Source organism: Brassica rapa, chromosome A08 (genome assembly GCF_000309985.2).
Source record: "Brassica rapa cultivar Chiifu-401-42 chromosome A08, CAAS_Brap_v3.01, whole genome shotgun sequence".
In the NCBI taxonomy this organism is placed as follows: Eukaryota; Viridiplantae; Streptophyta; class Magnoliopsida; order Brassicales; family Brassicaceae; genus Brassica; species Brassica rapa.
The window spans coordinates 9,093,491-9,215,386 of NC_024802.2; the positions used below are offsets into that span (position 1 = coordinate 9,093,491).

Sequence of the window (121,896 nt, forward strand, 5' to 3'; positions counted from 1 at the left end):
TAGATCGGAAAAATGTACCGTTTATGAAACCATGTACATGGCTCGAATTCGTACTCAATCCTATTTCCGATAAGAGTAGTTGACAATTGAATCCAATTTTTTCCATTATTTTCATTTTATACCCATAATAGTGCGAAAGAAAAGCTCGACTCCAATCCAAGTTGTTCAAGAATAGTGGCCTTGAGTTTCTTGACCCTTTGACTTAGGATTAGTCAGTTCTTTCTTGATGGGGAAAGAGATATAATTCAGCGGTAGAGTATCACCTTGGCGTGATGGAAGTCATCATTTCGAGCCTGATTATCTCTAAACCCAATGAATGTGAGTTTTTCTATTTTGACTTGCTCCCTCGCTGTGATCGAATAAGAATGGATAAGAAGCTCATGATATTGACGTATGTAGATAGGGGTAGCTATATCTCTGGAAGCGAATTCCATGCGCAGTGGCGGAGCCACCTCTTGATCTGGGGGGTCATATGACCCACATGGTTTTTGTAAAAAAAAAAAAAAAAGTTTACTTGTATACTGAGAAACAAAATTGAGAAAATGATAACATTATTTTGTGAAATATGGTAGATTTCGATAAATATCTTCCTGAATCTATACTAAATCTACCCTAAATCTCTCATAGTATCTTCTCTCAAAAAAAAAAATCATCAAAACTGCTTTTTCCTTCACTCGAACCTGAGTTATTCAAGAGAAAAATACACACGCAAACCACTAGACCACACATGATTTACACTACTTTGATATGTATACCAGTTTATATACTATCAAGTATAATAAAAATCTTAAAATTGATCCTTGATTAATCCACAATTAATTTCTGACTTTTGTATATTTTGAATTTTCATATAACAGGGTCAAAAGTGTACGTTTGAAAGTTTAAGGCAAAATCATAAGGACATTTTTGTAAATTTGGAAGATTGGGGCAAACATTACACAGAAAATTCATGGACCAAAGCTGAAAATGGAGTACTGACTGGTCTAGACTGAACAACTGAAAGTTTTGGAATTAATTTGAGGAGCAATATGTACAAACAGAAAGTTATGGGACAAATTTGTGATTAGTCAAAAGTTTGAGGACCTGTCTTGCAAAATTACCCAAACTGGCCATTGTTTCTTTTTGAGAAGCTTTCCTTCGATCCGCGACGACGGCAAGGGATGATTCCAATGTAACAGAGACAGTGGCGTGAAGCAGAGAGCACGACGAGATTGGAGCCTTCAGATATGGACGGAGGAGTGACATCACGAGTTGAAGCCGTGGAGGAAGCTTGGTCGCAGCGATTGGAATAGAGCATAACCACGAAATCAACGAGACAAAACCGACACGAAGCACAGAGCACGGTGATGAGGAGCTAAAGAGGACGACCTCTGGTCGGGATGAGCAATATCTCTTCCGTGGATGTTTTTTTTCTATATGTTTTTCCTTTTTTCCTTTTTAATAAAAACTTAAATCAATTACAAATTATTAATATTAATTCGGTTAATTGAAGGGTATAATAGTATCAAAGAAAATATAAATCCTAATTACCTAAATAATCTTCTACAAGTTTTATTGAGACAAACCTAAGTTGAAAGTGTTTCTTTTTTCCAATTTTCCCTTCTATTAATTCCCTATCTAAATAGGATACTTATATAGGGGCCTGTTCGAAAATGCGCCGCCCAGGGCTGCATAGTTGCCGGAAAAACATTCCACGGCCACCGAACGTGGCGATTTGATGCTATTTAGTTACTTAATCGGTGAAAATTTTAAATTTCATCATTTTGTATATTTGAAACTCAAAATCACATGTTATATTGCAAATCTGTTATATTTAAGTTAAAACTAACAAGATTAAGAAGAAGAAACAAAGAAATTGCAAAAAAAGAAGAAGAGGAAAACGGCTCTGGGATTTGCAGGCGGATTGTTGAAGACGAGGACATTTTAGTTATTTGACTTCATTAAACCTAAAAAATAAAATAAAGTACCAAACGGCTACAAATCACTTCGAACCGTGGTCAGATGCATTAAGTAAGTGAACACTAACCACTGGACCATGTATCAACTGCTGAAATAATTCATATAATTAATATATTTGAAGTGAAATGAGATAAAAGCCCTAAAACTATTCCTCTATTAATCCACGTATAATTTCCAAATAATAGATTCGACGCTAGGCGCTACCTCACCGCACGTGTTATGCCTAGCATAATTTTAAACAGGGATAGGACCTAATGTCAGGCTATCGTTTTCTTTTTTTTCCTAAAAAAAATCATAGAGTAAGACATCAATGTATTAATAAAATAAATCATTTGGTTTGATTGCATGATGGACTCCTCTGAAAACTTTTGGCGCAAGTGTAAACGAGGTGCTCTAAATTTTTTCTCTAATAAACAGGGGGTAATTTATAATTTAGAGGGGGGTAGCGGAAATCTAACCCGCATCGTTAGCTTAGAAGACTAAGGGTTATAGTCTACGTGGATTGATCAGCTGTATATTTTTAATGTCTCTAATTCAAAACCGAATATGAGATTTTGGCTTCATCCGGCTCCTTTATGATGGATGACGAAATTTCCAAATAAAGGAAGATGAGAACGAAATCAAAATTATATGTGAATTGGCTGAAAAATGATCAAAAACGAACGAAAAAATAAAAGAAAAGAATGGTTTGCAAAAAAGATGACAAAAAAAGACAAATGGCTGATCTTTGAATAGGAAAAAGAGTGGATCCGCAGGGTCCCAAATGAATTTCCCTGCGACGGTACGTGGTGGAGGTTCAATATCCCATCACCAGAGAAGACTGTGTTATTTGAACCGGTGGTATGAGCCTAACACCTCTAGAAGCTTGGATATATGGTTACAGTCTGTGTCTGCAACCTGAGACACTGAGTGTCGGTGAGATGAGTCTAACTTAGGAATGCGCCTCTGGTGAAGATGTTGTTAGGACAAGGAGCTCACGCCAATCATTTGGTCCCAGAAGTTTGAGTATAAGCTGTAATCTCGTTTTTAGAATTTTCTAATTAGGTGGTTGAAAGAGATGACTGCATAACAGATTGTGGAGTACTTTCGTTCTTAGTGGGGTTGAATGTACAAGGAGAGTTTAGTTCAGAGACGTTGGGTCCAACTTCGTGACTCCGAGTCATATTATAGATCAACTCTTTATTTTTGTGGTTGATCTCTTTTAAGGTTGAATCTATTAGGGGTTAGTGGAAGATGAATCTAGGTAGAGTTGATTGATTTTAAGAATCAAGAAATTTGTTAAATTTATAAAAAGTTTTAATGAGTTTTACATATTTAAGAAGTCTATGAAACTATTTTACTACAATGATTTTGAGAATTTGAATATATATATATATATATATGCAACATTTTGAAAATCTTGTTTTATGAGTTAAAACGTCAAGAATCCAAGTTCTAATAATATTAGATTTTGATAGAATTAAGAATCTTTAAAATCCAAACATTTTGAATAACAATGGATTCTATATGTCATTAAAGAATCATCGAACCAATAACACTTGATTTTATAAGAATGTTAGAATCTATCAGCCAATAAGTATAGACTTTTAAAATTCTAACAATCATTATAAACATAAGTCCCACTAACACCCTTACACCCCGTTATACTCAATTTTGGTGAATATAAAGTTTGTTGATGAGCTAAAAAGAAACGATGTTCTAGTTAGAACTAAAATAGTAGAATTACAATTTGGCCCACAAAGAAAAGGTGAAATTTCCAAATTAGCACCTTAAAAATAATCTTATCATGAAACGTCTTCTAAGAAGAAGCAAATCGATTTGTGGGAACAGAAACCCTAGCGAGCGGAAGCGATCAATCGTGAGATAAAGAGAACAGACAGGGTGATGGGGAAGAAGAAGAAGAGAGCGACGGAGAAGGTGTGGTGCTATTACTGCGACAGAGAGTTCGAGGACGAGAAGATACTAGTGCAGCACCAGAAAGCGAAACACTTCAAGTGCCATGCCTGCCACAAGAAGCTCTCTTCTGCTAGCGGCATGGTCATTCATGTCCTTCAGGTTCATAAAGAGACCGTTTCAAAGTATGTGCCTTCTATTTAATTTACTAATCTTGTTTTGTTTGATGACTTGAATGTGAAAAAAAATTGAATCTTTATTGCAAATCATTGGAAAGGAACACTCTTTTGATTGCTTCAATGTGTATGCAATTTTAAGTCTTTCTTTGCTTGGTTTGGTTAAAGTAAGACGAAAAGGGTAATTGATCATTTTAGTAGCAGTTCTTGCTGCTTGGGGCTTGTAGCTAGAGATGATGCATAATGTTATAGTTCTCACATCTTCTGATTTCCCATTAGGGTTCCTAATGCTAAAGACGGTCGAGATTCAACTGATATTGAAATATACGGAATGCAAGGAATCCCACCTCATCTCTTGGCTGCTCACTACGGAGAAGAAGGTAAATGGACTTGACAACTTGACATGCATTATTGTTCATGTCATCTTCTTTAGTTAGTGTCCTGACGCTGTGTTTTCTGCCAGAGGAAGAGTCTCTAGCCAAAGTTGCCAAAGTTGAGATTCCTTCCGTCCCTCTTGGTGCTGCAGTTCCTAGACCTTACGGAACGGTATATCAACCTCAACAAGTGCCCGGTGCTGTGCGACCTTTGTATGTTCACTATATTCTCTGTTCTATAGCTACTTTCCTTAGTTCTCTCTTAAGATTGTACAATATAGAACTATGGCTTAGAATGACTGTTCCACTATTGTTTTCTTATCTAAGATTTTTTTTGTCACTTTTGATCATGTAATATTATTTTCTGTCAACAGGTACTATCCCGGTGCTTCTATGCGGCCTCCTGGTCCTGCATGGCCTATGCCTCCTCCCCAGCAACAATGGTATCCACATAATCCAGCCGTTTCTGTTCATCCACCTACCCATTTAGGGTATCATCCGCAACAACTCTTTCCTGTTCATGGTATGGGGATGACTGTGCCAACATCATCTGATGTAGCCAATGGAGTCACTCTTTCATCATCTCCCGCAATGCCGGTTTCTCAACCTCTGTTCCCTGTTGTGAATAGCATCACTCCTTCCCAAGCTTCAGTGAATGCATATCCGCCTAATAACTCTTTTCCAGGTTTAGTCTTTAGTTCTCAGAATCGATTGCTTAGATTTAGCTCAGCTTGTTTTGGTTTTGAAACTTAATCTCTCTCTCTCTCTCTCTCTCTCTTATGTTTTTTTGCAGTGGGTGGGACTAATCCTCCTCATTCGTATGCTTCTGGTCCAGACACTAGTGGTCCTTCAATCGGTCCACCTCCTGTGATTGCAAACAAAGCTCCTACCTCTCAGCCTAATGAGGTCTATCTTGTATGGGATGATGAAGCAATGTCTATGGTTAGCTTCCTCCTGTACGTGTTGTATTGATGTCATTTAACGAATCAATTTGATCTGACTCGACTGTATTTGCAGGAGGAAAGAAGAATGTCCTTACCGAAATACAAGGTGCATGATGAAACTAGCCAGGTAAGTTCTGAAATTTCCCTTCTAAAGTTAAAGGAGCGTTTGCTTTGCACGTCTAACCCACTCGGTAGGCTTTATTTATGCCTTTTTCTTTAACTCCAGAGGCTATTGATTCTGTGCTAAGAGGTACCTTTACTATTTCAGTTTATTGTTTCTTCGCTTAGAATAAGAGAATTAAGGACATAGACGACAATAGTAAAGCATGTTTGATCATTGGTTTCTTTAGTAGCTTGCCATAGTACTTGCAAAAAGTAGTAAAGAAAAATGTGTTTGTATCTGCTTGCTCTTCATTGTGTATCCTCTTTCCTCTTGTATTGTATTAAAAATAATTGGTGATTGGGTCCACAAGATCATACTCAACAGGTTTGGTTTCAAACCAGGTCAGCTCCTTTTTTTATTTCATTAAAGTATGCAAAGTTTGGTACCTTTGCACAATCACTGTCTCGAGGAACAAGAAAAGAAAACTCTTTATAGCCTTTCGACGAACTTTTTTTATTTACTGAGAACCGGGCTTTGCTGTTTTCGAAATGGTTGCAGATGAACTCGATAAATGCAGCCATAGACAGACGAATCTCAGAGAGTAGGCTTGCTGGGCGGATGGCATTTTAAAAGTTTTGGCAGCAAACCTGTGAGTCGAAGAAACCATCCAAGAAGATGATGATGATGGGCTTTTGTTACAATTCTTCACTCGCATTTATTCAGGTTTTTCAGAAGCTGAACTTGTGATCTGAATTTAAGTTATTACATACAATCTATATATGATGTAGTCTTTAGACTGGTGAGTTAGTTACCATTTCATTACTTTAGAGATCTCAGGGATGTTTTTTCAAAGGTTTTTTTTTGTTTGTTGTGACTATCCATTGGAACCAAGAAATTGCTAATGTGGGTCAAATGGATCGAATGCAAAGTGGATTTTGTTGAAACAAACGTGGTAATATTTAGTTACTTTCTCAGGCACACTCACTCCGTCACTCGTCTACCCCCAAAAATATTTGGAGTAAATCCTAAACAAAGAGATTGATTGGAAAGGGTTGTAAAAATCGTGACATGCATTTTTTTTCTATGAAACAATCGATTTAGCTTTTCTAAATGAATTTAGAACTAAAAATTTAAAAATATATTAGGAAATCAATTTTTCTAAACATTTATTTACTAGTTTGGATATCTTTGAAAATAAATTACCAAAAAATAATATTAAAGTCAGCCAAAATTAGGGGTGTTCAATCCGGATATCGGTTCGGTTTCGGTTCGGTTTTTTTTGGTTTTCGGTATTTCGGTTAGTAAAATATAACTACCATTCTAATTCCATATTTACTTCGGTTCGGTTCGGTTTATATACCGTCGGTTTTCGGTTTATTCGGTTTTATACCAAAAAACATAATTATTTTGTTTGAGATCATACTATATGAATTTTAGAGTCATATTGTCAACACAGTCATTTATTAAAAATATATTACATGTTCAAATAAATGAACAAAAAAAGTAAAAATGCTTCTACCATCAAATAAAATAATCAATTCTATAACTAAAATCAAAGATTGAAATTTTGAAAATAAAAATATGAAACAAAACAGAAACATGAAAGAAAAGTTTGTCCACTCTTCCATATTTAGTGTTCATTAAAGTCATGTTTTTTCAATTGAAAATTTTCCATTAATTATTGTCTATCAAATTTATAATCTTCATATTAATTTAGTGAAGACTAAAATAAATCAAAAAGATCAAAAAAAGACTTAGAAAATAAGATGTATGTATTGCGATGTATTGTTATTTAGTTATAGTTCAAGTGTTTTATAAATTAAGGTTTTTTATTACTATAAAATTATGGTAATAGTTATTAACACAAATTTAACTTATGTAACAAATAGATTTTCATGTATTGTTTTAAAATAGATACATATTTACATGTTTCTACTTTTAATCGGTTTTGTTCGGTTTATTCGGTTTAATCGGTTATATACCAAACCATATCCAAATCCTACAGTTTTTATAAAATTATATCCATTCGGTTTATATGGTATATACCAAAACCAAACCATATTGTCTATTTCGGTTCGGTTCGGTACGGTTCGGTTTTACCATATTAAACAGTCCTAGCCAAAATATCTACTGTCTAAATTCAAAAGCAAAAAAAAACTAAAGTCACAGCATTAACCAATCACCCCAAAAACACATTTTATGTATGAATAACGTTGATTTGGTTGAGAAGAAAGATCTGTTTAAGGTTGCTGAGGAGTTCCAAAATATTCTAGGATATGAAAAAAGGTATGTAAGATGGTCAGTTTCAAAACAACGAACGGGGATCTCTTAAATTGCAACTAAAAAAAATTCTTTCTGCTTGGTGTTCTAGGTACTTCATGATATTAGGACTCGAGGGATCTGGAGTTAAAGATTTCAGCCAATGTTTAATGGACCAAGCAGTTAAGAAACCATGGGAGGTAGATGCATTCACCATGAATGAAGAAGTCATGAAGAACATCTCTCTTGAGGTTGTTAGGGAGGGATAGTGCATCTCTCTTAAGGGGTGCACTATCATTCAAATTTCAAAAGTGCACTAACAAACACTCACCATTAGGTGGTATAAATAAGCTTAAATGAGTAAAAAGGCATTAGTACATATTAGAAAAGATTAAACTATAAGTAAACCAGATATAGGAGGTACCATATGGTATGAAGCACCGTCTAGTGGATTGGAGAGACCAGCGAGAAGTTGTCGAAGATTAAACATTGGAAATATAATCTTACTACAAACAGAGGATACAAAGCAATAAGATAAAGCAACATAGTTTTTTTTAATGCAACATAATTTCCTAAAAGCAACGACTAGTCTTAACGCCAGAAATCGAAACGGCACGTAGTTTCTTGACTAAAAGCCTAAAAACTAACAGGCTCCAGGAAATGGAAGTGCTAACTGATCAAGAAGACTAACCACCGGTGTAGTAAGTACCGGGTCATAAGCAAAACCCTGCAGCACCTCTTCCTCTGAACCACCTGAGCCAGCACCGCTACTGCTGCCACCGTATGGACAAGGTGGGACCCACAACCAACTCTTTCTCACCATATCAAACAGCAACTGAAGTGAAGCCCTTCTTAACACAATCATTACAAACTCTTGGTTTCCGACACACTCGAACCCTTTCCCGCCTTCTTCCACTGCAAACTGCGTGTATAGCGGCTGAGGCATCCTTTCGATCTCGACCCACGTGGCGTTATCTTGCTGCAAACTCCAAAGCCTAAGGCTTTTGGGAACGTTAAGCTTGCTTTTCTCAACGGCCGCCACGAGAACGAGCCTTCCTCTGCTCTCTAACAAGCTTGGAGACCGGAGAAACCTCCGCATCGGAGCTTGAATCTTAATCCAACGGTTCCCCGTGACCTCATAGCACAAAACGCTAAAAGGGCTATAGTTCATACAATAAAACTTGCCTCCCACGTAAACCATCTTACCTGATTCCAAGCTACAAAGCCGCGGCAGAGAAGAAGCCATCGCCCAAAGGGAGAAGAACCCGCCGGCGTCGACGTGGAAACTCTCCGAGGAGAGGTTTTTCACGGCGTAGGGGGATATGAGGTCGTCTCCGGCGACGGTAACATCAATGGAAGTTGGAGTTACTGAGAGACCTATCGAAGGGAACAGCCTTGGCCTTGACATTGGTGGCAACTGACTCACGGATCCAACAAGAGGGTTACATAGTAGAATGGTTTTGAGACCAGCTTCTTCAGAGACCCAACTCACCAACCCTCCAGATGAACCTGAAGGATAAAACCCTGAAGGGATGTAAGGAAAAGAGAGACGATACCATCTGATTTCATTAGGGTCAAACAAGAAGCCTTCAGCTTTATTGGAACCATCATCGTTTGCTCCTCCTCCACCTCCCCTCTTGTAGATGTAGCTTTTGAGGGTTTTGTGTTTGAAGAAGAGGAAACAGTTGTGTCGGGGAGGAAGTAGTTGTAGATATATCTCAAGGAAAGTGTTGGAGAAAAGTAGACCGTAGAATCTCTTGCAGACGCAACGTGACCGGAAAAACGCTGGAGGTGGAAGAAAAGCGATGATACGGTCAAGAAGCGAAGGAGGTAGCTTGCTCCAAATCCGTCCGTCCATCCACTGACCGGATGTTGAATCTGTGGTTGTGCTAGTGGTTGTGCTACTGTTGCTGCTACTAGTGAAGGTGTAAGAGAACGGTAAGTGTGCAGATGGGTTATTGATGAACATATTTGTTTCCATTTTGATGTTTAGGCTTTGGCATGTGAAAGATATGGTGAAAAGGGGATTTGAGATTTTCTTTGTCTGAAATGGATTTGGAGTTTTCTTCTTTGGTTGGGAAAAAAGGAAGAATTAGCTTTTAGTGATTTTTTGAGGAAGTTTTTGTGAAAGTTATGCAAAACTCATCGTAGGTAAAAGAGGCAGAGATTGTATATAGCTTTTGAAGAAGTAACAAAGAGAAGACAAAGTAGTTCTCTAGTCACTCTCTACTTCTTGCATGGGTTTTTGATATTCAACAGAGTAAAGTGGCATATATTTATATATAAGATAATAACTTATATATAGGCAGAGTAAATGAAATATGTTAAAAGCAAAAACCAAGGTAAACTGAATTTATACAAAGCACACAACTTTATATTGAAGAATAAAAAGAAAACGTGTTTCTTTATTGTTAAAAAGGTACAGTGTGACACACCAATAAGTATAGAAATAATAGGGAACTTTTAATTTGTATCTAAATTAATATTTATTTTTTAATGTATGATGAGCTATAAATTATTTCAAATAAGTTAGTATACGTTATTTATATTTACTAGTGTGCTAACTAAACCAGTCAAGAAGCCTATTTCCAAAAAAAAAAAAAAACCAGTCAAATGCTGAAGACAAGAAAAATGTTAACTCCAAAAGAACTAAAATTTCTCAAGGAGTTTGAATTTCTTTTATTAATAAATTGTAAAGTAGTATTCAATATATATATACCGGATGAATTTGGTATCATTCGAACAGTTTTAACTAGACCAAACTTCAACAAAAGCACAACTATCCAAAAAACCTTGTTACAACAACAGTTTGTTTATATCAATTGACTAACAAAATTTTGTTTGTATACGTGTGGGTAAACGTGAAAATGGTGGCAGAGGAAGTGATGGTTCTTAATGTTGAGAGCTACAGAGTTATCTTGTCATGCCCAGCATCGACATTATTAATTCAGAGACTACTCCAATACTTTTCACACTTGATCACATCTTCGTCTTCTTTTTCAACTCTATAGTTTTATCGCAATCTACATGCACGCTCCTCTTCTTCTTTTTCTTTTTGATAATAGCCAGACAAATTGTACTCATTGAAGATCAAATCAGAGAATACTTGAAGAATATTGTGCAAGTTATTCTAGATTTAATTTTATCAACTCAAACAACCCAATTATATCATTTCCTTTGTTCTAAATGTGTTTATTCAAAATTTCAAAAGTTTTTATTTAAAGTTTTTTTTTTGATAAAAGTTTTTATTTAAAGTTAGACAGTTAGTTCTCTAAATTCTTAGAAATGGAAACCAGTCAATTTCTACTAGTCTACTACAAGTTTGAAGAAGAAATATATGTATATGCCCCTCAATTTAACGACTTTTGTTGGAGAAAATCACATATATTATATTTGGATTAGAAACGAAAATTTTACACATATAATAGGATATAATACAGTCCACTAATTAAAGTTTCATCAAGAAAAGATGGGAAACTTGTGCAACATGGAAGAATTACAAAAAAAAAAAACAAAGAAGAACGCTTTTACCAAAAAAAACAAAGAAGAACGCTAGTTTTAAAAAGAAATATAAGAACGTTGTTTTTGAAAAACGAAAGTAGTTTCTTTTTTTTTTTGGTCAAAAGAAAGTAGTTTCTAAACAGAAGATTATAAAGAAAAAAAAATAAGAAGTAAGACGTTCATAAACAGTGCCGTCCCAAACATTTTGGTGGCCTGAAGCATTTTTTTAAATGTAACCCTAATAAATTTTTATTTATTAAAAACACATCTTCTAGTTCCCATTCAGTCTTTTGTGACATATAGTAAATCGTAAATATTTTTATCAACTTCAACTTTAAAAACAAATTCTGCAGAAGCAACCTAAACTGGAGTTGCTAACATATATTTTTTTGAAAAAGAATTGCTAACATATTTGATAAACAATCCATGGGTTATAATAAAATCTCCCATTACTTTCATAGAGTTCAATATTTCAGCAACTCTTTTAAATTCTGCTTGTAGTGCCATTTTTAGAAGTTCGATCTCCGAACATAAATAATTTCATAAATACCACCCACCAACAACCATTGTTATTCTAAAATTCAATTCAAAAGCACTTTATAATTATTAATCAACTTGTTAACAAGATTTAAGATTTTGGGGATTAATTTTTTTAAAAAAAATATGAAGGAAGAAATAAAGAAGAAGATTTGTTAACAAGTATTCGTGGTTTTATATCAAGCTAAATAAAATGAAAAGTACTGTACATAAAATAGAAGATGTGGCCTAATTTTTTTTAAAAAAAATTGTGGCCTAAAGCTAATGCTTTAGCTGCCTTATAAGAAGCACGGGCCTGTTCGTAAAAGTGAGAATTAGAAATAGGAAATATGTTTAGCAAATAAAAATAAATAAATATGCGAATACTTTTTTATAATCAAGATACCTGTGATCGAGCAGTTTTTCATAACGTTTCTTTTTTTGTGGACAGAAAATAAGAATTTGCGCCCATAATGTTATAGCAGAAATAGGCTATATACCTAATTGACGTTGTTAATTGTAAACGAATAAACTGTGTCACCCGTACTGACCCGTATTCAATGTTGTTTTCATATTGTTGTAAGAAACATGTCACTAATATATAGTTATCGATTTAAATCACGAATAGCAACTCGGCCTCGTTAAAAAAAAACATATTCAATGTTCAAAGATGTAAGAAAATGCAACACACAAAGGGTGAAGTAGAAAGAGGTTAAGGGTTAGAGAGACATGATGACTGAAAATAAAGAAATAGAAAGAGTGAAGTAGAGTCAGATCAAAAGTCCAATCAGGGTTTCTTATTTAAGGCATTGTTTACCGTGAAAATAATATGTACATGTGAGAAGAATATCTGAAAACTGACAAGTCGCAAAAGAGTAATAATATTCTCTATTTGCAGTAACTCAAGAGGCTTCGCTTTTGATTGTGTTTTGATGCTTAAAGGAAGTCTCTGAAACCAAACAGTGTCTTGTTTTTGTCAAATCATCTCGCTTCCCATTTCCCAACTAGGTTATAACTTTTAATCACGCCTACAAGTCGTACCCATAGTAAATTGTCCATTTTAATTAACCCGGTAGAATAGTAAATTAAAAGTGATCCTGAATAAAACTCTACTTCCTCCATTTTCTTTTATCTGACACTTTAAATTTGTGAATCCAAACTAAGAAAATATTTAATTTTACATATTTCTAAATAAAACATCATAAATATATAACTAATCATAATTTAATTAATAGAACAATATTTTTTGCATAATTTAGAAGGACATACAACATAAAAATCAATAAATTTTACATAATAAATTAAAAACTTTATCTAATTTGAAAAAAAAAATCTCCAAAATATCATTTACTAAAAACAGTAGAAACATTTATTTTAAGATTTCAGTCCAACTACCATATTGTAATATTATGCAGTGTTTATTTACACGTGTTTTAACGGTTTATTCACACAAAAAAAAACAGTTTGTCACAAATCTCCTGCCAAATAGAATTTTTAATACAGTAATTGCTGATTTTCTAGAGAAAATATTTTAATAATCATTCAATCGAATATTAAGACTTATTAGAAAGGTTATCGAGAAAGTGATTTATGTAGATTTTGTTGATTTCAAAAGTTAGACAGATTTTTATAAAGTTGAAAAAGATTTCCTGGCCTTTAACAAATATTCATCCATATTTATAGAATCTATACAATTTTTATAGATTGTCATGGATTTTCATAGATTCATATTAATTTTTTTATTATTTGTTATGTAATGTATTATTCCATATAACTAGTATGTAAATGATGTGTTGGAAGGTCTATGTGAACAGTAAGATATGTCAATAAAATATATTTCCGTGGTCTTAGCTTTTTTGAAAGACATGTTACATTCGAAAAGTCTGGGCTTTGTCATTTTAGATGTGCTATAGTGTCATCGTTCAATTTGCTTTCTTATATAACTATGCTTTTCCTTTTTTTTTTTGGCACAAGAACTGATCAATGTGTATTCATCACAAAAATATTGCTAAATAGTATAACATGTCTTGTCTTGGTAGAAATTGATAAATAAGCGTAAGAATGTTTATTTATTACAAAATCATTACACCAATAACAAAAAATTTAAGAAAAGTTAAAATCATCACACCAACAATCTCATACTCATACTCTGTTTTTAGTGTTCTTCTGTTTTTTGTGGGTCTGGCTTTGGAGGAAAAGCGTTGTATGTTTGATGGTATTGACTTTGGTGTTAGGGCCAATTTTATCTATATAATGAAACAACCTTGACGGAAAAAAAAAAAAAATCATCACACCAACAACAATTAAGACTTCAAGAATCATGAATGTTCTTATATGGGTAACTGTTAGGTCAAAATTTAAATGCTACTAAGTATGTAACTAATAATAATTATACAAATTTAAAATATTTAGAATTTGATTTTATACCAAGTCAGGTAATTTCTTTCTCATATGTTTTCTATAGTAAGATAAATAGATACATATGCTTGCATGTACGTGTATGTTCATTTATTGCGTGTTCACTCAAAATTCACTTCTCTCTAGCCCTAAAATCTATGGAAAAGAGGGGGTAGAAAATTGTAAATGTATGAAATTCTGGAACTCAAAGTAAATATTAACCTTCAAGAAATCGCCATTTATGGAAAATGTTAAAAACTTTTTTGAATTTCGTAATTTCGAGTTGTATTCACTTTTGAAGCAACCTTATTTTGTTTTTCACCTTTTGACACTTAAATTTAACTTTTCACCTAGATCAGTAAGCCCATTGAGTCATTGACCCGTATATTTACTATGAGAGTTAAGTTATGAATGAATTATTTCTTTTTAGAATATTAAATAACATCCCACCATTATATTATATTATTATCTGGGAGGGGTGTGATATGTGCCCCATCCTAATATTTTTAACTAATTATTAGTACTAAGTTTATTCAAATACATCTGTACTAAACTTTTGAGTTATAAGAAAATGGTTATGTGACTTATACAAAAAACGTTCTTGGATCCGGTTTATAGATAATAAAAAAATAAATCGATTGAATAAACAAAGTTAAATATAATTTTTCTTCTAGAGCTATAATAAATGTAAGATACATTCACAAAATAACCTAATTCTGTGCAGTATTAAGATAAATGACTTGATCTTTCTATATTTATACTTACAATAGAGATTTTCTTCGATATGAAGATAAATTAATAAATTTAAATATATGATAAAAATATTTATTTATATTTAATAGTAAGATATATTGAATTATTAATATAAAACTAATCAATTAATGTTTAGTAAATTCAATGTAAAATTATATATTTAAAATTAATTAGTTCATTTATTAATAAAACTCTGATTATCAGATAACATAATTTAGTTGGTCTTAACATATACAAAATTCAAACAAACATCTAAGTTTATAAATAATACTAGACAAGTAAAAACAAATTACATTTTCATGCTTTTAATGGTGAAACAAATATACAAATTTGAAGGAAATAATAAAAAGTAAAAGTTGTAGTAAGAAATAATTAATTATTTAAATTTGATGATAAATTTTATTTATATTATTTTATTTATTTATTTATCCGCTATTAAAACAATAAAGTTGTAGTACGTATATAAAAGCATAAGTGGGTGGGTGTAAAATTAGTACTTCATCAACATAAAAACATCCTAAATTTAATAAATAACTATCAAAATTATTTTGATATTTTTTATACAATCTATAGTGTATACGTTTATACTTTTAATATTCACGCACTACAAAATAAATAAAAAATTATATACATACTGTTTTAATAATATTTATTAAATTATAACCAAATTTACTATTTTATGGGCATTTTCAGATTCAGAATTTAATTATTTATATTAATATTTTTATGGTAGAAAAAATATTTAAGAAAGACTTTTTTTACATTTTGTAATCATATTCCATGAAGTTATTTAGCTCTATTTAACAAGTGATCCCTGAAAACCCTACACATATTTTCAATACTATTTGACCATGTTATATATTCGTATTATTTTCTTCAGTTACATTTTTCTGTTTTATGATAATTCATTCTATGGTGCTTCACTATTTTTTCTTCATGTACTATGCTATATATATCTTTCAACACACCTTTTAATTTATAAGATAATATTATTTTGCAAATTAACCCATGAACTTATGATTTGTATTAACTAAAAATAATTACATATATGTAGACAATTAATAAAATAACCTTATATGTACCTATTTTATGCTTTAACTTTATATATATTTGAAATTCAAATCGTCTCAAAAATAATTAGCATGAATATTATCACATACATTTAATCATCATGAAAATTGCCCACGTCTCTTATTGGCCATGACTAAATCCTCTACTCGTCCACGTTTCTTATTGGCCCTCCGACCACCGAAATCCATATTGCTTATCGACCACCGGAATAACGGCTTCAACGATCGTCTGCCAATTTCGTCTCACTACAGAGTTAAAGAAAAAAATTGTGTCTCGACTCCATATCTGTTTATGAAAATGGTTGTCTTCTCGGTTTCTATTCGAGTTCTACAATCATTTATTTCCTTAATATCTCTTTATTTATTATTTTTATTTCAATTCGGTTTCAGGCTTCTACAATCTTAACTCTGAATTGCTTCTGTTCATAAACTTTATCGGATTAAAAAAATATTTTTATGAAACGGTTTATTCAAGGAATTGTAAATGGTTTTGGAACGGTGTTTAAAATACTTGAGCAAACCCTGATAATTGGGTGTTCGTATGAACGCAAGGTTTTGGAAACAAACCTGATAATTGGGTGTTCATATTGGCAAGTAACATCAGTTGATCATGAACAATCTGTAGCTATAGGATTTGTGGGCTGTTAACCGCTACATAGGTTGTATACAAAAAAAATTTTTTTTTTACCAAACTCAAATTTTCTAAACAATTATAGATACGTCGCATATGACGGATAAGACATACCTTCTCATCAATTGAGAATTTGAGACCATGTCGATTCCCACAAGTTGTCCTCTGGATCTTGTTTGAGTTGCTATGTACATCGTTGGAAGTCTGTACATCGTTGGAAGGTGGGATATTTATATTGGATGCAATGCAGAGGGAGGAGTGGGCTAATCACGCAAAAATTTGGAGTTAAGAATAGATTAATGGAAGGTTAAGACCATCTCCAAAAGACAATCTATAACTTCAAATATGAAATTTTTTGCTTTTCAAAAAGGAACTTCAAACTTCAAATTTGAAGTTTTAAGAAGTGAAACTCTATATTTAAAGTTTCACTACTCAAAACTTCAAATTTGAAGTTTCATATTTTTATTTGCATTTTGATCCATACAATTACAAATCACATTTATGATTCATAAATATTATTTTAATTCTTGTTTATTATTTTAATCCTTATAAAAATTATATCTCATAAATATTTTAAGTATTGTTTAAAAAATTTAGGTTTATACATAAAATTAAATAAAGCTTTAAAATAAGATTTAAAATATTTAAAACTAGATTTAGATAACAAAAATATACAAAAAAACTTAACAAAAAAGCTTTTAAAAAATTACATGAAGACATAACTATTACACAAATTTAAATATTACAACAACACTAATAGTCATGCAACTTTGAACCGGAACCTTCAAAAATTCTAAATATTGTCCAATTGTTTTCTTGTAACTGAAGATGGTTGTTGTTGTTGATGATGATGTATTTTCGTACAATTCTTTCTTGTTTATATGAATATATTCACGAGTATTAATATCATCAATAAAAATTAGTCTTTTAGCAGTATTTTATGTTTATCTTTTACTTTCTTGTTCTTATCTAATGTATTTACAAGTATTAATATCACTCAATTTAAACAATTTGTATCTCTAATCTACAAATTAAAAATGAGGATAACCATTTTTACTTTAGAAGCACTAATAGATCATATATGCATTACAAAAATAACTTTATAGAATAATATGGTATTTTCATTGAAGTTTAATATTAATTAAGTTATTTTGTTTAAAATTTTATATTTTAATATAAAATTTTATTAATTAATATTGTTGTAATATGTTTATATATGTGCTAGTTATTTACAATTTTTTTTATGAATTCAAATTAGTTATGATAAATGTAAGGACTGTATTATAAAATACAAATAGTTGTAAAGTTGAGTTTGAAGTTTTTCTTTTAAAGAACACCTTTAAATTTCAAATATAGAGTTTTGGAAACTTCAAAATAAAGTTTATTTTTGGAGATGCTCTAAGACGTTATGGGAGAGATCGGATCGTTGCTTTAGTCATGGAAAGATTTTGACAGCTGTCTTGCGAAAAAGAAGAAGAAACCTAAAAATACGATGGGCTTATCATAGTGTTTTAAAAGGCCTATCATAAGTTATAATAATAGCCCAAGTTATAATTAATAATAGCTCAGTCGGATAGAAGCAAGAGATAAACCGGAAAATAAAGAATCAATTTGAACGCGCGCTGGTTTGATGAAACGACATGTGTCTAAAAACGTCACATGTTTCCTGATGATGTGGCGGTATGTGGAGAGAGGCAAGCCTCATTTATTATTATAGATATATATAAGTGATAATTTATAAATTACTCTATTAATAGTTTGAAATTTGAAAATTACATTTTATTTTTATTTTTTTAAATTACACTTTTTAATTGAATTGACACTTTATCCAAATTAAATATTTCAATAATGAAAATAGATATCAAAATTAATAAGAGAAATTAGGTTCTATATACACAAAAAAAACATAATATTTGCAAAATACCCTAGGACTAATTTTGACACTATTGATATCTTTATAAGAGAATTACCCCTGCCCCAACCATCTGAACCATTATCTATCTTGTGTCTTCTTATTATCTTCTGCCCAGAACAATCTTCTTACTTCTCTCTCTCTCTCTTGTATTTTCTTAAAATTACCAAAACAATTTTTTTTCCTATTAATCTACAAATGTTTTTTTCCTTATGTTTTCTATTTTCAACGATGCGAATCATCAACATGTACGTATATTTCAATTAATACAGAGTATGAATCTAATGAGTACTATCCTCACATGAGTTTTTAGATCTATCATCTCTATTATTTTACTCTATCTGATCATGATATGAATGTCTTAAGAAATTTTGTTTAATATACATGTGATATCTTTTCGATTCATTCGCTGGTAAAAGTTCATGGTTGTATTGATGGTTTGTATAATCAAGAAATATAGAGATTTCCCGACATTGATGAAACATGACTCTAACATTTAAGTTATTTTTGCTTGTAGTCGATATTTATTAAGTTAACGGATAATTGTTTGATTACATGCTACAAATCAAATACTGTGAGCATATGCATGTTTGGTTAGTTGTTATTAAACTGGTGGATGCCGATTTTTTTTCACAAATATATTATCATTAGGTGATAAATGTCTACTAGCTGTTATAAAACATGTTAACGGCCTTTTAAAATGGTTTGTAATTTAAAAAAAAAATAGTTTGTCTTGGCTGATAAATAGTTTGTTAGATGCTATGAAATAAGTTAGTAGGTTAAAACAAGTTACATAACAGTTTACGTTGAAACTTTGTATTCATATTATATATAACATTTTATGATTAGTTGATACATGTTTGGTTAACTGTTACAAAACATGTATTCATTTTTTACATTGTTTGGTAAAATGGTTAAAGTAGCAATCGTTAACTAATATATATATTCTGTTAGAAGTTACAAATTATGTTAACGTGTTAACTTAATCATTATTTATTCAACTAATATTATCCAGGCGATTAACAATTATTGTAGCATATATAATCAAAATTTAGGGCAAGAAAGAGAAACATATAAAAATTTAGGGTAGGGATAAAACAGGAAAATGAGAAAAAATATCTACAGTGCACATGAGTTTTTCTTGCATTAGGATAGTTTCTTAATTTCTTGGTGAGTTTGGTATATTCAGCAAATTGTCTCAACTAATAATAATATTATTATTTATGTTTAAGATAAATTTATTGTGTTGAGATAAATATATTATTTACCTTTTAAAATTGTAAAACAAGGATATTCTAAACCAATTTTTATTTGTTTCCACTCTCCAAAAACTCCAACTATATATATCATGATGATGAATGTGAAGGTTTGTAAAGAGAAGCAAACGTGTAAGAAAACGTACCCTGAGACGATACTTGTATAACACGTAACTAGCTACACAAATGCCTGCAACTGCAGGTAGAATAACAAATGTGAAGAACCACCCGATTCTTGATCCGCTTCTCTCTGCAGAAACAAAAACATATAAATGAGAATATGATAAAGTTCTTGTCTTAACTATTTTCTGGACATTTACAGATACAAGTGTCTTGGTCTTTCATATAGAGACGATTGCAGAGCATTTGCACTTAAAACTACCCCATTTGTTCTTACACTTGCATCCATCACATTGACAAGCTGATTTCTCCTTGCATTCATCAATGTCTAGTATACAGAAATGAACCAGTTTAAGATAAACTAGATTGGAGAATTTGAAATTTTTAGTGAAGAAAAGGTTTCACCTTCACATTTAAGACCATCCCCTTTGAAACCTGGAGGGCAACGACATCCGGATGTCTCTGAGTTCTGAATTCAAAAATTTGGAGAAAATCATTAGAAACAATATGAAATTTGGATGAAAATTTCAAACCTTATGGCATTAATACTGAATAAAAAAACAGAGAAAACAAGTTGAGTCACTGACCAAGCAAGCTAAGAAAGTTTCACCTTTTCTTGTTTCAGACCAGCAGCCTCCTTGATTGATCGAACATCTCGCAGGTCCATAAGGGCTGTTAATAACATTCAAGTCAAGCAAAGATAACTTCATTTTTCAAACCAGAACACAAAATGTTTCTAGTGAAGTTTTCCAAAAAATAAAGAAATTTAAGAACATACGTTCACATGAAGTATAGCCATCTCCCGCACACCATTCACCACAGGGAATTTACAAACTATTCCCCTAAATGTGTCCTGATAGAATCCAATATAGGTGAAAAACATATATCAGCATTATGAGATAATTTTATTAAATATTCCGGTTACACTAACGTTTTGTTGTTATTAATCAAGTACCTTGCAAGCTGTTACATTAGATTTCTTGTCTTGCCAACATCCTCCATTTGCTTCAAGACATTCATTTGTTTCAATATCTGTTTCAAAAGTGTGAGAATGTTTCTTGAGTATATTAGTACCACAAGAAGGTCAGGTTACTTGAGGAATTGGTTTAACCTCCACTTAGACAGATCCCAGGTTCGGTTCTCTCCTTGAAGCCTGAACATATAGCCTTTAGTACCGCATTTCTCTCGAGTTTACCTGAGCAATGAATCAGATTAACAGCTTAAGAATCCTTAACATTCCAGTAACACATTCAAAGCAAAAACGTTACAGTGAGAAGGAATGAGTCAAACCGCGGTACTGAGCATTATTGATGATCAATGTTGGCAAGATTGTGACTTACCCACGGTCTCCTTGTCCTAACCGAAGAGCTTGCTCGGCTTTCAAAACCTCATTTTCCACATCAGCTGCAGGATCACCCTGCCCATACATTTCTTGATCTTTTCAAGTGTCAAACCTGGGAATATGAAAATTCTTAAGTCCCGGAATGTAAAGAAAATGGATATGATAAACGAGTGTGATGTCTCTTACCGAGAGATTCCACAACAATCTCTGCACATTCTTTGCTATACTTGTTCTCCTTCATTGAACACCTGATGTGAAAGTCAGTCACATAGTCCCACGGTGGGATTCCCACCAAGACCTACTATTCTCTTTCGCTACTCTATGAACACACAACTGTCTCAAGTTCTCAAAAACAATGTCTTTCCCGTCGTACCCATCTCCAAAGTCTTGTTCAGGATACCTCCCTCGGTTTATACACTGGGACTTACACTGATTGCCGAAACATACTCTTTAGGACAGAACCATGTAATGTAATGAGGTGTGAACAAAGAGTATCCTCCTTTCTCGAGAATCTGCGCGTGCCCTTTAAAGTTCTTGACGAAATTCATCTGCTCATCGATCGCATCGCACACCCACTCATCATTGGTGTTAGTCCATAGCTCATACTCGACTCTCTCATCCGGATGAGGCAGTGACTCGCTCCAGTCTATCTTCAGGACTACTTCCTCTCCTTTCTTAAGAGCTTGCTTGAGGGTATTGGCGAAAGAAAGATCGATCAAAGCAGATGGAATGTTGAGTTTCTCTATTAAGTCATCAGCTTCTTTGGATTCTTCAGGTGAATCCATTGTATGGCTCGTCCACGTTATCTGCTATTAGAACCGCTGCTGCACTTGTAGGAGATGGATTACATCCTTCCACAAGGCCCATCAAATAACAGGCCCTAACCCGACAAGGTCGATCGAGCTTAGTCGGCTTAGCGGCTAGAGACGTCGGCTCGACCCTAGAATACTTTAAGCCGGTCAGCTAAGCCGACCAGCTATACTCGGCTTGGACGAAACAGCACCAAGGCCCGCATACTCGGCCTTTGGGCGACAAGGCCCAAAGGACAGGCGCGATTAGGGCATCACACACAAGGGCACTATAAGAGGGAAGGAGGAGGCAACGAAAAGAGGACTTTTGGACAAACTACACACTAAGCGGCTAGATTTAGGGTTTCCCATCGATCACTCTGATCTTGTTGTTTAAACCTATATCTTGTCTCCTTATTTTCCCGACAATCTTGTAATCCCTTGTTTGATTCTAATAAAACGTCTTTAGTCACCCCATCTTGAAGTTCATCTTTCCCATTGACTGAATCTCGTACAAACAATTGGCGCCCACCGTGGGGCTGACTAAAGCAACGTTCTAGATCTACATGGCTCAAGACGACGCCGCCTTCGGCGCCCCAGGCGAGGAACCGACGCCTACGCCTGCAGCCGCGCCGCCCATCACCTCAGATTTCATGAGCTCCGTCATGGCTCGACTCGCTCGCCAAGACGAAGTCCAAAAGACAACCAACGACCAACTCGCTGCGTTGGTCGCGGCGCTCACAGCTCCTGAGGGACAAACGAGCCGTCCCCAGCAGATACGCCGCCGCCTCTTCAACACAAACCCTACGGCAACCGGAGTCGACCATATCTCTGACGACTCGGAGCCTAACGAAGCCCTTCTCGCAGACGCTCTCCCAGCAGGTTCAGATCTCACGACAATACGCGAGCTCGCCGAGCTCAAACTCAGCCTTCAACAAATGGGAGAGAAGATCCACCAAGTAACCAGCGCAGCTCCGCAAATAGAGAGTGTACTCGCCGCAACCTCGCGTACTCCTTTTACTCGCGCGCTAACTAGCGTCCAACTCGGAAAGATAGAAAAGCTGCGCCTACCTGAGTATAAGCCCGGCGGAGACCCGGTGGAACATATGACCGCTTTTAACATCGCGATGGCGCGAGCTCGACTCCCTGACGACGAAAGGGACGCAGGTTACTGCCAGCTGTTCGTCGAGACTCTTCACGAGCAAGCCCTGACGTGGTTCTCCCAGTTGGAGGAGAACTCAATCGGATGTTTCCGCGACTTATCAGCAGCTTTTCTCAAGACATACATCATGTTCACAAAGCGCAGCGCCACCGCATCCAGCCTATGGAGCCTCAATCAGAAAAAGGACCAGAGTTTGCGCGAGTACATGGAGAAATTCAAAGCCGTAGTGTCGAAGATTGAGATCCCAGACGGAATTGCTATCGACGCCTTGCGCAACACCTTGTGGGTCCACTCCAAATTCCGAGAAGACCTGTACCAGAACCCAACCAAGTCGCTCCAAGACGCTATCGCACGCTCCGATAACTTCATCCGAATGGAGGAGGACACCAACGCAATCCTCAGCAAGATGAGCGCGCCCAAGGCTCCAGCGGCTAAGAACGCAAATGCGCGACAAGAACCGCGCCAACACGCTCCAAACGACAAAAAACGGTCGCAAAGACGGTTACATGTATGTCGTTAACGAGAATAACACACCAATTTCCACTCTCGTAGTTCGCGGGGAGGGGTGGAACAAGTGGGTAAGAGAACTCGAGTCGTCCGACCAAAAAGTCGATTCTGTTTGCACCACCCAACCCGCAGCGGGAGTCGGATCAGCAGTAGGGCCTTCCCGGACCGTCGACCTCACCAAGCATTGCAAGTATCACGACGTCAAAGGACACGATACCTCAGAATGCAAATCTCTCTACGCGCATTACCTCTCATCCCTTGCAAGCGGCGAGTTTAAGTTTGAGCCATTGAAAGCCAAACCAAAGAACGGTAAGAGCTGGAGCAAGAATAAAGAAAGAAGGGCCCAGCGCAAAGCCACTGGCAAAGGTCGACAAAACGACGCTCCGCAACGAGACGACGAGGAAGAAACCCCAAGGGATAACGGCGGGGGAGACTCCTCAGCCGACGAAGAGCATCCGGCTAATCGCAGACGCATTGAGGTTATACTCTCTCAGCAATCCTTGTCGTCCGACGAAGATAACGACGATTCTCCTGTACTCGGAGACCTGAGAGACAGCCTTAAACGGAAGCTCGAACCGTAAAATGGAGGCGATACCACACGCAGAGATCTCCGGACGATGCTGGATGCACGGAAGTCTCGGCGCATCTCGACAAGCGATGGCAACAACAACGAATGGCCAATTAGCGACCTCCGAGATAAACTCAATGCCGGAGCAGGCGATCTCCGCGTGAAGCTCAACCGTTCAAAACCAACAGACTTACGACGACAGTTGGAGCGAGCTAAAGGTCAACCTCAACTTCCACCTCCTGATACCAGCGTACCCAAAGACCTCCGCGTCTTACTGAACTCCAAGCGCGTACAAACGGGACAGTCTTTGAACGTCATCATGGGAGGCTCCCCTAGCGGCGACTCAGTCCGTTCCGTGAAAGATTATCGTCGACAAGTCGCGACGTCCCAGAAGTGGCCGACTAAACCGACAAGTCATCCTCCGATAACCTTCTCACCAGATGACGCTGAAGGTGTTCACGCACCCCATAATGATCCCCTCCTCGTCGTCCTTGGAATTGGAGAGTATGATGTCACCAAGATCCTTATTGACACCGGAAGTTCCGTCGACCTCATCTTCCGAGGAACTCTAAAGAAGATGGGAGTCGACCTCGACGACATAAAAGCGTCCTCCAGAACGCTAAGAGGATTCAATGGGTCATCCGAAACTATCTTGGGAACGATCCGCCTCCCGGTGCGCGCATGCGGCGTTACTCGAACGGTCAAATTTGCCGTCGTTAGCACAAAAGCTCCGTATCACGCTATCTTCGGTACCCCTTGGTTACACTCGATGCAGGCTGTCCCTTCCACCTACCAGCAGTGCGTCAAGTTCCCCGGCGCAGACGGGAAGATAAAAACATTGCGCGGGACCAAAAGGCCGCTAGGGATCTCCTAGTCGCCACAGTCAAACTCCAACGAACGTCGCTACCCGTTAACTCAGTGTCCCCTCCAACCTCAAAAGCCTACTCTCAGGAAAACGAGGTTCTCGAGTTACCTATTGATGACGCCGACCAGAGTCGCACCGTGAGAGTTGGCGCATACCTCTCCGACGAAATGCAGCAGTCAGTTCTGGATTTCCTCAGAAAGAACGTGTCCACGTTCGCTTGGTCTATGGCAGACATGAAAGGCATTGACCCGACTATAACAACTCACGAACTAAACGTCGACCCAACGTTCAAGCCTATCCGACAGAAGAGACGCAAGCTCGGCCCTGATAGGTCTAAGGCCGTAAACGAAGAAGTTGACAGGCTACTCGGCGCAGGTTCGATTGCTGAGGTTCGCTACCCTGAGTGGTTGGCAAACCCAGTACTCGTCAAAAAGAAAAATGGCAAGTGGCGCGTCTGCGTCGACTTCACCGACCTGAATAAAGCCTGCCCAAAGGATAGCTACCCTCTTCCCAACATCGACCGTTTAGTCGAGTCCACGGCTGGAAACGAGATGCTAACCTTCATGGACGCCTTTTCCGGATACAACCAGATAATGATGCACCCGGATGATCGCGATAAGACGGCCTTCATCACAGATAGGGGAACCTATTGCTACAAGGTCATGCCATTCGGTCTGAAAAACGCCGGAGCAACCTACCAAAGGCTTGTGAATAAGATGTTCGCAGATAAGCTGGGTATCACCATGGAAGTGTACATCGACGACATGCTGGTTAAATCGCTCCATGCCACCGATCACCTCCGCCATCTACAAGAATGCTTCGAAACTCTCAACAAGTACGGCATGAAGCTAAACCCATCAAAGTGCACGTTTGGGGTTTCTTCTGGCGAGTTCCTCGGTTACATTGTCACACAGCGACGAATCGAGGCGAACCCAAAGCAAATCTCTGCGGTTCTAAACCTCCCGAGTCCGAAGAACAGCAGAGAAGTGCAGCGGCTCACGGGTAGGATAGCCGCTCTAAATCGATTCATCTCCAGATCCACCGACAAGTGCCTGCCATTCTATGATCTCCTATGATAAAATAAAAAGTTCATTTGGGATGAAAAGTGCGAGGAAGCATTCACTCAACTCAAACAGTACCTGACTACACCTCCAGTACTCGCTATGCCAGACGTCGGTGATGTTCTATCTCTCTATGTCGCAGTGTCACAGGCCGCAGTCAGCAGCGTTCTGATAAAAGAAGACCGCGGCGAGCAAAAGCCCATCTTCTATACGAGCCGACGCATGACAGGACCAGAGACGCGGTACCCAACTCTTGAAAAGATGGCTTTAGCAGTCGCTGAAGCAGCGAGAAAACTACGACCGTATTTCCAGTCGCACTCCGTGGAAGTACTGACTGATCAGCCTCTCCGAACGATACTCCAGAACACTAACAGATCCGGCAGACTCACAAAGTGGGCCATCGAATTCGGCGAGCTCGATATCATCTACAAAAACCGCACGGCAGCGAAATCCCAGGTTCTTGCCGACTTCCTGGTCGAATTGGCCCCAGAATTAGAGCAAGATCTCACATTCCCAAGCTCAAACTGGACACTGCACGTCGACGGATCGTCGACCAACAAGGGAGCAGGTGCAGGAGTCCAATTACAGTCCCCGACCGGTGAGCTAATCAGACAGTCTTTCAGCTTTGGCTTTCCCGCGTCAAACAACGAGGCAGAATACGAATCTCTGATCGCAGGACTCCGCTTAGCAAAAGCCGTCAAAGCTAAACGACTAAGCGCTTATTGCGACTCCCAGTTAGTCGCCAGTCAGTTCAGTGGCGACTACGACGCCCGCAACGATCGAATGGACGCCTATCTCAAAATAGTGCAAAGCCTGGCAGCAGAGTTCGAATTCTTCGAACTCATCAAAGATCCGAGAGGCGAGAACGTCTGCGCCGACGCCCTCGCCGCCCTTGGCAGCAAGCTTCGTGATCAAGTGAAACGAACAATCCCGATACATCGTATCGAGAAACCAAGCATCGATATTCTGACCGACCAAACCCTCGTCGCCCAGGTCGTCGAGCCCATTGCTCCAGACGACGACGGATTTGGCCCAGATTGGAGAACCGAGTTCATCGACTACCTCTCGAAGGGGGAAATCCCAGCAGAAAAATGGGCAGCTCGCCGGCTAACAACCCGCAGCGCCCATTACGTCGTTCTTGACGATGAACTGCACCGATGGACGGCGAGTAAAGTGCTCCTCAAATGCATCCATGGCGACGAGACAGCAAGGGTTATGGCTGAGACACATGAAGGCGCTGGCGGAAATCATTCGGGCGGACGTGCGTTAGCAATCAAAGTAAGGAGCTTAGGTTTCTTTTGGCCGACGATGAACGCTGATTGCGAGTCATACGCGAGAAGCTGCGACAAGTGCCAACGACACGCACCTAGCATCCATTGTCCAACCGAGATGTTGCGCACAACCACCGCCCCTTACCCGTTCATGCGATGGGCGATGGATATCATAGGACCGCTTCCTTATTCCCGCCAAAGACGCTTCATCCTTGTCCTGACCGACTACTTCACTAAATGGATCGAAGCTGAAGCATACGCTCAAGTCACAGACAAAGAAGTCCGCGGTTTCGTCTGGAAAAACATCATTTGTCGCCATGGTCTACCTTATGAAATTGTTACCGACAACGGATCTCAATTCATGTCAGGTAATTTCAAGGAGTTCTGTGGCAAGTGGAACATTCGACTAAGCCCCTCCACTCCTCGTTACCCGCAAGGTAACGGTCAGGCTGAGTCCTCCAACAAACTCATCATCGATGGTATTAAGAAGCGTCTGGACCTGAAAAAGGGTCACTGGACTGACGAACTCGACGGAGTCCTATGGAGCCACCGCACATCCCCGCGAGGGTCGACTAAATCGACACCTTTCTCCCTCGCCTACGGTGTCGAAGCAATGGCTCCCGCTGAAGTTAACGTTTCAAGCGTCCGACGTTCCAAGATGCCTCAATACGTCGAGCTCAACAAGGAGATGCTACTTGATGCCCTCGATGAGATAGAAGAACGAAGAGATCAAGCCATGCTGCGCATCCAGAATTACCAACATCAGGTAGAGAGTTACTATAACAAAAAGGTCCGCGCACGACCCCTGGAACTCGGCGACCTCGTCATGCGCAAAGTGTTCGAAAACACTAAGGAGCTAAACTCCGGCAAACTCGGCGCTAGATGGGAAGGACCTTACAAAATCATTAAAGTCGTCAAGCCTGGCGTATACAGACTCCAAACGTCGCGCGGCGAAGAAGTCCCACGATCATGGAACTCAATGCACCTACGACGTTTCTACTCGTAGAAGTATTTCCACACAAAAAAAAAGAAAAAAAAAAAACCGAGTAGATGCACCCCCGTGGTCACTTCTGCTCGACCGAGTAAATGCGTCACTCACAGCCACTTTTACTCGGGAAAAAAACGAACTACGAATGGCTTGATCCTCAACCGAGGTACGTAGGCAGCCTTAACAGGTCCAGCTGTAACAAAAAACCGAGTAGATGCACCCCCGTGGTCACTTCTACTCGACCGAGTAAATGCGCCACTCACAGCCACTTTTACTCGGGAAAAACGAACTACGAATGGCTTGATCCTCAACCGAGGTACGTAAGCAGCCTTAACAGGTCCAGCTGTAACAAAACCAAACTCAAAACCTTACCTAGGTCTCAATCGAATAAATAATGACTTTCACATCGAATGGCTCCCGTGCCTCCAGCAGAGGACACGCGGACACTCACGCTCCTTTGCTTACAGCTATATCCTGATCAGACACTTGGCTCCAGGACCTTAATAGTCGCGATTCACCTATGCCTAAGCATTGAACCGACTAAACATAGTGAATCTTTGCCTTTTCTCTACTAAAATGTAACGGCTTAGCTACCCGGTTACTAAATTGTCACTGAGGAAACGGACAGAAGAACCTTCCACTCTTATACTCAACTCTTTGTTATCAAAACATGATGACAGCCGAGTAAAACCAATTACTGGTTTCATCACTTGTCTATTTGCAAAAGATTAAGGATAAAAATCTGATGTTTTCCAAACACAACAGATAACCGAAATCACTTAAAGAGTTGCAAATAAATAATGAGAAACACAAAGGAAAAAGAGTCTTAAAATACAACAACAAGGTCTATCAAGACCACCGATGAAAACATCCTAATATTACAACAAGATCAGAGTGATCAAACAACAATGTCTTGGTCGTCCCAGCTCGGGTCAAGCGGTTCAACCGTTTCTTCTTCAACGGCTCGAGCGCCAAGGTCTTCAACCTGAGCAGGAGGGCCTGAAACTGATGGGATGGGGACCGTCTCTTCGATAGGTGCCGGTGGCGACCTGTTCTCCTCCTCGCCCACCTCGTCCTCTTCTCGCTCCTCAGACGAAGAAACCAGGACCGGATCTTCGGTGGCTACATTAGGGGTGGGCGTTCGGGTACCCGTTCGGGTTCGGGTCGGGTATTTCGGATTTTTGGGTATTTCGGTATAGAGGTGTAGAACCCGTTCGGGTATTTCTGTACTTCGGGTCGGGTTCGGGTATTTTAAGTTCGGTTTCGATTATTTCGGATCGGGTTCGGATATTTAGATTTTGAAGAAAAAAAAATGAAAATTTTCATTTCTCAAATTTCTTGTATTTAAATATATAACTTTTCACTTAACTATTTTTTATTTTTAATAGATTGCATGGTTAATATATTTGGACATAACATTTTCAAACTAAAAAGACATTAATTTGGTTATTGTTTTTAAATTTTGGATGTAACTTTTTGTTAATTGCTGAAATAAGAAGTTTGACATGCATTTTAAGCGAATAGCAAATCATCTTCTACGTAATTGTATGTATATCATATAAATTTAAAGTATGTGTAGTATCAATATAAATATTTTATATAAAATGAAAGATGTAAACTATAAATATAAGGTTAATTATCATATGTTCGGTTATTTTCGGATATCCATTCGGGTTCGGATATTACCCGTTCGGGTTCGGATATCCAATCTCTCCTAATTCAATACCCGTTCGGATATTTTGCTACTTCGGTTCGGATTTCGGTTCGGGTTTTTCGGATCGGGTTCGGGTGCCACTTCTGATTTCGGGTAAAATGCCCACCCCTAGGCTACATCCCCCGTGTCTGCTTGAATCGCGTCCCCGGCTTCCTCGGGATCGTTTCCATCGGGACGTTCCTCGACGGCAGTTCCTTCGGGAACGACAATACGCTCTGACAGAGCGGAAGTAATGTCTACCATCGGCTCATCGACTGGATCTTCGGTCGCCTCATGGGAAGTGATCAACTGGGAAGCCGATTCGTGGCCAATCAAGCCAACATTCGATCCGTACGGGTCGAGTACCCCCATGAGCTCTTCACTTACAAATCGAGAAGGGAGGTTGAGAGGAGAGAGAGCAAAGTCATCCTCAGAGAATGGCTCGAGGTAGAGATTGGCGACTTCGGCCTCATACATCTTCTCCTGCTCCGAGAAGATGTTGATCATGCTATGCGGAATCTCGATCCCGCTATCTTTTATCATCTCAAGGCATTTTTTTCGTTCCTGAAGCCTGCCCGTAAAGATTCTTGGCCTTCTCTAGCGCGTTAAGGCGATCCAGATAGCCCTTCATCTTACCTACACAGCGAGTAGACTTGTCCACCATAGCCGTTTGAACCTTGATCCTCTCGCGGGTGACCTCCTGAACCCTAGAGTCCCTTAGACGTTGCCTCTCTTTGACCAGCGTCCCAACGACAGCGTCCCTCTCTCCCTCGAGCTCAGCCTTCTCTTTCTCGAGGGAAGCGACCAACCGCTCTAAGCGAGTTTTCTCGCGTAGAGCGTCCTTCTTCGCAAGACGGTCAGACTTCAGTTTGTCTTCCAACTCCTCAAATTTAACTCGGAGGACCTCCTTCTCTTTGGCCGCTTTGTCGCCGGCCTTTTTGTTTTCAGCACGTAACCTCTCGATCACACCCAACCTGGTTCGTGCGAGCTTCTCCGAGGCGCCCAGCTGGACCATCGTCTGCTTCAAAGTGCTGTCGTACTTCTCAACGAGATAATTCATGCTCCCGTCGCTCTGCATGAAGCATTAAACACTTAGAAATTTTGCAAGAAAGAAGTAAAAGGAAAACGAAGTTACCCTTTTGCTCGCCATGGCTGCATCAATGTACTCCTTCTTGAAGTACAAATCATCGAGTGGGGGCAACTCCTTCGTCCCGCCACGGATCTGACGGGTTAACTCTGCGCATTGAAGCGGGTTTAGCACCAGCGGAGTCTTCTCGTCGTACAAGAACTCTACGCGATCTGGGAACCCCCTTCCTGGCATCTGCGGAAGAGAACCTCCACTCTCACCGTCCCTCCTCCTCGCGGAAGAAGAAGGGGCTCTTCTACTCGATGGAGATTCATCCCGAGAACCGCCTCCAGTTTCAGAAGTCCTTCCCCCGCTTTTAGAAGGGCCCTCGGGAACGGGGGTCCCCTCACGACGACCTTCATCCCCCGCGGTCGTCTTCTTCGCCTTCTTCTTGGGACGTTCTTCAGACGACCCCCGAGTAGAATCGACCGGGTCGGGTCTTCCCGCATCGTCACTCCCTATAGCCGCTGAAGTCTCCTCGCGAGACCTCTTCTTGCCGTCCTTCTTCTTCTTCTTTTTCTTCGCCGCGACTTCAGAAGCATCAGCGGAAGACGGGGCCATTTCCAAAGGAACATTCCCTTCAAGAGGAGAAGGCTGTTCCTTTTGACTCTGTTTCTTGCTTTTGCTGGCCCTTTTCTTCGGAGGGCTACGAGCTGGCGGCTCCGAGTTTGCATCCCCGTCCGCGGGAGTAGGCCTGACCTCTGAGGCACCAGCAGAAGACGATTTTGACGAAAGCATCTGAAGCTTCCCTTTAAGCAACGCGCTCGAATCCGGGATTCCCTCCATCTCTCTGGCTTTGTTGAGAAGTTTTTGCTGCTTCCGAGTAAACAAGGAGAGACGTGATCTGCGAGTACTGAGTACACAAGGAAGTCTCGATTCCCAATCAACTGCAGAAGGAAAACAAAACCCAATATAAGAATTCGAAAGGTTCGTAGTTTCTCCGAATGGAACAGCGTCCTTTCCTTTAGCGATCGTAGCTTGCTGACGACGAATCCACTCTCGACTAAGATCTGGCCAACGAAGATGACTGTGCGTTGCGATAAGCTGAGCGTTCTCAAAGAACTTTTCGGGATAGGCGATCGTGTTAGGATGACGAACTGCAAAAGAAAGAAGGGTGTTAGAACTCCTAATCAGAACGCGAGTAAAACAGTTAAATCTCTACCGAGTGACGGATTCCATAAAACACGATAGTCGTCCCCCGGCGGCTCTTCGAAGGCATGCTCGTTAAACTTAACATAGAAATAAGCTCGCTGCCAATCCTGCGTCTTGTTAGGATGGCCCGTCAAGACGTTATAGTTTGCCCGCATCTTTACCGAGAAGATCCCGTTTGGCTCCGCCTTCGTAAAAGTTAACTCTTCGAACACCCTCACACTCATCGAAATATCCATCTCTGCAGCCATAACCATCAGCATGACCGCTATGCGCAGTGACCCGTTCAGCAGCTGAGAAATAGCAATATCCCGACGAAACGCGTACGATGTGATCAATCGAGGGATCGGAAACCAGAGCTTGGTCTGGTCCTTGAAATACGATTCATACACACACTGATATCCGACCGGAGGTGACCATGGGCGCTGCTCGGTAGACGGAATAAGGAAAGTGACGCCAGCGCCGCCGTTCTCCCTTAATAAATTCTTCACGGACTCGCTAGAGGAACAAGAACTGAATACATTCCCCCACGATTGAACCCTAGGATCGCGTAACACCTCTCGAGAAAGTGAAGGAAGCTCCTCAAAGATTCCACCGGGATGATAAACTATGGGGCGACAGTCTAACTCGTCGAAAGGAATACTCCTTGGTGCGGGACAAGAAGCTGACTGATCAAACCGACCCCTCCGCTGAGCCCGCCTCCGAGGTCTCGCGACTTGGCTAGGTGCTTTTGAGCTACTCGCTTCTCTACCCTCGTCCTCAGCATTCTCCTCGGCTTCTTCGCGAAATTGCCTGTGAGCATCAGTGACTAGAAGGCGTTGGGAGAGGCTCATATTCTCCGTATCCCTCAGGGCATCGCGATGAACTACGTCGAACTCATCCAACGGACTGCCGTCTGCGTCCCTAGCAAGGCTTGACGGGGCGGCAATGTCTTTCCCCTTCTCTTCACGCGACAACCGATTCTTCGAAGCCATCTTTCTACTCGGGGAACGACTAAACCGCTGAAGTCCTAAGCGTATTCTACAGAAGACTTATCTAGAGAGAGAAAATAAAAGTAGAGAGAAGGGAGAGAAAGTAGGATACCTGAGTCTGCAGAGAAGAATGACGCAAGTGAAGGAGAGAAGCCTATTTATAGCAAAAACGAGGCGCATTCTTCGAAGCATCATCATTAGGTCTACAAAGGCCTAAATGGGCTTCAAAGGCCGCCTAAATGCCCAAAAACCTACTCGCGACGGTTCGGTTTCTCGCCCAAACCGGTTTCCAATCAAGAAACCGGACCGAAATTAATCTTCGGTTCTAGCCCGAACCAACTCAACAGAGTTAACCATCCAAAGACCGCCTGGGCCCCTAATTCGAGAAGTTCACCTCCCGAGTAAAACCACCCAGGCTCTTAGTCAGAGAATTTTACCTCCCGAGTAAAACACAACGCATCGTGAGAAGACGTAACGCGGAGCGACTAGACGCGGCACGCGACTAAAACCATACACTGGTAAAACGAGCTGTCGCTGGCATTAGGTCTTGTTATATGAACGAACCTGACCCACAAATTCACTGAGACCGACAAGCCGCTCACAAGTGAACTGGGGGGGGGGGACTTATTGTAGGAGATGGATTACATCCCTCCACAAGGCCCATCAAATAACAGGCCCTAGCCCGACAAGGTCGATCGAGCTTAGTCGGCTTAGCGGCTAGAGACGTCGGCTCGACCCTAGAGTACTTTAAGCCGGTCAGCTAAGCCAACCAGCTATACTCGGCTTGGACGAAACAGCACCAAGGCCCGCATACTCGGCCTTTGGGCGACAAGGCCCAAAGGACAGGCGCGATTAGGGCATCACACACAAGGGCACTATAAGAGGGAAGGAGGAGGCAACGAAAAGAGGACTTTTGGACAAACTACACACTAAGCGGCTAGATTTAGGGTTTCCCATCGATCACTCTGATCTTGTTGTTTAAACCTCTATCTTGTCTCCTTATTTTTCCGACAATCTTGTAATCCCTTGTTTGATTCTAATAAAACGTCTTTAGTCACCACATCTTGAAGTTCATCTTTCCCATTGACTGAATCTCGTACAAACAGCACCCGATTTTTATAAAATTTTATATCAATTGTTAGAATTTAAAAATGATATGAAAATAAAATGAAAACTTTAAAAATAATATAAAATATTATAAAAATAATTTATTTAGATAGGTATTTAAAAAGTAATATGATTTTTTTATGAAATTTTTATTAAATTTACAGTTTTTAATATTTTTTTACTTGAATTTGAAAAAAACTGAATTTTAATATCAAATATGGTCACCGATTTTACCGAGTTTCACCAATTTTTAACCGAATTTTCCAGTTTTTAGTACAATTCGGAACCGGTTAAAAAGTTTAATAACGGTCCGACCGGCCGGTCGGGTTCTTTTAACACTGCTTTTTGGGAAAAATCATAAATACATATTTATAAGAGTCGCAACTTCTGAAACTTTTGATGTCGATCTAAGTTTTTAAATTTTTTAAAGTAACAATTACAGTTTTTTAAGCCAAAATCTCTACAGCCACAAGTCCAAAGACCCCGAGTCTCTTCGCATTTGCTTGAATCTCATGCCATTTTTTTCATTATTATTAGTAGTTTCTACAATCACATACAAATAATGGAGATAAAAGATAATTAATGAACAAAATAGAAATATAGTTCATAAATGCGTCTACACCAGACATTTTGGGATTTATGTCCAAAAAATGTGATCGATTTATGGAAAAAGTTGCATGAATCTATAACATTGCATGGTATGGATTTTCTTATAAACGGTTCAGTGTGGTGCTAATCAAACAAAAACGTAAATCTATATACTATACTAAAAGCACAATAAGCTCAAAATCTAAGGTGTCCACCTAGGATTATTAATTCCAACCAATGATAGAGCTTCATCTCTCCACATCACCATCGGTTTTGTTTAAGTTTGTGAGCCCACGGTTTGGTTTGGTCATTAATTTTTTCCAGCGTTCAGATTTCGAATCTCCATCTCGGTTCAATCATTTTGGTATGTTCGGTTATACTGCTTTTTTGTGATCAAGATTAGGGTTCCATAGTCACGCCTCTTCAATCTGACGTTTCCGTTTTCGCTCATCTTTTACTGCAAAGACAATGAAGTCTTTTCTCAACTCTTAGCATCCTCTGTCGTTCAACTTCTCTTTCTGGCCAATAAATGTGAAAGGAATCGTTTTTGGCAAGCAGGCAATGCAAATCACAGTGCATCAACGGAGGAAGGTACTGTGCTCCTGATACAACGGGAGAGACATGATCGATCAGGATTTGCGGCAGGCTTGCTTCTTTAGAATGATGAATGAAAGTGGAAAGCCTTGGCTTTGGTGGGATTATGTCACCGACTTTCCATCCGTTGTCCCATGAAACAGGAAAATTACAACAGACTATAAGCCGATCAAGTTATTCGCTCTCTTGGTAAACCCAACATCTTCTTCTTATTCTATATATATATATATATATATATATATATGTCTTTCAAGTAGGAGTAGATGTTAATAAAATAGACAAATTCATTGGGGACATCAAAGCAAATACTGAGAATCACGTGTTCAGAGGTGAACAAGAAGCACAAGTGAGCTCTCTATCTTTTTCTCCCTTTTTTTCCACAAAGTAAGGCTTCTAACTATTGATTGCTAATTTTGTTTAAGGTTGGGAAAGGCTCGCGAGGAGATGTGACAATATTACCAACTATTGTGATAAACAACAAACAACCCAGAGGTGAGAGAAGCAAGGATGTTCTGTTGGAGAGATCAGTGGTGCTTAAGGACCTTTGCTCAGGGTTCAGCGAGACGACTGAGCCACACATATGCTTAAACAAAGGTCCTCTCTATCCTTCCTATACATATCTCTATTTGATAAACACTAATTTTAACGTATGGTTCTGTGATTGCGCAGGCAGACATAGAAACCAACGAGTGTTTGCAAAACAATGGAGGGTGTTGGGATCAACATTACAGCTTGCAGGGTGTGTAAGATCTTAAAATAATTTTTATTGTTTTGTTAGAGTTATGCTATATATATATCTACGTATATGTTACAGTAAAAAGGAGTCTCTTTATTGCAGGCCACTTTCAGAGGAAAAGTATGTCAATGTCCTGTTGTTCAAGGTGTCAAGTTTTGGGTGAAGGTAAAAAATAATGCTCAAATGTATGTTATAATTACCGTAATGATATTTTTTCACATGTTTAAACAATGGAGGATGCTGGAAACATACTCAAATGGGAAGTACATATTCGGCTTGCTGTGTAATATGGCATATCTCAAAACTAACTAACTTCCCCTCCTCTGTTTAAACATTCCCTCTCTTTCTATATATCTGACTTACAATGATTAATTCTTACCTCTTTTTCAAAAAATAAATGATTGATTCTTACCTTTTATTTTATTTCTGTAGTTGTTGCTGCTGTTCAATATGATCATTCAAAAGGCTGCAAATGTCCACCTGGATTAAAGGGAGTTGGGCTCAAATATACAGTTTGTGAAAGTCATGACTCATGAGACTTGAACTGGAAATGGTGGAGAAAGAAAAGAAAGAATTCATCTCTCGACTTCTCCAAGGTCAGTATCTTTCATTCAGTTTTTTAAAACATATATATGTTTAACAACGTCCAGAGCTGTCTTTTTCATTTGTTTTGGTTATGTTAGTTGTAACAAAGCTTATATATCAAATAAATGCAGGATTTGGAGGAATGTTGCAGCTAAAACAGTCACTACACGTGTTCTTTAGGTGCGGAATCGGTAATGGTCGAACAGCTTCCTTCTGGTACGATTACTTGACTGAGTTAGGGCATATTGGGGATCTCTTGGGTCCTGCAGGATCAACAACATCGCATACAGTGGAATGCAACTTTTTCAGTAGCAACACGTCTTGGAAATTATTACTTTCCTCCCGTACGTTTTCTTAATGCAGAAACTCCAATGGTTGGCATTTCTTCTACACAACGTCCATAAAATTCTTATGCGATGATGTGTATTTGTGGTGAGGTCCTGCTGGAATTTTTTTTAAATAGATTGATCTCCTCCAAAGTGACATAGGAACGGCTTAGACAACCTGCACCTGTTGTTTCTTGCCATACTACGGTTTGGTTCAAGCAAGAAATTCCAGGATGTTCTTTTGTTACTTGGATTGCTATGTCATCTAGACTCCCTTCTAGAGATAGGCTGTTGTCTTGGGGTTTGACTGTCCTTGCAAGCTGTGTTCTATGTATGAATGGTACAGAGTCTCATGGACATCTCTTCTTCCACTACGCTTTTGCAGTTGGATTGTGGAACATATTCACGGGGAACCAGCTAGAGATTGGCCCATCAGACTTCTTGGACTCGGTGGACTGCATGACTTATCACCGGACAGTGCAAACATCTTCAAGCTGCTACTGCAACTCATCATGTATAATATATGGAGAGAACGTAACTGCAAGATTTTCAGACAAACTTCCTCTTCTGCTGAGGCGGTTCTCAGTATAATTGATTGATCAATGAAGGATAAGCTTCTCTCCATTCCAACAGTTTACATCTCCCTCTATGCTCTAGCTCTACCTCTAATTCATTGAACCTTTCAGCTAATGATGCTCACTCTTTGTTTTTCATTTTCTTTGTTTCTCCTCCTCTGTCCTCAAAAGAGATAATAAAATGAGAGGAGATTTTGTTTCGGTTTGACTCGAAAAGAATCTAATCGCCATGTAACCATTTTGAGTAATCATGTCATTGACTTTGGCTCCGATGTATTAGATATATATTGGTGTTAGCTTTGTCTCCTCCCAGTTCAATTAAATTGTATTATATACTTTTAAATTATTTGATCAATGTGAACAAAGCATGTGTTTCCATGCATTAAAATAATGAACACTATTCTAAATTTTAATAGAGATATAGATAAAATTATAAAACAAACCAGCATGTATGAAATTATGAATATGTCATCAATTTAATAAAATTAGGTTATTATGTTGATTAATTGTAAAAGCCTATCATATATTTTCATTAAAAAAAGTCTATCATTTTATTATAAATTGTTGTCTTGAACAATATTTCAGCTTAAACTTTTAACTTAACAAAATTAAATTTATATATATTTAAAACATCTATTACTCTCAAAGTATAAATGAAATTTTTTCGAACAATTTTAAAATGTTTAACAACTAAATATTCTACCATAATGAGCTGAATTTACATCAATATTGTTTTTAGGTCCAATATTAGTCCATTTTAACAGATAATAAAGAATTTACAAATTTAAATATTATTTATAAGAAATTTTTTAGCATAAGTTTTCACGGGTGTATAATACCAACTCAATATCACTATGCTTCTTCCACATAACCATTATATATCTTCAAAAATGGATTTCAAATCATTCATTATAAATCAATAAAAAAATCCATAAACAAATCCAAAGAAATATCATTGCATGTGCAGATCAATCGTCGAGGAGCAGACAACGTTGGTAATATCATGGAACCATCAATCAACGATTTTAATCAAAAGCACTCAAGATAACCGGGTATGATCAAGTGCAACAGAACAGAAGTCTCTTGCATCATTTCTAACCAGATCAAAAAACAAAAAAATTAGAAATAAGAAAGAGAAAGCCTAAAGGAAAATAGAAGAGAAAAAAAAACGATTCTTAAACAAAAAGACGTTTCTGAGGTTACTTCTTCACATGTCTCTTTTTAGTGGCAAAAAATATTAATCTATGAAACCACTTATTCATTAATTTATAAAAACCATTCATGCTGTTATTCATGTTGTTCTAAGCAAGTACGAAACAAAATAATACACTATTTTCACAAACCACTATCAAATACATCAAAAAAATAATTTTTAATTCAATAAAAATAAAACATATAAATCCGGCACGTAGCGCCGGAATACCACTAGTCTGTTATAAAATGATAATTTATAACAGTTCTCACAATTTGTAATATAATAACAAATCAGTGTTAATAACGTAAATAGAAAGAGACTAATACAATGATGTTGAATAATAACATTTTCTTCACCACATACAATGTCAAGAATGTTCAAGCTTCTGCTACGAAGTACCAATAAGAAGAATTCACAACAAAAATCGTTTATTGGAAAGAAAAAAAAAACACTTTTCAGAAAAGCCAATTAACACTGATGTTACCAAGCCATATCAAAAGAGGGAACTGGACCAAGGCCAAAAAGAGGAGGAGGTAATGATGTCTGCTCGAATCGTAACTCCTAACCTCAGCAAACAGAACACGTTTCATCGTCTTCACCAAGAAAACCCCAGTGCATAAACACGTCCATGGCATCAGCGCATAATACGAGTATCCCCACATGATCTTAGCAAAACCGGCAAGGCATAGACCCGCAAAAGCATAGCCTCCATAAGCCACAATGTCTAGCAAAGGCGCCTCTGCGCTACCAAGTGACAGAAGCGTTACTTTCAAGAGCATCACTTGCAAAAACCAACCAACCAATCCTTTCACAAACAGCCAATTCAAAGCTTCCGGTGAAAACCTACATGAATTCAGGTAAACAATCTTCAGTGTCCACATCAATCATTGAACCACTAAGACTCAAAACGCTGAGAGAGAAGCTTACTTTCCGTTAAGTCCCAGTGAAAGGCCAGCAAGAACAACGTACGTACCAAATGCCATAAAGGGAATGTACAAGTCTGGTGCATTGATATCATAGATAGGAGGCTTGTACGAGAGCCTACCCCCAACTGGTTCAGAGATTCTAGCCCAATGTCCCTGATCGTTCACTAATTTTAAATCACAGGTTTCAAACAGAAGGAGACAAGAGAATGACTAGCTTACCCGGTGTAGAAAAGGAAACAAAACAACCTTGAGTTTGTTCCTAACATACTGATCATTCACTTGGAAGTAGTATTGGGGATCAGAGAAGTAACGAGTAATCTGTTCCAATTTTCAAGAAGAATAAAACAAGTTTTAAATTGATGAAAATAATCAGCTGGAAGAAGTAAAGACTTACATTGCTCTGCACATACTCAGAGCTTGATCCAAGAATCCTCTCCCCGTAGGCACCCAACCCGCCACGGATAAAACCCGAGGCAGGTCCGGTGAAGGGATTCCCAAACGGACCGGGCTGAGGGTTTCCAGGAGGCCTTGGCATCCCTTGTTGAGGTCCCATGTTGTTATTGTACATCTCTGCCTATCATAACCAAAACCATTACCACAATTCTCTTCTAATGTCAAATTTCAATATTGTGAGACTAAAATGGATCATCAGATGATTCAATCCCCATCGACGCAGTCACACTAGTCTCGATCACGACAATGCGTAACCAATTCAACCCTAGATCTACAATATTAGAATCCAAATGATCTCGTCACACAATCTCAATAACACAGGCAATCCGAGCTAAATCCACCGGATCGTAACAGAGGAAAACAAAAGAGAACTCGCATGACTAAGAAGCGTGACAACAAAGCAAGAAAACTAACCCGAAGGTGAGGGGAAAGAGATGAAAGCTTCGAATCTGAAATCAGAGCTTTCTTCTACGGGAAACAATGGAGACTCTCCGAGAGAAAATCAAACCGCCGAAATGATCTGCGCCGGGTGGGTCGAAGAAAAAGAAGGCCTGTGAAATGTATTCTTAATTTGGGCCTATAAATATCCTTAATGGGCCTTAATAAGGGCAGGAGACAGCTAACCAAACAAAACACGAGCAATCCGAGAACGGAATCTTAAAACCCCTTTGCCTGTGGAAACCCTAATTTGGCACAAGGATGGCGAAATCGATGAGATGCAAGAGGGTGAAGAGATTGAGAGCTATAAGAAGAGAAATTGTTGAGAAGGAATCGTTCACTCTCACTAGAGAAGATGCCAAATCCGCCGCCATTGAAGCCGCACTCGCCGCCCCTAAATTGCCTGTTCGTCTACCACCACCTTCTCCGTTCATGGAAGTCGCGACGCCCACCTCCGAGTCTGCCTCTGTCTCCGGTACTGTCGCTAATGCTATGGGTAAACGAATGCTCTTAGATAACTTAACGAGCTTAGAGAAGCGACTTTTCTGCTTAAATTTTAGCATTTGAAATTGATCAGAATCACTTAGTTTAGTTGATAACTTTGAAGGTTTTTAGATTTCACTAGTATTGGCAAGGGCTTTTGGAAACAATAATTTATGTTGTGTGTTAAGTGGTATCGTTGTTTGCAGATGTGGAAATGGATGATGAGAAACATAACAAGTCTCTTAAGCCCATCGGGAGGAAGTTGAAGAAGAAGTTTAAGTTGGGGATGAAGAACCGTCGCAGCAAGGGCTTCCTTCGAGGCAAACGTGTCTAAGTTCCCAAGTTAGGTTCTGTTTCACCTCTGATAACTATGTTCCCTCTAGATTCCTCAGACTTTCTTAATTGTCTTAGAAAATGTCCTTATTTTAGGTGAGCTTCAGTGTTATAAATAACCTAAAATACGTGATTTTGAACCTAAGAAGTCTCTGATTATGCCTCACATATTTCTTTTTTTCTGCACCAAAAGCTATCACCACAGCTAAAAATATTTTAAACCTTTAGACATGATAAGCCGACAACCATCATGCATTGTCTTTGATCAGCTAATGACGGTAAGCGTACACAAAATTCTTTAATTTGAGACAAATGCAAATCAAAAATTCCAATCTCAGTTAACTGGTAACAAAAATATTATTTTCAGTATAAGTCAAGATTCACATTTTTGTTGTTGTTAAGCCAACGAGTAACAAAATTACAATTGAAACCAAACAAGAAATCATTTCAAGAAATATTCATTTATAAACTCATCACCAATTTTTCAATCAGTAAGGTCTGGAGTTAGATTTGCTGCAAACGTTCCTGATCTCTCCAATACGATCTTCAGCAGTGATGACACCGACATTGACCAGCTTAGCCATCGACACAGCAAACTGATGTCTGAACATCTGAGCCGGCTGCTCCGCGAAAGCCTTTACAAGCGGAGCGGTCCTCGGGTCCTTCACAAGCTCCTGATCGGTGGTCAAGACTCCCATATTCTTCTGAAGATTGATGTAATACTGATTATCGAATACTACAGGAGTCTCCACGTCTAGGTAAACCGTCTCTGAGGCCCAGCGACACTTGCGCCTCAAGTAATCTGCGAATTTAGGATCAATGGACGGATCAGTTCCATGTGTTGCGTTGAAGTTGTAAAGCCTCGACTGGATGGTTCCACAGTATGCTTTTCCGATGGTGTGGGCCCCGGAAAGGACGACAAGGTCGAGGACGTTGAGTCCGTAAGACTGAAATGTCTCGAGAAGGCCAGTGATGTCACGGCGGCCTGAAGGAACTTTCTCGACGTCTCTAGCGTAAGAGTTTTTGGAGTCACGACGTCCGTAGGCGTTGGGCCAGTAAGGACCGCCGAGTTGGTAGGTGGCGGAGCGGGTAGCTGCCGCTAGGATGTCAGCACATGAGACTAATTTGGGGCAGGATTTCTCCATCTCGGACTTGATATCATCGATTAGCTCAAAGCCTCTTAGGGTTTTGCTCGCCGGAGATCTTCTCTCTGATCCTTCGTGGTCTAGAAGAACCGACGCATCACATCCCTGAAAGTTGTTACGCATTCACAAAAGATTTCTTATTTTATCATTTCAAATGTACTATATACACACAAAACAATACGCTACTTATGTTCATCTATACCTCAAGATGAAATGAAATTTGTCACAATAAGGGTGCACAAATTAAGAAATTGTTTAATTTTATATATTTTCTAAATAAAAATATCATTACATATACATAACCATAAAATTTAGAAAATTCTATTTTCGAAAATAGAGAGAGTATTTGCTGTATCTTACTTTGTTAGAATACTGTGTTACCAACACAAACTCTAATTAATGGTCATTAGAAGAACCATCAATTAACATAAAAATACTAGGCAATGGAACGATTAGTGGTCAAATAAATATTTTGGAAAGAGCAATACCGTGACTCCGCAATCGTGGAAGAGAAGTCGGAGGAGAGCAGGACCAAGGGAAGGGTCACTCTTTGTCCATTGCCTCACTTTGTTATCGACGATTTTTTCGAAATTTGGGCAACTCTTGTCATAATAATTCAGCGATAATAGATTGTCCAAAGGAAACCATGACTTCGTATCATCCTCCTCCTCCTCGTGTCCGTATCCTCCAGCTGATACCGGCCATGCCACAAAAACCACGACTAGGATGACAGCTGAGACCACGGCCAACTTCATTGTTTTGCCTTTTTTTATTTTCTCTCTTTTTCAATTTGATCGAATTTGAATTTGTTTCATATGGTCGAGACCGATTGTGAGAGTATATTTATACTGGGTTTTACGTGGGAGGCACAACTTTAAGATTTTGATTATACAAATGAGTTGCTTGCATGTCGCGCAGAATAATATATGCTTTGTTAATATAGGACAACACAAGGAATTTGTATATTATTTGGATTAGATTATTATTCTATTTTTTTTTTTTTTTTTGTGACAGCAAACGGCTCTTCTATTACTCAAACTTGAGGTGGTCTGGGAAGCCAGACCGGAATAGAACAACCAATAAAACATAATGATCTATAAAAAGAACGTGCATTTCTAGCTAGCATCCGCAATCTCATTCTGCGTCCTTGGAATGTAGATAATCTTGAGGTCTGAAAAACACAACCGAAGAGTTTGAATGTTTTCCAGCTCAGTTGAGAAGTTGGGCCAATCTTGTGGCAGCTCCATCATTGCTATCAAATCCTTGCAGTCTGTCCCAAACTTTTGACAAGTCGAGTGTTGTATCATGCTCTCCATTGCCCACTTTAAAGCTTCCAGTTCCGAGTGTAGTGATGTCTCCCTCCTCCGTAAGTTCCTTGACCCCATGAGTTGTATCTTTCCTATTGCATCCTTCCAGACCCATCCTATTCCACTAAATTGAGCTGTGGAAGTCCATGAACCATCCACCATGCAGATATTACCCAAGCTTAAGACTTGGGGTTCTTCAATAGTCTGTACATTTGGCATAACCGGTACAGAGTCTCTTGCATTGTACCAAGCTTGGCACTCACTCTCTGCATATCTGACTAGCTCCAATGGATCTCTGTCTATGCCTCTGAACAACTTATCATTCCTAGCTTTCCAGATATACCAAATTATCCAAGGATAAGGATCTCTATCCTCTTCTGGTTCCAGAATATCATTCTTCTTCCAAAAAAGAAAGTCCATATTAGCGTAAATACTCGATACAGGAAAGATTTCAGAGCTCGATGGTGTTGATGATAACTCCCATGCTTGTAAGGCCGGTGGACACTCGAAGATAGCATGAGTAACGGTCTCTTCTGGCGCTCCACATCTTGGGCAATAATTATCACATCTCATGTTGCGGCGTACCAAATTTCTTGTTACGGCTATCTGTCCAGATATTAGTTGCCATATAAGATGGCAGATCTTTTGTGGCGCATTCACCTTCCAAGCAAAGGCTTGAAGTTTTGTGATGCTAGGCTGTAAAACTTGTAACTCCTCTTCGTCTCTCATCAAGTTTGTTGCAACCCAATATCCCGATTTGACAGTATATTGTCCAGTCTTTGTGTAACTCCAGCAAAATGTATCACGTCGATGAGTAGGACTAATGGTCAGACTCAGAATCATCGGGATGTCTTCTTGAGCTACATATTGTTCCAATAGTCGAGTATCCCACTCTTTGGTAACAGGATTAATAAGGCTGCTGACAAGCATCTTAGGATTCACCGCTGGAGCTCGGGCATGAGCCGGCCTAGCTGGCATCGTAGGGATCCAAGGATCTTCCCACACATTAATTTCGTACCCTGAGTGCACCTTACTTCTAATTCCCAGAAGTAATAACTTCCTCGCGGCAGTTATACTTGTCCATACCTAAGATGGAGAATCCACAGTGCCTATTCGCAACGGCGAACTGAGACGGTAATATCTTCCTCGGAGGACTCTCGCTACTAGTGAATCCGGAAATTGCACAAGTCGCCACAGCTGCTTTGCTAGAAGAGTTAGGTTAAATTCATGGATCATACGGAAACCAATTCCTCTCTCTTCTCTAGGTGCACACATCTTTTCCCATTTTGCCCAGTGAACTCCTCTTTTCGGAGGATTCGAGCTCCACCAGAACTGTGCAATGGCACTTGCTAAGTTCTCACATATCTCCAAAGGAAGCAGGAAGCTGGACATAACATAGGTCGGGAGAGCTAGCAATATCGATTTAATCAAAACCTCCTTCCCACCCTTCGATAACCATCTACCAGTTCAGCCATTCACTCTATGCAGGAGCTTCTCCTTTAGGTTGGCAAATAATTTGCACTTTGAACCACTAATATCCTCTGGGATTCCTAGATATGAGCCCATCCCACCTTCATTTTGTATACCAAGAGTGTCCTTGATCTGCTGTCTAACGTTCGCTGGAACCCTTTTACCAAAGAGTAATGAGGATTTGTCAAAGTTAATGCGTTGACCTGATGCTTTCTCATATTTCCTTACTACTTTCATAACTTCTTCACATTCACGGGGCTCCGCCTTACAGAAGAAAAGGCTATCATCAGCAAAGAGGAGGTGGGATACCGAGGGACAAGCACGAGCGGCTCGCATCCCCGTTATCTTCCCTTGATTCTCTGCTTGATTAAGAAGGCTAACGAGCGCTTCCGTGCATAGAATAAATATGAAAGGAGACAAAGGATCTCCTTGTCTTAAACCTCTCCCTGGGACTATGTTTCCCCTTGGTTCACCATTCATGAGGACTTTATACTTGACCGAAGTAATGCATCGCATAATCCAGTCAATCCACATTTCGGAGAAGCCCATCTTTCGCATGACTGCTTCAACTTGGATCGGGGTATTTTATTTGTTTCATTTGTCGGTTATGGTACTATTATTTCTCTATATATTTAGTTTATGGTCGTCCATACACATGCATATCCTCAAACGCCGAATATATGGGCTAGTGATATCTTCAAACCATGATTAGAGTGATATTTTATTGAGTAAATCTGTAAATTAAAGTAAAACGTCTGATTTTGAAATTAACAATATTTTTTGAACATTCATATATGGGCTTAATCAACCTTAATTATCGATTTATCGTGGTTCAATCTTGGTAAAGAGGCTCATTAAGGAGTCACATCTATAAAATAAGTTGCAAACTTGCAATAAACCTTTTGGAAAACAGACCAGTAGTTATTTAAATGGACATTCGCGTAAGGACGTGGAAGAAATATAGAAACTGCATCGCATGGTTCCCACTCGCCAACGGCTAAATATTCAAACGGCTCATTTTGACTAGAGCATTAACAGCCAAACACAATTTAATTAATAGTAATTAAGTGCGTTTACCAAAAAGCGCGGCATCTGTGTACAGTCACCATTTATTTATAGTTCAAAAACGAAACTATAGCTTTTTAAACTCTTTACCAATTTCACTTTTGGCCACGGAAGTTTATCTTTCTTGGGAACCTCAACATCTATCATCCTCTGTTTTGACACCTCATTTCTTTATTACCTTATCTTACGGGCATGTTCCGAAGTTTAAGGGACAAAACAGAGCGATTTTAGGACTCACAACATTTTAGCGGTGGAGACAATAAGGAAAAAAACAAATAAAAGTCTTATAGTACTAAACAGATAAGCACATTACTGTTTCATTGGTTTTGTTTCTTCCTTCTTCATCGTTTCGGTCATCTTGTCTCAACCGCTTGTTCTGTTCTGTTCTTCTGTTTCTTTTCTCTGTTTTTATTACGAGAAAAATCAGTATCTTCACTAATCCAAAACGATTTCCTCTTCCCTTTTTAGTTCTTGTAGAGAGACGGAAAAGAAATAGAGCTCCTTCCATCGATTACAAAGAGACTCGAATGTGTATTTGATATTGTGTTTGTTGATTTCATTACAAATGGCGTCTTCGCAGGTGGAGATTCCGTCTCCGTCTCAACGGTTCGGTTTTATCCATAGAGATCGTAGTCAAACCCCCATCGTTTACAAGAAAGCTCCGAACCATCATCATCAACCTGTGTCGGACGAGAATTCGCAGAACTTGGTGGATTCTTGGATCCAGACTCTTAATAAAAAGAAAGATAACAACAAGTCAACAGAGAAACCAATTGCTCTTGAGAAATCTGATGAATCGAACAGAAACGGAGCTTCCTCTCTTGTACAGATATGGGAGGCGAGGTTGCTGAACCGATCCACTTCGCCTAGTCATAACCAATCTCCGGTTAATAGCAGCCGGAGCGATTCAGGAGTCAGTGTTCAAGATTCTCGTTCTTCAAAATCTCCATCGATCGAATCTGAAGCTGAGATTAGTGACGTGGAGATCGAATCTCGGTCGCCCGGCGGTTCGGTTTCCGATTCATGCCGAGTCGCTGACTTGATCCGGAGGCTGAGCAAGGAAGCGAAGGTGATCTCCGGCGGTGGACTCTCGACGATCAGAACGCCAAGACCTTGCGTTTCGTCTTGGTCGTCGTCGGAGAAAAGCAGTTTCCCGATGGTGACACCGAGAATCCGTGGACGGCAAGCGTTTACGGATCTGCTTATGCACATGGAACGCGATCGCCACCGCGAGTTGGATTCGCTTCTTGAACGCAACGCTGTTTCTAGGTTTACTCAACGTGGCCGCCTCCAGGTAAATATTTAGAGCATCTCCAACTCCACTCTATTTTTCACTCTAAATGGTACTCTATTTCTTTTTCTATAATAAACTGAAAAATAGGTTTACTCTATATAAATGGTACTTAGAGTAATTTGTTTTTTTTCGTTCATCACTTTATATATATATATATATATATATCTGAATTGTTTTAAAACAGTCAATGTTAAGGCTGAGGAACCTCAAACGCTGTCAAGCGGTTCAAGATCAAAACCGATCTAACTCAAAATCAACTGGATTGAACCGTATAGGATCTGGAGGTGGCTCTTCAGTTCTGCATTTAAGGTTTTTATTCTCAGAATCTATGTTCTTGGAGTTTAATTCTCAGCATTTTCTTCTTCTTCTGATCGTCAATCTTTTTATTGCAACGCAGGGAGAGATTTCGTGCTGATGTGGATAAGAGGAAGGATAATCATTTTATGAATAAGAAAACCGTAGAAGAAACAGAAGTAACTAGTGATAACAAGACAATGAAAAACGGCGGTCTTACACTGGAGGCCTTTTTCAAAGAGAGGTTGAGTCTCCCTAACCCTAACTTAGAGAAAGCAACTTTACGTAAGGGAGAAGAAACTGTTAATGGAACAGTTGGTTCAAAAACCAATTGCCTTCAGCTGCAAGAAACAATAGAAATAGAAGAAGTTTGCTGCGATGACGACGATTCTGACAAGAAAGAAGAAGAGAAGACAAGCCCTAGCGCCTGCGTAGATCAAGAAACTCAACCGCAAAGTGTGGCACCTGAGAGTATTGAGGTTGATCAGTGCCTTGAGCAACAAGAAACGTCTTACCTAAATGGATGGGAAGACGAAGAAGAGTATGAAGAAGATGAGCAATCTTACTACTACGGAGAAACCAACAATGACTGGCTTCACGAAATATCTCGGCCGAGAAGTTACTGGGAGGAGCTGAGGAAGACGCGGTACCTGGAAGTTATGAACACTCGGTCTGAGAAAGAGGACATACGTAGACTACTTGAGCGGTAAGTAACTGATCAAATCTATAAATCCATTTTCTTATTTGGTAACCATTTAACTAAGAAAATGTGTGGTTTTGGATATTACAGAGGACCGGTCACAGACTTTCTCCAGAGCGGGTTAAGAGATCAGATCGATAGGCTCATGATGTCTCGTGTGCAGACACATTCGAACAAACATTCTGAAAAATGGGAATTGCAACATGAAGAAGAAGAGGAAGAACATAGAAATGAAAATGTGGAGGAAACTGAAGAAGAAGAAGAAGAAGAAGAAGAAGAAGAAGAAGAAGAGCCATTTACTGAAGAAGGTGAAGAGCAAGACGATGGAGATGACTCGTCTTCTTCGCCGATCTTTGCATCGTCTCCTGCAGGATCATGGAGTTGTCAAGACACTGAAGTAACTTCAACTCCTGTCTTGTCTGTTCACAACCCTCCGTCACCTGTAAGGTTTTTAGATTTTATTGTTATCCCCATAGAAGAGAATCATTGAACCGCTTAATTAAAAACGTTTCAGGAAATGGAGCTGATAAGCGAAATGAGAACACAGATCCAACAACTTCAACAAGAAATGTCGTTACTACGAGATTCTGTGAAAACATGTTTGGATACTAACGCGAGCTTGGTTCACCGAGAAAACCCAATGAAACGCAAATGCTGCGTCTGCGACGAAACGCAGGTGGAAGCGGTTTTGTACAGGTGCGGACATATGTGCACGTGCTTGAAATGTGCCAATGAACTACACTGGAGTGGAGGGAAATGCCCGATTTGCAGAGCTCAGATTATGGACGTTGTTCGTGTCTTCTTCGATACAAGAAACTGAAATAAAACACATGACGAGTTCACTAACCTAGAACACTTTCTGTTTTACTCTTATCGCATGACGTTGTTCGTATATGTTGTCTGGTAACGTTTTCAAATATTGTATAACGAAAGGATTTGTCCCGTTTAATGAAATTTTTCGTCTTCTAAGCCAACCAAATATATGATATGAAAGTCGGAAACAAAGCTTCGATGAAAACATTAAATTTTTTATTTCAAAAAACTGTTCATATATTTTGATTTCTTAAAAATTGATCAACCATATCTTCATGGTTAATGGGTCTTCTATGTCTGCTTTCTCGCCGTGAATTCCAACTCTCATGCAAATTCTGGTGTCTTAATTTTACGGAAATTTGTAATTTTTTTTACTAGCTCTCTAATTACCACTTGATTTTGTTTTTGTGTGTTTTAGTTTCGGTTACACAATATCACGAATCTTCACACCTCACGATGTTTCCACTTCTCGCCTATCAAAGTTCTATTTTAAAACATGTTCCGAGAATATGTATTGAAAACATTTCCTATAAGAAATAGTGCTTCCACGCCAACTTAATCGTCTCTTAGGCGAAAAATGAAAATAAAAAACTGTTAAATCATGAGTTAAGAACCACGATTAATGAATTAGAGTTAATCATGTTTTTATTAAGATTCTTAAAGTGAGATTCTTAGCGTAATATAAGAACCGTCTCTTAACTTTTAACAAATAAAGACTAAGAAGCGTCCAATACTGTATCGTTCTAATTCATGCATGCATAATTTCGAAGTTTTTAGACAATGTAGTTGCACAAAAAAAACAATGCAAGTGTTTTTTTTTTTAACACTCAGTGTAAGTGTATTTTGCCTACATAATTAACCAAATAATAATTTAAAACTAATATATAATAGAAGAGAAAAAGACTAGGATAGCACCAAACCAAGTTTTTGTTCCCAAAGTAGCACTCAAGGTTCAAAGTCACAAAATATGTTTCATTAAAGAGGTAAATATACACTTATACCCCTTGGGTTAATTAATCCAAACCTTAGGGTTTAGAGTTAAGGGGGTGGGGTTTTGGAATTAGGGTTTAAAATTTTATAAAAAATAAATACTAAAATAAAAATAAAAAATTTTAAAAACAGTTTCAAAAAGTATTTTTAAATTATAAAAAGAAAATTTGAAAAAAAAAATAAAAAAAAATTTCAAAAAATAAATTTCAAAAAAAATTAGAAAAATTTCGAATCTGAAAAATATAATCTGAAACTATAAAAAAATTTCTTTTTTTCATTTTTTTTTATTTTTATTTTATTTATTTTTATTTATTTTTGTTTGTGTATTTAATTTTAAACTAAGGGTATTAGGGATATTTTACCCTTTAATGAATGTCATTTTTGTGACTTTCTCCTTCTAATGCTATTTTTGTGACATAAACTTCAAAAGGTGCTATTATTGACAATTGCCCATAATAGAATCCAGATGTTTTTTTGTTAAAAAGAAAAGAAATCAAGATGTTAAAGTCTCCGTATAGCTTACATGCATATATCTTTATATATAAAAGAAGGTTTGTATCCCTCCCAGGTATGCCACATGGGATGACAGCTTGGAAATTCGAAGCCTGTGAGCATGACACGTGTCCCGCATCCAAAAACGCATCACTTCATTTATTCTAAAAATATGACGGGTTGCGTTATGTGTTTGGGCTTTGTGTTTTCTGATGAAACTCAGCCCAAAGTCAAATGACGTAAGCCTCTCCAGCCGTGTTTCTTCAGAATTTAGGGTTCATCACGTTTTTTGTTCTACGCCGTTCGAAAGCTTGAGATGCTGGACTCGATGTGAGGAATAGTTCTATTCGATAGATTTTGATCGCGTCGTTTGATCTTCCAGGATGGTGTATAAGACGAATTGTCATGAGGCATCCCTGGTCGAGTTTCACTGGTATCGTTTCATTTGAGGTTCTTCTCCTCTGAAACTAGGTATGGGATCCATTGAAGTCTCCATAAACAACCATCTTTATTTCTTCGACTATCATTCAGATCTTATTATCTCTCTTCAGGCGATCCTTCTTCCATCGACACATACTCCTCGATTCTAAGGTTATTTCGTTCTTAAATAATTTTGGGAATCTCTATCTCTCTTTGTTCACCTGTTGAATCGATTTAATGAAGGTGATTTACAGGAGACATGGCCAGAGCCATAACTGTGAACTCCTTCAGATCTTACTCTGTCCGACAGATCTTCCGAGCATCTCACGGTTTCGGTGATTCTTGCTTGGCTTAACAACGGCGGCAGTGAAGATGGCGGTTCTTGCTTGGCTCAAAGGCGGGGATTGGAGCATGGTGAATCGAGAGTGGTTCGGGCAGGACGAGGTTTGGCTTAAAGCTCCGACGAGGCGATGCTGCTAATAGTGACGTCCAATGATTATGGTGCTTACTCTGAACATTACCAGGATCCTTCTGATATATCTACAGGTAAAAAACATTGTTTGTAGCATTTATAGGTTTTATTACAGAGGGAAATACAAAAAAAATAGTTGAATGAAACAAGTGCTTGAGCACTACAATAAGAACAAGTTAAAGATGACATCTCACCTTCGAAAGCATCCGTCTTGGAATAAGAATTTTGCATCAGCGGTCTTGGTGGTTATATAATGCAGGTTTGTTCAGTGGGCTCAGCGAGCAATCGATACATCACATGTTGAAGCAGAGAGTAATGAGAATGGTATTGGTTTTGGCAAGCTTATGGATGTTACAGTGGTAAGTTTTTCTCTTCGTGTGTTTTTGCTTAGAAAATTATAGTTAAAAGACTTTTTGAGTTGTTAATGACTAAAGGCTATTCGATGATTTACAACAGGATTCATAGCGATGTATAACATAAGCTAGCGGAGATGTCAATTGCTCATTACTCTTGAGTCAGCATTTTTTCTCGAATGGAAAATGTGGACTCTTGGAGTTCATTGAGAAACGGATCAAGGTGAATGGTCACAAGGTGATTGTTCTTGCTGAAGAAGCAGAGCGAGAATTGATGTGCAAAAGCATGGAATCTAACAGACGCCTCTGATAACAAGCTTCTTAAAGATGTCGCTTTTGGCTAGAGCCATAAAGCATCAAGGTAAAAATTAGATTAATAGTTTCTCTTATGCCATTTCAGATATACTCTTTTATGGTTCAATTGTTTGGTTCAAAAGCCAGTAAACACACGTAGCCCTGATTACATATTTTTTTAGGTCAGTCTATGCTGAATCTATTTGGTTTCCTTCTTATTTCATTTTGTAAGAAAATCAAGTTACGAAAGAAAATTATTTATACATAAACTCAAGTTCACATGTTTGAGAGCTGTTTTTTTATTCAACATTAATTTTATTTTCAATTTGTTCATGTATTGAAGAAATGGAGGGAGCAGCTCTACAGTTTGAGATCTATTGGAGTTGGTAAGTGAAGAATTCCCACAAAAGGGGTTTCTTGATGATGTTGCATCCGCTGCTCAAACCAAATCACCAGAACTACTCCAAAACACATTCAAAGCTAAATTTACTCAGGGGAAAATAGATCAAGGATAAATAGATTCGGGTGAGTAGTTTTATCTTCTCATTGTCTTCATCAGTAAAGAGTTTGTTCCTGGGAATAAAATGGCATTTGCTTATAAAGAGAGTATTCAGATACGAAATGTTATAACATGTGTCGTTTGAAAGACAAAACTGCTCAAAGAGCTGCCAGAGAGTCCATGGCTGCGTATGGAAGTTGGAATCAAAGAGGCAAAGAGAAGTCAGCTTTTGTTTTTGATTTTCACCCTCTTCACTTGCATAATATAATCAGACATGAAAGGGTTATAACTTTATCTGTTCAGTGTTTGCCCCTCTGGTGTGTGTTTGTTGATTCATCTCTTGGACTCCTCCACTATTATCAACTTTTGGGAGTAATTTTAGATCCATCAAAGCCCTGAGTTTAATCTTTTTGTGGTTCCTTTAAAGTTTCAATCAAGTAATAACGTATAGTATGATACATTTTTACAGGAAAATGACAGTGGCTTTTACACCGGTGGCCCATTTCCTCTTTGTATCTGGGATGACCATACTGTCTACTAAGGTGTGCGTTGGTGGTGATAAAAAGGAGAAAGAAGCAACTCTTACAAAAACTTCATTTGGTTTCATGACCAAAAACTCTCAGGACACATTATTTTCCAAGTTCACCAAGAAGGCATCCATCGCATAGGTTTTACGAGGATGAAATATGTGCCATATTAGTATCTATTTGAATAATGCTTACGGATCAATATCATACCTTTTATCTACTCTGCTATGTTTTCTTCAAATATTATTATAGATTATGTTTAAGTTTGAACTTATGGTTATATATTACTCCTAAGTCATTCAAACAAAGTTTCATATATGTACTCAAAATGTCAATCCATTAATTTTTTTTTTAAAACCCAGTCAATAATATTTAAAAATAAAATAAAACTACGTGTGAAAGGTTGAGCATATTTCACTGTTTGAAAAAAAAAGAATATGGTTTCGATCGTGATTAAGTTGTGATGGCTGTTGAGACTTTAGCTTAATTGTACAGTTTTTAAAGTTAATTTATTTCCAATCTGGCTTTAGACTCTTTAAAATTTTCAATGCTCTCTTTAAATTTCTCACAGCCAAAATAATTGATTTAGGGCCTGACTGGTTTAACCGCAGCGGTTGCGCGCGGTTGCGGTTGCGGGAGTTTGCGGATGCGGGTGGTTGCGGTTTCTAGCGGTTTTAAGAGATTTGTACGACTGGTTATGCGGTTAGAAATTTGTGCGTTTGCGGGATACTTATGACTGGTTAACTACCAAATGCAGCAGCAGTTAAATAATAAATTAACAATATTTACATTTTATACAATTATAAAAATATCAAAAATAATAATATTATAATAAATATAAAATTTATATTTAGAAAGTTATAGTTTAAATTTTTTAAAAATATAGAAAATATTTTTATTTTAAAGTTTTATAATATTAATTAAAATTTAATTGATATATTTTAGCATTTTTATAATTTCAGTTTAATTTTTTTATTGAATTTTTTATTTTTGTATTTATATTGTTTTGGAAAAAAAATAATTTTTTTTATCCTCCCGCAAACGCCCGCAACCGCAAACGCTAGCTGGAACCAGCTTTTGAATTTATGAGGTTCAGAGCGATTTGGAGCGATTTGGAGCGGTTTAGAGCGGTTTGAGCGATTGTTGCAAAACGCCAGCAACCGCTACCAACCGCAAAAGCTGCGTTTGCGGGTGGTAGCGGGAAAACCAGTCATACCCTTACTCTTTAAGTTGTTTGTTTTTCTTAAGAACACAATTTGATGTTTTTAATATTTCTAAAACCATAATAAAAAATTTAATAGTAACCGCAATGTACAATTGTAAAACACAGTTTAGTCAAAGTCAAGGACCATAATATCTTAGCCACCATAATATCTCGTCTCCAACAATCATGTAGGATAAAATATTTTTCAACATATTATTTTATACTTATAAATTAACCAAATCTTTAAACCCACAAAACAAATATTTTTTATATTTTATTAATAGGTGTTTCAAATTGATATCATTTGTTTTTCTATACTATTTATGTAATATAATATGATCTTTTTTGTAGTACATCATATCCATATCTTACAAATTTAAATCTAAAACACAGACCATAAGATCGTACAGAAAATAATAACTTAGATCACAAATAAGGTATATCCCGCCCGTAGGGCGGGCCGACTCTAGTAGGGTATATAAATAACATATTTGATATAAAAACAAAAGTTTTGTACTTTGTTTTTTTATTCCTTATTCAAGCGTTTTGAATAGACTTCATCCCTAGCCTTACGCAAGCGTGGGGGTGATACAAGATCGCGGCGACGTAGGGCATGAAACCGACGGTGAAGAAAAAGTTTAAAATCTCACACGGCTTAGCAATGATCACTTCGCGACGACCGTGAGAAAACTCTTGTCACAGCCATAATCTCTGTTTCTCTATCGAACGAGAAACTAGAAGACGCCGGTTCTTGCACATATCTTCCTCCCTTTCCGCCTCCACGGCTGCAGCACTTCAACAACTCCACCGGTAAATCAAAATACGACCGACCATTATCTTGCGTCAGAGACGTAGTCGATGTCCAAGAATGGGACCATTCGTATTTCTCGACCGAGGTAAAGGAAGACGCTGTGATCATCTTCTTCTTCTCCATCGAGTCTTTGCGTTTTGAAGATCTAACTGGCTTGTGTTTCTTGACTCCAGGTAGAGACAAGCAGAAGGCGTTACACTTGAAATCGTCTTCCTTGTAAAAGATTTTCTTCGAGTAGAGAGATTTTGTCATAAAAAGAAAGGATTCTTGGTGGCTAAGTTTTTTCCGAGTTCTCATCGGCTCAGGGAACACAGGAAGCGGAACGGTGGAGTCCCTAGGCGGAGGCATGGCCGGTGGCAATACCATTCTGAAGCTATCCTCTTTTGCGGAAGAACGGGAGGAAATAGAACCGGTTGATTTCTCACTCTCTACGGTTGCCTTCTTTACCAAGAAATTGAAACTATAGTTAGGGTTAGGGCTAGGGTTTACTTCGGGGAAAACCGTGAAACCCTTCCACTCGTTATCTAAACCATCATCATGTGCAAGCATTGCCGGAGGACGAGTGAAAACTAAAAGGTAAGATTTTGATTTCAGGGTTTTGCAAATTTCCGGGTAAAAATATGCAGAAGATAGAGATATAAGTAGTAGTAGTAAAAACGAAAAAGAAATAGGTAGTAGGAAAAAAATATTAAGAAAATGGGAAGCACGTTGTTATGCCCGCGTAGAGGAAAAGTAGTGACTTACATGTTTGTCGGTTCTATTCTGTCCTAACATTCTAAACATGGGGTTAATTACTAACATGATTCATGTGTGTATATGGGTGCAAGGATCTTAACATAAAATGAGAATTGAAGGTTCGACTTTTCAATTTAGGAATGTTTGATGGAGACAGTCAGATAGACGAAATGGTTTGCCCCTAGTTGTGATCTGATCCTTTGAGTTATAAGTACACGCCCCTTTGTGATTGACAGCTGAAAAGAGTTCGTCTACTTGCAAATTATCAAAAAGGCAAAGACACATTCGAAGTAAATACTCACATTTGTCATTTATACATGTTTCAACTTCTTGGGTAATAATATTAGATAATCTGAAATTTTCATTATTAATTCATCAAACTAGATTGTTATTACTTCTTTTTCTTTCTAGAAAATTATTACTTGGTTAATCTATATCAAGCTCGGCGTTCAAAACGCTTTGAACAAATTCTGGCCGCAACCTAAGCTTAGAAAACGAATTTGAAATATCAAAGCTGAATATGGTTGGTTGGAGTAATGAAAACCCTTTTTCAAAAGAAAAAAATAATATATGTGGTTAGAGTTATCACGTCACAATCGCTCAAGTATCCGTTGAACATGAAAAGCTGGCAAATCTGTTGAATAGTTTTGGTCAAAAAATAGGTTAAAACAACTAGATGGATTTTTTTCTGATTAACTGAAATTGCGTTAAGAGAAATAGAGTAAGGGTTTAAACCATAAGGGCCCATTACAACTGGCCAAGCCCAGACAACATAAGCGTAGAAGAAGAAGGGTTCCGAAGAACCGTCTTAGCTAGCCGATCGGCTTCGACGTTCTCAGACCGAAAGATGTAGGTGAAGGAGATAGATTCAAACAAAGCTGAGAGGTTCTTGATGTCTGCCATAACACCAAAGATCTCTTTTTCCATCAGCTTGCTATTGAGAGCTCTAACAAGCGTTTGATTGTCCGACATATGTCTAAAACAAAACAAAAAATTCTATTGACTAACTAATACAACACAAATTTTAAAGCTACATCTCAACTGATCACCACCAATTTATTTCAAATTCTTAATAGATTTAAACACCATATCCTAAAAAATCAAACCATAGTTGATAGTCCAATAACCCAAGAGGATCAATACTGTCCGAACAAACAAATGATCAAACCAAGAAATGCAAACAGAACGGTTTTGTGGTGTAGTAAGTTATCAAGTCACTCTAACACACTGAACTCCTCCGGTCCGAACTCGGGCGAGGCAAGCTTTATGTGTTTTTATAAAACTTGTCTTCTTTGACAGTTCCCACTCTTTCGTTTCATCCTACCAAGGTGACATTTAAGTTGCAGGGTTTTCTTAGGGGATGTATATAGAGAGGTAATAGTGGTCTTTTAAATAGTATCTTTTGAAAAATTGGTTATTCATATATGCGTAAGTGACTAGACCCGTAAATAGATTTCGACTTGTCCTATCTATATATATATAAACATGTTTGCTTCACTCCTGTGCTGCCACCTCAGCAGTCAGCATGCAGCTAAGAAAGTCCTTTCATATTATTACAACACGTGTCCACCTTATTAAACGTCCCGTTTCATTTATTTTTTCCTCAGAATCTGTTGGGCTTGACTTCATATTTTGTCTGTGTTTTGATTTATTAAGTCCATACCTATATAAATTTTTATCGTTTCACGCTTTCTTCTCAGCCGTAGGTAATTCTAAAGTTTCCATCTATTCACTGATCCAACAATCAATCGGCGAATCTAGCGTTTCGAGCGATTTATCACTAGCCTTTTCCAACTCTCATTACCTTTGTCGTTTTCTTGCATTACCTCGCATCGTCTTCTCACCGTGTAGCTCCTCAATTAACACCACATACATAATTAAGTCGCTTTATATTACAGAAGAAGAAGATCTCACTCCACGAGGCTGGCCGATCAAGACGATCGAGGCAAATCAAGCAAATATTTTTGCCGGAGAAGCTTCGCGCCGCCGTAACACTGTCGTTTTACTCCTCTTCATATCTTCAGCCACCACAACGAAGGTTGTCTCATCCGCATCTACTGCTACTTCGTCTTCACCGATTCCCCCAACACTCCCAGTTTTTTTGTACGTTTTCTGTCAATTAGCTTTATACAAGCATGTGTTACAAAGTCACTTTATATTACGGAAAGTGGAACTCTTTTCCTCCAGTTTGGAATCGTTGTCTGTCGGACGAGTTGCTGACTCGGTTATGACTCAACCGGTGTACTTATTCAAGATGAATAAGATGTAGTATGCTATCAACGCTCCTAGAAGTTGAAATGCCCTGGAAATAAAATGCAAACTAAAAGTCAGAATTACTGAAACATATGTTTCTGCGTATAACTCGAAAGTGAGCATAAACGTATATCTTTTTTTGAAAAATGTATTCCTTATGTCATGATATTTTTCATTCGGCCAAAATTTTCTAATCAAAATGTTGCGTACAAGTCTGCACAAAAATATTTTTAATTAGCAACATAAAGAGTCCAGGTCAGGAAACTGTTCCACTATTGGATAAGATAATTGTTAACGCATGGAAACAGAACTCGATTCATACATTTTTACACATTGTGGAAAGCAGTAACTAACCTTTGGTGACTATACTTGAGCCTAAACAGACTCAAAATGCATACCTTTGAGTCTGAAAAAACTGAATATTCCATGAAAAGTTCATACTTTTAGTGACACCCAACAAACGATCAAGAGATAAGTGTGCAACATAAAAGCAAAGTTAAAAAGAAACACCAAAGTTCATACCTTTGATGAAATAAAGAAGCACTTGAATTTAAATCCTACAACTAACCCCACAAGTTTAAGAGAAACTCATCCCTCAAGAACCAGTCAACGCCTTACATAGAGATAAAAATCTCTATTTTGGTATTGATTTAGAGTCCTACAAGCAGAGAAAAAAAATGACTCAGCTGAGCTCAAACAAAGTAACGACGAGCTAGCTAGAGCAAAAAGCAAAGTAAACATAATGCTTTATTGGAAAAAAAATTCTCTTTACCAAGAAGCTCTCTATGCTACAAATCTTTTAAAATGATTACTAATAGACGACAAAATGAAACATTTCTCTAATATGGTGTTATACATGGGCTGTGAAACATTTCTCTAATATGCCCTTATCAATCACCCTTGGGAAAGCCATTTCCCGGACTCATATGCGGATTTTCTGGAACCGAAGCAATCAGATCATGCACCTTGTCTCTTCAGGATTCCATCTGTTAGTAGACATCAGCGCAAACCTTTCAAGTTCTATCACCACATCACTGACCACCCGGAATACTCTTCTGTCGTCTCAGAGGCGTGGGCGAATGTGGTAGTGGAGGGTTCTCACCAGTTCAAGTTAGTCCGCCGCATGAAGCTACTAAAGACAGACCTGAGAAGGCTGAATAAGACTCACTACAGTGGTATCACAGGCCGAGTAAAACACCAGTCAGCTATAGTGGAGCGTCTCCAGACCTCTCTTCTCACTCAGCCAGACCCAGCAACTGCTTCAGAAGAGCACAGAGAGCGTGCTATACTGAATGTTTTACTAAACGCTGAGCATAAGTTCTTCAGGCAGAGATCACGAGTTCGTTGGGCAGATGTTGGTGACAGAAACACCACCTTTTACCATAAGACGGTTACTGAGCGGAACTCGAGGAACCACATACACTACCTACTCGATGACTCAGGAAGGTTCCTAGGATCGCTCGATGATATTAAAGAACATTCAGCCTCTTATTTCCAAGGTATTCTAGGTGAAACTGAGCTCCCCGTCTCGCCGGTCACTGTGGAATATCTACAGGAGTTGCTTACCTTCAGGTGCTCGGATATGCAAAAGGCATATCTCAAACGAGATGTTCTTGAAGCTGAAATTAAAGGGACGATCTTCTCAATGCCTTTAAACAAGAGCCCGGGTCCGGATGGATACTCTTTTGAATTCCTAAAAGCATCATGGGAGACTGTTGGAGGGGATGTCGTCGCAGCAGTTGCTGAGTTCTTTAGGAATGGTCGTCTGCTGAAGGACTTGAACACTACTGCCATCACCCTTATACCCAAGTCTGCTGCAGCTTGCAAGCTCCGGGACTACCGCCCCATAAGCTGCTGTAACATAGTGTACAAGGTAATCACCAAGATAATTGCGAACAGGCTGAAACCTATCCTACAATCTTCGATCAGTCGCTCCCAGTCTGCTTTTCTTAAGGGCCGCAGTTTGGGTGAAAATGTGCTCTTAGCAGTTGAGTTGATCAGGAAATATGAATCCCCTACCTGTGGTAAAAGTAGCATGCTCAAGATAGATATCCGGAAGGCGTTCGACACAATTTGCTGGGATTTTGTCATCAAAGTGCTGCAGGCTCAAGGCTTCCCTCCCATCTTTGTTACTTGGATCAGAGAATGCATATCCACGCCAAGATTTTCTGTAGCCATCAATGGAGAACTTGCTGGCTTCTTCCCGGGTAAGAAAGGCCTCCGCCAAGGTGATGCTATCTCACCTTATCTCTTCATTATGGTCATGGAGGTGTTGTCCAAACTTTTGGAAAAAGCTGTAGAGGATGGAGCCTTCAGAGTGCACCCGAACTGTTTAACTCCGCGAGTTACTCACTTACTGTTTGCGGACGACCTTCTGGTCTTCACTGATGGCTCTAGATTTTCCATCTCGGGGGTAAAAGACATCATGGCAGGGTTTAAATCTTGGACTGGTCTGGACATGAACGCTGAGAAATCAGAAATTTTCTTCGGGGGATACACGGACCTGCAGGCTACTGTCATAAGCGACATCACAGGCTTTAAAAGAGGCTCATTCCCTACCCGGTATCTAGGTCTACCTCTCAGTCCGAAGAAGATCAGCTATGCAACACTTCAGCCATTTCTGGAGAGGATATCTACAAAGTTAAACTCGTGGACTGTCAAGACCCTCTCCTTCGCAGGAAAGATTACTCTTGTGTCTTCAGTGATTTATGGGATGGTAAACTTCTGGAGCTCGGTCTTCTCCCTCCCAAAGAGGTTCTACGCAACCGTAGATTCAATGTGTGCCTCTTTTCTGTGGAAAAATAGAACAACTTCGGCTTCCGGTGCTCGAGTTAGCTGGGAAGATATCTGTAAGCCTAAGAATGAGGGAGGCCTTGGTATAAGAAGGTTAGAGGAATTTCAACTTATCTTCGAACTCAAAAGAGTTTGGAACTTTTTCTCTGAATCTGGCTCCATTTGGGTCGCTTGGCTGCGTCACAATGTTCTCTGTGACCAAAGGTTTTGGACAGTTTCGACTTCATCTAATCTCTCATCCTCAGTAAACAGGATGCTGCAGTTGAAGCCGAAACTAAATGACTTGATGAGATGTAACGTGGGTGATGGCAAGACTGCCAGCTTCTGGTACGACTGGTGGACTGACCTTGGACCCCTAATCTCTGTCTTTGGTGCTAGAGGGCCGAGGGATTTACAAATCCCGTTACATTCTACTGTCTCCTCGGCTGCTGCCAATGGAGATTGGTTTCTTCCTCCAGCTCGATCTCACGAAGCTGAAACTCTTCAACTGGTTCTCTCAACTATGCAGCCTCCATCAGACTCGCGCGGGAAGGACGTTTTCCTTTGGCGGAATGGTGATTGGGCTGATTGGTCTTTCTCTAAGAGATTTTCATCAAAAGCAACGTGGAATCTCTTGAGACAAAGATCTCCTGTCGTTCCTTGGTGTAATCTTGTTTGGTTCAAAGAAGCGGTTCCTAGATTCTCCTTTGTATCTTGGATGACAGTGTTAGCAAGGTTGCCTACTAGGGACAGGCTAATCTCATGGGGAATGACGGTCCCAGCAGCATGTACCCTCTGCTCCTCGGGTCTGGAATCTCATGCTCATATGTTCTTCAACTGTACTTTTTCCTCAGCAGTTTGGTCTCATTTTGCTGGATGGATGTTTTCTACTCCGCCGGTCTCCCCAGACTCTGTTATCACCATCATCGACAGGCCCTACATTGCCTCTTGTCCTGGTGCTGCATCTGTTATTAAGCTTTTGGCGCAGGTCATTGTTTACTGTCTGTGGAATGAGAGGAACCATCGCATCTTCCGTCAAGTTTCATCTACCGAAGCTGCGATCATCTCCAGGGTTGACCGCTTGATGAGGGATCGTCTCCTTTCGCTGCCACCGCCTCGTGAGGGATCAGCCTCCTACTTGCTGCTGTTCCTCTCTTCTCGCTCTTTCTTCCCGCCTTAGTCGGCCTGTCTTTCAGTCTCTCGCAGTCTCTCGGTGTTCTGCTTTGTCTTCTGTTGTCCTTAGTTCTCGTATTGTCTCTTTTCTGTACTTCTTCTTCTGTTTCCTCCTTGTAATAAGTTGTTCAACAACAACACTGTAATCTCTTCTCAGAAAATGGTAAGCTTAACATTTTACCAAAAAAAAAAAAAAAAAAAAAAAAAAGACTAACCTCTTTTCCCAAAAACTGTTTCGATGATATAGGCTGATTTGGACTGATCTGTGCTTTAATATATTTAAATGGTGTTTGTTTATAGTATTAAATCTAATTATATAAAAAATTGTTTGGTTCCCTCCTGTGATGCCACGTCGGATCCAGGCTGGAAAGTCGAGTTTTGTGGTGCCAACACGTGTCCCGTCTATCAAAGTGTCGCGTTTCATTTATTCGAGGGTGTAATAGATTTGGGCCTGGGTTTGTAAACTGGCTTTCCTTCGGCTTAGTGGACCCCAAAACCAAATAAAGAGTAATATATTGAAACACGACGTTTTTGATTTACGGCTGAACCAGTTCTTCATCCCGGCCGTACGAGAGCTAAACTCTATCTATGGTTTCGAAAGCGTTCCACTGATCATCGCTGATTAGCTATATGAAGCACGATTTCACATTGAACGCGAGTTATCCCTCTGAAAGGCGGTGTATCTACCTATAAAAATATTAGCTTTGCTCCATTGATCATCGTTCTCTCAATCCGTAAAAAAACCAAACAATCTGATCCATGGTTGTAGGGTCTCATCTCTCTATCATATGCCGCAAGGTCCGGCGCATCTGATCTGAAGTTTGAAATGAAGAAGAAATTTAAGAGGCTGCAGTCGACATCCACTTATAAGCATTCAGAGTATACCCAAATCTCATCGCTTTCGGTTAACCGAGATAACCAGTATCGCCGAGTTACAATTGACTTCGTCCAGCTAACGGAGCAACCGACGGAGCAAGCGGCGAGAGCGTTGGAGCAAGCGGTGGAGAGCGACGGAGCAAGCGGCTAGAGCGGCGGAGCAAGCGGCTAGAGAGGCGGAGCAAGCGGCGGGAGCGATAGAGCAAGCGACGGGCAGATCAAGAAACAGAGAGTGTGGAGAGAGAGAGAGAGAGAGAGAGAGAGAGAGAGAGAGAGAGAGAGAGAGAGAGAGAGAGAGAGAGAGAGAGAGAGAGAGAGAGAGATCAAAAGCAATTGATACAGTTCAAGCTCTCACATGGGAGGTCGATAGGCTCTCGCACATGGTGAGTTTATATGAGCTGCAATCTTTTCTTATTTGTTTTTGTACGAAAAAAGGAACGAAGAATTGGTTTGAATTGATTTCTTTTTGCAAAAATTAGGTTTGTGCTTTTGAAGTTTCTGTAAATGGGGGATGGAGGTTGCGGTGGAGGAGGCTGACATGACTGCATAGCGTCTCATGAGGCTGTTGCTCAAACTTGATGGCGTCAAAGCAGAAGGGAAATCTAGAGTACAATAATAACGCAGAGGTTAATGTTTCATCTCATGCATTCTTCATTTGTCTGCATCAACTATGTTTACAAAATAAAAATGTCAACAACAATGGTAAACAATATGAATCAGGTATTTACGATTAATGAGTTCTAGGCTTTCGGATGAGTTGCAATGATATGATCAGTGACTTTGGTAGATATACATTGAGATTCTGTTAAGTGATCATTTGTTTGTATGAATTAGTGGAATGGCTAAGACTGTTGAGAAATATAGAAAACATAGTTATGCAACAATGGATCCAAATCTATCATCTAAAAACTTGCATGTATTTTCCTATCTCTATATATAGATATGAATTGTCAAGGATTAACCTCGGCTTTAAGATTGTCCTTAATTTATTTCCTCTTAAGCGACTAGAGAAGTATAAGGACTGCTTGAAGCTCAGATCAAGAGTTGAGATCCTACAACATTCACAACGGTAAATGATTACTTCAACAGTTTAGTAATCATTTTTGGACATAAAAACATAGCGTGCAGTTTTACTTATGCGTTCAAGTGGTGTGCATAAGACCATTCATAAAGGCATCAACCTTAGAGGTGACGATGTATATTAATTACTAAGGTTTTACTTAAGGTATTGGCATCAACCTTAGAACTTCTCATTGTATATAATTACTACTGTTTTTATTTTTTTAAATATGTGTCTCTTGCATGTACACCATAGGCATATACCAAGATATGTGTATACATCTAGAAAGTCCTCTTCTGCAGCTGGGTTGATTGCAACTGTTGCTAAAGAACATGAATGCTGAATTTTGCAATGATAAATGGTTCCTTGCAATGAAACTTACAAGTAACCTAGAATTTCTGACTAATGTCATCTAACTCTTTAACAGGCTGGTGCTTTAATGTTTGCTGATTATGGAATATGTTGCATTCACGAGTTTGACAATATGGATATCAAAAATCAGGTTAGTGATCATCAGTTTCTTATTAGTACGACTACAGAGTTTTCCTGTACTGTACTTTAAGATTTATGTTAGATTTGGGGACAAAGGTTGCTATTCGGTAAGCTATGGAGTGGAGCAGCAAACAATAATCACTACGAAAGCTTGTATACAAGCAACTTTCTAGCTCACTTGATTACAACAAATGTACCCAGCTAGATATTTATGTGCTCTTGATTGATCACAGGAGAAAGAATAGATGCAGATGCTTGTGTTCCAGCTTTTCACCACCACAGCTTTTGCGAGACAAATAAAGAACACATGTTCTATAAGACATAGGGGTCAGTCTCAATGACATTCATAAAGCTTTGCTGTCACCTCTGGAAAGATTCTTAAACAGAGACTAGACATGTTGCTTATGCATGTCTGAATCTGGAAACTCAGCTAGAGGGCAACGCATCAGCAACACGAGCAATCAACGTCATCTTCACCATCCGGGCTTATTCCTTATTCATTAACAAACTCACTGAAATTATCATAAAGTGATCAAGTGCATCAACATTGGGTTGATTTGAATTCAAGTGCTTCGGACAGAGTAAATATGTCCACTTTCCAAAGAATTATATGAATCTAAATGTAAGGGAGGCAACTGAGCTACGGATTCATACTCCGTTGTTTGAGAATATATGGAGTGTTTGTTATACTTCTGTTTTGTCCACAAATAGTTTGTTCTACTGTAATTAAATTTTAACTATTTTAAACAATTTTTTTATTTTTTTGAAAATAGGCTTTGCTATTGAATATTAGAAATTTTACAAGAAGCTGGAATAAAATATGTATTAGTGTTTAAAAGTTATCTTCTCTCATAAAAAATTTTCAAATAATATCTATAGTGAGTGACACAACTAATATATTAACATAAAGTATATAAGAATATAAAAACTACATTACATTTTGTGTCAAATGTCAAATTTATTTACTACAAACAAACTAAACAATTTGTGTTCATGCTTTAAAGCAAGAGAACTCGATTTTTTACTTAAAAAAATAAATTAGAAGTTTTTAAAATTATAACCAATCAATTTAGCAACAACATTATACTTAAATTTAGTCTTCAGGTGGAACTTAAAGTAAACAATCGTGAATTTTTTAAAAATCCCTTATTTTCAAAAACCCAATAATGATAAAATTTAATACACACAATGACATATAATATTTCATATCATCTATCAAGTATTATATGTATTAAGAAAAAATCAAATAGTGTTATCTTTTTATTACCTAATAATTTCTATCAAAAATACAAAATGCAACTATTAAAATCAAAATTTACATTATAAATTAGTTTATATGGAATATATTTTACTGTAAACTTTTTTCATATGTCTTTGTGATCATTTGTATTTTGTTAAAAATATTTAATCAGAAATCACACAATTTCAATGGAAATTTAACAGTTTTTAAAGTAGTAAAATATAATCAAGAATAAACATAAATCAATAATTTACAGTGTAATATAAGCACAAATAAATTATATATATATAGTATAGTTTTAACCCAACAAAAATTTGACTAATTGTCACTTATATATCAAGTTTTATACTAGAAATTTACTCTAGCTATTTTAATTATTTTGATATATAATCCCGCCCGTAGGGCGGGCCGGTCCTAGTAAGTATATATATAATGGAAAATTGAAATCTGAAAGAAAAATCCAAGCACAAGTCGATCCATTGTTTCACATCAAAGTCTTTTAAGATATAGAGAAAATGGTAAAATAATTTAATGTGGTAAGTTTTTTTTTTTTTTTTTTTGTGCAATTAATGTGGTAAGTTATCTTCTTTGTAACAAATACTTTCTGTGTCTTAGACTTTGGATGATTATGTTACAAAAAAAAATATTTATGACAACAGGGACATATGGCTACAGTTTCTTCGCCAAACATCAACTATTTTTGTATGACGTTGACATTTATCTATAAGATATAATAATTAGAAAAAACTCTACCATAATCTATACATTTAAAGCAGAATCCTTCTTAGAATTATGTCCCTGAAATTTCCTATTAATTACAAAACATTCTATTACCTTTTCAATTATTTTTAAGGCTTTTTCGAAAATGTAAAGCCCATCATTCGTCTCTTGGTGAGATGCACACTCTAAAAATAAATGTGACTTCTTATATTAACAATACAAATATTTATTCACTAATAATCCATCTCTCCCTGATCGATTGCTTGTAGGCTTCCTTCTTTCATTTCAATTTTTGTGACAAATCTATTAGCGTTCAAATCGTTGGCGAGTCTTCGTTGATTCCTTCTCGAATTCATTTTCTTTTTTCAAACGTAGCAAATGATTGAAGAGATTGATAAATCTATTGTGAAAACTTAACCTAGATTTATTGGGGGTATAATCATTTGTATTGATTCTTATTGGGAGTTGAAATTTGTTATCTTTTAGATACATTATCAGTTCTGCTATCGCTGGTGCATATTTTTGGTTTCTGCGTTTTTATTATCTTTTTCAGTAGCAATCATGGCTGATGAAAATAATGAGATGAAGGAGGAGAAGGACTAGCAAGAAGTAAGTTGAGTTGATTTTGTCTATATTTGCAATCCTTTTATATATTAAAGATTTCGATAAGGCTCAAGTTAGACTTTGTTTTTTACTTCTTTTGCTTGATTTGTATGATTGTGTTGTTTAAACGGTTTGGCTATCCTTAGCTCGCACCGTCTGATCCAACCACTTAGAAGAAGAAGACGAATGTAGTCATTCAGCATCCTATTGAGGACTCAACATAGTCACAAGTGGAAAAATCTGATTTATTGCATGGTATCTTGATCTGAGTCTATATGCTGTAAAACTTTTTTTTTTGTTTCTTTTTAATGGAATGCACGTAACTTTGTGTCTGATTTATTTTTCCTGAAGCTAATGATGGTCGCAAGAGTTCATTTGCTGGACTGAGGAAAAAGAAGAAGAAGCATGTGAGTGTTTTGACGATTTATGTCTTCTAAATTACTGGTGTCTTAAGTTTCAAAATGAGTCTCTGTCTCATAATGTTTTGTTTGTTTTGATGGATAGGTTAAAATTTCAAGCTCATGAATGAAGAAAGTCTCGATGCTGCAGAAGACTTGGATGATATTTTTTTAGATTATTTTCTTTGTTTATTGTTAATTGTTTCTTATTGTTAATTATTTTTAGCAGGAAAAATGTGTTCTCTGTTTGAAGCTTACATAAAATACATTGCAGAGGGAATATATTTGCAGCACCAGCAACGCTACCCTTGGTAGGTAAGTGATATGGCCATATGGGTTACATATATGACGAGGTGAATATTTTTAATATTCATGGAGCATAAACACATTTAGAAAATATTAATTAAAGACCATATTTCCAATTTTATCTACGTTAAAGATTCATATATATATCTAAGTTCACAACCAAGATTTGGTTACGATTTTTCTCTGTTATTCCTAAAATATAGAAACTATTAATTAGAGGTCACATTTCCAAAGTTAGTTAAGGAAATTTGTTAGTGTTTATTTGGAATTTATTATATTAAAGATTTGCTTACGAATTTGTTTCTATTATTTTTGTGATTTTTTTATTGTTTCTAAAATACACTAGATCTTTTTACGATTGTATAAAGATATTAGACCTACTCTATCCATAGCTTTTGCTATAAATTACAAACATTTCCACCAGCTATGCCAATCACAAAAGACCATATCTCACTCTTCTCTTATTTATCGAAATATATAATGACTATCAAGTAAATTCCATCTTAAAAGCAGTTTAATGTTCAATATAGTGAAACTCTACATATTATTTTCCGTATATAATAATGTTAGTAAAGCTACTAACATGGCTTTATTGAATGATTTTCCGTTTGTAAAAAATGGTCCAACTAAAAGAAAAAATCTTAAACTCATCTAAATACTAATCTATTTTTAGACAATTAGTTAAATGATTACAAAAATTAAAAAATATTCATTTTGACATTATGTCCATAACTGTTAAAATGTAAACAATATTTCGTATAATATTGTGCATATAAGTTTTTTTTTGTAAAAAATTCCAATACTAATATTTGACAATATTAGTTCTAATCAAAAAATTACTGTCATAAATAAAACATTACTCTATTACCACATAATTTATTTAACAATAATGATCACTAAAACAAACAAAATCAACTATTACTTTTATATATAAGAAGAAAGAAAACTATGACTTATATATACACACTAATCACAACAATATATAATTATCATATAAATTGAAACTAAAGAAAATGATACAATAAAATAACAACCAAATATTTATATGTTATAAAATAAACTGTTATAAAATATATAATCCCGCGCTTTGAAAGCGCGGGTCAAAATCTAGTAGGCTATAAATGTATGTGTCTTAGCAAAAAATAAATTAAATGTATGTTAAGTCCTTTAACGAATTATTAGTGGAAACAAGTAAAACTTAAGAAGGAAATAAGTGTCAAGGTTTCGTGGTGTAGTTGGTACTATGAATGGCTCATTCATATACCACAGACGCAGAATTCAACGACAGACAATCTCGCACGTAGTGTAAAGAAGCAACCGTCGTTTGTTGTCTATATGGATGGTGAGCTACCGATTAGGTTTGCAGAGTCTATATGAGTTTGTTTCAAGTTCCTGAAAAATAAATTTAAATTAAACAACCACATTAGTCATATATTACGAATTTAGATTTTTTTTCCGTATATGTTATATTTTGAATGTTTTAAAATACTATAAATTAATAAAATAGTTACAAGTTTCGCAAAATAGTTACAAGTTTCGCATTGAAATTTTTATGATCCATGGTTTAAAATTTTTGTTATGACAAAATACAAATGATTACAAAATCATATAAATAGAAAATCTCATTTAATAAATATTAAGATTGAAAGATATATATATATATATATATATATATATATATATATATATATATATCGTTTAAATTAACTATGTACCATATACAAATAAATAAATATTTTAATTTAAAATTTATCTTTGAAAAAAAAATTTCGATAAAAGCTTTGAAAAAATATTGGCAACTTAATAATTAAATTTTATACTTTTCATTAAAAAAATTTTAAATAATTATAAATTATTAAAACCATTAATATTCCAAAATGGAAATTTTGTTATCAGTGATTTAATTTTTTTTATTAATAAGAAGATACAAATAATCAATAAAACAATACAAGTAGAAAACATTATCTAATAGATATTAGGAAAATTATCACAAATAACACATTCATAATACCATTTTTCATGTTTACACTAACCACTTTTACCCTCACTTTTAATGAAGGGTAAAAGACAATTATACTCTTAGAGTTAACTAATCTAGACTTAGGGTTTAGAGTAGAGGGGTGGGGTGAGTTTTTGGAATGTGAAATTTAGGATTCTAATAAATATATAAATAAATACTTAGAAAATAAATTAAAAATTTTGAAAAAATAGTTTCAAATATAATTTTCGTTTTTCAAAAAGAAATTTGAAAACAAAATAAAAAAAAATCAAAAAAAATAATTCAAAAAAAAAAATTATAAAAAAGTTCGAATTTGAAAAAGTATAATTCGAAAACATAAAAAAAATTTACTTTATTTTTATTTTTATTTTTTTATTTTTCTTTTTCTTTTTTTTATTTAAATAATGATTTATTATATATATAAATAACAAGGGCATAAGAGTCTTTTGCCACTTAATGAATAAGGTATTTTTGAAAATGTCTCTTTGGTGGTGGTAAAAATGAAAAGTGGTACCATGAAAGTAGTAAACATGTAATTTCTCATAGATATTAACTTTAAAAAATACACTATATATCTATTTTGATATAATTTTAATTTGATTATATACCACATACAATAGAAAAAGTGCTTGTTTGGATTAACAAATTTTATTTATGTGTTTACACCAATTTAATTATATATGTAATAGTTACCGAATTCTTAATTATTCAATATATATTTATTATTTCATAATATGTAAATGAATATATAATACATAAAAATAATTTATATAAAATATTTATCATGCTCAAGGTTCGGGTCTTAACCTTGTTTGATGCTCTCTCCGTTTCTAAATAAGCGTCACTTTGATATATTTCGATTAGATTAAAAAAGTAAATGAAATGTAATTAAATTTCTATTAATTACACATGGTTGACCAATAATATTTGAGATAAATAATTTTCTTATAAGATCAATACACTTTGCAATTAATTTAAGCTGAAAGTAAATAAAATTTGTATTGAAATTCTAAATTGACACTTTTTGTGTAACAAGAAAAAATGTTAGAATGACACCTTGATATGAATGACACTTTATGTTTTCTTAAGGCTGTATTTGGCAAATATCTTTAAAAACTGTAAGGACTTGAAAAATGTAAATCTTAAAAGCCATATCCAATCACATTTTAACCATTTTTTGTTCAACAAATTATAGTTGTATTTTTTCTAAAGTCACTTTACCTAAACATACAGTCCATACCAGTCACAGCCTTAACTAAACTTTGAAGATTAAATAAAAGTGTTTCTCATTACTATCCTGGAAGTTTAGTCTCCTCTCGCCATCGTGTGGGGATCATTTCCAAAGTTGGAGTTGTTGCGGCTTGGTTGAGACTGCAACGAGATGGTTTCGGTGTATTGTTTTCCTTTTTTTCCTGGAGGAGATAGTAAGACTGGTGAGTCTTGATGTACTTAAGCTTTGTGCTATCTGTAACATCTGGGAAGTGATCAGGGTAAAATGAATATGCACATCTAGGTTTCATTAGGTTTATTTTAATGATGGTTGTAGGTTTTGTACTTTTGTTGGATGATCAGTTCTACTACACAATTGATTCTCTTGTTGATATTTTTTTTGTCATCAAAATGCACTGCCATTATTACTTTTTTGTACTTTTCTGATCGGTTCCAAAGTAAAATCTTTAAAAATAAGAAATGGGCCATTCGTTTCAGTATCTATCATTTCCTTTCAGCCGATCCATCTGTTGATCGATTCAGGTGATCCATTTATATTTTATGGGACTGTTTGTTTGTCCATCTAGATAAATCGTCTCGATAAATTTATATTCGTTTCTTTATTTATATTTTCATCTAGATGAGTTTAGTAAACAAACTACTAATATACTCATGTTTTGATTTAATCAAAATACCTTGTCTGGATTTAATTATATTTATTTTTGTTTTGTTATTATTTTTTATTAATTATCTAAAACATAAACATAATTTTGGCAAGAAATATAATTTTGGCGAGAAATATAATTTTGTGATTTGAAAAATACATATTTACGATTTAATTTGAAAATTTTTATTTTGCAATTTTAACAAGAAAAAAAACATTTTGGCGGCAAATGCTGTATTTTTTTAATTTTTGGCAGAAAAACATGTTTTTATGTTTTTGGAGGGAAAACGCGTTTTTGCGTTTTGGCAGCAAATGCATTTTTGTTTTTTTTGGCGGGAAACACGTTTTCCGTTTTTGGCGGGAAACATGTTTTCCGTTTTTAGTAGAAAAACACGTTTTCCCGTTTTTGGCAGCGAAACGCGGTTTCCGTTTTTTGCGGGAAAATGCATTTTTGCGTTTTTGGTGGGAAAATGTGTTTTACGGCCTGGTAGAGAAATGTGTTTTAAATGGAAAATTCGTTTTTGTTGTTTTGGCAGAAAATACGTTTTTACGATTTTAGCGGAAAATACGTTTTTACGATTTTGGCGGAAAAATGAGTTCTGGCTTTGGCAGAAGAATACGTTTTGTATTTTTTGTGGGAAAATACGATTTTGTCATTTTTTCGCTATTAGGTTTAAGATCGTAATTTTTTAATTTTATTAATTTTTGGTAGAACCATCTCAATTTGGATGAGCAAATTGATTTTAAAAACTTGTATTTTTAATGTCTAAACGACTAAAACTATTACTGGATGGAGAAACGAAGAGTTCCAAATATTAAACTATGAGATAAAAATGAGATTTCACTTAAACTCGAGTTCGTTTAAAGTTAAAAAAGAAACGGGGTCAAAGTCTTACTTTTCCGACGCGGTAAGACACAAAAAAAAACAAAGAAGACGACAAGACGATGATGACGGAAATAAGAAAAGGGCATAGGACCGTCGTACATAGGGAGAAAACTTGAGGGTAATCTTGTAAACATACGCAAGAGAAAATCGTACGGTACGGTACCGTGTTAGCTTTGGTGGTCGTCCGCTGATCCGTTAAAAACTGTGTGCTCGTTTTTCTCTGGCGGGTCATCAAATAATTATATTTTGTCTAATCATCTTTGTTTATTTTTTTTCCTACAAACATTTATTTGATTAATTGCATATACCAAATCTTTTTATTATTATTTTTATTATTATTTTTTAAAGAAAAATTCGATTTATTTGATAAATTTACATATTTTATAGAAAAAGAAGATGCGTCAAAACAGAGAAAATGGCAAGAATCTCAACCGTTGGTTGTGAGGTAAACTCATCTCGTTTCGACCTTTCCTTTCTTAACGTTTTATGTAATAAAAAATATATATTGTGTCGATTTGTGGGTTCCTATTCCTGGTTAAGGTCGGTTTTGTTTTTGTATTTATTTCTTTTTCTGTGTTCGTTCAGATTCGTCGTTACTAAGCTAGGTCAATTGATTCTTTTTCATTAAATTGCCCAGATTTGGGTATTTAACTGCAACATTCAATTTCTCAAGCATTGGTTAGGTAGAAAAGAAAACATCTCGATTGCAAGATATATAGGTACAGAAACAAAATCTGCAAAGTATATATAATATCTTAGCACTCTTATGAAATCCTCAAACTCGTGTCTCTGTGATTGATTGGTTGATTGGCAATACCATTGTTGATCCCTAGCATTCAGTTTTAGGGTTAGGCCTCTGAATGGATAATCCTTTTGATTCTCTTATTCTTGTATTGATAACAACATGTGTTTTCTATTATCTTTTGTTGTGTTTCTCTACAGTTTCGTTTGCTCTCTAGCAATCCAAGAAACTTAGCTTCTCTTATGGAACATCTCAGTGAATCTCAGATCAACGAGGTTAGCTTTTGATATTAACTCGTATCTGATGGGTAATTGAATTGTTCAATCACGTTAAGTTTTTTTTTTTAAATTGGTAATCACTCAAGACCATAACCTTATATCTATCTGCTGGAATTAAAAAAAAACAGTTTAGAGATTCTTGATTAGCTGTGTTTACAATCATAGATTTGTACATTATTTTCGGATCTTGTAATAACCTAATCGTACATCCTTTTTTTTAAATCTTTATTTAATTCGTTTATGCTAAATTCTAGATTGCTTTGGTACTCTGTTCTTCATTTTTAGTGACACAGTTTCTAACTGTTACATTGATTTCATTATGCATATTCGAAAGCTCAAATTCATATCTATTTTTCTACTTTTACAGGATGTGTCTTTAAAGAATAATCCTCCAGACAAAGAAGATACGGACAAAGACACTAACATGGAACAACCACCTACTAGTCCACGTCATCGAAAGGTAAAGAGAATTATTCTTATTATATGATGCTTGCAATCAAGAATGTTTAAGTCTTACATGATGTTTGTTTTGTATATGTCTAGGTTATTGCTAGATGGTTACCTAATGAAGCGCAGAGACCAATCGTTGATGACGCTCCTGTTTTCTCACCATCATTAGAGGTACTCCTTGCTTCTTGTTTCATTTTGTTTTGTTCATGTTTTGAGTTCTCTTCAATCTTGGGGTTACTAGGAGTTTGAAGATACACTTGCTTACATAGAAAAGATACGTCCATTAGCAGAGCCGTATGGTATCTGTCGAATCATCCCACCATCCACATGGAAACCTCCTTGCCGGCTCAAGGAGAAGAGCATATGGGAGCATACAAAGTTTCCCACACGGATTCAGACCGTGGACCTGCTTCAGAACCGGGAGCCTATGATGAAGAAGAAGAAGCCCAAGAGCAGGAAACGCAAACGGAGAAGAAACTCCAGAATGGGTTCCTCTAAGAGACGATCTGGCTCTGGTTCTGGCTCTTCTCCCGAGGCAGAGGAGAAATTCGGGTTTAACTCCGGTTCAGACTTCACTCTGGAAGAGTTTGAGAGATACGCTCTGTATTTTAAAGAGGCATACTTCGAGAAGAAGGATTCTCCGTCTGTGGAGGAGATAGAAGGCGAATACTGGCGGATAGTGGAGCAGCCAACAGATGAAGTGGAGGTATACTATGGAGCTGACTTGGAGAACAGGGTGCTTGGAAGCGGATTTTACAAGAAAGCCGATAGCGATAAGGGTCAGTACGCAGTCTCTGGCTGGAACTTGAATAACTTACCGCGTCTCCCTGGCTCTGTACTCTCTTTTGAGGACTGTGATATCTCTGGAGTTCTAGTCCCATGGCTCTATGTTGGAATGTGCTTTTCTTCATTTTGTTGGGTAAGTCACACTTTTGAAATATTTATTTACTTTTATAGTGGGCCCCAGTGATGTCACATGGTTGACCATTTTTTTTTCCAGCATGTGGAGGACCATCATCTATACTCACTGAACTATCATCACTTTGGGGAGCCAAAAGTATGGTATGGTGTTCCGGGAAGCAATGCAACATCACTCGAGAAGGCGATGAGGAAACATCTGCCTGATCTGTTTGAAGAACAGCCTGATCTACTTCACAGCCTGGTTACTCAATTTAATCCTTCGATCCTGAAAGATGAAGGAGTCCAAGTTTACCGGGTGGTTCAGAACCCAGGGGAGTATGTGCTGACGTTCCCTAGGGGTTACCATGCTGGATTCAACTGCGGTTTCAACTGTGCGGAAGCGGTTAATGTAGCTCCGGTTGATTGGTTGGCTCATGGACAGAACGCTGTGGAGCTTTACAGTAAAGAGACGAGGAAGACTTCTCTGTCTCATGACAAACTTCTCCTCGGAGCAGCTTATGAGGCTGTAAAGGCTGTGGTGAAGGAAAATACATGGAAGAGTTTCTGTGGGAAGAACGGTGCCCTTACCAAGGCGATTCAGGTAATGAAAAAACGATCAATCAATCAATCTTATGATACTGATTATGATTCTGATTTATAAAAATGTTTATAGGCTCGGTTACGGATGGAAGAGGAAAGACTTGGAGATCTTGGAAAGGATTCTTCTTCGAGGTTGGTGAAGATGGAGAAGGACTTTGATTCAAACAGTGAAAGGGAATGCTCCTCGTGCTTTTATGATTTGCATCTCTCCGCTTCTGGCTGCAAGTGCTCTCCTGAAGAATACGCGTGCCTTAGACACTCGGACGATCTATGTTCATGTGAAGTGAAGGATAGATTCGTCCTTGTCCGTTACACCGTGGATGAGTTACGGTCACTGGTCAGAGCACTGGAAGGGGAAATGGACGATTTAAATATATGGGCTTCTAAGGTGTTATTAGGTATTGAACACAGTGATAAAGATCAGAATAACACTGGTTCAGTTATCAACGAGGAGAAGAAGCTAGAGGAAGGTTCGTTTGATCTGAATATTGACTTAGAGTTGAATTATCATGAAGACCTGAAAGAAGAGGTCAGCACCAGCGGCGAGTTAAACGCTTCAGAGAACTTTGATGTATCGGTCGAGCCTATAAACCTTGGTTTCTTGAATTATGGAAAGCTTTGGTGCAATAAGCATGCTATATTTCCAAAAGGTACAATCTCTTTTGTTAATACTATCGACTTAAAATCATAATTTTTTTTGTCAAAAGGCTGTTGTTGATGTCTTCACTTCTACAGGATTCACGAGTCGTGTCAAGTTCTACAACGTGCTTGATCCAACAAGGATGAGCAATTATATCTCCGAGGTTTTGGATGCAGGACTCATGGGTCCATTGTTCAGGGTATAAAACCTTTTCCCTAATAAACATTCTATTGGATAAAAACTGAATCTTCTAAAGCAACAACAACTGACTTTTTCCTCTTCAGGTTACTCTGGAAGAATCTCCAGACGAGCGCTTCTTCAATGTCTCAGCCCAAAAATGCTGGGAGATGGTGTTGCAGAGAGTTAAAGATACATCCACAAATCTTGGTTTTCCTACTTTATCGCGGTTTGAAAGTATTAACGGGCTTCAAATGTTTGGTTTCCTCTCGCCGTCTATAGTTCAAGTAAAAAGTTCAAACCCAACTCTTTTTCTTTAAAAACATGTTCATCAACTTTACTTTCTTAACTTAATCATCTCTCTACAGGCCATTGAAGCTCTTGATCCAAACCATAAACTGGTCGAGTACTGGAACCACAAGAACCAATCTCAATCCGAGTCGAAAGATCACTTCATATCATCAAACTGTACCAAAGGAAAACTTTTCGGAGTAGATTTGATGTAGAAAGATAAGAGAGAGTTACACATTTACTCTTCTTATTCTTTTTTTTCTTGAGCATTTACTCGGAATCTTTTGTTCGTTCTTCTTCAGTGAAGAAATAACCTAACCTTAGTGTTACAAGTGTAAACTAGGAATAATAAAGTTCGATTCTTTCGCTATTGCGATATTATAATAACAATACAAAAATTCTTCATAGAATATAACAAAACATGAATCTCAAATGCTGCCGCCATTAATTGAATTCACAAGATCGAGTTACACATCTTTGAAAGAACAAAACTTGCACTAATAGAAGAATTATGTACAGAATCTTGAAAATTGGAAAACTTCAAGGACTAAAAGTGAAAATGCAGAGTCAGAACAGAGCGAGAGCCAACGGGAGCAAGAACGAACATGTGGAGAGATGTGCGATGGAGACTGAAGCAGAGGTTCGATTCTTGTTGAACTCAGGACGGCGGCGACGACGATTTTGAGACAAAGGACGGAGACTATCGGCTAAAGCAGTATCACCACCGTTTTCAAAGTCTCCGTAACGAGAGAAGTCAAGCGGCGAAGCGACACCGTGAATCGCAATCGAAGAAGAGAGGAAAAGATCCGGCTCGGAGACGAGAACGCCGTCGACTGTGAAATCGGAAACGGAGTTGTTGGTGATGACGATCGAGTTTCCGGGGAGGAGAGTCGGGAGGCGAGAGAGAGGTTGCAAGATGCGGAGGTCGGCGAAGGAGAGACGCTGAGGAACGATGTGGTAAGCGACGGAGAGACGACCGGGGTTGGTTGCGCCGCCGCCGCTAGAGGAGGTGATGCCGGCGGCGTCAAAGTCGCTGGGGATGAAGATAGTGGCGGAGAGAGGGATTCCGAATTGGTCGTCGACGGCGGAGAGGAAATCGGCGGCCCAGTCGCGGAATTCGCCGGCTCCGATCATGGCTTGGATGATTCTGTCTGCGTGTTGCTGATCTTGCGGCGTGATTGACGGAGGGAAAGCGGCGGGAGTGAGAAATGAGACGGTGGTGATGAGGAAGATGAGGAGGAGATGGCTTGAGGTGGCCATCGGAGAATCAAATCGACGGCGAAGTAGGTTGTTACAGAGAGATAAGTCAATCTTGGAGTCTTTTGAAGTTCGTTACGAGCTAACTGACTTATATAACTGCTAGTGCTTGGTTAGAGATAACCGGATTCTAGAGTCTTTCGGTTTAAACTTTGTTAGCTTCGGTTCAGATCAATAGCGGACGGTTTACGTCTTTACGATTATGTTGTACTATATATTTTTGTAACATCTGCCAGTGCTTTCATTAAAACAAATGGGAGGCTATCACTTATCAGTTATCACGATGAGTGGGGTCTAGGATTTGATTTAAAAGAAAAAAACTTTTTGATCATCCCGTAAATGGTTTATGTTCCTTGAGACACAATTAACTGGCTTTGATGGCTTATTGAATATATGTGTCATTCCAAAATACAGATGCAAATCAGTCTCAAACTCGATGCGCGTTTGAGCGTTTGAGTTTATAAACTTTTATAACTCTTACTCGATTTATAAATCTTTATAAAAATTTACGAGATAATTACGTTTTTTCTTACTCACAATTTAACTGATTGTAGTTTGATAAAAGTTTGCTTAAACAATTTTCAAAGACAAAATTTCGCCCTTACAATGATGTGTAGTTTCGTAGGCGTCTATCTTCAGGATATAATTATCGATCTCCATACAATACACCCGTACTGTAACCCTAGCAAACTTTATTTTGAATTTTCTTTCAAAAACTTGTTATGACAATGAAGAAGATTAAATCCAATTAATTCTCAGTAATCTTCTCTCTTCTCTCCTTCTTTCTCATATTGCACTTGATCACTTTATATAATGATTCAAGTAGTGTCTTTAATCAAAGCATATACGTTAACTGAAGCGGTGTCTTTTAATCTAACACATATGTTGACTCATAACCTACACGTTTTGTCTGAAATATTGCTTCCTTTAATTAATTAAAGTCCAACAATACTTCACATTTTCTATTCAAACTCAACAATACCCCACATTTGAATAGAAATAAGTTAAAATATTTCTGAGAAAGTAAAATCAATATGCATCGGAAAAAGTATCTTTTGGACTTAAACCTTTCCTAGTAACAACTTATCGGGTTTATGGGAAAAAAAGATTGTCATGCAATCCAATGTAATCCAATGCTATCACCCCATTGAAAAGCAATTGTCATGCATGTCTACGTCTATACGTCTTGACTTGCCATTGCATTTTTTCCATAAAGAGATTGAGTAAGTGAATAATGTACCATCTGACTCTTGTTTCACTCTAATTCAAAGAATTATAGCAGTCAATCCAATATCTTTCATGAACAATGACTTAGAATTTATTTCACTTGTTTCACCACAGAAACAGTGTCACTCATCTTAAAGTTTAAGAATTTTCACACGATGAATATCTTAACGCTTGCAACTTCAGACTTGTATTTCTTCTATGATGATTCCCACAACTGTTTTGAAGTTTGGAATAGATGATAAACATCGTAGAGAGAATCGTCCAAAACGTTAAGAATATAGTTCTTGCAACCAAAACTCTTTTTGTGTCCATACCTTTGATGTTTTAAAGATTTCATCAGGAATATTACCTTCTACAGGTAATGTTGTTACAAAGTGTCATACTCAAATGGATTGAAGTGGTCATTCCAGACGTGGTTAGGTTTCACGCCAAGATGGGTATAATAGAATCCTAGCACATTGACGAGACAGTTAAGAATGATTAAATGGTTGACTTTTTGTTATAAAAAATAGATTTCTCAATTTTTTTGGGGTTAAAAATATACAAGATCAGAGTGAATCACAACTGTGTTTTCAGTTATGTAATTTGTAACCACCAAAATAATGAACTTAAAAAGTGGACCATCAAAAGCTATTATATTATTCAAGTTAGAAATGGTTTGCAAAGCTATATCAAAATAGAACAACCAACGAAAACAAAGTTTGGTGAAAAGCATGTACATTTTATACAAGTTTTTTTAATGTTTCTTGTTTGTTTGATTAGCATAAACATGTAACGTACAAAACTACGGCGATGAGCACAATCGAAACATCTATAAAAAAGAAAATTATCATAATTAAGGTATAAAAAAATGCTAACGATAAAAAGAATAAAAGGTCTGATCGATGGTAAAAAAATATAAGGCCCACTTGAAAGTCCAATAAAAATAGATCGAAATTCTATAGGAGGACACTGGACTGAACATAGAAAACAGGTGGTGTCAGTTAAACAATTAAAAATGTATGGGGAACATTGAACCCTTGTTTAATTCACACTTACTAGTTTTCTTCTTATGTATCTATCGATTCCTTAAAATAAGGTAGAGATCCTATTATATTCTTCATTTTATGTTTGTGATTCTCATTCTTCAATACATACCATTGTAAATTTGGTTAGGAATTAACCATTGCTAGCTTGAAGAAATGGTTAGCAGATCCAATCAAACAATGCTACTATTAGATTGATTGCTGATACTATATTCATGCATTGAGGAAGACTATATTGGGAGTCTGAAGCACACTCATTCTGGAGTCTCTTTTCAACCATAAAAAAATATATGCTTTGTGTTCTGTTAAACTCTTTACAAGAACTCAATAGATTCCCCAAAAGCGAATCTGAAGACTGATTTCTCAAACCCATGCGTCTGTTCACATGAAGAGATGGTTACTCTCCAGGAGAAAGGTCAATGTTGAGATGAAGCAATAAAAAGCAAGAGTAAAGACATGAAGAACCTGATTGATCATGGACAGGAGATCATGGACAGAAAATAATGAACATGAAATCATGGACAGAAAATCATGGACAGGAAAACTGAGCCAATGAATGAGTTGTGGAGACTAATATGGACGTTGGGAACCTCTAAGAAGTCAAGGTAACCAGTTTGAATTCAAAAGAAATGATCTTGTTTGAATTAGACAAGAAGAAGTCGCATGTGTTGCTTTGGAGAAGCAGCTGGACTTGTCACTTTCACTCAAGCAGGTTGTGCCAACCTCTCTCATGTCCATTTTTCCCCATCTGGTCCTGCCTTCCCTTATCCATATTCTCCTTTGGCCTCATCTCATTCCCTACAGAATTATTTGTTTATGTTTACCTTGCTTAGTAATTGCTTAATCATGTGTATTGCCTATTTAAAGGTTTTTCCATCACTTGTAACAGATTAATCAAGTATCAATACAAGTTCCCTCAGACTAATTTCCTGGCTCTCTCTCTCCCTTACTTGTGTCTAAACAATATTCACAATGTAAGGAGTTTAGAGTTATGGTTTATAGGCTGCCTTAACTCCCTTTCTCTTAAGGAAGTCTAATACTTGTAAAACTCAACAAAGTCTTTTTTATCTCTTCTTAAACTCTAGCTTACTGATTCTAAATTCCATTCATCTTAAGTGCACAAACTCTAAAGTGTTGTGTTACTTCTCAAGGATTAAATTCAAACTAGAGATTCTCTGCCTTATATAATCAGTTTAATGTCTAGGATTCTTGGTTATATTTATGCTTTTTGTGAGGATTCAATCACAAGTTGGTTGTCTCTGATCTTGAATTGTGAGTTCATGTTGTGTGATTGAAGGGGATTCAGTTACAAGTTAACTGAATACTCTCTTGAAATTAGAAACACTCATGAATTCCAAGGCATGGAGTTAGAACAGTTACCTTCTGGTTGGGAAGCTATGGATCAGCTTCTATATGAAGTTAGAACAGTTACCTTCAGTTGAAAAGTTATGAATCAGCCCATAGCATGTTTGCTAGTACCATGGAAATTGCTCACTGCCCAACAATCCTTTGGACACTGATTGTGTCCATTAACTCCCAAGATGATTGAGAGGATGAATGGAGCAGTGGAGAGATTGCTAAGAAGTGACTTACCTGATTCCTAGAGGGTGGCAGGAAGTACACTCAAGAGAAAATGCCACAATACAAGCCAAGAGGGCCGTGGTCTTAAGGCATTGGTGATCATTGGCTCTCATCTTCCAAGCTTGGCCACATACTCTCATTCTCAGGTCAAGCTTGAGGAGGGGTGTTAATATGAGAAGCCAATGTCCATCTTCTTATGCAAGGGAAGTACCTAAAACTATACTTATTCTTGTGTGAATAGGTTTGCCCCTTGAGAATTGATGCATGTGTGTGTGCATTGTTTGAATAAGGTACTTGGAGCTTATGATAACAGTCTGGTTGTGGATCAAACCCTTTGATGATGGCATGATGTCAGAAGAAAGGGGGGAGACAAAGAACCAGCCACATTGAGACTTCCAAGCAGTTTTGAATGTGAAGCAAGGAATGCATTGGTGCCTCCTTGCCATTGAAGTAAGGCTATGAACCATGGTTTATGAGTCCTAAACTTGATCATAGGACTCATAAACCCACTGGCCAATCTCTAGGCTGAGGGTGGTTGCACTCTTTTTCCCTAAGCGATGGTTTTATCCCATGAGGTTTTTCACACTTAGGTTTTTAATGAGGCAAGTACTCTCAGTTCCAAGCTTGCCCAAAGATATCCTATGGTCAAGCTTGAGGGGGAGTGTTGACATGAAGAAATAAAAAGCAAGAGTAAAGACATGAAGAACCTGATTGATCATGGACAGGAGATCATAGACATGAAATCATGGACAGAAAATCATGAACAGGAAAACTGAGGCAAGGAATAAGGTTTGAAGACTAATATAGACGTTGGGAACCTCTAAGAAGTCAAGGTAACCAGTTTGAATTCAAAAGAAATGATTTGGTTTGAATTAGACAAGAAGAAGTCACATGTGTTGCTTTGGAGAAGCAGCTGGACTTGTCACTTTCACTCAAACAGGTTGTGCCAACCTCTCTCATGTCTCTTTTTCCTCATCTGGTCCTGCCTTCCCTTGTCCATATTCTCCTTTGGCCTCATTTCATTCCCTACAGAATTATTTGTTTATGTTTACCTTGCTTATTAATTGCTTAATCATGTGTATTGCCTATTTAAAAGTTTTTCCATCACTTGTAACAGATTAATCAAGTATCAATACAAGTTCCCTCAGACTAATTTCCTGGCTCTCTCTCTCTCTTGCTTGTGTCTAAACAATATTCACAATGTAAGGAGTTTAGAGTTATGGTTTATAGGCTGCCTTAACTCTCTTTCTCTTTAGGCAGCCTAATACTTGTAAAACTCAACAAAGTCTTCTTTATCTCTTCTTAAACTCTAGCTTACTGATTCTAAATTCCATTCATCTTAAGTGCACAAACTCTAAAGTGTTGTGTTACTTCTCAAAGATTAGATTTAAACTAGAGATTCTCTGCCTTATATAATCAGTGTAATATCTAAGATTCTTGGTTATATTTATGCTTTGTGTGAAGATTCAATCACAAGTTGGTTGTCTCTTATCTTGAATGATGAATTCCTGTTGTGTGGTTGAAGGGGATTCAGTTACAAGTTAACTGAATACTCTCTTGACACGAAAAAACTCATGAATTCCAACAGTCAAAAACTAATAACGTAAATGAAAAGGTCAAAGAGTTCACAAAAACCTCTAGGGATAGAAGATTTCTGTATCTTCATGAAGAATTCATGAACTAAATAATTCGTATTTCTCACATGCAAGCAGCACCTGCTTAAGACACAAATATGAATCCACTACCGAACATGCAACATTAATTGTGTTATGAGAAGAAGAAAGATTGAACCTCCATGACGAGGCCACATGTGACAGGAGAAGGTTTGTGCCCTCTTTGCTTCAACTGTTGCAAAAACCCAGAAGGTTCGTTCCCATTAGGAATGTTAAAATGGGTAAACCCACCCCATTTAGACCCACCCCATTTATAACCCACCCCATTTAGAACCCAAACCCGTTTAGACCCATTTAGTTTTAAGGTCTATTAGGGCTCCCCATTTAAACCCACAAATTTTACTTTGACCCATTAAGACCCATTTAGACCCATTTAACTCTTTTTTAATTTGTTTCATACATTTCTTGTTTTAATTATATTGTAAATCAAATTTTTTATGGTACAAAAATTTATATTCTTAGATAATATTGTAATTTTTAATGGTTACTACTTAATTTAATTTAAATAAAATAAAATGATAAAAACAATTTGAAAACCTGTATAATAATAAAAAATCTTCAATTGTAAAAGCAATGTTTGAAACCTTTGGTATTAATTGAACTCAAATGTGGGAACATATTAAAACCAATGCTTACTTGCTAGTTGCTACATACGACTGATGCCAGCAAATATATAATCAAATAACTAGAATCTCAAAGTGGCATTACAATAACAAATTTAATAACTTAAACAAGTTCAATAATTTTGTTCTCGTTATGTTTCCAAACATAATAAAAGAAAGTCTCAAACATGTTTCATGGTGGTACACTTGAGCCTTCTGATCTTGAACTTCCAACTCCATAAGCACTTGTAGTCTTTCCAACATCATCTTCCTTGCACATATCATCAACATCTTCTGTAGTACCTACAAGTCAACCGGTGAATTAGCATAAAACACATTATACAATAGTTTTAATAAATTATGAAATTTACCTTCATATTCTGCAAACCCACGCAGCCAGTTGCGGGTACAAAGCAAAGCTTGAACATTCTTGGGAAGCAAACGGTTTCTGTAGGGAGTTAACACTCGACCACCAATGCTAAACGCTGATTCTGAAGCAACCGTGGTAATTGGGATACTAAAAATATCACGTGCCATAGTAGCTAAATCACCAAATCTAAACTGGTTCTCTCTCCAATAGCTTAAAACATCCAAATCAGGAAATGACTTTCTATCTAGCCTTTTTTCCTCCAAATACACATCTAAATGTGTTTTTGTGTTTCCCATATCACTTCCAAGGCTTCTTTCTAGTTCAAAGAGATCCTAATATTAAATTGAAAGTTAGAAGCAACTAGATCCTGTAAATGAGTTCAAGCAAGCAACCAAACAGTCGGGTAAATGAAAAATATAAGTTAGAAGCAACTAGATCCTGAAAAATGAGTAGTAATAATACTGAAAGGTTTCAGCAACTCACTTATTTTTTCTCCACGATTCCACTCATCTTCCACTACAAGAAATATGGGTTTTGATAGCAGTAGAGGATAGCGTTTTTTGCCTTTCTGCTATGGTTGACATACCCTTTAGTTTTAGATAGCGTTTATATATTTTGAAACGCTATGAAAAGATGATATATTTAAAAACGCTATGATAGCATATTTTTAATAGCACAAAATTAAAAACGCTATGTTTGTCTTTTTAAATCCCTAAAACGAATTTTTAAACCCCAAAATCTAAACACAAACTTTAAACTCTAATATTCTAACATTAAATCTTAAATTTAACTTAAAATATTAAATATAAAATTAAAGTTATTTCTTTTTAAAAATTAATTGCAAATATCAATACCCTAAACCTTTAACCATATACTCAACCTCTATTCTAAACTCATAACTTTAAATTTAAACTCTAAATAAAAAAATAATTAAACTTAAATCTAATTCTTAAAATAAATTCAAATTTGGTTTCAAACTTTAGCTTTAAAATCTTAAATCAATACTCCAAAATTTTAACCCTCAACCCCTATATATATATATATATATATCATACTCCAAATTAATCATATACCCTAAACTCTAACTAAAATATTAAAACTCTAATATTTTATATTATTTAACTTTAAATTGCATATTGCTTATAAAAGTAAAATCTAATCATCTTATTAATCATAGTTATTTTGCTGAGTTTGTTAATCTTAATTTTATTTGACTTAAATTGCTTGTAGAAAGTGAAATATAAGCATTTTGTAATCTTATATCATTAGTTTTATAAAATCAATATATAAATTTAAAATTTATATTTTTAAAAGTTTAGTCACAAATCTTAATCCCACAATCTAACCTATACTAAAAGGTGAATATGAAGCCTTGTGAGACTATCCACGTCAGAAAAAATATTTAACCAATTAAAACATTTCTTTTTACCACGTCACAGATAGAAATGAAAATGTTGGACCTGATTTTTTTTATCTGTTCCAAAATTTCCGTGTGGCCTGTTAAGCCCAAACTTGAGATGCTGATTTGTTGATATGTTTCGTCTCTTCTACTTCTCCATCTCTGTTGCCGATTCTTTCACCTCTGTTTTTTTTTTGTTGGTAAAACCACCGTTTCTTTTATGGTAAAACCTCCGTTTTTTTGATGAAACCAACCTCATTAATTTTTATCAATAAAAGCAGATGGATTGTTGGTTGTGCGGCTGTGCGATTGACATCAAAATTCACAAAGGTAAGTCTTGCCATCAGTATGCATCTCGATTGTTTGCGCAAAAATATTGATTTTCTTTCTTGCGTTTGCTGATTCCTGGCACAATTCATTTTTATCCTTAGGATGAGTCCCCTGTTCGTTTTATCAACGCTGCGACAAGCCGCGGCAGCTCAAAATCATCTCTTCAGTTACGGCAAACACGTGACTCGCCGATTTGTAGGCCGTTCGTTCTAGATCCACCATTGAAGTGGGTCTCTTCAGATTTGGGAATCTTGGAATGGGAAGAAATCCGGTGAATTTATGGGGGTTAGTATGCTTCTCCTTGATGGAAAATTAATTCCGGTAAGCAAACACATGACCACCTTCCAATTTCATGAAGATTTTATACTTTACAATTCATAGAAAAGTAGTCTACTTTTGTTTCTTTCACTTTTCATTTCATCTGTTTGAAACCTAGAATACATGCCTAGACAGGTCATGTCTGAACTCTTTCATTCTTCTCTCTTCCATGGATCTGTTTCTTAAAATTATAGCACTTCATTACTGAGCTTGGAAGCTGTCTGTTCTTCTGTAGACGCCACGCCGTCAATGGTTTACGGTTTCTGAGAAAAGGGACCCTTTTCAATAAAGCATAAATCTTTGCTAATATTGTCGAATCAATTGATGAATGGTTATAAAGGTATAGTTTTTCTTTTTGTTGTTATTGCAGTTACTTTGTCGAAGACAAAAAGAAAGGAAGGGAGGGAGGGAGCACAAGGAGAGTGTTGTTAATTAAAACAGAGAGGCTGTCAAGAAATAATTCTGAATATGCTTTCTCTTTTGAAAACATGAGAAATATCAAATTCAAGGAGTTCAGACAACAATATAGACACAATGGAAGGTCGGTTTCTTTGTTGTTGTTTTTGTAACTATGAATAAATGGGCGTTGCTTGAATGTAATTGAGATTAATATATGTACATTAAGTCTTTGATTTGTAGTTTGGTTCTTATTGGTTCAGGCTCAAACAAAGTGATGCAGGTTGTCTTGGTCATTCTGCTTCTGATGAAATCCGTCATGCCATCTTTAGAGCCTCAAGGTTGTGTACTATGTTTCTTAAAGTTGTATTATACTTGGTCTAAACTGTTGTCTGATGCGTTTTTGCATATGTTTTGGAATGTTTTTTAAGCTGCTTTATGGTGATGCTGGACTTCTTATTGCAGATATGCCAAATGAAGAGGTTGAAAAGGTATAATCTCTCTCCTGCAGTCCTCTTTTTTACAAAGCAACAGTGAAGGACTTATGTTGTATCCATCTCTCTCTTGGCTTTCCCGTATCTTCAAAATTCTTCTTTTGGTTATTATCGCAGCTTATTTAACGCGATGACTTATTTAACGCTTCTGAAAGTTCAGAATTTTCAAGGACTAGAAGCACTGCTGTAGAAACGGCTTGTGAGTAAAACTATTGCAAGCTTCATTGTGTTTATCTTCATTACTGATTAACTCTGTTTTGGTACAAATGATTGATCATGTTGAGTATTGCAGGTTGGCTTTTCCTGATACTACTTCTGGAACACACTTCTATTTTGGCAATGAATGTCTCACCGGCCAGAGTTTTCTAGCAGCGTAAGAGATTCCATACTAACTGTTGTTTATGAAATCTGATACACACTGTTCTCCAAAGACGGATTAATTTTTTTTAGTAGTTTATCTGGATCTGATGATGGTTACAGCTTCACATCTTCCAAGTATGGAGATGTGCGAAAAAATGAAACAGTTACTCTTGCTGAACTGAACAATTACGTACTGAACTCTCCACCGCAGGTTCGTCCACTTAGTTCGTTTTATAGCTATATATGTTTGATTCTCTGAAATCATCAAGACAGTCCGGTGGACCCAACAACACAAGCTCCTCAAACTTCTGCTCCCAAGAAATTTCTGATGCCCAAGAAGACCCATTGCATTTAAGAGATCCAACGCAGGAGTTTATGAGTTATAAACAGAGGTTGCGGTCCCATTAGCTATCTAGAATTTTAAGTATGAGTCCAATAATAAAGTAGTACTTTCCGTTCTCACCGAACCCAGCGTAATCTGGTTATTTTCTTATTACGGTTTAGTTTTGGTTTCAAATTTTTTGTTTCGATGGTATCAATTTTTTTTACAGCCGAAGGTATAAATCTTAAGACTTTAAAATGAAGATAAGTGTACCTCATGTTGTAAGATGAATTATTAAACAGCACAACTAACAGACAGATTAGAACGACCCAATTTAGTTTTACCAGTGTGACTTGATTCATAAATTGAATTTAAACATCCTGTGGAGTTGCACAGAAAATATCATCCACGCATTGGCATCTTACATCAAGCAAAGCCTGCGCAATTGTACATCGTCAATCGTAAACATTGAAACCATGTCTAGATTTAATTTTCAAAACCTCAATACACTTGGGAATGCAGAGCTGAACTGACATAGCAGGTTTCTTGAGATCAACGTATCTATCTCCCAACATAAGTTAAGAGTTTTGTGGAAAAATGTTTTATTACTTTCCACATGACTTCCGATCATTACAAGGTTTATTAAGAACTTTTTTTAGGCTATAAGCATTTAATGGTATCTACATATGATTTAAAATAACCAATTAAAAAACAAGTTAAATTTCTTAAAATAATACCATTTTACAAAAACGTTTTCAATCAAAAATATCCTAACATTTGAGTTTGGAGTTTAGTATTTAAGGGGTGGGGTTGGATTTATAAACTTTTATAAATAATTCTTAAATATTTAGTTTCTTATTGTCTAACAAAAAACTATTTAAAGTCCATTAAATTTCATAAAATATTATTGTAATATTAAATTAAAATTAAAGTATTATATTTATTAATATTACAATTATTAAAATTAAACTCATAATTGATTTTTTTTTATTTTACGATGATGCTTAAAAGCCATGTATGTACAAAAGTGAACAATAAATATATAAAATCATATATCCATTATGAGTCTTTGCAGAAAAAAATCAAAACTAAACAAAAACAACAATTAGTTCTCCACAAATTAACATAGTTTAAATATATTTAAAACCACAAAAAATTAAATATGTGAATTAAATAAAAAACTTAATCAATGTAAAAATTTGAAAATAGTGGTAAAAATAGTTAGAATTAAAATTAAGCAACATATGAAAAACTGATTAATAGCTGTATCAATTCCTTAAAAACCAAGTTGAAAATTAATTATTTATACATATTATCTATCAAAAACATACACTCCCTAAAATAACCACAGCCAACACACAAAATAATGAATAGCGCACCAATCTATAGATTATTTCAACATCATTCACTCATAAACTCTATAAAATATTACATTATGTAACAAAACACCAAAATTCAAAAAACTAACACAGACAAACATAAAATATAACCATTAAAATCATGAACTATTTTAATAAAAAAACACAAAATCATGATTACTACATCCAACCATAGTTAAATAATATCACATATCGATTGATAAAAAATATATAAACAATATTTTATTTTAATAAACAAAAAATATCCAAAAATAATTAATAGACTTTTGATAAGAAACGACAGTTAATCAACCAATTACTATTTTGTCCTAACATATATGTCACACTTTTATACGAAAAGATGATACCAGTATAAGAAAAACAATCAATCATAAGTTAACAATTAAAAATAATAAATAAATATAAAAAATGAACTAAATACGTTATTATGACAAAAATAACTAAATATCATATTTATTTAATTTAGAATATATTTTATATATTTCTAATTCATTTTACTTTACAAATTCTTAGAATCTGATTTAATAGATTCAATGATACACAATCAAACATATTAAAATGGTTGTAGATGTTCAAAAATTGATTTCACATTAGCAACTTAATCTATAATATTGTTTTAAGTGCATTATTTGAGAATTGTGTTCTTCATATTCATTCATTTACGATATAATTATGTCTTTTTCAATTAAGATAATCTAAACTGCCAACAAAATAACAAAAAAAATGCAAATTAGTTATACAAAATTTTAAATATAATATAGTATAAAATGCAATAGTTCAAATACACATAAAATGATAAATTTTCAATAAATAGCTCTTAGAGAATATTATTATAATTTTAATTTTTAATATTTTGTTTTGCTGCATGGAAACAAAAGTATTTGACATAATTTAAGGATTCTTTCAATGTACATCACTTTTAGATTTCAATTGTTCTTCATTTCTTCACTGCCTTAACACTTAATAACAAATTCATATAGATTTTCTTATCACCAAATAATAAATAATCAATATTAAAATTTTAATATATATATTGGCTGATTTTAACGTTAAAAATGTTCGAATTATATGCTCATTTTGACCATATTTTCATAAAATTCAAATAAACAAGATAAAAGAATAATTGAATTTGAACTAATTTTTTTTAATTCAGTTTGGTTACCAACTTATATGTATTTTGATATATTGAAAGAAAAACAGATAAATTTTAATAATTTTAAAATTTAGTCAACAAAATCAATACAAATAATTGCAAATTTGTTTAATAATTTATATATCACATTCAGTCTAAGTATAAAATTTTTAGTCAAATCCAAAATCCATAATAAACTAAATAAAATTATAATATAGGAGAAAACCCCGGGCGTAGCCCGGGAAAAATCTCTAGTTATAATAATAACTAGATTATCAACCACAAAATAAAAACAACAATTAAATATACCAAACATTAAAGAAATAGTGTACAACAAAGAAAAAAAACAAAGAGGAAAAACCTTGACCAATAGGAGGAGCCAATTCAAAATGGTGAAGATAACTATAATATTAATCACCACCGTTGATAGACCTTAAATCTAACGGATATTATTATTCTTTTTTCTCATTATCTCTTTATTTTTTTTTTGTTTTTCACGGCTCACGACCTTTGCGATTCCTCATAGATCTTAAACTAAATTATCAATCTTTCCACAATCTCATCTCTTCATCTCTCCTAACCTCTGGTCCTCTGCAATCTTCTTCTTTATGGTGAAGCTCGTCACCTCCTCCTTTTGAAACCATCACTGGTCACCACCAATGCCGTCCGACACCACCACCACCACCACCACCACCACTCGTCACCACCATCGCCATCCGACAACATAGACCTCTCTCTCTTTCTCTCTCTCTGATTTTGTTTTGATTTTTTGGTATAGGAAGGTGGGTCGTGAGCAGAGTTGGTGGTTGTCGTGAGCTTGAAGACAGGAGAGGTACGGCGTCGTTGCTAGCGGCTTCTGCTCACCAGAGAGTGAAGACAAAGGAGATACCGCGTGATGCGCCGGATGATGATGACGAGACGTGATGCGGCGGTTTAGATTTATATTTAGGTTTTTCTGTTTTGGTTTAGTGTTTTTCTTACTTCTGTGTAGTTTGTTTTTGCTTTGGTTTAGTTTAGATTTTTTTTTTGCTTCGGTTTAGTGTAATACAACATTTTTGTAATTTATTAATAAAATTATTATTATTATTTCTATTTCGTATAAAAGCATACTAAAAAATAATTGCATTTAGTTAATTGCAATTATAATATTAAAAATAAAAATTAATATATGTATTTATAATTATGTAAATAATAGCATAAATGAAATGCTATAAAAGAATATTTTATTGCATAGAGAAAAACGCTATTATATCTCGTAATATGATAGCAATGCAATAAACCGCTATCTAAAGTGTGTGACCTATTATAACGGGCGATGATATAACGCTTGTTAAAACGCTATGGTATCTTTAGATAGCGTTTTTCGGCCGCTAAGAAAAGCCATTTTTCTTGTAGTGTTCAGAAGGTAATGAATGGTAGTTTCTGTCAACAACATCCAAGTTTTCAAATGCTTTCCTGAACTTCAATGCCCTAACTAGCATTTCATACGTAGAATTCCACCTGGTAGGAACATCCAGTGATAAACCAGCTCCACTTCCACTCCTCACTCGCTTTACACACACTGCAAACACTTGAATTCTTGTCTGAGACGCCTTCACGTATCTAACACTTTCCCTGATGTTATACAGAAAATCCTTTGCTAATTCTAAGCCTTCTTTTACTATCAAATTCAGAATGTGAGCACAGCATCTTATATGCAAAAATTTGCCATCACGTAACAAGCCAGAACCACTAATCATCTGAAGCTTTTCCTTGAGGTTTCTCTGCATACTATCATTGTTAGTAGCATTGTCCAAGGTAATAGAGAACACCTTCTTATCTAAACTCCATTCCATCATACACTCAAAAATCTTATTAGCGATTTCTTCTCTTGTGTGTGGCGGCTTAAAATCACAAAAAGCCAGAATCTTACTATGCAAGTTCCAACCATCATTGAATCAATGAAGTGCACAGTAAGACAAATATATCCTAAGTTATGAGGACGAGATGTCCATAGATCAGAAGTGAAGCAAACCCGACCAAGGTGGCTAGCAAACACTTTTTTCAGCTTTTTTTCTTTCTATTTCATACTTCCTAAAAACATCAGCAGCAGCGGTCTGTCTACAAATAGGCTGAAACTCTGGATTTAAATACTTGTCTCATTCTCGGACCTTCTCATATTCTACATATCTAAAAGGGAGATCATGATATATGATTACCTCGCTAATCAGACCACGATCTATCTTTTGATCATATGCAGGTTTAGCTTCCTTCAAAGGCTTCTTTGAACAAGTTTCCAAGTGGCGTTGAAGATGATGAGTCCCAAAGCTGTGATTCGTTTCACTACGTGTCACTAACTTCGTACCGCAATGCAAACACTTGGCCCTTTCTTTGCCATCTTCTTCTACTCCCACTGACACAAAGTCTTCCCAAACGGGCGATGTTTTACGTCTCTTGCGTGGAGCTTGAGTTGATTCCCCTACTTGAGTTTCACTTTGCTGTGCTTGTGGTTGTGTATCTTCTAAATTTATCTCAGCTAGAGCAACTTCTTCATTCATGTCTATTAACTGATCCATGTTGTAACTAAAAGAACAAAAACAAATTATCTTAATCAATCTAGATTTTAGCACGATCACAAACACAAAACATAAGGAAATCACAATCACAATCACGTCACAAATATATAATCAAATAATATCAACACATTCATGTATTACTACCTGGAACTTGCAGTGATGATGAAGAAGTAAAGCGACACAAGAAGAGCATTAACGTTTACTGATCCTAACCACAAACACAAGTAGATGAGAGATGATTACTCCAATAAACCACTAAAATAAACAATACTCAGAAGATATAAACATGGAAGTTGATAGGAAGAGAGATCAAACCTTCGATGCTTGTAGAAGAGATTGAGATTAGGCGGAGTCTCCGCTGCGGAGAGAAAGAGTAGACAAATTTTTTTTTTTTTTTTTGATATAATTAGAAAACCTGTATATAAAAATTAAACGACAACGTTTTTGATTAAAGAAAAAAACTTAAATGGGTTATTAGGATCATCATTTATTTTAGCTAAACCCATATAATAAATAGGTCTTAGCCGGATAACCCATTAAAAACCCAATACACTAAATGGGTTTAATTGGGTATTAATTTATTTTCAATACCCATTAAAAACTCGCTAAAGAAACCCGTTATAACATCCCTAGTTCCCATTGCTTACATTAGATAAAATGTAGGCTATAGATATCTTCATAAGTTGGAGAAAAATATAATCACTGACAACATCAGGTTACTTGAATTTTTCAAGTGTGGTTGACATGAACTTCTTTTTAATTGTCAACCACATGAAAGAGTTCCTTTATATGCCAGCTTGTACTAGTGACTGCTACCATATCCGGATATGATGAAATTTAAAACCGAGTTAACTGGTGAAAAGAAAAAAACTCAGATCCTTATCAGCATTGCATGGAATAAATTGAGAGCACCACCAACCCATAAAGTTAAGAAAAGTTCTTTTTATTAATACTAGATTTTTTAACCGCGCTACGCGCGGATAAGATATTATATGTATTTCTCAATTCTAAAAAATAATGTATAATATTGTATTATATTATTTAAAGAATAGAAAATAAGACTACATAACATAAATATATTTTTTATATTTTTTTTGTGGAAATCATTATGTTGTTTGATTGTTGTACTTAATTCACATATTTGCATAGATATTTGTGATAGATGAATAACTATATTTTTATTATCAGTAAATAATATATATTTATTATATAATATAAGAAAAATGAAATTATTTACTTTTTAATAAACTTGTCTCATGTTGGGGACTCGGTTATAGACATATCATATTCGAATGAAACATTGTTACACTTATCAATGTTCTTAACAATCAAGAAACACATCTGAACATTAAAACAATATCTCATACGATCTCTTTGTGGAATAACTGCTCTAAAGAAATTGAATTTATGCATCAAAAAGGACTGGAAATGGATATGCATATGGGTTATCTAAGTCAGCTTTACAAAAAACTATTTATAGTTCATATATCATTTATGTCCATCCTATTTTTTTGTCCATCATTTCTTAAACATCTTGAAATAAGTAATGCTAATTAATAATAAACTTTTTGCTCACAAAATAAAAATCAAATTTGTTTAATTATCGCTTAATTTGTCTAAGTGATATATGCATTTCTCAATTCTAAAAAAATAATGTATAATATTGTATTACATTATTTAAAAAATATAAAATATGACTACATAACATAAATATATTTTTAAAATTTTCTTTGTGGAAATCATTATGTTGTTTGATTGTTGTACTTGATTCACATATTTGCATAGATATTTGTGATAGATGAAGAACTATATTTTTATTATCAGTAAATAATATATATTGATTATATAATATAAGAAAAATAAAATTATTTACTTTTTAAACAAACTTGTCTCATGTTGGAGACTCGGTTATAGACATATCATATACGAATGAAACATTTTTACAGTTATCAATCTTCTTAACATTGAAAAAACAAATCTACATATCAAAACAATATCTCATACGATCTATTTGTGGAATAACTACTCTGAAGAAATTGAATTTAGGCATCAAAAAGGACTGAAAATGGATGTGCAGATATGTTATCTAAGTCTGCTTCACAAAGTACTATTCATAGTTCATATATCATTAATGGCCATCCTATTTTTTTGTCCACCATTTCTTAAACATTTTGAAATAACTGATGCTAATTAGTAATAAACTTGTTGCTGGAAAAAAAATCAAATTTGTCTAATTATCGCTTAAATATTTTATTAATATGGTCAAAGAAGCTTTTAAGTGATATCATAGTTTAATTTATTAGTTTTTTTGTTAATTTTTAGAGGTTTTTGTATTTAAGATTTTTTTCCATATTAAGCTTCTATTTCTTTCACAGAATTGATATATATATATATATATATATATATATATATATATATATATATATATATATATATATATATCATAAAAATTACCATCAAATCAGTTTTACTTATTTATTATTTTGTTTTAACGAAAATACACTTTTTAAATAATTTAATTTAAAATAAAATTATATATTAATTTGCTGTATTTTAACAATTTCATTGATTTAATTAATTTGCTTTGGTGGATAACTTAAAAAGTTTTCATATGAATCGGGGAAAGCAATTTTATGTTGTTATATTATATTTATTTTGTGTATATAGAATCTATATATAATGCTAGTGTAATAAAGAAAGAACATTATTTTTTTGTAACTTCAAAATTATACATTATTACAATTTAAAATGAATCAAAATTGAATAAAATGGTAATTGAATATTTGTAAATCTAATTGTTTAGTTGGATTCTCATGAAAAAAAAATCGATTGGTTAAACAAATGTTTCAAAATTTGTTGTGGTATTGTTTTGTCTATAAATTATAAAATTTATTGAATTAATATATTTAATTATTGCATCCTTAAATAATATTTTATTAAGACATTATAAAAATATGTTTTGAGTTGTTTTGTGAAATTGTACAAAAATCTATGCTTTTTCATATTTGTAACTTCAAAAAGATACATTATGATAATTTGAAATTAATCAAAATTGAATAAAATGGTAATTAAATATTTGTTAAATCTAATTATTATTTTTATCTTGTTTAGTTGGATTCTCATGAAAAAAAAATTGATAGGTTAAACAAATGTTTCAAAATTTGTTGTGTTATTGTTTTGTCTATAAATTACAAAATTTATTGAATTAATATATTTAATTATTGCACCCTTAAATAATATTTTATTAAGACATTAGAGAAGTATGTTATGAGTTGTTTTGTCAAAATTTTACAAAAATCTATATTTTTTCATATTTGTCACGAAAATTTATATGTTAAACTTACTTTTACAAAATTCTTAACTTTGTCACGAAAACAAAAATCTATGTTTTTTCATATTTGTCAACGTTCTCACACTTTCTAAGAATATATTAGCTTAGTCACTTACTTATTTTTTTTTTACAAAACAAAGTATCGGAGTCTTGAAAGTTGAATTCATATTATTGTAAATGTACATAAGAGTTTGTGATTATATACTTAGTGGTTCTTGTATATGTGTCCAAGAAAGTTTCAATGGCTTAGTGGTAACTGTCCTATATATATATCATACTAACCCGGGTTCGATTCTCACCTTCGCATTGTTTTTTTTATTTTTTACGAAAAATAAATGAGATGACATGGCAATTTCGGATTCTCTGATTGGTTGATTTTTCTATCCTATGTGGACACCCTCTCCATGGCTTATATCCCCCTTTTAGTATAACTAGTGATTTTCCGGCGCTACGCGCCGGGTTCATGTGTTTTATTCCTAAATGAATTTATAATTTATTTTATGGTCTTAATAAAGAAAATATGTTTAAAAACATGAAGATAGAAATAAGTTGAAAGAGAATGACATTTTTTTTCCAATCCATTTGATAGTGGTTAGCGACCGTAATGTATAAATTTATTTTGAAGTTGCTTAGTTCAAAGTGAAATAGCATAAATGGTTGTGACTGATCGATTCAATAAAAGAATAGTAAAAAGCAGATAGTTGTAACAAAGTTAATTTAGCTGAAATTTAAACATAAAGTAAAAATAATGTTCAAGAAGGAAAAATGTAAATAATTGTGTTTGCTTTGTGATTATCTTGTTTGAAGAAAGATAAAAAAAAAAATTGTTTTATCCTTTTAAAATAATAACAATCCCCACATATTTTTTCAATGTCAAAAATGTGGTAATTTGTTGAGGGATTCATTGTGGAGAAATATCGGTTAAATTATTTGTCTTAATCCTATAGTGAATTATTAATCATGCTCCTATAGTGATCAGACTTGAATTGACTATTTTTTCCAGTATAGCTTATCCATTTTTTCTTTTCATCTTCAAAATTTCCTCTTTAAAATAACTGTTGCGGGGAATTTGTTTTCATTTAACATTCTGTTTAACATTTGTTTTCTAAATTTGGTTATATATTATGTGTAAAGTTACATAGTTTTTAAAAACAAAAATCATTTTCGTATATCATTGTTGGGTGTTATGATATTTAACTCCAGTCTCCAATAACTAAGTTTTTCTAATACAATTATTACGCTAGAAGTTATGTTCTATTTTTATAATTATTACGCTAGAAGTTATTACTTAATAATTCGATTACTTAATAATTAATATCCATAAATATGTTTTACTTTTCTTTTATAATTTATGTTTTTATTGCATGTATAAAAACGTAACCATCGGTTTGGCTTACTCTTCTTTACTAACTAAGATTTATTTTATCAGTTGATTTTCATCATTCAGATATTAACACCATAATTCTTATTTACAATTTTTTTAGGATAATACTTTAATTTAGAAAACATTGTATTATTGTAAAACGTTATCGTCACATTTACTATCAAATTATATATAAAGTTATACAAATTTTACTATATAATATCTATAGGTATATAGAGATAACGATTAGCATGATCAACTTATTGCACAAGTATATGACAAAGTATCGTTCATATATTTTCTTCGATTTTAAGACATTCATGTTGTCTAATTTGCTCCAAACTACAGACTCATCAAGGAGAGTAATGGCATTCTCTTTGATATTGACCATTTCAGCAGCTTCTTTAAAGCTCGCTCTTTCTATCATATCCCTAGATTATGTAATAAAGAGGCTGATGCAGTGCCAAAATCAACTCTCTTATCTCTAAACTTGACATTTCTTTGTGGTGGATAAACTTGCTTTTATTTTAGTGAATCGTAGCTCGGTCAAAAAAATGTGATTAATTTTAATAATATTTGTTTGGTCTTTATCACATTATTGTTTCATTGTAACAAAAGCAGTCTAGGATCATCGAAAATTAAATGAGATGTGCTAATTTAGAGAATAAGGTAAACATTATTGTTTCTTATTTTGTATATAAGAATAAGTAAATATACAATATACAATACATAATAAGTAAACATCTTCATATATATTAAAATAAATAAAAACATTATTGTTTGTCGGAAAATTTTAAGAGGCAAACATATAAGAAACGGTTCTTTTAAGTCAACAGATGATGATTTTCCACGATAAAGGTAGATGATGACAAACTTAGTTTACCATAATACTTTTTGTGTGCTGACTGTGTATGTGAGAGCAACTTAGAAAATTTAACATTAGATTTAGATTAAGTCTACAACTATTTGTTAGATGTTTTTTTGTTGTTGTTCAGAAAAAAAGATGTTGTTTTGTTAAAAATAATTGAGGTGATGTATCGTTATAAGCTAATTTATAACAAACTTAAACAAAAAATCTATTTTATGATTTTAAGAGTTAATAAAGTTTATGATTTGTAAAATAGATAGACAAATTTAACATGATAAATATATAAAAATTAAATTAATGCTTAGCTAAAAATGAATTAAACATTTTAAATATATTTAAATTATTTGTATATTTGTGTATCCGCCCGTAGGACGGATTTAACCCTAGTATATATTAAAAAAAATGCTCAGCAGTCAGCAATCAAAAACTCAGAGTTATTTGGTTTATAAAAAAAAATGAAGATGGTGGAAACAATAAAGGCCACAAGAATATATATATATATATATATATATATATATATATATATATATATAACTCTAATGTCAATTCATTATAAACGAATATGTGACTTTTTAACGTTTTTTAAGCTAATCATCGATCATACTACTATTTTGCTCAGCTATATATTTCTTAATAAAGTTGCAAATTTTGAAGCCAAGTACAACATTCTTCACCTGAGACACGAGAGGACACACGGTCTCGGATGCTGCTGCACCTCTCTTTTGGTTTCAAAGATTCTTTTTACGTAGCAAAGAAAAAACAACGAATTTGGAAGCAAAACCTTCTATCATGCGTTTTTACCAGGCATCTTAAGCGGCGTGATTTCCGAGCTGCGTCCGACCAATATGAGATAAACGGGACGTAATCAAAGGGGCTTCCTCGTCGTTTATCTCGCCTCCTACTCTTGGGCTCTCTCCACCAATATCCGGATTGAACTTATCTGAAGACTTCTTCTCCATCTTCCACTCCTATATTATATAATGCTTGTGATCATCAGTTTGTTACATATTAACACCCACATATAAGGAAAAAAGGTATCTGGTTCCAATGTATTTTGGAAATCTAGAGATTCTTTTTGTCTTTTAGAACCCTTTATACCGCAGGCGTGATGATATTACTATGGGAGACTATCGGGTCTCTATAACAGTTTATTTATTCAATGCACCTGTTAAGCCTGAGATGAACCTGCCTCATAACCTCAACCCTATAAAGAGTTACTGAAGTTTATTCAAGTGGAAAAAGTTGACCTCGTTTATTGTAGTCCAATGCAATAGAGATAGAGATAAAGGTATATATAAACGTACCCTGAAGTTTAGTCAAATACATAATCAGATTGCAAGGCTTCAGCTCGATTAGTATTTTCGTCACCGCCGTCTCTGCATATTTATCTATGCAAACCACAATAGAGAAGAAAAGGTGAAGCAAAGCCCATTGTTCCCTTATATTGTGAGTAACGAAATATCATGAGATTTAGAAATCTCTAACCAGCTGTTGCTCAGAAAAAAGAAAAGAAAGAAAGCTCTAACCAGCTTCACGCTGGAAAACTTATTGTTCCTCATGATAAATATCTTGAATACATGCAAAGAAAACTAATGTTAACTGGACACCATTTTCATTTTAGCAAAGCTTTTGATATAGCAAAATCAATATGAGACTTAACTGAAGTCACCATTCTGGAATTAGCAAAACTAATGATAAGCTGTGTCTCAAATGTCATCTTATCCTATTCCAGTTCCCTTTCAATCTCCTTAAAGCTAAAAAAACCTGTAATAATGAACCCGAGGTAGACTAAGTGTGTGATGTATGACAATGCTAATCTGAAAATAATATTTCCAACTAATCCAATCAGTGTTTCATATTCTAAAACAATTACTTGTTACGGCCCTAAATGACTTGCCTTTTCTACAGGTTAAGAAATACGCATCTTTATGACTCCAATATCTTCTTGAGAAAGTTCATCCTATGGCTAGTTACATTGGATTAATGTCAATACTTTCAGGACATGCATCCTAAAAACAAAACAAACCTTGTAAGACAACCTAAAAAGCACGTCAGGTATAAGTTGTACTGTGAGAGATGAGTATTTCGAACCTTGACTTCCTTGTCTCTAACATATTCTACAAAGTTCCCATCAGCATAAAAGTATTCTTCGTCTTTCTCTGTGTCTACTGACTAAAAGCTTCAATCTGGATACTCTCTTTCCTGTGGTTTCCAACATTCTACAATGAGAAAATTACATCAGCATGATTCCATTCATGACAAAATCGAGTTATTGAAAGAAACATTACTTCTTCAAGGAACAAAAGGAAAAAAAAAAGAGAAAAGTTTTGCGAGTATATTTTACCTCATAAGCCTCTCAAAGCTGCCTAGTATTGTGATGTTAAGCTCCTACTATACTCATCGGCAGCTTTTAGCACTTATTGAAGACTAAGAGATCAGCACCGACTTTAACCCTTGGCCGAATCTGGTTTTCCTTCGAGGGTCTTCTTCACGGCAGAGAGAGATTCGTCGTACCGAATCGTGACGTGATTGGTTTTGTATAGATTGATTACACGGTCATCAATGGCATGGCTGAAGTAACAGTAGGAGATTTCTTTAGCTTTTGCTTGGTCTGTAATGGTTGAACAACCTAATACGATTATTGAATTTACCTGGAGCTGAGATCACAGCTTCCGTGCTCAGATACTGGATGTTCTTCTGAGAGGCAGAACCAGCAATCGGCTTGGATTTCTTGAGATAAGGAGGTGAATTTACATTTAGAAAAGGTGAGAGATATTACGGGTTGTGGAAGAAGGTGAATCGAGAAAGTTATTTTGCTCTTTGCCGGAAGCCAATCGACATGTAAAAGTTACGTATGAATTTGATGACATGGCACATTCTTGACTTATGATTGGTTTGAATTTATATGCTTACGTGGACACCCTAAAAACTCTAGATATCTTCGTTTTAGTATTGTGATTTTTTGGCAAGAATCGAATTACTTGGTTTACTTTGTCCCCAATTGGGTTAATAATAATATAATATCCGCAACGGTAGGAGGTAAACCGGAAAATGTCCGTCCAATTAAGACCGGTCCGTTAACCAGATGAGCAATCAATCTCCTCTCCTCTTTAACCTTTAGCGTCGGCGTCTAGCTTGGATCAGCAAAAACCCTAGAATCTCTCTCAAGCTTAGCTTTCCATTTCAATCCCGTGGAGAAACATGCCTCCGAAAGCAAAAGCAAAGGATGCAGGTCCCGTGGAGAGGCCTATTCTTGGCCGCTTCTCGTCTCACCTCAAGATCGGAATCGTAATCCATCTCCCTCTCTCTCTCTTTTGATCAATAGAAACCTTAGATCGATGTAATTCATTCACTTTGGATTTTGGTTTGTATCATCGCAGGTGGGGCTGCCAAACGTGGGGAAGTCTACACTTTTCAACACTCTTACGAAGCTTTCGATTCCAGCTGAGAACTTCCCCTTCTGTACCATTGAGCCTAACGAGGCGCGTGTGAATATCCCCGACGAGAGGTTCGATTGGCTTTGCCAGTTATACAAGCCTAAGAGTGAGGTAACGTTACTGTTTACTGAAAAATGATGATTTAAACCGTTTCTCAAGCTGACGGTTTCTGTGTGTATTTGTGATTTGCCTCTCAGATTCCAGCGTTCTTGGAAATACACGACATTGCTGGGCTTGTTAGAGGCGCTCATGAAGGACAGGGACTTGGGAACAACTTCTTGTCTCACATTCGTGCTGTTGATGGAATCTTCCATGTTTTACGTATGTCTTTATTTTTTTTGCTGAAATGGTGCATTTGATATTGAATTATTTGTTCTGGTTAGTTAACTTTTCGTCTAAACACGTGCAGGTGCGTTTGAAGATCCTGATATTATTCATGTTGATGACATTGTGGATCCTGTTAGAGATTTGGAGACCATTACTGAAGAGTTGCGACTTAAGGTATAGAACATCTAGATCTCTGACATTAATTGACACTTGTCTTTTTTATTTCTGTTATTAGTTTGATCCTGGTATTGATTCCATCCATTGTCTATTTTGGTGCAACTTTAGGATATTGAATTCATTAAAAAGAAGATTGAAGATGTCGAGAAGAGCATGAAGAGGAGCAATGACAAGGCCCTCAAAGTTGAACTTGAGCTCTTGCTAAAGGTATGCGCTTATGCTTATGAAATGTTGTTCCTGCACTGCGAATGTTAAAATGACTTGGGTACAGGTAAAAGCTTGGCTGGAAGAAGGAAAGGATGTCCGTTTTGGAGACTGGAAAGCAGCTGATATCGAGATTTTGAACACTTTCCAGTTGCTTTCCGCTAAGCCTGTTGTTTACTTGGTCAGTAATCTTAAACACTTTTCTAGTCTCTATGCTTTCCAAGTTTGTTTCAACTAAATTTTTCAGCGTGGGATTTATTAAGGCATGTTGTTTTTGGACTTTTTTTATGATCACTGATTGCTCTCAAATTTTAACTTTAACAGATTAACATGAATGAGAGAGACTACCAGAGGAAGAAAAACAAGTTCTTGCCCAAGATTCATGCTTGGTATTTGCATTCTACGACCACGCATCTGCTTCCCTTCTTCTCAACCAAAACTATTTGTTTCATCGTTATGTAGGGTTCAAGAGCACGGTGGTGATACTATGATTCCTTTCAGTGGTGTTTTTGAAAGGAGTCTCGCTGATATGCTCCCCGACGAAGCAGCAAAGTATTGTGAGGAGAACAAACTGCAAAGGTTAGTGCTCCTGAAGATGGTTTTTCTTTTATGAACCCACCCGTTCAAGTGATTCTAATGATCCTCTTTGCCAGTGCTCTTCCGAGGATCATCAAAACTGGATTTTCAGCTATTAACCTCATATACTTCTTTACAGCAGGGCCTGATGAGGTATTTCAATCCCGCTTTACTAGTAATTTTACTTGTCTTCGCAACACGCTTTAATATGAGATGTTCTTCTAAGCATTATTTCTCTGTAGTGAGCTTTTTGATAGTGTAAAGTGCCAAGTATTGCACCTAAAGCTAACAGCCACCAATGATATTTTTGTTTGCAGGTAAAGTGCTGGCAAATAAGACGTCAGTCAAAGGCTCCTCAAGCTGCTGGGGCCATTCATACTGATTTTGAGAGAGGCTTTATTTGTGCCGAGGTTGCCTTCTTCTCTTTTCTCAATACACTAATTTGAATGCTATGTGGTTTATTTCCGATGTCGTTGTTGATATGACAGGTCATGAAATTTGAGGATCTCAAGGAACTTGGCAATGAAACTGCAGTCAAGGTACTTGTCTAAAACTCCATTTCCTCCTCCTATGTCTTTAGTTTTTCTGCCTCTAAAAACAGACTTAACGATGTTAAGGAAGCTCTTGACATCCTATATTGATTAACCGCATGATGCTGATGAAAAATGCCTATTGATTCTCACGGATGTGACAGTGGAGACTAATGTGAATCATATAAACTAATAATGCAGGGGGCTGGAAAATACAGACAGGAGGGGAAAACATATGTTGTCCAAGACGGAGATATCATTTTCTTCAAGTTCAACGTTTCCGGTGGTGGCAAGAAATGAGATCCATCTTTGTCTTTTATCCTATGCGTGGAACCAAACTGTGTTTTCTGTTTTTGACAGTCGCAGTTTGGCTTACCAAACACAAAAGTATCTGTAACTCTTGTTCTTTTCTTCAGTTAGCTAAGACATGTCTTTGCCTTGAGACAGAGCATTAAGCCTTCTGTGTTCTTTTTCTCTGCTATTTTGAAACTTGGAAGTGATTGCGAGTGGAACAAATGCCTTAAAAGCAAATTATATGTGCAGTGTCGCATATTACAAGCTCCATTACTTGAGAGCTTTCAGATAGATCAATATTAATCAGTAGAAACAAAGGAATTACATTGGGGATGGTCAAATCCATTGCTTCCTCTACACCATATTGTAATGAGTTGATCCCTGTTTGGCTCTTCTCCGCTTTTTAGGAATCTCGAATAGAACAAGCTTGAAGAGATCTTCGGCCTGTACAAGAGGGATGCAAAAGACCTAGAACAAATACCTTTGGACACCTTCCTTGTTGAGGTGGATTCTATTCTCTAGGCGATGAGGCTTTGTTTTCCGATTTGGGTATCACCGTGCCTGCTGATCACACCCTTGGTATTGAGCCTAACTCCATCTATTTCACTCGATGACTGCCATTTCAGTCAACACGAAATGTTCAACTCCATGCATCGACGTATGTGTATACAAACAAATCTTGCAACAAAGACCATCAACGCTTACCTAGTCTCTCCAACTTCAAACTTAACGATGCCATTTGGTTTCATCCCTCTTGATTTGTTTCCATATTTTCATTCTTGTTGTGGCATAATAATGTTTTTGGATTTCTATTTCTGTTAGTCAAAACTTTTTTTTTGGTGACTATCAAAACATTTAATTTTAGGGAAAATTAACCAAATATACATAGCGGAAGAAAAAAATAAGCCGCTAACCATATGTTTGTTTTTTTTGGTAGAGAAAAGATGTGACAATTTGTCACCTAATCAGATAAATTTAATAAAATTCAAAAATTATTCATGTTTTTCATATTTAAAATATAAAATATTTACGTAGTAATTTCTTCTTTTAGTTTAAAATAAAACTAGACTTTGATCCGTGTGTCCGCACGGATATATTTATCAAAAATATTTTTCTATTTATTTTTCATGTCAATAATATAAGGACTAGGCAAAATACCCGAATCTGAAGAACCGAACCGATCTCGATCCAAAAAAATAGTACCAAATTCAAACCGAAATTGATTAAATATCCGAATTATTCAAAATTTTGGTATTTAGAGAACCAAAATTTTATAAAATTTAATTGAATATATTTAAAAGTCTCAAATAATAATGTATTTATGATATCTGTATTTAATTTTAAATATTAAATTAAATAAAATAATAATAAAATTAATCTTCTATTACTCCCTGATTTATTGTTAACTCGCTAGGTCCATACTTACCGTCCGATTTGCGCCTAGCACGATTTCGAACATGGAATAGAGGCAATAGTTTCGGACACATATAGCACTATACAATAGTTCTCGTAGAAAATAGGTGGTCGACCCTATTAAATTATTAAATACTCAAATGTAAACATTTGTCAAGAGTTAAAAATGTCTTTGATGTATATGTGGTACACATGCATGCATATCAATATACGTTTCCCATGAGCATAAATGGAAAAAAAAGGTAATTTAATAAACTTTCTAATCAAAACATTAGGATTCAAAAGTAACCAATTGAAAAAAATAGTACAACATTTATCGGTTTATACAGATTATTTTTATGATATAATTAATGCTTTATAGATTTCTATTTTTTTTTCCTTTCTTTAAGTCAAAATATTTAATTTTATCTGTTTTAGATTATACCAAGAAAAATATTTTATTTGTTCCTTTTGGCATTATTAGACTTTTAGAAAGAAGATTAAAACTGATCAAACCGGTTAAACCGGTATGGACTAACCGGCAGGAAATCAGATTTCGACCAGTCCACATATAAACACTGAAACAGTGTCGTTTCAAACAATTCGCCATAAAGGCAGGGAGGCAGGAGGCAAAAGCTCCGGTGGTTCCTTCTACTCCCGGTGGTCTCCAACTACTTCCCGCTCCGGTCAGCCGGCTGATCCGTCTCAGTTTCGAGATCTATTCCCGTCCGTGACCGCCACTTCTGCGTAATTTGACTAAGGTCTCGCTCTCTTCGAACTAGTTTCAGTCATTGTAATCTGATCTTGAGTTCAGTACGAAGATCAACACATAGTAATAAATAAGCTAAATTTGATGAATGTATGTATCTCTTATGTTTATTGCGAGGTGAGATTTGGAGAGAAACGATGGGAATCATAGAAAGTGGAACTGTATTCAGGTAACTTGCCGAGCAAGGAGACGTTTGTAGTGAGTGCACTACCCACCCTCTATCTCCCGAGCCCTAGAGACTCTTGGCGGTATCCAAGGGATTATTATCGAATTTGTAGATAAGTGGTTGACGGTTTATCCACTTTTGTTAGGAAATAGAGTCAACGTCAAACAAGCTTGAGTTGCATTATTTAAAAGTATTGATCCGTGGTGAAGTGTAGAAGAATGGAAGTGTGTCCAAATTCTCCAGAAATCACATTTTGTATCGAAGAACTTGTAGAAGTTTTAAGTCAAAATTTTGTGTAGTAATGTGTCTAGATTTTTGCGCCAATTTCCGATGATCTCAGCCTCTACATCCTCTTTTAGCGAATTTAAGATAGTTTATGTGGAAGCATATCATGAATACATTGGAAATGTCTAACTGAATCCGTGGATTATAAGATGATAATTAAGTTCCTCTTTGTGCTTTTAAAGTATTTCCTTTCAAATGCCAAACATTTCTACAGCTATTTGAACTTGAAGACGAGTATATTCAGCGAGAGATAAGAAAGCCTCCCAAGCAAAACTACTTGTAATTTGATTTGATGTGCTTTGTTGCCAGTATAAAACAGGATGGTTCTCAGAACCGCTGCTTGATAATCTGAGACTCCGAGAGTAGCTGTGAGGTTTGTATCTGTGTTTCCTGAGCCAGGTTTCGAAGATTTTTTTATATGTATTCAAGATGGGTTTGAGAGGTCAGAGAAGACACGAATTCAGAAAGATTCACTGATATCTTGCCAACCAAGAGAAAACTAAAGGTAAGTCAACAACATAACTTCATTTTTTTTTTATGTTCTTCACGTTTTTGTCATTCTAGATAGTCATTGATTACTTAAAGAAACTCTTTAAACAAAGAAGAGGCAGTAGTAGCATTGTGACCAGAGCTTTGCAAGATGAGATTCTTATGCACTATCTCTTCCTGGCCTTGACGTTGATGTGAAGAATCAATGTCAGACCAGTCGCATACACGCTGAAAGAAGACTCGTTCACTATTGTTGTTTTGGTCAGAAATGGAGCCTGACAAAGTAGCTTCCTTGAGCTCTATACCTTCAAAACGGTGTGGGGAAAACACGAGCAGCCTTATAAGTCTGAGAGAAATGTGAACTCTTTATGGCATCAAAACCTGGTGAAGAACCAAGTGAACTGTTGTTGGGAGAAATCTTCCATCTGCTTTGGTTCAAATGTTTGAGCCACAGTCAACAAGGAAACTCGTGGGTTGAGCTTCTCCATAGCCAACAACACAAGTGAAGATTATATGATTTAGGAACACTAAAAACTAATAGTGTTTGGTTCTTTTTGTTTAAGGCTCTTGGCCCACTAAGCAATGCTTTGTAAACTCTTTGGTCTCATGCATTTTAAATGGAATATAACTTAGCAAAAAAAAAATAAAAATAGTGTTTATTACTGACACTAAGAAAATAAATTTGTGTGTTCTAATATGTAGCTATAAACAAACTAGTGAACGTTTGTAATAAGTTTTTTTGGAATTAGTTCAAAAAAGAAAAAAAACATAAAAATATTCTATCTAAATTCTATTAAGCGTTTTAATATCTTTTTTTTTATCAAACCAAACTTGCATTTATCTTAAAGAGTTTAAACTCCATTAAAGAAGGATACAACAAGACTACAAAGAACCAACCAAAATGATAACTGATAAAATAGAAGATAGAATTGATACAAATCACAAAAAAAACCCATAAGAATCGCATGACAACGATTTCATAAGCTTCTTAGATAATTGTACCAAGTGTAATCCAAAGGATCACAGACGCTGCATCAACAGAAGATGAGAGCATTAGCTGGGAGGAAAATCCTTTCAGTACCAGCAACTCTTGAGCTTCCAATCAATACAAGACAAAATATTGGGAAGAGACACAGCTCCAAACAGGAGACAACCGGGAGAACAATATCCGTCAAGATCATATTCAACAGATAACATATGTCACTAGGTTATTCATCAAAAAAAAACATATGTCACTAGGTTTTTCTTCCAGCTGCCACAAAAAAGAGAAACACAAGATAACAGCACCAAAGACCAGACTGAATACAATTAAGGACCTACATACTGCAGGAAGAAATCGCTCCGAGGCGAAGGTATAACCGAAGGAAACTCTGTCCATCGTAACATTAACAACTAAAACCATTGACCCCAAGTTCAAAGTCCCCTATACAACTCGCGTTCCAACCAATTCAACAGAATAAAGGTAAGCAGAGAGAGAGGAGCTATGATGAACCTAGAGGACTGTAACAGGAGGGTGGGGTTGAAGGTTGGGACAAGATCTGAGAATAGACCCTTCCACGACCTGACAAAGAGACGACCTGCACACAACAGGAAAGAAGCATCCACAGGGGAAGGGAGAGTCACTGGAGGACACAAGAGGGACAACTGGAGGGTTTGAAGGTTTCGGTGGAGCGACGGGAGAAAGAACTTCACGCGGAGGATACTCGTACGGAGGCAGATCTAGAGAAGGTCTGAAAAACGACGAAGGAGGAGCATTCACCATAAAGGCCATGGAAGAGGAGCAGAGCTGCTTCAAAGGGAGTCTGAAGGAGCGACGGAGCTGGAGCAGAGGAGATCCATCCAAAACGGTGCACCTCGAGATGCGGGCCTGGGAGAAATATTTAGGGCTCACACACTTTTTAAGCGTTTTAATATCTATTTCTTACTATTCACTTTGGTATCCCAATTAATTAATTTGCTCATTTAAATATATATCAACTTTTAAATTATGTCCATTTAACACCTCTGATCTAAAAGAATATCAACGTTTTATCTTCTTTAATTGTTTTAATGATAAGATATTGTTTAACTAAAATAATAATAAATTTCAAAAATGTGTGTATCATGTGTCCTTCCTCACAAAATATTTATACGTGATTACTACATGCTAAGAAAAGGAAAATTAGAAAATACTTAAATTTGTATTTACGATGATCAATAAATTTAACATTTCAAAAAAAAAAAAATAAACAAAATGAATCCCATTTTAAAGTACCAAAAATAGAAGCGACCATATAGTATAAATGGGTTGATCACTTTTGTGGTTACTTCCAAAGTTATATGGAAGAGTCTCAATTCTTTCTTACGAATTTAATCTAATGAATTGCCAATCTAAAATATGCATGATTCTCAACAATAATATAAATAATATTTGAACTTTTTAACATTCAATAACCACCTATTGTTATTATAACTAGTGTTGACTGGATCACCCAGGATCCAACCCAAAAACTGCACCAGTCCAGCCTTTGTTGAGTCAGTGTCAAGCCTTTTTCTTTACATTTTCCCACTCTTTTAGACACGCACATGATTTACCATTTCCACATAGATTTTCGGAAAATTTGCCAAAACTAACCCGCAACTTGACTTTAATCCCAAACCTATACCCAAACTTGAATCAAATGCAAAGTTAACCTAAAAGCCTTGTGAAATTACAGCCCAGCCTCTTGTGACCAAACAAAAAACAGAAGCTACTTTTACGAATATAGCCCTAGTAAGTCGTCTGAGATGTTGGAAGTCGTCTGGACAACTTCAAAGTAAGTCTTCTGGTGTAGTTGATCTTAAAAATAATTTATAAATTTTTTAAAAAATATTTTGATAAGCGAAAAATTAAAATCATGTAATTATAAACAGTTTTAAGTGATATAAATTAAAATATAACAAATTGAATTGTTTTCAACATAGATGAGTGTAGGTACTGAATCATAGTATTCTTTGGTCTAGGGTTTGGCAACATATGTTGTAGTATTGTATGTATTCTTAGGGTTAGATTTTGGAAAGCTTGAATGTTTTTTTGAAAAAATTAATTTTTTTTCTATACGTGTTTATTTTTGTGTATAGTAAACACTTTTGAAGTTTAATTTGATTTTATTAAGTGTTTAGTTAGTTAATTAAGTTTAGGGGTTATGTTTAGGGTCTAGACGACTTACATTTCAGTCGTCTGGTGAAGAAATTAAAACAGACGACTTACACGTAAGTCGTCCAAATATTCCCGCCTAAAATTTTTTTAAAAATTATTTTTCCTCTTAAATAATGTAAGTCGTTTGGAAAGTCTTCTATTTTAGTTTTCCGCTAAAAATATTTTAGTTTTCCGCTAAAAAAATTAAACTCTTCTGGACGACTTACAAGTAAGTCGTCAAGGAAGTCGTCTGAATCAAAAATATTTAACCTAATTGGATTTTTTGTCTCCCTATATAAAAAAAAATTTACACATTCTCTCTCCTCTCAAATGGCTGTAACAAAAATGTAATGTTCATCATTCTAAAACTCTTCAATCTCTCTCTAATCTCTTTGACTTGAAAACACCAAACTTTATATGAATTTTTCAGTTTTGTCTCATGTATTTCTTACTAATCTATCTCTTTTGCAGGTTTTTAATCAGATAGTACTCATCTTCCACTAATTTAAAGGTAGATCTATTTATTTTAAAAGTGTATTTTTGTGTGCTCTATAAAGGTAGATTTATCTAATCTTCCACTCATTTTCTCTATTTTTAAATCATTTCAACGTTTTTGGATATGCAGGTTTTTCAGATCTGGATTTGAAGTCCAGATGACTTCCATGAGGTCTAGACGACTTCGAGGAAGTCTTCTGGACTTCCTGGAAGTCATCTGGACTTCATGGAAGTCTTCTAACGATGTCTCCCTTTCATAATAGATCTGAGCGTTTTGGTTAGTTTTTATGTCTGATTTTTCTCCATTTGGTAACTTCTTGTTGTATAAAGTTCTTACTTTTTTCCCAAACTAAAACTCTCCAAACCCACTCTAATCTCTTTGACTTGAAAACGTCAAACTTTATATGAATTTTTCAGTTTTGTCTCATGTCTTTCTTACTAATCTATCTTTTTTGCAGGTTCTTAATCATATGGTACTCATCTTCCAGTCATTTAAAGGTAGATCTATTAATTTTAGATATGTATTTTTGTGTGTTCTATAAAGGTAGATTTATCTAATCTTCCACTCTTTTTTTCTGTTTTAAGCCACTTGAACGTTTTTGGATATGCAGGTTTTTTCAGATTTAGATTTGATATGTAGGTTTTTCAGATCTGGAAGACTTCTGGGACGACTTACCTGTTAGTCGTCTAAAATATAATGCACTAGACGACTTCCAGGAAGTCTTCCAGAATACTTCCACTTCAGTCGTCTAGACTTCCTGAAAGTCGTCTAGACTTCCTGAAAGTTGTCTGGACTTCCTGAAAGTCGTCTGGACTTCCTGAAAGTCGTCTAGATTTTCTGAAAGTCGTTTGGACTTTCTGGAAGTCGTCTGGACTTCCCAAAAGTCGTCTAGACTTCCTCGAAGTCTTTTGACAAAGTCTTCTTCCATATCAAGTGGAGTCCAAGCTTGTCTTTGTAGAGGAATGATCTATAATAGTTTTGTTTGTGGTCTGTTTTGTGAATTGCATGTCTACTCTTTTAGTTGTGATTTTTTTTGTAAAATCAGTAATAATGTTTCCCAAGATGTAATATATGTGCTAACAATGTTTTTACACATTTACAAATCAATGAAATAATAGACTTCAGTAGTTTTTTTCTTATCTTTGGATCTCTCATATGCAATAATAAACTCCAATGACCTTTTTCTCATCTTAATAAACAAGAATGTTGGTAGCTTTATATTGATACAACATTTTAAGAAGCATTTTAACCCTTCTTCTAGCTCATAACAATAATCATCATTATTGTCTATAACAATAATACTTAAGAGATGGAAACAAACAATTGTAACTAGTCAAAGCATATCATATTTTTTATAAGTTTGCGTTGAAAAACTTAGTCAAATTTAATAAAACTAAGGGAGAGAACATATTTTGTAAATATGAGTTTTACATATCTTGAAGTTACTTATCACTCTTAAAAATATAAGTTATTCCAAAACTAACGTAGAAAACTTAAAAACTAGCGGAGAAGACTTCCACTGAAGTCTTCTCGGATCAGTTAGAAACTTTAATTAATGTGAATGTTGGTAACCTCATAAATATCACTAATTAAGTTATAAATTTTATTCAGTAGCCCAAATATTCATTAATAAACATGAATTAACAAAAAAATGTTAAAAAGTCTTTATAGTTTTAGAGAAAATGCAAGTTTATTAAACATTGACGCAGACGACATCCACGGAGGTCATCTAGTAGACTTCCAGAGAGTCGTCCATTTAGGTCGACGCGGACGACTTCAATCTAAGTATTCCAGATGACTAAAATATAAGTCGTCTGGTCAACGCAGAGGTTATTTTTGCAATTGACTTTGAAATCTGTTATTTGAGACGACTGAAAAATAAGTCGTCTACTTTTGTTTGGTTAAAAAAAAACTTCAAAAAGGCTAGACGACTTACATTTCAGTCGTCATAGGTTAGTTTTGCATTTGACTGGATTATTTCAGAAGTTTGACTTTCTTGGACGACTTACATTTTAGTCGTCTCATAAAAATTAAAATATCAATATTTTTTTAAAACTAGACGACTTACAATTAAGTCGTCATAGGTTAGTTTTGCAATTGAAAAAAAAACTTCAATATTTAATTATATATAGACGACTGAATTGTAAGTCGTCCATTATTTATGAGGTTTGACCAGAATCTCGGAATAAAATCATGGACGACTTACATGTAAGTCGTCGGGCGGATGACTGAATTGTAAGTCGTCTGGGTATAATTAAATATTGAAGTTTTTTTTTTAATTGCAAAACTAACCTATAACGACTTAATTGTAAGTCGTTTTCTTTTTTGTCAACAACATTACAGACTCATATTGACCCTGTAAACCACGCTGGGAGATGTTGATCCATGTGAACGACGAAAGACGTTTGTGTCATGACACTGCGTGCTAGGTTATCCGCCTTTATATTTTGTGTTAATAAAATATTGATATTTCAATTTTCACCAGACGGCTGAAATGTAAGTCGTCCGGGAAAGTCAAACTTCTAAAATAATTCAGTCAAATGCAAAACTAACCTATGACCACTGAAATGTAAGTCGTCTAGGTTTTTTGGAGATTTTTTTGTAATCAAACAAAATCAGACGACTTAACTTTCAGTCGTCTCAGAAAACAGATTTCAAAGTCAATTACAAAAATAACTTCTGCGTTGACCAGACGACTTCCAGGTAAGTCGTCTACTGCCAGACGACTTCCCATGTAAGTCGTTTGACGAACAGATCTGGAAAAAAATTTGATTTCATACCTTAATTGGTGAGATAACTTCCTTAGCACACATAAGGCTTCTCCAAGCACACAGAATCTCAAACGAAAGTGACCCACCCATAATCGTTAGCTTCTATGACTTTATGAACCATAAAAAATGTAAAATCAAAATTAATTTGGGTTTTTTTAGCTCAATGTGGAGAGAAAGTGAGAGATATGTTGTGTTTAGTTCATAAGAATGGAAAAAGAAGAAGGGTAACTCGATTTTGGGAGCATTAAGAGCTTCAAATTGGTTGTTCATGGTGGTTAGGATATTGATGACAATAGAAATCTTGTAATTACTTGAAGATGATGAGGGTGAGAGAATAAAAATATCATTTCCGAAAAGAAAAAAAAGTTGATTGCATTTTCGTGAATTATATGAACTTGTGGGGTGAATAGGGTAAAACCAATTTCCAAAAAAAAAAAGGTTAGTTTTGTGTTTGACTTTAAGTTGTAGGTCAATTCTGTAAAAAACCCTAGATTTTCTTCTTTATTTTATAAAAAATTTAAAAACTGAGTTAGATGGTACATTATGGTATATATACAATTTGCATAAGAATGCATATTATAGAACAAATGTTGTTGGTATGATAAAACAGTGTGTGATAAAGAAATATATAATAATTTGGATAATCGATTCAATGTTTTCTGAATAAAAATTGTATTAGTGATTATACTTGACTACTACAATCTTTAAAAAGAAAACAAAAAAATGACTGGCATTTTATACATACCAGAAATAAGAAACAACAACAATATAAAAAGATTTATCGCTTTTCAGAAACAAAAAGAATTATCATTTTCGTGGTTTTTTTTTGAGTAAGCATAAGTTGGAAAATGTCAAATCTCTTTCTTGATTACTTCCCAGGTTACATCGGGAGAGTCTCAACTTTTTCTTTCATTTCAATCTTATGAATGCTGCCTATCTATAACATGCATGATTCTCAACAATGATATAAGTAATACTTTTTAATCATTTACTAACCACAACCTATTGTTTCTATAACTATTTTGAATGGAGATCACCCGCCCAACTCAAAAATTGAACCAGTCCAGCCGTAACCATTCACAACCTGAAAATCTTGACTGGAGAAACGTGTTTAGCAGTATACTACGTAGGCATCTCCAACCATAACACTAAATTTGGTATTTTAGTATTAAATTTTATTTTTTCATCATCAATCACCACACCAAAATAATTTTTATATTATTAATTTTTTTTGGTTTTGGTAGTCTAATACATTAATTATTTATAATTGTCTAACTATATTAATTACATTTATTTTTAAATTTATTTATCAAATTTGGTAATTTTATTTTTCTGTTTATTTATATATTTTATTTTTTCTTTTATTTAATTTGTATACTTATTTATTTATTATATTTTAAATATTAGTCAAAATTTAAATTTAATACATTTAGAATAAAAAATATTATTTTGTTACGATTTATTGTAATTGACATTACTCATTTAATCATATTAATACAATTATAAATAAATAAGAATTAGTGTTTTTACTTTTTAGTAATGTGAAAATGAAAATAAAAATTACAAAATATTATGATATATTCATTTAAGTATTAGCTAAACTAATTAAAAGAACTAAGGTATCTATAATTAAATTTATATTAATAAAATATATTATTTTAATATTTTATGTGATGAATAAGTTACATCAAATTTGATGTAACACTATTCACACGACACCATATTTGGTGGGATGGTGTCACTTTTGGAGTCTCGTTGAAAATGAAATTACAATAAATTTGGTGTTTTGGTGTCTCATCGGAGATGATCTTACTCTTCTTCAAACGTTTTTGTGGTAACATATTTATGATTAAAATTAGTACAAAGTAGTGTTTTCCTCTCTACAAGTTTTTTTTTTTTTTTGTCATCTCCTCTCTACAAGTTAGTAAGTCAATTTTCGACAATTTCATGTCATATTTGCAACATATTATTCTCAGTTGGTGAAAATGGTTTTGGAACCAGAAGAATGTCATGCATATGCATCATACCTTGAAGATATTCATCGCCTGAAAGAAAGTTTTCCTACTTTCCTTCTCACACATGTACCTTAGACTCAGAATACAAGGACAGATAATCTTGCACATGGTGCACGAAGTCAGTCCTATTTGGTCCATATGGACACAAAGTCACCCGTTTGGTTAGCAAAATCTTAATCGAATATTGTTTATGTTGATGACAAAAGAAAAAAAAAAGTTAGCTAGTCAATCTCTTTCAACAGTCTAATGCTTTCTAATTGTGTTCTCATCTCCATTTAAAAATGATTATTGAAGTGATAAATTAATCAAAATTTTTTAATAAAACAAAGGGGAAACATGTATTATGCTAATTACAAAAACAAACATGTTTTATCTAATTATTTTTCACTACTTAGCTTTAGTAAAGAAAAAGCATATGGAAGTTCCTTAAAATTGTATTATTATGTTATTATTTTTCTCTACTTCAGTAAAAGTTTATTATGAATGTTTCTTTAACATTTATATTATGTTATTATTTGTCTCTATTTTAGTGAAAAAGCATATATAGTTCCTTTACATATATAGATATAATGCTATTATTTTCTCCATTTTAGTAAACAAATCATATGGTAGTTCCTTAACATATGTAGTCTGTTAATATACACTTATACACACGTTCATATCCTATATATCAGAAGTAAAACTTGTCTTCTTCCTCCCTCTCCTGCGAGAACAATGGCGCAACAGCTTTTCTATTCCTCTCCTTATTCTTATTCTTCAACCTCAAAGGGTTGTCATATCTTTCTCACGAGCCGCAACGGTCTCCTCCTCCTCGTGACTCTCCTCATCATCCTCGGTGTATTCTTACCCTGGGCAGGAACTCCCTTATTCCTGTTTCCTAACAGAACCTCTTCTTCTTCATTGCCCACCAACTGGCGCAACTATTCTCTCGCTCAAGCAGCCAAGTTCGTCGCTAAGGACGGTACAGTGATCGTATGCACCGTTAGCTATCCCTTCTTGCCTTTCCTTAACAACTGGTTAATTAGCGTATCTAGACAGAAGCATCAAGACAAAGTCCTCGTGATAGCTGAGGATTACGCTACTCTCTACAAGATTAACAACAAGTGGCCCGGCCATGCGGTTCTCGTCCCCCCAGCTCTCAATTCTGAGACCGCACATAAGTTCGGTTCCAAGGTATATATAGCTTTGTGTTACAAAAAAAAAAAAAAAAAAAGTATATATAGCTTTAACATATTTTTTCTGAGTTTGAACGATTTTGAATGATTCTGTATTCCCCGTTTCAAAACCTATCTTGCAACTAATTTTCTAATATCCAAATCTAGGGTTTCTTCAATTTTACATCTCGGAGGCCGCAACATCTCTTGCAACTTTTGGAGCTAGGTTATAATGTGATGTACAACGATGTTGATATGGTCTGGTTGCAAGATCCTTTTCAGTATTTACAAGGAAGCCATGACGCATACTTCACCGATGACAGGACTAGAGTATGTGCATTTTTTTTATTCACACTTTTTTTTTTAATTCACACATCTCCTTGACATTTATTTTAGAGTTTATTTATTAAATTTTAATTCTCCGGTTGGTTTTGGTGCCAGATTAAGCCTTTGAACCATTCCCATGGTTTACCACCTCCGGATCGAATGGGAGTGACTTATATATGTAGCTGCATGATATTCTTGCGTCCCAAGTATGGAGCAAAGCTTCTCATGAAGAAATGGATTCAGGAACTTCATGCTGGTTCTAACGCATACGAAGGAAACGATCAGCCTGCTTTTAACTGGGCACTCAACAAAACCGCTCATCAGGTATTTTTTTGGGTTTAAAGCTTATAATCTCAAAAGAGTCGACCTTCATGTAACGCCTATAATCTACTTATGAATGTTCGATTACGGTTTTTGAACTAATTCATGTGTTTGAATTCATACTCAACTCCTTTTGGTGATCTTCTCTCCTGCAGCTAGATCTATACTTGCTACCGCAAGCAGCGTTTCCAACAGGGGGATTGTATTTCATGAACAAGACATGGGTTGAAGAGACAAAGGGGAAACATGTCATAGTCCACAACAACTACATTATCGGTTACAATAATAAGATGAAACGTTTCCATGACTTTGGTCTATGGCTAGTTGATGACCATGCTTTTGAGTCCCCACTGGGAAAACTAGAGTAAAATTTGAATGCCTTGTTATGTTTGAATGTTATATCATAGAAGAGGGGACAACTCTATTTCTTGTTATATCTGACTCTAAGCTCGGAATACCTGAGTTATCAAAAGAGAGAGAGAGTAAAATGTTGTTGTCCAGATGACCAATCCATTCACAAGAAAACAGAACGAAAAGAGACATTTCTATATTGACTGTGCTCAAGGAAGATGCATATGTGTATAATTTATAAACACTTTTTTACCTGGCCATAGTAACACAGATGAAAGAATCTGATTAAGTCATGTTATGTCAAATCTTTAAGACCTCTCATCTAGAAACAGAGATCGGTTTTTTTTTTTTTTGTTAGCAGAAACAGAGATCGGTTAAAGGATTGAAGAGAGGAATATCTGAAAAAATTATATTATTAACCAAATATTTATTCGATATGTAAAATAAATAAACTAAAAATTAAATTTTCAAATAAGTATAATAATAATTTATTGTAAGATATAATATTTCAATATAAAAATTAATTTGTTTTAAATATAATCTAAGAACTATATAATTAGTTTGTGAATATTTTTTTTTACAAAACTTGCAAAGGTGTATCCAATCGAGAGTTTATTTTTTATCATTTGTTTAAAAATGCTAGATCTACTGTTTAAGCTTAGACAAATTTATCCGGAATCGAAAAATTGAACCGTACCGAATCAAAAAACCAAAATCAAAACAGAATCAAATTTCATAAATATCCGAGCGGATCATATATCTTTAGAACTGAAAAACAAAATCTGATAAGAACTAAAATCGAGAATCGAATGAGTACATGAATTTTTAAAATACAAATTATATACCTAAAATATTAATTATATTTAGTTTTAAATAACCAATTATCATAACAAAATATTTATAAACTGAATTACTCAAAACCCAAATTATCCGAATATTTAATCTGAAATATTAAAAATTTCGAACTACCTGATATCTGAATTCCTTGAATTACCGGATATTTAAACTGAAAAATCCGAATTTTTCCCATATTATCCAAAAAATTTCAAAAACCGGAACCAAACTGAAACGAATTGGATCCAAATTGTTTTGGATATTAGCCGGTTCCAACTCTTTCTACTTGAACCTAACCAAAAACCAAAAAACCGAAACGAAACCAAACCAAATTTTGTAAATACTCGAACGTTTCCGAAATTTTTAAAACTACAAACCAAAAACAAAAAATGCTCAAAATGAAACCGAATATCAAAATACCCAAAATTTATTGGATACACCCGTCCTTCCCCCACAGAAATAATAAAGATTATATAATTTACTACTATATATATATAGGTTTATGGGTATGTAAACAGTTATAGTTATAATCAACGGAATGCAGGTTTCAACCTGACGGCTAGGGCTTTGGGCGATGGAGAAGGCGACTCTCAGATCTGAGCATCACTGACGGTGATTTCTTCACACGGCTCTCGCGGCAGCGTCGTCAACATCACAAGGGAGACTGTCGACACTCCTTGTGGCTTTCCTGTTTTTCGTTTCCCCCTGGTTCACCGGTGCCGTCTTCCTCAAGCAACTTCAGTGCTGTACTTGATCCTTGTTGAGTCTAACAGTTCCGTCCGTAGATCAGCTCACCCGTGTACGATCTTTGTCGGCACGATCCCACCAAGGGTTAGAGTTTACGGAGAGCAAGGGGAACTGCTTGATCTGATTGTTTTCCTTTGAAATACCATCACTCTGTACGTACATCTACGTTCAACATTCAACGGCTTTATCTTCGTATAGCTTTGCAACGGGATCGTCTTTGCAACATTCAACATCGCTTATAACAGGATCGTTTTGCTGATCGTCTCGGTCCATATCGTTATATGGGATCGTCGTTTCGCATGAAGTCGGCTCATCAGGCCGATGTTAAGGGGAAAGGGATTTTGTACGATGATGATGATGATGTGCCAATTAAATTGGTGGATCGCGATGATTCCTATCTCATCAAAGAGTTCGGCTTGTCTCTGATCGGAAAGATCCTTAACCATCGAAAACAAACTGTGGAGAAGCTTCTCCAAACAATGCCAGCTCAGTGGGGTTTGGCTGATAAAATAACGGCAAATGATCTAGGGAATGGGAAGTTTTTGCTTAATTTTACAACAGAAGAGGATCTAAACTTTGTCCTACGACAGGGGCCTTTCCATTACAATTTTTGTATGTTTGTACTTGTGCGCTGGGAACCTATTGTTCACGATGACTACCCATGGATCATTCCATTCTGGGTTCACCTGATCGGATTTCCGCTACACTTGTGGACTGACACGAACCTGAGGAACATAGGAGGACGCATTGGTCACATAGATACTCTAGAGCTAACTGAGGGCCGTATGCTCATCGAGGTAGACTCTCGCCGGCCCTTGAAGTTCTCACGAAAGGTGGAGTATGAAGGTGACGAGGTTACAATAGAGATTAAGTATGATAAGCTGTTCAAGCATTGTTCAATCTGTGGAATGATGTCTCATGAAAAGGGATACTGCCCCTCCCTTGATATTAGAACAAGGATCCAGCCATCACTTCAGCGATCAGGAGTATTCTCGCGTGTGCAGCTCCCTCAGGATCAGATGTTACACTCGCAGTCCTCACAACAATCTTCTCGTCAGTCTTTGCTGACGGGAAGGGATCGATATGCCTCTTCGCAAGCCGCACGGTATGTTTCAAGTGGGAACAATTATGACAGCAGGGGCTCTCAGTATCGTGCAAGGGAGGAAGATCAACGAGGACATCACGGTGACAGGGTCATGCGTCGCCGTAACGAGTACAAACAGAGAAATAGAGATGGTGGAACACGATATGGTCCTTATGAACGGAGAACGGAGCAAGCTTGGAGGGTAAAGGCAAGGAAAGCTGAGGCATATGACGCTGTTCAAACTCGTCCTGAACACGCTGAAACATCTCAGGAGATTGTTCCTTATGAACAGGTCTGTGAGCCGAGTACTGTCGACAACAATGCTGGCGGGTCTAGCAGGAAATTGGCGAGCACGATTGTCACTCCAGTGCGTGATCATCATATGGTGGAGAATGTAACTCTTCGGGACGGAGGAGATGCTCGTTCTCTTACGTTCTCTCCATTGAGAGAAACAGAATCATCGGGAGCTAAGGATCAAATCATTGAGGCCTTACATGACATGGAGCTGTTGGATCAACAAGATGGAGGTATGCTGGATACGGATGATAATGAGGATGACCTTCTTGGCTTGGATCTTATGGAGATGGAAGCAACTGGCGCTAGGGAGGACCCTTCGGATGGGAAGGGACGGCCGTCTGGTACGAAGTCGACAAGAAACAGGAAACTGGGAGTCAAACGTAGTGCTCCATTGGGCATTCCCAGT

At 36.0% G+C, this 121,896-nt stretch overlaps 13 protein-coding genes and 5 long non-coding RNA genes across 30 annotated transcripts; 10 read left to right on the plus strand and 8 right to left on the minus strand.

Annotated features, from left to right (window-relative positions):
* Nucleotides 1-3,746: 3,746 nt before the first annotated feature.
* Nucleotides 3,747-6,427, plus strand: LOC103833415 (protein SUPPRESSOR OF FRI 4). 2 transcript variants are annotated; one of them, XM_009109502.3, is made up of 7 exons: nt 3,747-4,037; nt 4,308-4,408; nt 4,492-4,615; nt 4,777-5,087; nt 5,196-5,344; nt 5,420-5,473; nt 6,008-6,416. In XM_009109502.3, exons 1-7 carry the CDS (start codon nt 3,844-3,846, stop codon nt 6,077-6,079), a joined length of 1,005 nt encoding a protein of 334 aa, XP_009107750.1. In that variant the 5' UTR covers nt 3,747-3,843; the 3' UTR covers nt 6,080-6,416. The 2 variants fall into 2 exon arrangements, with proteins under 2 accessions (XP_009107750.1, XP_009107749.1); XM_009109501.3 differs by having other exon boundaries at nt 5,420-6,427.
* A 936-nt stretch (nt 6,428-7,363) lies between these two features.
* Nucleotides 7,364-8,087, plus strand: LOC117127255. The gene is made up of 2 exons (XR_004450168.1): nt 7,364-7,735; nt 7,821-8,087. It is a non-coding gene; the product is annotated as an uncharacterized LOC117127255 (long non-coding RNA).
* Nucleotides 8,088-8,296: 209 nt separating this feature from the next.
* Nucleotides 8,297-11,739, minus strand: LOC103833418 (protein UNUSUAL FLORAL ORGANS). Its single transcript, XM_009109503.3, has one exon. The coding sequence runs from the start codon at nt 9,687-9,689 to the stop codon at nt 8,352-8,354; it is 1,338 nt and encodes a 445-aa protein (XP_009107751.1). The 5' UTR covers nt 9,690-11,739; the 3' UTR covers nt 8,297-8,351.
* Nucleotides 11,740-13,646: 1,907 nt separating this feature from the next.
* LOC103833419 (vacuolar-sorting receptor 6) lies at nt 13,647-22,073 on the minus strand. Its single transcript, XM_033276986.1, is given in 16 exon segments — nt 13,647-16,780; nt 19,891-19,994; nt 20,065-20,103; nt 20,106-20,192; nt 20,270-20,333; nt 20,452-20,536; nt 20,639-20,669; nt 20,672-20,717; nt 20,820-20,896; nt 20,976-21,059; nt 21,155-21,281; nt 21,284-21,318; nt 21,393-21,483; nt 21,486-21,649; nt 21,652-21,995; nt 21,997-22,073. Coding segments are annotated over 16 exon segments (1,665 nt in total). The 3' UTR covers nt 13,647-16,570.
* A 487-nt stretch (nt 22,074-22,560) lies between these two features.
* Nucleotides 22,561-24,244, plus strand: LOC117127500. Its single transcript, XM_033278046.1, has 2 exons — nt 22,561-23,664; nt 23,732-24,244. The coding sequence occupies exons 1-2, from the start codon at nt 22,561-22,563 to the stop codon at nt 24,242-24,244; spliced, it is 1,617 nt and encodes a 538-aa protein (XP_033133937.1).
* Nucleotides 24,245-39,321: 15,077 nt separating this feature from the next.
* Nucleotides 39,322-41,028, minus strand: LOC103833420 (protein YIF1B). Of its 3 annotated transcripts, none has more exons than XM_033277329.1 (5): nt 40,855-41,028; nt 40,382-40,565; nt 40,207-40,305; nt 39,989-40,140; nt 39,322-39,904 (listed from the first exon to the last, which is right to left on the minus strand). In XM_033277329.1, exons 2-5 carry the CDS (start codon nt 40,553-40,555, stop codon nt 39,517-39,519), a joined length of 813 nt encoding a protein of 270 aa, XP_033133220.1. In that variant the 5' UTR covers nt 40,556-40,565; nt 40,855-41,028; the 3' UTR covers nt 39,322-39,516. The 3 variants fall into 3 exon arrangements, with proteins under 3 accessions (XP_033133220.1, XP_009107753.1, XP_018509554.1); XM_009109505.3 differs by having other exon boundaries at nt 40,382-40,561; nt 40,855-41,000; XM_018654038.2 differs by having other exon boundaries at nt 40,382-40,557; nt 40,855-40,986.
* A 28-nt stretch (nt 41,029-41,056) lies between these two features.
* On the plus strand, nt 41,057-41,866 carry LOC103833421. Of its 2 annotated transcripts, none has more exons than XM_009109507.3 (2): nt 41,057-41,374; nt 41,568-41,866. In XM_009109507.3, exons 1-2 carry the CDS (start codon nt 41,140-41,142, stop codon nt 41,693-41,695), a joined length of 363 nt encoding a protein of 120 aa, XP_009107755.1. In that variant the 5' UTR covers nt 41,057-41,139; the 3' UTR covers nt 41,696-41,866. The 2 variants fall into 2 exon arrangements, with proteins under 2 accessions (XP_009107755.1, XP_009107756.1); XM_009109508.3 differs by having other exon boundaries at nt 41,058-41,353.
* Nucleotides 41,867-42,069: 203 nt separating this feature from the next.
* On the minus strand, nt 42,070-43,641 carry LOC103833422 (peroxidase 7). Its single transcript, XM_009109509.3, has 2 exons — nt 43,328-43,641; nt 42,070-42,944 (listed from the first exon to the last, which is right to left on the minus strand). Exons 1-2 carry the CDS (start codon nt 43,592-43,594, stop codon nt 42,183-42,185), a joined length of 1,029 nt encoding a protein of 342 aa, XP_009107757.1. The 5' UTR covers nt 43,595-43,641; the 3' UTR covers nt 42,070-42,182.
* A 3,352-nt stretch (nt 43,642-46,993) lies between these two features.
* LOC103833423 lies at nt 46,994-49,937 on the plus strand. The gene is made up of 5 exons (XM_009109510.3): nt 46,994-47,975; nt 48,160-48,284; nt 48,373-48,975; nt 49,060-49,411; nt 49,484-49,937. The coding sequence occupies exons 1-5, from the start codon at nt 47,247-47,249 to the stop codon at nt 49,787-49,789; spliced, it is 2,115 nt and encodes a 704-aa protein (XP_009107758.2). The 5' UTR covers nt 46,994-47,246; the 3' UTR covers nt 49,790-49,937.
* A 1,254-nt stretch (nt 49,938-51,191) lies between these two features.
* LOC103833424 lies at nt 51,192-54,186 on the plus strand. Of its 3 annotated transcripts, none has more exons than XR_626194.3 (7): nt 51,192-51,735; nt 51,816-51,855; nt 51,928-52,230; nt 52,416-52,515; nt 52,613-52,870; nt 53,147-53,328; nt 53,772-54,186. It is a non-coding gene; the product is annotated as an uncharacterized LOC103833424 (long non-coding RNA). The 3 variants fall into 3 exon arrangements; XR_626193.3 differs by having other exon boundaries at nt 51,198-51,735; nt 51,939-52,230; XR_001955571.2 differs by lacking the exon at nt 51,816-51,855 and having other exon boundaries at nt 51,195-51,735.
* Nucleotides 54,187-55,279: 1,093 nt separating this feature from the next.
* Nucleotides 55,280-59,716, minus strand: LOC103833448. Its single transcript, XM_033276731.1, has one exon. It carries the CDS (start codon nt 56,391-56,393, stop codon nt 55,689-55,691), a length of 705 nt encoding a protein of 234 aa, XP_033132622.1. The 5' UTR covers nt 56,394-59,716; the 3' UTR covers nt 55,280-55,688.
* Nucleotides 59,717-72,704: 12,988 nt separating this feature from the next.
* Nucleotides 72,705-77,718, plus strand: LOC103833425 (lysine-specific demethylase JMJ18). Of its 4 annotated transcripts, none has more exons than XM_009109514.2 (10): nt 72,705-73,770; nt 74,173-74,247; nt 74,618-74,710; nt 74,794-74,871; nt 74,942-75,619; nt 75,701-76,201; nt 76,274-76,850; nt 76,936-77,039; nt 77,125-77,304; nt 77,386-77,718. In XM_009109514.2, exons 2-10 carry the CDS (start codon nt 74,215-74,217, stop codon nt 77,521-77,523), a joined length of 2,382 nt encoding a protein of 793 aa, XP_009107762.2. In that variant the 5' UTR covers nt 72,705-73,770; nt 74,173-74,214; the 3' UTR covers nt 77,524-77,718. The 4 variants fall into 4 exon arrangements, with proteins under 4 accessions (XP_009107762.2, XP_009107759.2, XP_009107760.2 ...); XM_009109511.3 differs by lacking the exon at nt 72,705-73,770 and adding an exon at nt 73,771-73,949; XM_009109512.3 differs by lacking the exon at nt 72,705-73,770 and adding an exon at nt 73,777-74,077.
* On the minus strand, nt 77,585-85,261 carry LOC103833427. Its single transcript, XM_009109516.3, has 3 exons — nt 85,045-85,261; nt 82,622-84,976; nt 77,585-78,627 (listed from the first exon to the last, which is right to left on the minus strand). Exons 2-3 carry the CDS (start codon nt 82,863-82,865, stop codon nt 77,876-77,878), a joined length of 996 nt encoding a protein of 331 aa, XP_009107764.2. The 5' UTR covers nt 82,866-84,976; nt 85,045-85,261; the 3' UTR covers nt 77,585-77,875.
* Nucleotides 85,262-86,638: 1,377 nt separating this feature from the next.
* On the plus strand, nt 86,639-92,231 carry LOC103833428. Of its 3 annotated transcripts, none has more exons than XR_004450034.1 (3): nt 86,639-86,772; nt 86,874-88,353; nt 88,552-92,231. It is a non-coding gene; the product is annotated as an uncharacterized LOC103833428 (long non-coding RNA). The 3 variants fall into 3 exon arrangements; XR_004450035.1 differs by having other exon boundaries at nt 86,874-88,179; nt 88,273-92,194; XR_004450033.1 differs by having other exon boundaries at nt 86,874-92,194.
* LOC117127209 lies at nt 87,886-94,286 on the minus strand. The gene is made up of 3 exons (XR_004450036.1): nt 94,044-94,286; nt 93,873-93,936; nt 87,886-93,735 (listed from the first exon to the last, which is right to left on the minus strand). It is a non-coding gene; the product is annotated as an uncharacterized LOC117127209 (long non-coding RNA).
* A 5,179-nt stretch (nt 94,287-99,465) lies between these two features.
* LOC117127208 lies at nt 99,466-101,880 on the minus strand. Of its 2 annotated transcripts, XR_004450032.1 has the most exons (6): nt 101,635-101,880; nt 101,382-101,509; nt 101,164-101,299; nt 100,817-101,054; nt 99,965-100,678; nt 99,466-99,590 (listed from the first exon to the last, which is right to left on the minus strand). It is a non-coding gene; the product is annotated as an uncharacterized LOC117127208 (long non-coding RNA). The 2 variants fall into 2 exon arrangements; XR_004450031.1 differs by lacking the exon at nt 99,466-99,590 and having other exon boundaries at nt 99,816-100,678.
* A 440-nt stretch (nt 101,881-102,320) lies between these two features.
* On the plus strand, nt 102,321-105,108 carry LOC103833430 (obg-like ATPase 1). The gene is made up of 12 exons (XM_009109517.3): nt 102,321-102,578; nt 102,671-102,838; nt 102,925-103,048; nt 103,137-103,228; nt 103,340-103,438; nt 103,503-103,616; nt 103,760-103,824; nt 103,898-104,014; nt 104,089-104,164; nt 104,329-104,421; nt 104,500-104,550; nt 104,743-105,108. Exons 1-12 carry the CDS (start codon nt 102,492-102,494, stop codon nt 104,839-104,841), a joined length of 1,185 nt encoding a protein of 394 aa, XP_009107765.1. The 5' UTR covers nt 102,321-102,491; the 3' UTR covers nt 104,842-105,108.
* A 9,746-nt stretch (nt 105,109-114,854) lies between these two features.
* LOC103833431 (UDP-D-xylose:L-fucose alpha-1,3-D-xylosyltransferase MGP4) lies at nt 114,855-119,713 on the plus strand. The gene is made up of 4 exons (XM_033277616.1): nt 114,855-117,548; nt 117,698-117,859; nt 117,971-118,180; nt 118,333-119,713. Exons 1-4 carry the CDS (start codon nt 117,090-117,092, stop codon nt 118,543-118,545), a joined length of 1,044 nt encoding a protein of 347 aa, XP_033133507.1. The 5' UTR covers nt 114,855-117,089; the 3' UTR covers nt 118,546-119,713.
* Nucleotides 119,714-121,896: the final 2,183 nt, after the last annotated feature.

Bases quoted from the DNA above. Each gene is read 5' to 3' on its own strand.
- LOC103833415 (XM_009109501.3), top strand. From the start codon at position 3,844: ATGGGGAAGAAGAAGAAGAGAGCGACGGAGAAGGTGTGGTGCTATTAC. The intron at 4,616-4,776 runs GTATGTTCACTA...TTCTGTCAACAG, and splicing joins CCCGGTGCTGTGCGACCTTT to GTACTATCCCGGTGCTTCTA. The intron at 5,345-5,419 runs GTTAGCTTCCTC...CTGTATTTGCAG, and splicing joins ATGATGAAGCAATGTCTATG to GAGGAAAGAAGAATGTCCTT.
- LOC103833418 (XM_009109503.3), bottom strand. From the start codon at position 9,689: ATGGAAACAAATATGTTCATCAATAACCCATCTGCACACTTACCGTTC.
- LOC117127500 (XM_033278046.1), top strand. From the start codon at position 22,561: ATGGCTCAAGACGACGCCGCCTTCGGCGCCCCAGGCGAGGAACCGACG. The intron at 23,665-23,731 runs GTATGTCGTTAA...GGGTGGAACAAG, and splicing joins GGTCGCAAAGACGGTTACAT to TGGGTAAGAGAACTCGAGTC.
- LOC103833420 (XM_033277329.1), bottom strand. From the start codon at position 40,555: ATGTACAATAACAACATGGGACCTCAACAAGGGATGCCAAGGCCTCCT. The intron at 40,306-40,381 runs GTAAGTCTTTAC...AAATTGGAACAG, and splicing joins CTGAGTATGTGCAGAGCAAT to ATTACTCGTTACTTCTCTGA. The intron at 40,141-40,206 runs GTAAGCTAGTCA...GTGAACGATCAG, and splicing joins TGTTTCCTTTTCTACACCGG to GGACATTGGGCTAGAATCTC.
- LOC103833421 (XM_009109507.3), top strand. From the start codon at position 41,140: ATGGCGAAATCGATGAGATGCAAGAGGGTGAAGAGATTGAGAGCTATA. The intron at 41,375-41,567 runs GTAAACGAATGC...CGTTGTTTGCAG, and splicing joins TACTGTCGCTAATGCTATGG to ATGTGGAAATGGATGATGAG.
- LOC103833422 (XM_009109509.3), bottom strand. From the start codon at position 43,594: ATGAAGTTGGCCGTGGTCTCAGCTGTCATCCTAGTCGTGGTTTTTGTG. The intron at 42,945-43,327 runs GTATTGCTCTTT...AACAACTTTCAG, and splicing joins TCCACGATTGCGGAGTCACG to GGATGTGATGCGTCGGTTCT.
- LOC103833423 (XM_009109510.3), top strand. From the start codon at position 47,247: ATGGCGTCTTCGCAGGTGGAGATTCCGTCTCCGTCTCAACGGTTCGGT. The intron at 47,976-48,159 runs GTAAATATTTAG...GTTTTAAAACAG, and splicing joins CTCAACGTGGCCGCCTCCAG to TCAATGTTAAGGCTGAGGAA. The intron at 48,976-49,059 runs GTAAGTAACTGA...TGGATATTACAG, and splicing joins ATACGTAGACTACTTGAGCG to AGGACCGGTCACAGACTTTC.
- LOC103833448 (XM_033276731.1), bottom strand. From the start codon at position 56,393: ATGCTTGCACATGATGATGGTTTAGATAACGAGTGGAAGGGTTTCACG.
- LOC103833425 (XM_009109514.2), top strand. From the start codon at position 74,215: ATGGAACATCTCAGTGAATCTCAGATCAACGAG. The intron at 76,202-76,273 runs GTAATGAAAAAA...AAATGTTTATAG, and splicing joins CCCTTACCAAGGCGATTCAG to GCTCGGTTACGGATGGAAGA. The intron at 77,305-77,385 runs GTAAAAAGTTCA...ATCTCTCTACAG, and splicing joins TCTCGCCGTCTATAGTTCAA to GCCATTGAAGCTCTTGATCC.
- LOC103833427 (XM_009109516.3), bottom strand. From the start codon at position 82,865: ATGGTTCATAGCCTTACTTCAATGGCAAGGAGGCACCAATGCATTCCT. The intron at 78,628-82,621 runs GTATAGTTTTAG...GAACTTCAAAAG, and splicing joins ACCTATTCACACAAGAATAA to ACTCCAAGATTGACTTATCT.
- LOC103833430 (XM_009109517.3), top strand. From the start codon at position 102,492: ATGCCTCCGAAAGCAAAAGCAAAGGATGCAGGTCCCGTGGAGAGGCCT. The intron at 103,617-103,759 runs GTCAGTAATCTT...TAACTTTAACAG, and splicing joins CTAAGCCTGTTGTTTACTTG to ATTAACATGAATGAGAGAGA. The intron at 104,165-104,328 runs GTATTTCAATCC...TTTTGTTTGCAG, and splicing joins TTACAGCAGGGCCTGATGAG to GTAAAGTGCTGGCAAATAAG.
- LOC103833431 (XM_033277616.1), top strand. From the start codon at position 117,090: ATGGCGCAACAGCTTTTCTATTCCTCTCCTTATTCTTATTCTTCAACC. The intron at 117,549-117,697 runs GTATATATAGCT...ATCCAAATCTAG, and splicing joins CACATAAGTTCGGTTCCAAG to GGTTTCTTCAATTTTACATC. The intron at 118,181-118,332 runs GTATTTTTTTGG...TCTCTCCTGCAG, and splicing joins TCAACAAAACCGCTCATCAG to CTAGATCTATACTTGCTACC.